The 144,179-nt window shown below is 39.0% G+C and overlaps 3 protein-coding genes across 5 annotated transcripts in view; 2 read left to right on the forward strand and 1 right to left on the reverse strand.

The window, feature by feature from the left end:
* The first annotated feature begins 11,020 nt into the window (after positions 1–11,020).
* Positions 11,021–74,871, forward strand: EPHX2 (epoxide hydrolase 2). Of its 2 annotated transcripts, none has more exons than XM_026715943.2 (19): positions 11,021–11,245; positions 14,018–14,102; positions 15,889–16,048; positions 20,012–20,202; positions 22,047–22,169; positions 26,189–26,263; positions 27,083–27,178; positions 27,391–27,469; positions 31,171–31,205; positions 34,110–34,136; positions 50,397–50,482; positions 51,817–51,928; positions 60,701–60,775; positions 62,038–62,086; positions 62,802–62,904; positions 63,737–63,806; positions 67,015–67,095; positions 67,672–67,730; positions 72,410–74,871. In XM_026715943.2, the coding sequence occupies exons 1-19, from the start codon at positions 11,139–11,141 to the stop codon at positions 72,492–72,494; spliced, it is 1,698 nt and encodes a 565-aa protein (XP_026571728.1). In that variant the 5' UTR covers positions 11,021–11,138; the 3' UTR covers positions 72,495–74,871. The 2 variants fall into 2 exon arrangements, with proteins under 2 accessions (XP_026571728.1, XP_087785783.1); XM_087929657.1 differs by lacking the exon at positions 11,021–11,245 and adding an exon at positions 11,345–11,686.
* A 17,336-nt stretch (positions 74,872–92,207) lies between these two features.
* On the forward strand, positions 92,208–122,268 carry LOC113446341 (L-gulonolactone oxidase-like). Of its 2 annotated transcripts, XM_087929617.1 has the most exons (12): positions 92,211–92,346; positions 94,347–94,448; positions 94,904–95,029; positions 96,015–96,109; positions 97,279–97,369; positions 107,699–107,884; positions 113,368–113,475; positions 114,136–114,212; positions 115,811–115,960; positions 118,090–118,254; positions 119,897–119,987; positions 121,858–122,268. In XM_087929617.1, the coding sequence occupies exons 1-12, from the start codon at positions 92,344–92,346 to the stop codon at positions 121,984–121,986; spliced, it is 1,323 nt and encodes a 440-aa protein (XP_087785743.1). In that variant the 5' UTR covers positions 92,211–92,343; the 3' UTR covers positions 121,987–122,268. The 2 variants fall into 2 exon arrangements, with proteins under 2 accessions (XP_087785749.1, XP_087785743.1); XM_087929623.1 differs by lacking the exon at positions 94,347–94,448 and having other exon boundaries at positions 92,208–92,346.
* Positions 122,269–127,681: 5,413 nt separating this feature from the next.
* Positions 127,682–144,179, reverse strand: part of FBXO16 (F-box protein 16) — a 19,398-nt gene continuing 2,900 nt past the window's right edge. Inside the window, exons 4-11 of the mRNA XM_087922939.1 lie at positions 139,433–139,468; positions 137,613–137,819; positions 136,148–136,312; positions 134,940–135,172; positions 134,014–134,119; positions 131,946–131,990; positions 129,042–129,267; positions 127,682–128,424 (exon numbers count right to left, since the gene is read on the reverse strand). Of these exons, the coding sequence (XP_087779065.1) occupies positions 128,303–128,424; positions 129,042–129,267; positions 131,946–131,990; positions 134,014–134,119; positions 134,940–135,172; positions 136,148–136,312; positions 137,613–137,819; positions 139,433–139,468 (1,140 nt within the window). The 3' untranslated portion in view covers positions 127,682–128,302. The remainder of the gene's footprint in view (positions 128,425–129,041; positions 129,268–131,945; positions 131,991–134,013; positions 134,120–134,939; positions 135,173–136,147; positions 136,313–137,612; positions 137,820–139,432; positions 139,469–144,179) is intronic.

Raw genomic sequence — 144,179 nt, forward strand, 5'->3', positions numbered from 1 at the left:
CAAGTTCTAGAAAAACTTCTAGCCGCCAAATTATATGTGAAACTCTCAAAATGCGAATTCCACAAAGAGTCGTTGGACTACTTAGGCTACTGAATATCCAACCTGGGGATTGAAATGGACCCCAGAAAGGTGAAAGCAGTACTGGACTGGCAACCCCTCAGAATCTGAAAACAACTTCAAAGTTTCTTGGGGTTTGCCAACTTCTACAGACAATTCATTCCGTCCTTTGCTGAAGTTGCCCTCCCATTGACAGAGCTGTTAAAAATGGGCCCATCACCCACCAAACCAAAGCCAAGTCAACCCCTGGCTTGAACTATGGACTGTCAGAAAGCTTTTGAGGCCTTAAAGCGCCTTTTTGCAGCTGAGCCCATCCTCCAGCACCCAGATGCGACCAAGCCTTTTATTGTCCAAATGAATGCAAGTGATGTAGCGGTGGCAGCTGTTTTGCTGCAAAAGGACTTTCAAGGCTGACTGATGCTTTGCGCTTATGTATCTAAAAAGCTGACAGACACAGAGAGAAGGTGGGCGGTCTGGAAGAAAGAAGCATTCGCTGTATGATGGGCTTTGTTGACTTGAAGGCATTTTCTTGAAGGGGTGCCAGAGACCTTTGAGGTATGGACTGATCATAAGAATCTCGAGGCTCTAAAGACCCCTAGGAGATTATCACCCAAACAAGTCTGCTGGGCCCAATATTGCAAGCGATTCAACTTAACATTAAATATATCCCCGGAGGGAAAAACGTACTGGCAGATGCTCTGTCCAGAAAACTTCAGTTTGACGGCCACTGAGAGGAAACAGTACAAGCCTTAATTTCAGAAGTTCAATCGGCAGGCCAAGTGACCACTCGAGCCCAAGCCAACCACAACCCCAAACACCTAGAAGATAAGCTGACTACAGAATTGAAAACGGTCCTATTGACTGACCCTTGGTTCCTGGACCATTAAACTGACTTGACAATGAATGATGGACTAGCTTGGAAAGGGACTAAGCTTTATGTACCCACAACCCTAAGACTACTGGTACTAAAGTGTAGCCACGACTCCTGACTAGGAGCCCACTTCGGATTCCTAAAAACCCTACATTTACTGAGAAGACAGTTCTGGTGGCCAAAAATGAAACCTGATGTTGAGGACTATGTAAAAAGTTGCTCAATTTGTGCCACAATAAAACACAGAACTGGAACCCCCCTGGCCTCCTGCAACAAGTTGCTGAACCAATCCAACCTTGGGAAGAAATCGCAATGGACTTTATTGTTGAATTACCTAAGAGTGAAGGGAATACGATCATTTGGACTATAATTGACTTATTCTCTAAACAGGCCCATTTTATAGCCTGCAAAGGACTTCTATCTGTGAAAAAACTTGCAAAGCTGTTTGTGAAACGTATCTATAGACTACATGGAATACCTCATAGAATAATATCAGACAGAGGGGTACAATTTACTGCAAAATTTTGGAGGGCATTTCTGAAATCCATTGGTCCATCTCAAGGGTTATCCTCAGCTTTCCATCCTGCTTGTAACAGAGCAGCAGAGATTGAACAATACATTACACCATGACACCATTACACTATGATTGAACAATACATTAGATGCTATGTAAATTATCAACAAGAAAATTGGGCTGAGTTATTACCTTTTGCAGAGGTTGCTTACAATAATGCAGTACATAGCAGCACGGGATTAACTCCATTCCAAATCAACACTGGAATGGACTTTGTCCCAATGCCAGAGTTACCTAGACAACCTCCCTCATCCATGTCCCTAACAGAATGGATGAACTCATTAAAGAAAGGATAGGAAGATACAAAAAAAGCTTTGACCGAAGCTGCAAAAAATTATAAAAAAACAGGCAGATAAACATAGATCCCTTCAACTGCCTTTTAAAGTAGGGGACAAAGTATATTTGCCGACCAAGTATCTTAGGTTGAAACTGCCAGTAAGAAACTGGGTTCAAAATTCTTGGGTCCGTTCCCAATTTCAAAGGTAATCAATCCGGTCACTGTCCAATTAAGTCTTGCTCAACTATTGGGGAAAATTCAACCGGTGTTCCATTGCAGTTTACTAAAACCAGCTACTACATTGATGATAAGACCACTGCCAATTGCTCCCCCTAAACCATTAACAGTACATGGGGAAACACATTATGAGATTCAAAAAATTCTTGATTCTAGATTACACCGTGGCCAATTGCAGTATTTGGTCTTATGGAAAGGATACCCCCTGTCAGATGCTCATTGGGTAAAGAGTTGGGATGTTTGCGCTGATCAATTGGTTAACCAATTCCATGAGGATTTTCCCCACAAACTGAAGGGTCCTCGTGGGGGTGGGGGTGGGGAGAGGGGGTTAAGGACAATGTATTAACCCCGGAATGTGTTTTTTTTCCTTTTCTTTTAGGAGGAGGAGTTTTCAAGGGGGGGGGGGGACACCTGTCAGCTTTGAAATTCAGCTGCCACTTTTTTTTAGAGAGTTAGAGGAATTGAAATGTTCAAGGTTTTTCTGTATGTCATATTAAGAATTTCCAGTTGCAGTTAATTGGTTCTCGTGATTTATGAAGTGTAGAAGTGGGAGGAGGGAAGGGAGGAGAGACGGTGGATTCTGTGTAACATGTGAAAAAACTTTCACTTGGGAAATTGCTTTTGACATGCCAGATCTGTTTCTAATAAATCAATTGGAGAGATAATGTCTTGGAGTGATTGATATCATGGATACTTTCTGGATGCCTTACACCTGGTTAAGAATGTAAGCATGGCTCAACCAGATCAAAACCTTCACTTTACAACACAGAATAACAAAGTTGGAGGGGATCTTGTAGGTCTTGTAGTCCAACCCTCTGCTCAAGCAGGAGATCCTATACCAGGGGTCTTCAAACTTGACACCTTTAAGACTTGTGGACTTCAACTCCCAGAATTCCTCCTCCAATCATGTTAGCTCAGGAATTCTGAGAATTGAAGTCCACAATTTTTAAACTTTCCAAGTTTGAAGATATTGCCCTATATCATTCCGGACAAATAGCTGCTCTGTATCTTCTTAAAAACCTCCAGTGATGGAGAGATAGAAGAAATTGTCCTCTCTTACCCTTTCCTTGTTTATCCTCCACTCCAATACCCTTGGATAACGGCATAACCCAAACCAGCTAGGGCTCCATTGCCTTTCTGAGAGAAGTCGGACACAAAATAGGAGCTAAGAAGTTCAGTATTCCCACTACCATCCATTACCAATTCCTCACTTTGTCCCCATAATAATGGAATTATGTATTCTTTAGCTTACCTTTTATTTCCAAAAGAACTGCTTTTTGCTGGCCTGCCTAAAGAGAGGCTGTCCATGTCTTAATCAGTACATATACTGCAGCCAAAATATGTGGAGTCTTAATTGTTCATTCTTCCAAAGCAGTGCAATTTGGCAGTTTGGTCTAGTTTGGCTCAGACTACATTATTTCCAGGGTCAGTGGTTTGATCAGTTAACTTGGAAGCCATGGAGGTAATCAGCTAATAGCAGCTTTCAGTCACGAACCAAAAGTTCATATTTGCTTTTTCCACCCCCCAGCTCTCTCCAGCATAATGCCAAAGGGGCTGATGTTGGCAACATATAATTGCTGCTTATGTTGTACATTGAAAATACTTGGCTTTCAATATGACTGGGAAATCTACTGTGAACTCCTGATTCTAAGAATAGATTTCAATATGAACATGCTTCCCATGTATCTGTTCAGTGAAATTAATCTTTTTCTGAGCTGTAGGTCTAGACTGGAAAGCTCAAGATGTTTGCTAGGTAGCAGCAAATATATACAGGAAGTTTAAATTCTCTAATGCCATATAAAAGTCATAGTTTTGTAGTCCAGTAGCCATTGTTTTTTCCATGTTGTAGACCAGTGTTTTTCAACACTGGCTGCTTGAAAATCCATGGACTTCAACTCCTAGAATTCCCCAGCCAGCAAAGCTGAGAGTTGAAGTTCACACATCTTCAGGAGGCCATGGTTGGGAAACACTGTTATGGACTATAGAATTCTTGAACCCAAGTCCTAGGTGTCTTAAAAATACATTGAATTGTGGGGGTCTTGGCAGAATTCCAGCCTTTCCTATCTGAGTGCTTGATGGATGATTGGACCATGTCCTCAACATCCCTAGCTAGGATGGCTATCCTGGGATCATCTAAACTGGCTAATATCAGAAAAGGCCAGTACTGTACTACTTATACTTCTGGGATTGTGTCTGTCTGACTCTACTCAAACCCATTTAGGGCTAGTTTTTAACAAAATTCTAAAGTTGTGCTAATTCATCAAGACTCTCTCACCCAAATGAGTTTTATTTACTGTTTTTTTCTAGCATGAATTGTTTGACATGGTTTCTGATTTTAAGATTGCTATTTTTGTGACCTTATTTTTGTACTGTAAGAATTTTTGCCTTCAGCAGCTATGAGAAAGAGATAGTGAGATCCAGAAAGACACTATTATTATGCAATTTCTACTACCTTGTAATACTGTCTGCACTTTCTGCTTTCATTGCCCTTTAATTAACTCTTTACATTCCTCCCAAACCATATGAGTGTGTGGGCTCATGATACACACACAACTATCATATATCTGTGCATTTTCCTCCTTAAGTGAAGAACTTTGCACTAGCGTCTGTTAAATTTTATTTTGCTAATTTCAGCTCATTTCTCCAGCATACCAAGACTGCCTTAATTTTTATTTATGTATTCTAAATTATTAGCTGTCCCATCTAATTGTGTGTGATCTGATTTCTACCCTTCACTCATATCAATAATGAAAATATCGAAGTATGGAGGATTTCTTTCTTTCCAATATATATTGAATTGGAATAGGATATGTGTCTAAGGCTAAAGTATAATTTAAGGACTAAAACTCTAGCATAGATAAGGATGAAAAGAAATCTTGCTTTAAGTTAGAAAACGTCTTTAGTTTAAGAACCAGAAACCTGATTGGCATTTTATTTTAGAAGACCCAAACAATTATCCATCTAATGTTTCCATGTAATGCAAACTATTGTTGGAATTTTCTGCAGGCAAGAACCACAGTTTCAACATTCAATGTACACACACACACACACACACACACACACACAAACCCCACTAAAAGTTCTGAGCTAAAGTAGATGTCATATGAATCAGCCATGGTTATTAGAACTGCATCAATAGATGGAAGATAATCTATTCTTATGAAGCCTGCAAAATTCCTACACTAGAGATTTCCTGCTTAGCCTTTGAATGGTGTATTAGAGTCACCCTGGGCAAAGAAGCAGATCTTCATAGGACAAAAAACTGATCTGATTTATTTTAATACAAACACATTTAATATGATCATTCTACATGTGCTTAATAATATTCCCCTTCTCTCCAGAGATTATGTTCCCCTTCTCTCCAGAGATTATGTTGTCTGCATAAATAAAACTAAAATTAAAGTTCCTAGATCACCATGACAAAATTTCAACAAGCTTCAGTGCAGCTTCTGGCCTATATTTCAACACAGCTGTTTTCCAAAGACAGTTTATAAACTTCATGTACTTTCAAAGGAATGTTTGGATCTTCTGCCCACAAGCCACCTCCTAGAAATCCTGTTATGTAAATTGCTAAAATCATTTGGACCTACTTATTACACAATAATTCCATTAACATACACCCAAGAGAAGAAGCACGTATCCCTAGCACATATTCTAAGACTTGAAACTGCACCTTCAAATTTGTGAGGTTGCAGTTTAATGGAGTTCCTTTGTCTTTTTTCAGCAGAATGCTAATAGCAATAGAACTTAGACTTATATACCACTTTACAGTGCTTTACAGCCCTCTCTAAGTGGTTCACAGAGTCAGCATATTGCTCTCAATAATTTGAGTCCTCATTTTACCCACCTCAGAAGGATGGAAGGATGAGTCAACTTTGAGCCTGGTGGGTTTTGAACTGCCAAATTGTAGGCAGCTGGCTGCAGAAGTAGCTTGCAATACTACACTCTAACCACTGTGCCACAGAGGCTCCTAATGGACATAAACAATTAATGGCCAACATAATATAGCATAATGTCCAACCATAAATGATTTCTCGTTCAAAGACAAAAAACAACATTCAGACATACGATCAGAAGAAACAGTCTCTTCATTTCCACCTTTCCAACAGGTCTCATGGCATTTTTCTTTGTGAACTAGAGACCAATAGGTTGGGATAACCAACTATCCAACTTGTTGCCCAAGCATCCAGCTGTAGGAAAATTGAAGGGGGAAATAGTTATGTGAAAAAAGTGACCGATTACTTATGAAACTGTGTTACTGCTTTTTTAAAAATGTGTTTGAGTAAACCCTATATGCTTTGCTTGGTTCTACTTGGATAGGTAATGACACTCTAAGGCACAGAAGGCTTTCCCAGATTGATAGCTAAAAAAGGCAGGCCAGGACCTGGGACTTTTGTTTTCAAAGGCTGTGTTCCAGTTACGGGCTAAACTATGTTGTATTTAACAGTATATTGAAAATCCACAAGTGGTTGAGTTCACACAACCTACTATCCTCTAAAAAAACCCCAACTAAATATTTAACTTATAAGCATAATAAACATAGCCTGTGCTCTGCCTCTAAAACATTTGATTGGGTTCACATAGGGTAAAATGGGAATGGGCAGGTTCTATCTTAGTGTGTGGCATGAACCCAGTTAATTCCATATACCTTACTTAACTATGGAAAACCCTGCAACGTGCATACAACTATTGAGTATAATATCAGTTATTTAAAAAAAATACTTTAAACTTGTAAAGAAAAGGATAGTTAAGATTTCTCTACCCTGTGGATGGAAAATTAAAGTATATTTTTTATTTTTAGTTTAGATAGGGGCAACTGGAAAACAGGTAATAAAATTATTTAAAGATGTGAAGAAAGTTGTCATAAAGATTTATAGAACAAGATTTGCTGCGAGAGACTTGTTCACATAAAACATAAGCAGTTCATGAAGTCTGGTAAGACAGCCCACAAGATAAACCTAAATTCACACATTTTTGTTACCATGCCTAAAGGCAGAATTTTTTTCTTGATTACATTGTCTGATATTTAATTTTAAATGACACAGTTAAGACTCTTTCTATTTGAAGCATCTGTTTACATTCCATATCCAAATAATGCTATGGTGGCATTGACATCCGGTCAGTACGATTCACTGACACCATTTGTATGATTCACTGAAACCAATAAATCTCTATGTACAAAAAAAGAAGATATAGTGATAACCGTTGGCTATGAAATATCATTAGACAACACCATGAAGAACAAGAAGTCTATCACTGAGCAAGTAACTGTCAGAAATTATCATTTGTCAATGGAGTTCAAGAGTAGGTATAGGCAAGGAAAACAAAAAACTGTCCAGAAAAGTTCTATATGTAGCTGTAACAGTAACAGGGTGCAAGATAATTATTTGGGTATTCTGTTATTTATACAGCCATGTATCTCACATAAGTGACTCTGGGTGACTTACATAATAATTAAATAATAATTGTCAACCAAGCCAAGAGATGGCTACTATCACATACTTGGGGACCCAGGCCATAACATAAAACCAAGGTTTTAGAGCCTTGCAAGTAGCCTGCATGGTCAGAGCTATATTAATCTCAAGTGGCATGATATTCCAAAGGATGGGCATTGTGATAGAAAAAGCCTTTGTCCTGGGACCCACTAATCCACACATTTTAGTTGGTAGTAGCAAGAGTAGCACCAGCCAAACCCAATGGATGGGTAGAAATAAATGCAAACAAACAAGAAATGAATTGTGATAATTACTGATTCTCCATTGTGGATAACTGACTGCTTGCTGCTGAGTAAGCAGATGATGCAGAGCAAGAAAATAAGGCAGCCGGTTTCCAGAGAAATGTAACAGAACCTTAGCCGAAAAGTTCAGCAGGAAAGATTGACAGACAAATCCCTAATAATTTTTCCTGCTGAGTTGACGGTATGCTTTTGGCAGACGTAAATGCTTAAAAAGGGAATAAGTAGAAACAAAAGCATGTCTATTGGTAGTGCCTTAAGAAACAGAAGAGAAGATGGATAGACAGGATTGCGGGATTGTTGACTTTTATTCTTAATGTTTGTTTTCAAGCAGAAAACAATGAGATCTGCAGGAGTTGCTCCTTTTGTCCATTCGTGTAAGGTTGACACATATAGAAAAGGGGCAGGGCTCAGATCATAATATTGCATCTGCCATCTTGCCCATTTTGATCCCTCTTACAGACACTGTTGGACGGAGGATAGCCTGTCATACATTTTTGGCAACTGCAAACTTGTAGGGTACTTATAGGGACACAGTAGCTCAGTGCCTAAGATGCTGAGCTTGTCAATCAGAAAAGTTCGCAATTCAGTGGTTCGAATCCCTAGTGCCGCATAACGGAGTGAGCTCCCATTACTCATCCCAGCTTCTGCCAACCTAGCAGTTCAAAAGCATGTAAACATGCAAGTAGAAAAATAGAGACCATTTCAGTGGGAAGGTAACAGCATTCCATGAGTCTTCGGCAATTAGTCATGCCAGCCACATGACCATGGAGACGTCTTCAGACGGTGGTGGCTCTTTGGCTTTGTAATGGAGATGAGTACCGCCCCCTAGAGCCGGAAATGACTAGCACGTATGTGTAAGGGGAATCTTTACCTCTACCTTAGGATACTTATAGAAAAAGGCAAAATACTGAAACAACAAATGGTTGCATATCAGTTTAAAAGAGGACTTAAAGATTCATCAGATCAAACAAAGAAGGCATTACAATAAATGCTGAAAGAAAAAACAATTATATTTGTAAGGAAAAACATGCAAAAAAGATATCTGAAGCAAAAGACATAAAAGTTATTCTGAGCTGCTAGAAACCAAAAACATCCTTGTGGCCTTCACACACACACACACACACACAATTCCCCTTGCCCCCACCCAAAGAAAACAGACTGTGAGTCTTCATGTGAAGAAAAGGAGAACACACCATTGAATAAGAGATCATTGTATGGGTTAAGAAGTATACTTCAGGTAAACAACTGGTGTCATCAGAAGAAAGCTTATGGGTCATGAGTCTGAGTCATCTAAAAGATGGACTGTAAGCACAAGGTGGGTTTCACCTCAGAGACTCCAGTTCCATGTGTTCAGACAAAGCATGACAAGGTTGATCTGAATTTTATGAAGGATGGAGACAAAATCTTAAAAGAAGCATTCCAGAAAAAGACTTCCTCTGCAGGAAGAATTGCTTCAGTGCAGCCTACTAGACCATTTAATGAAAATTCAGAAATAACATTGGCTTCAAGACCTTTATGTCTAAACACTAATGGTAAGAATATGGAAAAACTGTGAGCCTGAACTCTTTATACAGGAAGGAAAATATGATTCAGTAAATATAGTGGAAACCTGGTGAGGGATTTCTGATGACTGCAATATAATCATTGACATAATTTGTTCAAAGGGAAAAATTAAAAAAGAAATAAAGGAATCTTTGCGATATATGTAAAATCTATTTAGAAATCCAAGTGAATGAATATAGTGGTACTGATGGAATTAAACACCAGTAAATCTCAAATTTGTACCTGGGAAGATTCTAGAGTAGATCACAATTTTAACCATTAAAAATAATTAGGTAATTATCTAGAAATCAGACTGGATTTTTTAAAAATATTGCCATATTAAGCTTATCATGTTCTTTAAAAAAAAGTGAGTAAACTACTTCAGTAGATGGTAGGAATGCCACAGACATAGTTTACACTATATGTTTTTGGCAAAGCATTTGTCAGAATAATTCATGATATTGTATCTAGCTTGGTATGAATGGAATGACATATCATTTAAATGGATATTTATCAGTGTTTCCCTAACAAACATGAGCAATACTGAATAGGCTGCCATTCCTGGTTCTTGGAGTCTTTAATATTTTTATTAGTGCCTTGGAATAGAAAGTGGAGGGAAATTGCAAATGACAAAAAGGTTGGACAGCTAATACTACATATTACTAATAAAAATAAAAATAAAAATTTTGTTGACAGGTTAGAAAAATGGACTGAAAGTCACAGAATCAGACTTTACTAAGACAAATGCAAAGTTCTTCACTTAAGAAATCAAGTCCAGAAATATAAGGCCATGGTTACCTAGCCTGATAATAATCCTTGTGAAACAGATCTTGGATGAGTATTTGGCAACAAAATGATTGTGAGTGAGCCGCATGGTATGGCTGCAAAATGAGCAAATACAGTTTATTCTTAGGTCAACAGAAATACAGATGCAAAATCTCAGGGGAAATTAGCTTCAATTGACAATGCGGTAGCCAGGTCTCAGTGAGCATTGTGTTCAATACTGCACCATGAATAAAATTCAGAGTTTTCTAATCAGGTTGAACAGGTTCAGAAAAGAGGGAGAAGAATAATCAGGTTCTATGGAGTCTGTAGAAACTAGGAACATTTGAAAAGATTGGATTGAGGGATATAGCACTCCTCAAAAGGCCATCACAGAGAAGAAGACTAAGGCCTGCTCTATCCCCTAGAATGTAGAAAAATGAATAATACATTTAACCTTCCATAAGGAGGATTATAAAAAACAACCTCTTAACATACAGAATAATAAAACAGAGTACGTATTAGAGAATGAACCTTTGCCATACTACTGTCTAAGGAAAAAAAGTTAGGTTGAGACTCTTTACTGTTGAGACTCTTTACTGAAATGTGGATATTTGCCACTGAGCAGAAAATTCATGGCCAACCCCATGAATCAATCAATACTTATGGAATCTCCAGTCCAGAGACAAAGCACCACTGATTGGGAGCTGTCCCGATAAGCAGCAACTTTTGTTTCACGCGTTACTTATAGGCACCCAATTCACCCAGAGTAGGAAATAGCTGGGAGGGCCTTTGGTGAGTCTTCCCTCCCCCCACCCCATAGATGTTTTGGGGTTTTTTTGAATTGAGGGTAGGCGCTAGGACCCGGTAGGGTCACACTCACCTCTAGTTTGAAGGAGATGCTGTCAGTCGATGGGGGGCGTGACCCAATGAGTTCCTACACAGCGGGGAGGTGTGGCTTGCGGGAGGGCGTGGCTTGTGTTATGATTTGTCTTTTTGTTTTTTCTTAAGCGAGAGTACTGTACGGTACTGTACTGTAACCTGCTGCTTCTGAGCGTCTGGTCTGCGGCCTCGGAGAGTCATGTCGGGGAAGCGGCCGCTAGTAGTTTTGTTCGACCTGGGCGGCGTCCTTTTGGGTAGCATTCAGACACTTTTCCGAAGTCTGGAGAAGACTGTGGGCTTGCCTGGGTGGGTAATCGAAGGGAGTAGAAGGGGTGATGGTGGGGTGGGATCTGCCTGCCCGTCCGATTCTCTTTCTGCGTCTTTACCTACGACGACTTTAGCAATGCGTGTGCTGCGCCCGCCCGCAGTTACGGTGCATAACTTAATTTCTGCAAGCACAGTTGGCTTAATAAACATTAAGCGCCTGTGGCTCTTTCTCCATGTAGTTCAAGGCATGGAGGAAAAGCTTTTCTGTGGACCGACGGCGATCGATTTTCACTGTGTGAAAGTCCAAGTGTTAGACCCTGACAATTAAGTTCAGTGTGAACTTCAGGAAAGCGAAGGGTGAATGGCGATTTTGGGTATAGGAATACGGATTTATAGAGCCGGCAATTTATCCATGGATCTGCAGCATTGAGAGAGCCAATGTGTGCAAGACCTTCGGGGTTTTGAAGAGTTTTAAAATAGGTGAGAGAAATTCCGATGCTGCCCTTGCAGTTAGGTTTATTTGCTAAATGTAAGCAATTGTAGTAATTGTTATTTTTATAGTGTCACTAATGTGTGTGATCCATTATCCAGAACAGGGAAACAAATCTATGTGTTGGAGAACTAGAAACTAGAAATTATGTGTGGAAAATGAGAAGGGAAGGGAAGAAAAAGTATACCAAGAAATAATGCACAGTGATTGTACTTGTGATTTGTCATGACAGATTTCACCATTTTATTTAAGATTTATATGCTGCTTTTTATTGTAAAAAATCCCAAAGCAGTTTACAACCAGTAATGAAAGCAGTAGATTGAAAAGACAATGATATATTGGAAGTTACTGCTTTGATATATTTTCAATATCTGGCAAATAATTTTGATTTTGTGAACTCCTGAGAGGCTCTCAGACTTCTTTGGATCATGGAGGATGCACTTTAAAATATCTGGTGCCAGTTTCAGAACTTTCTATGCTAGTTAATAATTATTTCTCCTGTATATTGATTCCCACAGCTTCTTTTGTTAGCATTGTAAAACCAACACAGGCTTTATAGTATTGCAAAACCATCACCGGTTACTTAACGTGTTTGGTTAATACCTTCTTGATATGTAATTCAGTAGTTGTTGATTTTTCCATGGATATTATGTATCACAGCTTAGTTTGGTAGAACATTATTATCCTTACAATAATGCATAGGAGTCTGAGATCTGCTTAAGAAGAGATGACATTGGAAATTGGGACTTGAAATTCAATGAGTAGGAGACCAACCCTAAGTTGGTCTCCTAAGTAATGAGCTCTACCAAAGCTTATTGTAGGGTTTCTGTATATAGAAGACTCTCTTTATCAAAAGGGCCTATGAACAGCTTTCCTATCCTTCTGAAATAGTAAGAATAAAGTAAATTGAAACTAGATAACTGCAGGCTGCTTTAAAACAAAAAAAGTCCATTCATAGTACAGGTGGAGGCAGGATTTCCCATTCAGAACAGATTTACTTTAATTGGCTTCATCTAAATTCCTTCCAAAGAAATATGGTCATCTTAATAATCCAATAGAGACAAATCAAAGATATATTTTTCTAGCTTAACATAAAGCATGTGATTGTAACGATATTACAAAAATTGTATGAACTTGTTCCGCATTAAGAGTAGAAGCCTCAGACTAAATTAATAAATTAGCCAAATAAATTATTAAAAAGTTAAAGAACATAAAAATATTCGTAAATCACATGAAGACCTAGGCAATTTTCACTAACCCATAATTCACTGCTATAATGGGTATTCAAATTTCCCATAATAAGAGTTGAAGGCAGTTATAGATTAACAACCCTCTTTAATGCAAATTAGCAAGATCCAATTGAAGGCTGGAACTACACACACCTGTGAGCTAGTCATTCATAGTAGTCCATTTTATAGAGCTGTTGGAACAACATATGATCTCCAATACAAAATGGGATAACGTGTGTCTTTTAAGCATCTTCCTGCTTTATAAGGGTCCTTTGGATGTCTTCTCCTTTTGACATTATGCAAAATATGGCACGTTTCATTGTATAAATTCTGTTGCAATCTTTTTGAAAGGAGCAGGATGCTGTTGCTTAAATCACATTTGAGAGCCAATATTATTATGGTTGTGTAAGATCCAGAAGTTAGGTCACGGTTGAGCAACACACAACTGTGAGCTAGTTATTTATAATAGTCCATTTTTAAGAGTTATCAAGAAACAATATATATGATCTCCCAATATAAAATGGGATAATGTGTTTCCTTTAAACATCTTCTTGCTTTATAAGAATCTTTTGGGTGTCTGTGCAAATACAGTGGTAGCTCTCAGAAGTATTAATAGATTTGAAAGAAGTCTATGAGATCCATATTCCAATAATACTCATTTAAGCCTAGTATGTAGCTATAAGAAGTTCTCCACAAATGTCCTCAGATTGATTTCTGCTGTACTAGCAAGGAAAGAGACCAAGGACTAACTCAAAACAGTGACTTATTTATCTTCATAATATCAGTTTTTGAATAGGAACCAGAAAGTATTAATAAGTCTATTGATTCTTTTCTTATCGGACTGAATAGGTCAGTCCATTTCTACATGTATGTTATCTTGGAGCATACATATGGAAATTTAACACATTCATGTTTTTCTCAGATTTGCCTTGCATTTTACTGATATCTCTGTAGCAAGGTCTGATTAACTATAGTTTGATATTTAGATGCACAGTATTCTACCATTGGTGTGATGACTGAAGCCAAACTGCTGTATACCTTGAAAAGAACCATTATTCCCTAATTTGTGCATATGTGTTTTTCAACTTCCAGAGGTTTCTTTCAAAAAGTCATTAAGTATGGTGGCTCGGATGGACCTTTCTCCAAAGGGATGACTGGACAGATTGGATTAACTCAGGTAAGAGTTAGTTGCTTTTGGAAGAGAACATAGTTCAAGGAAGAACAAATTTTGTCCAAAGGTATAAACATCAATGCTCCATTTGTGGCATTTCCCTTTACACAAAGGGTTTCTGGGCACTAGGTCTAGGGAATTCCGTGGAGCAGAAAGGGATGGGTGAGATGAGTCTGACTTGCATTATTCAGGATGCCACAAAAACTATTTAATAGCAATAGCACTTAGACTTATATACCGCTCCACAGTGCTTTGCAGCACTCTCTAAGTGGTTTACAGAGTCAGCATATTGCTCCCCCAACAATCTGGCTTCTCATTCTACCAATCTTGGAAGGATGGAAGGCTGAGTCAACCTTGAGTCAGTCAGGATCAAATTCCTGGCAGTGGGCAGAGTCAGCCAGCAATACTCCATTTTAACCACTGTGCCACCATGGCTTATGGTGAAGAAATCTTCCCACACAGGCAACATAGCAAGAAATAAATGCCAGTTTCTATGCGTAGCTCTATGTAGCATGAGGCTTGGTTATCTGAGCAACCACCTGTGTCCTGTAATTTTCCCAAGCCAGTAGAAGCCTATAGGTTTGGCATGATCCTGGACTCTTCGAACAACACAATCTATCTGAATCCAAAGCATGCTTTCTCTTTTACGGTGCCTCAGAGGTTCCCTCTGAGATCCATGTGGTTCTCACCTTTGTGTCATTCCAGAAGCCTTTAAAACAGTGGTGGTATTCCACTGGTTCAGCCCAGTTCTGGCGAGCCAGTAGCAGCGATGAGCAGCGGAGACCGAATCAGTTCTCTCGGCCGCTCTGCTGTTGGGCCCACCCTCCCCCTGGGCTCCCATACTCACTTTTATCTGCTGAATTTGAAGTGCAGCTGCTTTGCGCGGCACAGAATAGTGCCGCACGGCATCTGCTGAACCAACCGGCATCATGCAGGCTTGCAGGAGGCGAGTTACAACGCCTCTGAGCCTGCGCAAAGTGTGCATTTGGCACGTGCCTGCACACAAAGTGTGAGCACGCGCACAAAGCGCACTCACCAAGCCACGCCCACCGAACCGGTGGCAAAAATATTTGAATCCCACCACTGCTTTAAAAATCTGACTGTTCTCCCAAGTCTTAGGCTAGCGTACATGGTGGCCCTTGATAGTTGTGTTTTGTATATATATTTTTTCTCTCTTGTTTGGGCTGATCATTCCCTGATTCATTTTTTACGTATTGCATTCTTTATTTTGTCCTTTGAAGCCAATATGGAATGAGACAAAATTGGGGAAAACAATGAAGCCTTATCAGATATTGGCTTACTTGGCAAAAAGCTCACAAAAATATCACCCAGCAAAATTAATTTCTTCATTGCAGGAAAATATGTACACTACAGAAATTCTATCCACTGAAATACATGTAAATCAAATACCTTATATAGTTGATCACTTGGGATTTAAATTCTAGGCTTTTCTCCCCTTCCCCATGTTTCTGAGCTGGTGGATTATTGATGGCCTTGGGAGGCATCTGATACTTGTTGGCACAGTGCTCTGTCTACTGTGAGAACAGCTACTTTCTGACTCAACAGTTTCATTTCTTAGAAATGTAATATTTAGGACCCATCATAGGGGGATTCTTCAGGAAGCCAAAACCAGGGACTCCTTAATAGCTTATGAAGTACACCCACTTCTATTCCTAACATAGTAATCTTCCATGTTGAATACGCTTACAATAAATATCCTGGTCACTTTGTTCTGTCCCACTCTGTTTGTATTAAAATAAAAATAGTTGTATTTTAACACCTCTCTTTTTAGCTTATTGCTGACTTTGAAGATGATTGCAAGAAATTTTCTTCTACTTCTAATATCCCTCTTCCCGAAAACTTCTCATTGAGTGAGAGTTTTGTCAAAACGATGGCAAAAAGTGACTTGAGTGTACCCTTCCTGAAGGCTGCTATGCTTCTCAAGAAAAATGGTAAAACTTCTATTATGCAAGGCAGTGGCATGATCCCTGCTATATTTATTTCACTTTATTTATTGTCAAATCAATTCAGTACTTTTTAAACTAGAAAATGCTCTATTTCTTTGAGAAGATGAGCACACATTCCATTCGGTGCATGAGAATGAAGGGGGAAGAGTCAAATGCCTTTTTCAAGGAAGAGCATGGCCTGTGTGCTTTTTATTCTTGATTTAGCTTTAAAAATCATTACTCAAGGATAAGCCAAAGAATTTTAGGTTGCAAAATACTACTCCAAAGATTAGTTTTAGCTTATCCGTGGATGAGCTTATATATGATACTATTTTTTAAAATAACCATATATTCTTACAGATAACCCAACCCTCAAATCTTTGGCCAAAATACTATGAAAAATGTGCCACCTATTTATAAGCCAGTGGTGAAAATTAAAATGTACAAACATTTTGAGGGCTGACTTATATGTGGATTGTTCATTTTTGGTAGTATATTGGTTGAATGTCCATGGAGATTCTCAGTCATCCATGTGATAGTTCTCCCAAAGGTGCTTTTTCAAAAGGCAACTGGACTTGGTTTTCCTTAAAGACATTTCACTTCTCATCCAAGAAGCTTCTTCAGTTAGTATTTTGATTAAAAATTGAAGGGTTGATTTACCCATGCATAGGTTTATCCATGACTGTTTTTATTTTATTGTTATTATTAGATTTTTATCCTGTCTTTATTACTTTATAAGTAACTCAAGGCTGTGAACATATCTAATAATCTTTTCTCCTCAACTGTTTCCATAACAACAACCCTGTGAAGTGAATTGGGCTGAGAGAGAGTGAATGGTCTAAAATGGTGGTGGCTAACCTTTTTGAACTCCTATGCCAAAAATTGTGTGCATGCTCGCGTGCTAGCACCCAGAAGGCAATGTGCACCTCCTACCCTCCCTATGCATGCATGCACAATCCCCACCCCCCGCCACCCCCTTACCTGCACTGCACCTCCCAGCTGATTTTTGGCCAGTTTGAGGCCTTTTCTGCCTCTCAAAGGCTTGAGGAAGGCTTCTGCAGGGTTCTGCAGGCTTTGCAGGCCAAAAACTAGCCCTATTTCGTCACTTCCGGTATTTTCAGAAAAACAGGAAGCGATGAAACGGGGCTAGTTTTCAGCCTGCAAAGCCTGCAGAAGCCTTCCTCAAGCCTTTGGGAGGCCAAAAAAGGCCTCAAACTGGCTGAAAATCAGCTGTCAGGTGCTTGCATGTGCAGTGAGGTAAATTTGCCTGCAGCTCGCGTGCCGGCACAAATGGGTCTGCATGCCACCTGTGGCACAAGTGCCATAGGTTCACCATCATGGGTCTAAAATCATCCATTAGACGTCACAGTTTCCTAGTTTATAGATCACCACCTTAACCACCACACAAAAATGGCTCTCAAATATATATGGTATTTTTCTGCTAAATGTCAGGGTAGTGATTAAATGCCCAGACAGTTGGTTCTTTTGGATCCTGAGATAATAAGCACACCAGTAAATAAAGGAATTTTAAGCTTTATTATTAGCTCAAGCAAACAAATTTAAAAGCATAGGAAAAAAACCGTTCATACCAAGTAAGATGATACCCAAATCTCTTACAAGCTATCAGGAGTTCCTTAATAGCCACAGCAGTGATACCCTAAGGGCAACCGATTTCCACCGTATCTAATGCTAGGTTCTGTGGAGAAGCTCCCAACAACAACCCCAAGATATTTATCAAAACTTGGCATTATGTTAGAGCATCATGTTCATGACTTCACTATGGTTATGAAACTGCAAGACCTAACCTTGGTTGATTGGCAGATGACTCTGGGATGGGAACCAAAAGTAAGATTTTCATAGGTTTGCAGCTGTGTGAAAATTCTCTCCCCTTCTTTATTCGACAAGGAAGAGTGATAATCAGATTAACTCAGAATCAGCCCTAAGCTTCTAGACTTTTAATAAAATGGAGAAATCAAAATATGTCACTAAATTCCTCAAAATAACAATAACCTTCAACATTGCCACTACAGGTATCTTTCATGAGTTCCGGTTTGTCAGGCTTCGGAGGCAGCAGGAATTCGCGTTTGTGCGCAATCCCTGCTGCGCTCGCTGCTGGAGTGCCTTCGATCCAACTGGATTAGGAGGCTATAGTTATCCTCCTAAGAGGGGAGATCCGGGCAGGGGGCAGGGGATATCGCACCCCCCTTTCCCAGCAACAGGCAAAACTTTTGTTGTTGTTTATTTCCACTCCTTATTGGAGCCTAATAAATATGTTTGCCTTATCTTTCTTGTCCCGAATGTGTATCAAGTTTCAACTTTGTGAAAATTTAAAAATATCTTGTGATCTATATGACTAACTAAATCAGGAATTGTCAAATTTCACAATATCACTCCTTCTTAAAATAAATAAATACAAGATAGTCATTGAATTGCAACCACAATTGAACCCCAAATTTCTGCTGCTAAACAAGACAATTGTTAATTGAATTTTGCCCCATTTTATGACCTTTCTTGCCATAGATGTTAAGTGAATTATACTGCAGTTGTTGAGATAGTAACACAGTTGATAAGTGAATCTGGCTTCCCCATTGACTTCGCTTGTCAGAAAGTCATAAAAGATGATCGCATGACCTGTGACATTGCAACCGTCATAAATATGAGTCAGTTGCCAAGTATCTGAATTTTGATCACGTGACCATGGGATGATGTAACTGTCATAAGCGTGGAAAATGATCATAAATAACTTTTCAGTACTGTTGTAATTTCAAATGGTCACTAAATTAACTGTCAAGGACTACCTGTATATGCCATATATTTTCAGTGTATAAGACACACGTCACCACCACCCCCAAAAAGTAGGTGGAAATGTCAGTGCATCTTATATAGCGAATGAAGCCCTACCCACCCGCCTCCTCCACCCACCCGCCTCCTCCACCCTTTGACCTCTGCCTCCCAGCAATTTGCCTCCTTGCAGCAAAGAAGCCTAGTCAGCTTCAGCACAGTCTGATTAGCACGAACACCTGATTGTCGGTGGATTGGCCTCCCTATGATCAGCTGTTTCAGGCTGCAGGGATCGCCATTGCCTATTGTTGCCTCTGCGCATCCCATTTGTGGCCTCCGCAACCTGTTTTCATCCTCCACACACCCCATTTTTGGCCCGTTCCGATCTCCGCTGCCTGGAAGTCCCCTAATGATCTTTGTTGCTCTTCTCTGCACTCTTTCTAGAGTCTCACCATCTTTTTTACATCATGGCGACCAAAAGTGGATGCAGTATTCCAAGGATGGCCTTACTAAGGCATTATAAAGTGGTATTAACACTTCACATGATCTTGATTCTATCCCTCTGCAGCCTAGAACTGTGTTGGCTTTTTTGACAGCTGCTGCACACTGCTGGCTCATATTTAAATGATTGTCCACTAGGACTCTGAGATCCCTCTCACAGTTACTTCTATTGAGTGAGGTACCACATATACTGTACCTCTGCGTTTTGTTTTTCTTGCCTAACTGTAGACCTTACTTTTTTCACCATTGAATTTCATTTTGTGAGATAGCGCCCAATAGAAAGATATCAGCCAGTTGTACCAATGCTGAGACTAATGATTTTGAGAGATGGAGACCATGGATTAATCCGTCTCACAAAAATTACTCCAGGATTTGATGACCAGTTTGTCTGGGCAAGTCTATTGAATTTTTTCCCAAATAAAGCCAAAATGAATTTTGACAGTGTTTCTGATTTACCTATGGAAATTAGCTTTTTAAAGATATTATATTCTTCCTCCAAGTTGTTTAAGGCATTGGTTACCACTGGTTAATTTCAGTCTGCAGGCATCAGCTGAATTTGCATTTATAGTTTCTTGTGTTTCTTAACCGCATGTAAGATATGAATTATTTTTGTTATGGAGATTGCACAGTCTGAAATCATTTTTTTTTCATTTCTCCTCATTTACTCAATTTCCTGCCCCTTTTCAGGTTTCAGAATTGCTGTCCTGACAAACAACTGGATTGATGATACTCCTAGCAGGCATCAAACAGGATTTGTCTTCTGTCTGCTGAGGAAATATTTTGACAAGGTGATTGAGTCCTGTCGTATTGGCCTGCAGAAACCAGATCCCAAGATTTATGAGTACGCATTACGTGAGCTGAATGTAACACCTGAAGAGGTTAGTGACTTCTCAACATCTTTTCTAACAGATTTCCAGCTTTACCTCTCTGTATCATTCACTATATTAGCTTCTAGTGTGTAATAGATATGATAATATTCCAAGGTACTCTGTCATGGTCTGGAGATATTCTTATTGGGATTCAGTTCTCTTACTAGTTTAGATTTCAGAGGTGATTCAATGAAATCCTGCATTGAGGTCTATTAAAAAGGGTGGTACTTTGAGCGTTAATGAGACCTTAGAGATCTATAATCAGATATTATTTCTCTCTTTAATATCTTTGAAAAGTAATTGTGTGTGAGAGAGATTTGACTAGAATTCCACTAAGGTGATAGGCAGTTTCCCATCTCTTCTCTAATGCAGGCAACAGTCTGATTTACTCTATTAAATATTTTAATAAGGGCAAATAATAATGTGCACTGCATGTGCCTTAAATAAGTGTGAAAATGATGGAATTAATATAATCCCCCGTGCAATAAATTTAATCCCCCCCCCAAGCTTAAAACTTTCTACAAAGAAAAAACTCTGAAGAATTGTTTTGTATAGTTTTTCTTTCTAAATCTTCCCACTTACCTTAACATTCTAGTCCTAATGGTTGAGGATATGTTTAAAACTTTGCAATAGTGGCTATTGATCTTTTTAAAGATAGAGGAATTAATGAATAAGATCCTTCAAGACATTATTTTATGTTATGTCCCACCTTCAAAAATAAACAGATAAGGCTGAAAGCAGCAGTCCTCGCAAATAAAGGCAGCAACCAGGAATCTTCACTGATAACAGCCGCAGCCAGCCTCCACAAGATAGTCCAAGTTAACAGTTCCAACAAATCCAAGTCCCAACAAGATATTTCAGATTTAAATCCTCCAAGTCAAAGTCTTCGGTTCTCCTTGCAAACAATTTGTTCCCGACAGCGTGCAGAGTCATCCCTCTTCCTTTTATAGAGCAGAAGCTAATTAGACTAATTACTGATCTGCCCTCCTCCTGTGCTCCCGTTGGTTTCTTCTCGTCAGGAGACGCCTGCTTCTGACATCCACCCAGCGATTATCTAAATTATTACTTTCACCTGAAGACTCCATAAGTTCCTCATTATCAGCCGTTCCCGGCTGATAACCTGATTGAGAAGCAGAGGAGGTTGAAGGTTCAGGCCGATCCTGCAAATCAAATGTGTCCTCCCTTGTAACATTCTCATTCAAAACTGCAAGCAAAACTGTTAGAATTCCCTTTTGAAATTCAAACAGTCATTTCACGATCAAATCAAACTAAAGGGATTAACGTTCTCATTCAAAACTGCAAGCAAAACTGTTAAGACTCCCTTTTGAAATTCAACAGTCATTTCACAATCAAATCAAACTAAAGGGAGTAACGTTCCCTGGTTCTGACGTCAATCCACGATCTAACAGTCATCAGATTCAAAGTTCCTAACAGGATTGGACCTTCCAATCACAACAATTTTATATCTTATTCTTTCCTGTTCTGTAAGTTTATTTTGCATACTTAGTACATATTGCAAAGGTCCACTTCTCTCATTGCAGCTTGTAGATTTATTTGTTTGTTTGTTTGTTTGTTTATTGAATTTATATTGCCGCCTATTTGCTCATGGCGACTGGAGGCAGCTTACAAAATGTAAAACCATATTTAAAACAAAAAACAATAAAAACTGCAAAAAAGAATCAAATAAATTAATAAAGTACAATATAACAAAATCTGGGAAAAAATAAATTTAAAAAATCACCCCCAACTCCCACCCCCCACCCCGACAATAGCAGATTGCCTGAGCAAAGAATAATTTTTGTAGAATATGGGCCCGCCACCTGCAGCAGATCTTAATTCTTTCTTCACTTTAGGTTATTTATCTGGATGACATTGGTACATACTTAAAGCCTGCTGAGAAGATGGGAATGACAACAATCCTTGTGAAAGAAGCTGACTCTGCTTTGAAACAGCTTCAAGATCTGACTGGGGTTCAGGTTAGTAGTCTTTATCTGGGCTTTGGTATGAGCAATTTCTTTGATCTTGAAAGGACATATCAAAGGACAAATCAATTTGCTATTTGCTTCTGTTAAAAGTTGCTTGTGCTATTTTGCTATGGTTAGGAATTATTTGTTGGGAATTAATTCTGTAAGCCTCGCTAAGAATTGTATCTTTTCTTTGCTATCTGGTTTCTTGCTCTATTATTTGCTTCAAAGCTAGGGACATCTTTGGAGATGGAAAAAAATAATTACCCTGGAACATCCTGCTCCATAGATAAACAGGTCCAGAGAAGCAGCGGTATACTTCAAAAATTTTAGCAACTGGTTCTCTGCCCGGTTGCTGGGTGTGTGTGGCCATGGTGAGTATGGCCTAGTCGGCCTCCTGCACCACGTTAGGGGGAGCATTTTCGCCTCCCTGGGCTCCAGAGCCCTCCCATGAGCCTCCAGAAGGGCAAAAATGGCTGTCCTGAGCTCCATTTCCGCCCTTCCCAGATTTCTGGGAGGCCCATTTTTCACCCTTCCCGGGCTCTGGAGGCTTTCTTCAAGCTTCCAGGAGGGCGAAAAGAGCCTCCCCGGGCTCCAGAGGCCCTCTGGAGCCTATGGGAGGCATATTTTTCTCCCTCCTTGAGCCGACGTGCAGGTCCTGCACTTAGCTGGCATCCAAAACGGGCCACATGGAGACTTCTGAGAAAGGTGGAGTGGGGCTAGCCAGGGGTCAGATTTGCTGGTTCGCCAAATGGGTAATTAAAAATGATAAAATTAGATACCGATTTGCCCAAACCGGGGAGAACCGATAGCAGCCCACCCCTGCAGAGAAGGGGACTGCCTAGAAGCACAAACACACAAAGCTCCAAGGGATGTTCTGTATGTATAGAGCATGGACAAAGAACGTTCCATGGATAAGGGGGGCATGGGTGAGACATTGCCCACATTGGGTGGCTAACTTTTGTCTCTGATTGGCTAAATGAGTGTATGAGATCCTAGACAAACTTTACCTAGGTGTGGCTTTTCTCTTTGCATATTTGTTGTCTGTATGCCTTTGGAATAAGTCTACCCAGCTCTTCTTTGTGCAAAATAAAAGCAGCTATTTTCCAAGCCTCTTCTTGAGTGTCCTTTTGGCATTTTGTGGACTCGAGTGCAGTCTATCTGAACCTTACAATCTCATACAGGCCTGTTTTTCAAACTTTGCTACAGGTTTGTTCCAAATAAGTCAAGAGAACAAACTTTTAAAGCTTTCTTCAAAGCAAAGATAGGAAGATCCAGTATAAATTTTTTTCAGGCACAAATTCCACAGATTAGGAATCATTGAGCATCTTTGGATGCATTATATTGAAGTCAATAATTAGGGTCTCTAGAATTTTCTTAAAACTGAACCCAGGTTTGTATTGTAAAGTAGTGGGAAGTCCTCTAGATAATTTGGACCCAAAGTATTTTAGAGCATTAAAAATCAAAAACAATTATATGAATTGGGCTTAGAAGTAATTAGTGAGGCTGATATAGAGATCTATAAAGTGATCCTATCATACAGTTCAAGAATTACTCCTGGATTGAGGCAGCTGCTAAAGACCTGACTATTTTCCTCCTCTCAGGATTGCAGTGTTTCCAAAATAGCTTGCAAGCAATATAAACAACTGTAAATACAATATTTTATTTTTTATCTATTTTATTTTAGGAAATTTATGTTGCCGCCTACCCGCACATGGCAACTCAAGGCAGCTTACAGAAATATAAAAACCTCATATATAAAACAATAACACTAATAAAAGAGAATAATCATATCATAAATAAATAAAATAATATAATAAAATAAAGTAACTCCGGCGACAATACATCACACGAGCCGTTTAATGGGCTCCATCCCATTCTGGGTTCCCCAGTCCCGCTGGCAGAACCAGGTCTTCAGCGCCTTCTGGTAGAGTATTAGAGTGGGGGCCATTCCAATCTCTGGGGGAATGATGTTCCAGAGAGAGGGAACCACCACTGAGATGGCTCTTCTTCTGGGTCCCACCAGGTGTATCTCCCTCGGGGATGGGACCTGCAACATTCACTGCCTCCCCACTCTGATGGGTTGGGTAGATGTCACCAGCAAGACACGGTCCCTCAGATAACCTGGTCCCAAGCCATGTAAGGCTTTAAAGGTGACAACCAGCACCTTGAATTGCACCCGGAAGCAAATCGGCAACCAATGCAACATCCGCAGGAGAGGTGATACATGTGTACACTGCCCAAAACCTTGCAAGCCTCTGCATTTTGCACCAACTGTACAGTTACTGTTTTGACTAATCTTCAAGATGAATGTGACAACAATAGCTAAACTAGGGAAGAGATTCATGACAAGGCATTCTGGTGATGGAACTGGCTGATTTTTACATGCCTGGGTATACAACACTAACCTTGTAATCCTGACTCAGTGATTGGCTGTTTTAAGCCCAGCAAGATCTGGTTACTTTGTGCTTCAATGGACACAGTCCATTCTGTAATACTTTCATTAGGTTTTCTCTAAAGTACTTCATCCAACTCACGTACCAGCTGATTCCTTGAAAGTGGATCTGCTGCTTTCCCTTTTAAAAACAGAAACAAAATGCAAGGATCTGCATTTCTCTGTAGATCCAGATTTCTTTCTACCTTTGCACTGAGCAAATTGCTGGGATTTGTGCTACATTAAGATTTTGAAAAATTTAGAACAGCATTTTTCCCTTAGAAAGATTGTTTTTAAAAGCAGGCAATTTAAATGTGGGCTTTTAAATCATTTTTTGCTGGATTTCATTACCTTCCAGGAACGGAATTTTTATGAGAAATTGAGCAGAATGAATTTCAGCTTCCTTTTTACTCCTTTAATTGGGTTTTTAGTTCTTTTTGTTTTACTGTAGATATTTAGAAAATATGATTTTAGCAGAAGGTTCTTGAATACTTGCATCAGTTAAAGCTTCTCTGTTGTCTACATTTATTACAAGAGGTGTTAGCCTGAATATTTGTACATTCTCCTCCACTTCTGTCAGTCCATCCATCCATCCTCTTCAACTTTGATTTATTGCTGGAATAGAAAAATTTTCTCAGTGCATTCAAGAGTATTGTGTGAACCTAGCCAGTACAGTTAGTTTATGTTTGTGCAATTGATTAATTCAGCTAACAGTTACTAATAAGTAAGTGAAAGCTCCTTCAAATTGAGGTGTTCATTTAGTTTTCCTGGGAGCAGTACGGAAAATATGATCCACTCTTTTCCTCTGGGTCCTTCTCTTGATGTTATGAAATTAAAATTGTTGCATTTTGTCCTCTTTCAATTCAGCTATTATGTGACTGCCAAAATTATTGCCAGGTTTTATTCATGAAGAATAACTGTTGCTTTTTTACATTAGTGGCATCAAAAATATTGTAGTGATAGGGACAGGTTATAAATATTTAATGTCAGCTTTCCAAGTAACACACCCATTGAAAACAAACTCTGAGGCACTAGAGTTCCTCAAAGAACACTTTATTGGATACATCATTTTGGCACAGACTGGTGAAAGCCAACTTTGAGGTTTCCCACAGCTTTCACCTAAAATTATAAGTAAAAGTTTTCCCCTTCCCTTCCAAGTTACTGGTCACACTGTCCAATCCAGGTGCTGGCTGGTTGCTGGGTTACCAGCTCCTCTTTTGGTCAACCATCTGTGAGAAAGTCCTTGGTTTCCGGAGGAAAACTTTATTGTTTGGGCTACAAAACCCCATCTATTTTCTCCCTTCCATTGTTGTGTGGCAACCCTGAAGCCTCAAAGATGGCTTCAGCCAGGCTCATTTCAGGGTTGACATTTAAAATAAAAACACTTCATTCAGTAATGAACACGCTCTCTGCCTGTTTTCAAGTTGAATTCCTAACATCACCCTTGATTTTTTTTAAAGGGAAAAACTTCAGTAATGGAGAAAAAATCCTGTTATTAAACATCGTAGAGATCAGTTGCTAATCACAATAGATCTCCATCCTGAGCAAACTCACGGTGGTGCTTGAAATCTCACTGGTTTAATTATCTATTCCACAGCTTCTTGACCAGGAAGAATATCTTCCTTCAGCATGTGAGCCCCAGGATGTGGCCCATGGATATGTAAAAATCAAGGTAATGATAGAAGGACTATATTTAAAATTGATGTTTTGATTGCTTTCAGTGGGGGAAACAATTCTGTTTATTGTAATTTGAACATGTAAAAATGAAACATCATTTTAAAGAAGTGATTGGACCGCCATTTGTCTGAAATGGTGTAGAGCTTCTGGCCTGAGCAGGGGTTGGATTAGTGGATCTCCGAGGTGCCTTCCACCTCTGTTGTACTGTTCTGTTCTGAATCATGCGTTGTGCCTTAGTCATTTCATATAGTGCAAATAGCAGACTCAAACTCACCCCAAATAACTAGCAAGACATGGCCTCAGTCAGCTTGTTTGCATCTGTCCAGATGGCATCTAGCTGAAAGCAAGTCTTATTCTCTATCTCTCTCATGCTCTTCAGCTCAGCAAATGCTTTTTCAACTCACCTCCCTTTTTACATATAAATAGTGCCATTTAGCTGGGGCTGTAATGTTCTATAAGAGAGAGAGAAAAATGCCATTTTGCTGCTGTTATAAAAGCTAAGTAATAACTCCCATTTGCTTGGATTCATTCTTTGACTTCTGCCACTGCAGGTACTGTGTACCTACATTGTAGGTACAGTAGACATTGTACATTGTCTTTGCGGGACAGTGAATTGCGATCATCTATTTATCATTTCCCATATGGTGATTTTAAGTAGGGGGTGGAGGTAGGCCTTTGCTTTGCATATAACTGTTTCCTGTTTTTGTTATTACCCCTGCCCTACTTTTTAACAATTTACTCTGAAGTTTAGAGATGTAGTTTCTTTTGCCTTTGATAATTAGAACCCAAGCCTTTCTTCTCTTCCTGTCTTTAGCCAGACACTGAGTTGCACTTTGTGGAGATGGGGAGTGGTCCAGTGATTTGCCTCTGCCACGGATTTCCAGAGTCCTGGTTTTCTTGGAGGTTCCAGGTGACACCGTTTTTAAACCTATTTATTCCTAATTTGCATGAATGCCAAATTGTGGAAAAAGTTCAATTTACTTGAAGGAAAAGGAATATCCCTTTCTCATACATAATATATGGCAGCTGCAATGTTTACATGGAAGTTTTGGGTTATAGGAAGATGGGCCCACATTACCTGTGTACCCAATAAGGTTACTTTTGTCTTTTTCTCCATGTTAGATTCCTGCCCTTGCTGATGCTGGCTTCCGTGTCATTGCCTTGCAAATGAAAGGCTATGGAGATTCTGTGGGTCCACCAGGTACAGTGTGTGTGTGTGTGCGTGTGTCACTTGTTAGTTGTTCTTCACTCATGACTTCCACATGGGATTTAGCTATACAAGAGACACCTTACAAAGCAAAGAAATCACGGTAACAATTTAAAATGAATGAAAGTGAATTACAGCAACATGGATCCCTTAATCTATTTAAGTCTGTTCTAAAGACCCTGAAATCAACCGTTTTGTAAGGTCCAAGAGACGAGCAAAAAGTTTACATATTTCCTAACTAACCTTCGCACCCTCGTAGTTTAAATCTTGCAATTCTGTTTGCGTTTTTAAAGCTTACATATTTGGCTTCATGCAGTAAACGTTATCTGTAACTGATAGCAACTCTCAAAGGTCACAAGCCAAGACAGGCATTTCCCAGCTCTACCACTGTAAAGCCAGTACGGTGTAGCAGTTGATGTGTTGGATCAAGACTGGGAAAGCTGGCTACAAAAGCTGTGCTGTATGCAACCCAGAGTCACTTGTTGTAAGATGGGCAGACATATAACATTTGATAAAGGAAAGGAAGAAAATTATTTACCTTCAGGCTTGGAAACTCACTGGATAACTTTGGACAGAAATTCTGTCTCAGCCCAACCTATCTCAACCATCTTAAATTATTTAAGGAAAATTAATAAACAGTAGATATAGAGATGCCGGATTTTGAACTTTGTGTGTGTGTGTGCCATTTCCGTTTGCTGACTTTCTTCAATGCACAGGAATACATGTAGAGTAGTGCTTACCATTAGCCCTTTGCTTATGAATACTATTGAGCCCAAAATTTATGTTGCTAAGTGAGACAGTTATTAAGTGAGTTTTGACTTATTTTCCTGTTGTAGTTGCTAAGTGAATCACTACAGATGTTAAGTTAGTAACACAGTTAAGTGAATCCCTACTGACTTTGTTAGAAGGTCGCAAAAGATGATCCTAAGGAGCTCAGGATACTGCACCAGTCTGTTGCCAAAGATCTGGATTTTGATCACATGATCATGGAAATTCTGCAACTGTCATTAGTGTGAAAAGCAGTCATAAGTCACTTTTTTTCAGTGCCATTATAACTTTGAATGGTCACTGCTGTTGTAAGTTGAGGACTGTCCGCCTAAGACTGGAATCTTTTCCCAAAATAATAGCCTTGACTGTTGAGAACCTAAGTCAAACAAGGCTTCTTGAACTGCACTCAGCCAGCTGACCGTCAATACACCCATCGTAGAGTTGTCATAGAGGCAAACTGAGCCTATTTCTACTTGGGTCATCGCACCTTAAACTAACTGAAGCTTTGAATAGCCTACAAGGGCAGCACTATGTAGAGCGGGGGTGTCAAACTCAAGGCCTGTGGGCTGGATCCATGGTGCTTCTGCCAATGAAAATAGCTCGGGAGGGCTGTGCGCTCCCAAGCTCCGTTTTCACTGGCAGAGGGTTGCAGGAAGTTGGTGCAGCCAAAAATGGAGCTCGGGAGCCCACTTTCTCTGGCAGAGCACTCAAGCTACCACAGGTGCTCCCGACACGAATGATGTCAAGCTGGCCATGCGCACCCTGGCCGCCCGAGGTCAAACACAACTCTGATGCATCTCTCAGTGAAATCGAGTTTGACAGTGCCGCTAATAGCTTCTAAAAATGTTAAGCCATGTGCTACAAAGTAGAACGAAGCAGCTAGCTGAATATTTGGCATAATCATCTCCTTTTAATGACCCCATAATCCTTTCCGGGATGGAGTCTGAGCAGTTGAATGGAGCTGAGTGTTTACTGGCCGGATGCCTTTCCTGTCACCAATGTGGAGTTATATTCAGCAGATATATTCTCATCGTACCCAGAGAGAGAAATATCTGCCTCTATGTAGGATCAAACTCACAGCCTCCTGATTGGGAGGCAAGAGCATCACTGTAATGTTTGCTATAAAAGCTTGTTGCTCCATTCTGCCATTTTTGATATACCAAACAACAAAACCCCCAAATCAACACTGCACTTGAACGTGATTTTTAAAACAGTTTACTGATTTACCTGCATTTTATATATGTGCATGCTACTTTGTTGGTCGACACAGCTAGGGAGAGCTTATAAATAAACATGACATTTTCTCATCGTACTTAGATTTGTAATCCTCTCATTACTGAAACGTCAAGCATTATTTTCTCTGACTATGTGTGGGCACGCAACTGTGTGTCGGTAAACAAGTTCCAGTAACAGTCAAATAATTCAGATGTAGTTAATTTTTCTTTTTATATTGTTTGCAGAAAAAAAATCTAGGCTCAGATTGTATTTATATTTCACATTTCAAATTGTAAGATCCTTCTTGCTTTTGGATGCAAAATTGCTCCGGGATTTTCTAGGCATAGTGCCCCTGACTTCTGGCCATTCACCGTCTCAGCAGCAGTGGCAAGAGTTCCAGTCTGAATGTTGTCATTTCATTTCCCATGCTGCTAGAGTGATGACATGTAAAGGATATTGTGGAAGATTAAAATGGAAGGTTGACACAACTGGGCCCTGAGTGGAGAAAAGACATTAAATTGCCCTGAGCAGGTGACAGTAGAGAATACTTATGGGTTCTGGTGGCTACTAGCAATGCAGAGGGCTGACATAAATCCTTTGAAGCTTGTTAAAAGTACAAGAACAGCTTGCTTCTTCATTTCTCTCTCCCCCCACCCTTTCTTCCTTAACTGATTATGTTCAGAGTTTCTTCTGAGTACATGTCATATCCCAAGGGAAGCTGTTGGGTCATCATTATGCAAGATCCATGATCCCCAAAGGAATCTGATTCTAGCAATAATATTGTTGTCTCAAGAGCTTCAGGGTGCAAGATTCCACACCAGGGTTCTTTTCAATAGCCCAGAGATAAGGTGGAATTCAAATGGTCAGTAAGTTTGCTCTGTTGTTGGAAAGTTCAATTTGATTTTATTCTACATTTTGGTAGAAACTGTCCTGCTGGCTGAAACTTCTAGCTTCAATAGTAAGATTGGCATTTCTATTTTGCTAGAGTCTGTAATTTCCCTTTTTTCTTTTCTGAGTTGTCATGGGACATGAGTGCTCATGCATGTAGACTTTTGGATGGGCAGGAGAGAGAGGTAAGATCAAAGTAATGACAATTCCAGGAGTGATGTGTTCTAGGCTTGGTGACTGGTGGATGGATCATTGCCTTCTGCCAACACAACTAAGAAATTGAAATGCTCCTTGGGTGTTGTTCATGTCCCGATAGGACAAAACTTTTGTTTTTCTACTCTGGCGCAGTGGTTAGAATGCAGTACTGCAAAACTACTTCTGCTGGCTGCAGTTCAGCAGTTCAATTCTCACTGGCTCAAGGTTGATTCAGCCTTCCATCATTCTGAGGTGGGTAAAATGAGGACTCAGATTGTTGGGAGCAATATGCTGACTCTGTAAACCACTTAGAGAGGGCTGTAAAACACTGTAAAGTGGAATGTAAATTAGAGTGCTATTGTTAATGGTATAGTGAATATTTGAAATTGGTTTTCCCTAATCTTGATTCAACAATCTTCTATTCTACCATACAGAGTATCCTTCCTATAGTCCTGTATGAAAGTAACTTCTCTTCCTTATGCAATCTACAAAAACAAGCCCATCTGGCGTGTTAATTTGAAACTTTTTAAAGGGACATTACACACATGAAGAAGCCCATGGCAAGTCTTGTATTTTAAAATAAATTTGTGGACATACAGTGGCTTTAATAATGCCTGTTTTTGTTGCAGATGCAGAAGCATATTCCCAGGAAGAAATTTGTAAGGTAGGTCATGATCTTCAATAATATACCCTTCACTTATAATGACTGAGATACATTCAACAACATTTATGGTATATCAATATGTAAAATACAGAAAAGTATTTAAACCAACGAAGATCAACATCAATACAGGTAGGCCCCACAAATAGATATTCAGCAACTATCAGAAGTTAAAATGGCATTGAATGAGGGGAGTTTATGATCCTTCTATTGCAGCATATCACATCTTCACAGTCACATGATGTCATTTATCATCTTTACTGCTGTCTTCTAATGTGAAAAATTAATGGAGAAGCTGATAGGAAGTTACAAAAGGTGACCGCGTGACTTCAGGAAGCTGAGATCACATGAGATTTACCTATTGATAGCAACTGGGACTGCTGGAACTGCCCAGTATGCATCAATATGGTCACATAATGTCATACTTTACAATCATGTTGCTTAACAATGGAGTTGCTGCTCCCAATTGACATCTGTAAGCAAGATCTATATTCAGGCAACAGAGTATTCAGTAGTGAACAAAGCCATGGGAATATGACTGATGTGTTAATCTTCAAGTGTATAACTTCCATGTATATAACTCATAGTTTTTTACATTGAAGACAATAGCAATCGGGGGACCTGATGTTCCATCACTAAGCAATGCAGTCGTAAAGTATGGGGATGCCAGGACAGCAGAACTTCAAGGTCCAACTGTAATGACCATTCATTCAGCTTTGAATGGTTACTTAATGGATGGTTGTGGGTTGAAGAGTATCTGTACACTACAGAGAGGAAAGAATAGCATTCGTATGCTAATCCGACTCAGCCTGAAGTGGTTTAATGTAGCAACCAGACCATTTCATACTTCTTATAAGGCTATGTTGGATCCACGAGAAGATGCTAATATGATGCTGGTGCTATTGTTGTAGTTATTTAATGGCAGCAGTACTGTGATTATTATTATAGTAAAAAAAATCTGGTGCATTTTCAATGAGTTCTAGAGACAAAAGCAGATAAACTGAAGCTTTAGTGCAAATTCTAGCAGGACATGGGATTTCCAGAAATAACAGCAATTGTGGGAATAATAAAAGTCAACAGAACTTTCAGGATAAAGCTTCTAGTTTAGGTATATATCAGAGGTGTCAAACTCAAGGCCTGTTTGCCGGATCCAGGAAATAGCGAAGGACTGGCCTGCAGTGCCTCTGCCAGCAAAAATGGAGCTTGGGAGAGCCACGTGTGGCCCTCATCGGCCCTGTTTTCAGCTGGGATGGTATCCTGCCACCCTCTACCAGTCAAAATAGAGCTCTGAGCTCATCTTTTGCTGGCAGAGGGCTGCAGGAGGCCACCCTGGCTGAAAACTGGGTGCAGGGGGTGGGCACACACAACCCTCCCTGAGCTCCATTTTTGCTGGCAGAGGGCTAGCAAAACAGCCTAAAAACAAAACAAAAGGAAAAATGTTTCCCCTTTTGCATTTGAGCATGCAAGAAGGAATAGGAAAGAAGAAAGGGAAAGAGGAAAGATAAAGAAAAAGAAGGAAAGTTGGGAAGAGAGCAAGGAATGAAAGGAAAAAGAAGGGAGGGAAGGAAAGGAAGGAAGGAAGCAAGGAAGGAAGCAAGGAGATTATAATGAGAGTGAGGGAGGGTCTGAAGGCAGTCCTGCTTTAGCACTTGGCCACCACAGGTACCCCCTACACGAGTGACATTGAACTGGCCATGCCCACCCTGGCCACGCCCTCCCCCCCCCCCGAAGTCAAACACAACACTGATGCGGCCCTCAATGAAATCGAGTTTGACACAGTCAAGTTTTATATATCATGGCCCGTTTATTTTTTAGGAATTGAGGATTATGAAATAAAAAAGTTACTGCTTTTTCCTAGGTTGATATATCACATCACATGGATTCTTAGTAATTTATACTACAGGAATTGTAACTTAGCCAGCTTTTTCTCCTCCATATTACCAAAGCTGTTTAAAGCTGAACGAGAGTGATTTCCTTAAGTCACTTTTTAAATTCTGCTAAAAAAATCCACACTTCAGAATTGTTAGTTCATCCAGCTCTAAAATATTGATTTCCTGAACATTTTAAATAAGTGTGGTGATTTATGTGAGAATTGGTAAGATTATAATTATGGTTTTGGAACACAACGTTCATGGACAGCATTCTAACAATGAGATTCCTTTATTATACTTTTGGTTGCAAGGACCATTAAGCCATTTGATAGCAAGTCAGGAAATGCAATGCCTACACATATAATTATCTTTCTGCTTTCTGTTAAATCAGTATTAAGGAATCTAAAAGGCCCATATATCTTTTATACAGTATGTGGCATTCTACAGTCCAGAAGGAAGTTTCATTCCATCATTAGAAAGAGCCTTTGTCTCCATGCAGACAAGGACAGGGCAGTGAGCAATTGCATTGGGGCGGGGGAGGGGAAGAGTTAGTAAAAGATACAGGTTCCTACTGAAAGAGTGCCCCCACCTACCCTGAACCCATCTAGACCTTGGAAAGTTAGAAAAGCTAAACTTCAACTTGTAAAGCATCCACACTTCTGTCAAAACACAGTGGAGTATGATTCAGAAGGTGACCAGTGGGAGACATAGGAAAATGTCATTTCATATACTCATGGTGTTTCAGGTTTTGAGTGAATAAGATACAGTGTCTACCCTAGGTAGATTGAATTGGCTGCATGCCCAAAGTGTACTACAGTATTATGATCTGCTAAAATTCAACTCTGATGGAGTACAAATAGCATTGAGAACATGCATGATGTTGTTTGTGTTCCTGCTGCTCTCAGTCTGTGTCTACCTGGGCTGATCTAGGATGGACTAAGCAGTAGAAGACAAAATAAGAGGGTTTTTCTCAAGAACTTGATGTCAATGTCTGACTTTTATTTTTTTTTGTTTTTTTTTTGCTTATTTACCTCAGGATTTGGTGATCTTTCTGGACAAAATGGTAAGTTAGGCTGGTTTGTGTCTTACAACATGTATTATCAACAAGGTCATACCATCCCCTAGGATATCATAGTGCAGGGATGTCAAACTTGTGATGTCATGTTTTCGGCACGTGACGTATTGTGACTTTTCCCCTCTTCGCTAAAACGGGGGTGAGTGTGGCCAGTGTGTGACACATCTGGCCTGCGGGCCGCAAGTTTGACACTCCTGCCCTTTGTATTTGAGTCTTCAGTGTTCAACTGACCACAGGTGACCAGCTGTGTTACATCATTTCATCTCCACATGACAGAAACGAGGTTCTAAAGATGAGAATGTTTCAATAACTAAAGTTCACCCTACGTATTATGCAGTGGTGTCTTAGTGGTCTAGATCCTTAATTATAGAAACGAGAGAGTTCTTGAAATGAGATTTATCAGCACAGCTATGTCCCCTGCCAAAGTGTCAGGAAAAAATAGTACATTTTCCCCAATTTTCCTGTGTGAGAATCTAATTTTCTCTCAGTGATTGATATTGTCTCTTACCTATTTAATAGCAAATGCATCCTCTGTCAAGAGATGGGTGCTTTATGTTCTTTTTTATTGCTTTTAAAATAGAGATGGGTGCTTTATGTTGGAGATGGAAGAGTCTGTCAGCTATCCAATAAAACATACGTGCATTATTGCTTTCTGCCACAGTTGGACCATAACTAACCTCTAGGCTTCTTTGACTCAGATTACCCTGATTTCATCCTGACATGCAAAATGACCTGATGCTGACAAGGTGGGCTAGATGACCTTAATAATCCTTTATTCAGTCGACAGCAGCCATGGAGTTTGATTTTCAAGGTGGAGATTTGGGGACATCTTAAGGCTTTATCTGGCAAATGAAGAATTCCCATCAGACTTGGAGGAGGGGCTATGATTTGCTACCTTGTATGAAAATTTGTTTCCTGCCTACTTGCACATGGCACTGAAGGCTTGTAATGTTATACAACATAATACGTTTCTATAAGAACATACATTTTTGTTGTGACTCCGGGATTGGAATCTGCTCCGTTGGCAGATGTGAGCTCGAGCGAAGACGATTTGGCAGTGAAATTTGAGCCTGCATTGCTGAGTGATTCTGAGGGCAGCCAGGATAAGGAAGTGGACTTAGTTATGAGAGACGAACCTGATTTATTGGAGGTGAATTCCCCCGAATCTCCCTCTCTGATTATACAGCAGCTGGGAACAGTTAATCAGGAAAACGTGTGAGAGGTTTCAAGTGCGGAGGAGGAGGGGTTTGAGGGATCTTGGCTTGACGTGAGAAATAGACGGAGATTGAGACGTCAATCTCAGTTGGGAAACAAGTGTCAAGCCAGTGATTAATGAGACTGACACGCCCCCTTTAGGGGATAAAAGGAAACGGATTGGCTTGAGAAATTTGCCAGAAGCAAAGTGTCTTGTTAGAGCGAAAGTCTTGTGAAGATTCTCTGAGGCACTGTGATTTATAGGCACTTCAGGTTTGCCAAACATATCGGATTTACTGCTGAGGACTGGAAAAACTTCAGCAGCTATTTTGGTTGGGGTTTGTTTTTAGTTGCTTATATTTTGGAACTTCAGAATTGTGATTGCTCACCTGTGGAAACAGGTGAAGCATAACACATTTTTATATTTAATTTGCCAGCCATTTGAGATCTACATGGTTATTTGCTTGTGTGTTTGTAACTAGCTGATTGTGAGCAAGGCATTACTTTCTCTGTTATATTATTGTCATACGTGAGAGATAGCAAGGAAATGAGTGCTTGTAAAAACAGGGAACGGACGTACCAATTCTATAACTCTTGCATTCGTTCTAAAGAAGTTCTTTCTCGTCTTCTTAGTTTGCAGGACTTTCAATGAACTATTAAAAGTATGAGACTTTCTTAATTCTATGCAAATAGGTTCTCTTTTTTTGGTTTGTTGTTCTATAATTGATATCTCACCATATTCAAATAGTGGGATAAAAGATGGCTCACAATCATAAAACTAAACAAATAAAACAAAACAGTTAACCACCATAAAAAAGAACTGTTAAGCCCCCTTTATGCTTCCATAAATTCATATTTTAAAATAAAACAAAGAATGAAATGTCATTTTGATTCAGAAATTTAAAAAGGCTAAAAATTTCATTTTTCATTCCCTGTCACAAAACAATCTTCACTGCCTTCCTAAAAGATAACTCTGTGGGGCCGATCTGACTTCTTGGGGGACTTCCATATAACTGACAAGGCCTGTTTCTAGTCTCACTTCATAGCCATGTCATTGGGAAAGGAACTACTTTCCAAGCTTCCTCTCCCATCCCAAATGCACAGGACAAACAGATTCAGTTTGAAAGTAACAGCCTCATTGGTAAATGGGAGCCAAGCCATGTAAAAAGGCTTCACAGGTTAAAACCAATACTTAGCATTTTATTTAAGTTTTGATTTTTTTTAAATGCAATTTTATCGATCACTGGTACAATGCTCATTAAACTAGTAGCAAATCCCTGAAGCTGCTCTTACCCACCAGCATTCTGCACCAGCTGCAGTTTCTGGATAGTGAAGTGTGTTGTGATTATGTGTTAACAGTAAAGTGTTGTGGTTATGGCTGGAGCTGATGCACCTCAGCTCCAGCCATAGCTGGTATGGGAACTGATTAATTGTGGAGATATTAGTTGCAAAAGCTTTTCTATAGATGCTAAATATGAAACCATAGGAACAGAGACTTCCTGTGGCTCGGGAGAGGTGGAGACTGTGGGTCACATACTCCTTCGATGTTACTTTTACACAGAGATTAGGAAAAAACATATTCTGCCAACAATTGCTAGGTATCCTGACTGTATTCGACACTGCTTATCTCCAGTGGCTGCTTAAGGATGAACAGTCCATAACTACACTGCAGGTGGCTAGATTCTGCGCAGCAGCACTGGAGATTCACTGGAAACACGTGTCTAATCCACCATAATTATTTTATACAACAAATGTGGCAAACCCTTTGCACTGCTTATTCCTTTCCCCTTTTGGTATTAAACTGACAACGGGCCACCCAGATTGCAATTTTAGACTATATATAGTTGACAGAGTGGATTTTATCATGGATTTTAGTTGTTATTTATTTATTTTATACTAGAACTTTTAATTGTACATTTACTGAGTGTTTTTATTTGTTCTGGTCTCTGATCTATGACTGTAATAAACTAAATTGAAATTGATTGAAATATGAAGCAATTCAGGTTGGTGGATCTTGAGATGTGAGCTTTTGGTACAAGAACTGTACAATATTTACAATTTCCATGCAGATGGGCTGTTGTATTCTCCACCAACTGCAGTTTCTGGGCATTAAAGTGTGTTGTGGTGATGCAGGCTCATGGTGAGGAGGATATGAGTTACTGTCACTGTGGCTATAAAGGGCTAGAGCTCATGCATATCATCAGAAGCTAATATGAAAATTGTCTGATTAATTGTGGCAAAGGCTCTTCTGAAGGTGTTAAATATGACACAAGTCAAGTTTTTGAGTTTTGAAATGTGGGCTTATGGGTCAACAGTTGTACAGTAATAACGGTTTTCCAGACAGACTTTCCATGCAATTATGTTTACCTTATGAAACGGTAATGAGACATAACCTGGTGGAGTAATGATAATATGATTTGGATAATGTCTGAGCTAGTTCTGGATTTGTGCATTTAACTTAATTTAGTTAATTTAATATAATTCTATTTAATTAAAAGGGCTAATGCATTCTAACTGAGAAGTGGATTAATTCTTTCACTCCAGGCACTTGAAATATGGCAGTCCTGTGTCACTGACCTTTCCTGACAAAATGGCTTCTTTTATTTTACCCCTGACAAATGGTCTGTCTCAAGCAGAAACTAAAGAGAGAGGTCATCAGATCAGCACCCTGTTGTTAAATAACAATTCCTCTTGTAACCTTTCTGGGAGCATTCATCTGTCCTGACAATATAATTAGGATTATAATTCAGATTGCCCTATTGGAGAGAAAGAATCAATTTGAGATTTATTAAAAAGGGATAGGTACATAAAGGAAGAGTATTTGAAATGCTGGCAACTGATTAACTGAAAGTTAATGTCAGCAGATTTTTGTTTTTCTGCTGAAGCTTAAAATCTTTTTTAAAATGTAGAGCAGCTTTTTAAAAGTTCTATTCTACCCCAAATTTCCATTTTTCTAAATTAAAAGAATAATCCATACACAGCACTTTACAGGTACCTCTGCTAAAATCTTCAGAATTGTTATCTTCTCAAACTAACTCTTAGTCTAGGGCAAGGGTCTTCAAACTTGACATCTTTAAGACTTATGGACTTCAACTCCCAGAATTCCTGAGCTACTATGACTGGAGGAGGAATTCTGGGAGTTGAAGTCCACAAGTCTTAAAGCTGTCAGGTTTGAAGACCCCCTGGTCAAGGGCAGAGGTGGGGAACGATGGCCCTTTTATGACTTGTGGACTTCAATTCCCAGAATTCCTAAGCCATTGGCTGGCTCTGGAATTCTGGGAATTGAAGTCCACAAGTCATATAAGGGCCATCGTTTCCCATCCCTGTTCTAGGGCTTCATAGAGGCTCCCTCCACAGGAGCAAGATTTATTTGAGAGAAATTTGCACCAGATGCTCCCATCTTGGCTAAAGAAGTAGACTGTTGAAGACAAGTGAGACCCTTGTGAATGTGTCCCTGTTCAGAATCTCTCATCAAAGAAGGGTCAACTCTAGAGGTGATATTCAGCAGGTTTTGACCACTTCTGGAGAACTGGTAGCAGAAATTTTGAGTAGTTCGGAGAACCAGCAAATACTACCTCTGACTGGAGGTTTTACAGTATCCTTCCCCTGCCACACCACCAAGCTATGCCCACAGAACCGATAGTAAAAAAAATTGAATCCCACTCTGGCCAACTCTGTTGAACTTCAAATGCCAGTTGAGAATATTTTTAGACTTAATGTTCTATCTTATGTATCCCTTATGGTAATATTTGTTTGATTAAAATTCAGCCTCTTTATAGTAAACGCTCTCCTATTAAAACCCATACATCTGTGTACTGCCTGTATTTTATTCTTTGGTAATGAAACAGAATACTGTATGATTTAATGCTCTATGCATAGAAAAGACAATCCCTTTAGTCTATCAGGCAGGAAACAAGCTTGAGAACTTTCCTTTGTGGTTTTTTTTATTTACAAAGATTTTTTTAAATATTTTTTTTCATGGAAATTTCTACCTGCTGCCTAAAGTAATCCCAATCTGGAATTGTTTACATTCAGGGCACTTGGCTTTTACAGTACTACCATATCAATGCTTTCTAGCATAGTTATCATTATATATTTTATATTGTTTCTGAACAAATACAAGCAAAATCTGTATTCAATGAGACATGTAGACTTTTGTCTTTTTCAGTAATGGCATACTATTTGAGTGGCTAGCTGCTTTTATTCTGGACGGGGGGTGGGGAGAGAATAATTTGTATTGAAGAGAATAATGCCTTTTATTTGTATGAAGTAGTTGTGGGTAATATAATTGATATAGATGCAGAGTGTTTTATGCAGAGTCCTTAATAAAAACTGTCTCCTTTGACAATCTCTTCACTGAATATTTAGTGGCTCTGGAATAGCAATCAAGTATTCTAATTGCTCAGGGTTACTGTCAGTAGTTTTGCTGACAGAGTCTATTTTGTGAGCTAAATAATAAACAGTTTAGAAGTTAAAATTTACACACAGAGTTGGGGGACTTGAAGTTTGCTATTGCAAGACATCATTGGCCAAATCTGCTTTAAATGGGAACAAGTGCACAGATGCAATCTGTTTGAAAATATGAGGAATTAGTGTTAGGCATATTTCTATATGGGAACTCATGGTTCAGTGGCAGAATAGCTGGAGCTAAATTCATTGAAACCTATAGATAATCTAGCCAATGGTATCAGAAATGGAACCATATTAGTTAATGTCTTTTCCAAGTTTCAGTAGTCGAAGGAATTAAGAAAAAATAATGATAAGACCATTGGAGAACATTGGAGTACTGAGACACCATGAAAAAAAAAGCTATTTTGTCCTAAAGTCAGGACAGAATTTTAGAATATGGAATGTTTGATCTGGATTTTGTACAGTACACTCAAATAATATACTGCAAGTTGAGAACTTTCCTGAGAATGTTTTGTATACTCTACTACAGTCGCTGTGTCATCTCAGGTTCTTTTAAACTGAGAAGCAATTGTCTGTTTGGTATTTTCCAGCCTTTTCTCTGGCGCCTCCAATTTGTGAGAGAATTTAGCCATGATGCAATTGCTGTCTTTCAGCTTTGAAAGACAGAGAGGAAACACAGTGCTAGGAAAGTGGAAATGAATATGCTAAATTCTCTGTACTTCTCTGCCTGATTGAAAGACAAGAAGGGTCCATATCCATATTTTATCTGAGACTGTGACAGTGAGGACTGAAAACATCCTCTTAATTATGAACACATTGAAAAGATGAGAAGTAGAAAGGTAAATAGTTATCTGTGAGTAGATGAAGGTAAAGGCAAGTGTTCTCAGAGTCTTGCCATACATACTGGGAAGAGGGTGGGGCAAAATGTGGTCATACCCGTGCTCCTCTGAAAATAAGGCCGGGTGTTATATTTTGTTTTTGGACCAAAAGACCCGTTAGGTCTTATTTTGTGGGGATGTCTTATTTTGTGGCTGCCCTCCTGCTCCCTCCCACCATCTGCTTGCCCACGGCTGCAATGGCTTACAGGGCTTCCCAGGGTAGAAACACTTTTCGCCTGGACGGACAAATGACAGAGACTTGAAGCTATGTTTGTTTGCAAATGGGATGCTTTGAAATGGAGCTAAGCGGATTGAGATCGCCTGTCCCACCCCCGCACCCCTTGCCTCTGCCTCCGGCATCTCTGGCACACACTTTTTGCCTAGAGGGAGATGAAGCTTCATCTGCTTGCAAATGGGACTCTTTAAAAAGGAGCTAATCACTTTGTTTCAAAGTGTCCCATTGGCAAGCAGATGAAGCTTCAAGTCTCTTTCAGTTCTCCATCCAGACAAAAAGGGCACCTATGGGGCCCTTGGGAGCAGAGCAAATTTCTCTGTTCCCAAGTGTCCCATAGGTGCCCACACACTTTTCGTCTGGATGGAGAATTGACAGAGATTCTAAGCTTTGTCTGCTTGCAAATGGGACACTTTGAAATGGAGCGATTAGCAAGCATTTGCAAGCAGACAAAGCTTTGTCTCCCTCTGGGCAAAAAGTGTGTGATGGAGCCAGGCAGAGGCATGGAGAAGAGGCAGGCGATCCCAAAGTGCCTCCCACTCTGTAGGAGCACAGCACATCCGGATCGCCTGTCTCTTCCCCCCTCACCTCTGCCTCTGCGCTCGGACTTATTTACGCTGCACTAAGGAGATGGCGAGCTACTGCTGCTGCCGGACACCATCATCCCCCTGCACCCTCACCACCACTTGTGCTGGTCATGCCCATCTCACAGGACTTACTTTTGGGTAGGCTTATATTAGACCCACCTGAAAAATTAGGCTAGGGCTTATTTTGGGGGCAGGTCTTATTTTCAAGGAAACATGGTATTTCTTCTTGGAAATATCACCCACATTTTTTGTTATTTGGCTAGTGGGCACTCGCAATTACTTTCATAGAACATAAAACATAGCATAATAGAGTTGGAAGGGACCTTGGAGGCCTTTTAGTCCAACCCCCTGCTTGGGCAGGAAACCCTTATCATTTCAGACAAATGGTTGTCCAGTGTGATTTTTTTTTTAAAGCCTCCAGTGATGGAGTACCCACAACTTCTGAAGGCAAGCTATACCATTGATGGATTGCTCTCACCATTAGGAATTTTCTCCTTAGCTCTAGGTTGCATCTTTCCTTGGTTAGTTTTTATCCATTGCCTCTTGTCCTGCCTTCAGATGCTTTGGAGTGTAGGTTGAACTCCCCTCCTCATTCTTCTTTATGAGAAGAGATGTTGGAACACTGTCTCTTTGAACTAGACATACCCAATTCCTGTAACTGTTCTTCATATGTTTTAGCCTCCAGCCCCCTGATCATTCTTGTTGCTCTTCTCTTCATTAATCAGGTTAATTCCCTTGGAATTCGAAAGAGATTAGGAACAGACACTTCCCGTGTGTGTTTTCCTCTAGAAATATTAGTCCTCGGTACATCAGAATGGCAGCATTTTGAAGAATGCTGTTTTAGGAATCACAAAACTTTAAAATCCACCCAGCTTCCCTATTCCTATGAGCTACTCATGTTTCATGTATATATGTTGCTCATTCTCTTGCCCCAACCAACTTGAATTGACTCAAAAACTTGCTGTAGTCCTTATTCTTTTATGGCAAATAGCCCTTGTCTTCTGTCTACTGCCTTCTTGCTGAGGTTAGCAACTATTTGCGGTGTCCTAAGAATGCGATCTTGCTGGCCTAATCACTATAAAAATAATTTGCTCAGGGTAGTGAAAGTTCAGCAATTAGTAGAGCAAGAACACTGGAATGGTATTAGATACAGCAGTGGTGACAGAAAAAGAAATAGTGTAATAAACTTGCCAAAAGTAAATGAACATCGTGCCATGCTTCAGATGTTTCATCTCATGCTGTAAAACTGTTTTAATATGTGGCTTAGCTAATAGTAGTGTGTCTTTATAAAAGCAGAGGGCACCTCTGCTGTTCCTCTTACAGTCCTACTAGTTGGCAGAAATGTGGCTGCCTTTATGTTTTATGTTAAATTATGGTTGATTGCATGGACAGCCATGCAATGTAGTTAAACTGTATTTGGCATTTTTGTCCACCTATTGAGTCCTTCCCAAGAACCTGGAATAGGCAGACGCTGTTGTTTAATAATGTTAAAAGTATTGTTCCAGGATGTAACCTGTTCTAACTAAAGTGCCTTCTTCAATTGACTGATGGTGATTTTGTCAACGCCAATGGTATTCAAGTGTGGTGGTCCAGAAGGTTTGGAATTGCATCCAAGGCGCTTATCACTATTAGAGCTATCTTTGATTCCTTTTGCCACAGTGGTTCTTCTTCTCTTTGCAGGTCTTTATTGTTTGTGATTTTCTCCAGCTCTTTCCCTTCTCTTCTGCTATCTCCAGGTACTGCTATCTCCACTATCCAGACTTGTCTATTTGAATTCTGAAGTCTCAGAGCACTTTAATGTCTTTATTTTCTAATACTTGGTCTATTCTCTGGTCACAGCAGTTCTTGCTTGCAGGCAAGTGGTATTTCTTGCAGATATTCCAATGCACCCTTGTTGCTTCTTTGTCATGCCATTGTTCGTAACCAGCCTGTGCAATTTTCTTGGCAGCAGCTAAGTAATCCACTGTGTCTTCATCTTCTTTGCAGAGGCAGCATTTTCTGTCTGTTGCTGTAGTCTCATTTCTGGCTTTGTACATATTTGTTCTTAGGGCTTGGTCTTCTGAAGCCAGAATTAGCCCCTTTGTTTCTTTCTTCAACTTTCTCGCTCTTAGCCATTGCCAGGTCTTATTGTTATCTGCTTTGCAGACTAGTTTTGTGTGTGTGTGTGTGTGTGTGTGTGTGTGTGTGTGTGTGTGTGTGTGTGTGTAATGGCCATGTAATATTTTGCCTTCATCTCTTCACATCTCTTCTTTTATTCATTTGTTTTTTCTTGTAGGCCAGTTTGGTTTCTCCAGCACTCAATAAGCCTTCGTGCAGTACTAGCTTTAGTTCATCTTCTTCACTGTCCTTCAAATATTCTTCCAGTGCCCCTTTTCCTTCTTCAACCGTCCGGTGTACTTGCCACATTCTATACCCTACACTCCTTGGTAAATAGTCTGCCAACTTCACTGCAAGGTTCATTGCCATTATATTTATCCTTTTATGCTGCCTGTTTTTATATAAAACTCAATGTGACAAATATATCTCCCTATTTTTCCCTACAACAATAGCCTTGTGAGATGGATTGGGCTGGGAGAAAGTGACTGACCCAAAGTCACCCAGTCTTTTCATGTCTAAGGTGGGACTAGAATTCACACACTCCTGGTTTCTAGGCCAGCAACTTACCCACTAGACCCAACTGGCTCTGATGTTACAATCATATTATAGATTTGCACCGTGTTCAAGGCCGCAGTTCCTTGAGGATGGCATACTGCCCCGGCAAAGTCAAAACACCTTTGTGGCAGATGATTGTCTACTGATGGCCACAGGGTATCGGGGTGGGGATTGAAGGGAACAATTACCTATACGCTTCATGTCTGAATTTCAGACTCTACTTGACTTTTCTGCAATCGCTATATCTCAGTAAAAGTTTCTTTTGAAATGTGGCTGGTTTCAAGAGTTTTGCTTTCTTGGGAGATGACTTGAGGTAGATCCTTACACAACATCTGATAATGGTTTCAGAATAGCTGGGTATGCTCTTGAGGCAGATGACATTGATCTCAATATATGCAACCACAGTCCTCAGGAGCACAATTATAGCCATCATTGACCTTTGTGTTGATTTGACCCATGGAAAAAAAAGTTCCAAGTAGATTTTGTTCCCAACCTGTGACCACAGTTCTGATGAGCTTTGTCCAATCAATAATGTACAATGCATATTCTTTAGTGCTAGATCATTATAGACAACCTTGTGAGCTTGTGGGGTTGGTGTCAGGATGTTGGGCATAACAATTGCAGCTTGCCTAGAGGTCCAAAGCAACATCATGCACAGCTAGTGATGTATTGGACTTAAATTCCTTTCTGTGTTTGTCTATAAAGGACAGGGTCAAGGTCAAGTTGTAGAAAGAGAACCCAAAATAGGGAAAAAATGAGTTTACAATTATTGTGGTGTTCTAATCACTATTGAGTAACTCTTTGTAGAAGTCTAATGTCTTCACACCTGTCAAAATAGTGACGAGTGTGAACATGAGATTGGAGGAGGGGTAGATAATGCTATAATAATTTGGATCAGAATGGCTAGATTCAAATCTCTGTTTAATTTGTAGACTTATTGGGTGTTTCTGGGATACTACTAGGTATGTTTAAAATTAATTGATTTAAAATTAAAATTAATTCATTTGGAAATGGATTATTCTCGAGATTTCCTGAAGGTTTCCCATTTGAACCTCTTCTGGACCATACCATTCTGGGTTGGGGAATTCAGTGGTTTCTTGAATCAAATTCTCCTGGGCAAAGGGGGTATGAGATAATCCAGAGATGTTCTGGGCCCAAATAAACCTTTTTTTATCTAGAACTTTATTTCCAGGACACTTCAAATCATTTCTTATTTGAAAGATTTACTTCTGAAATCCCCCCAAATACCTTTCCCCCCAGATCTGCATGTCCCAAAGAAAAACAGAATGTTCGTGGTGTTCTCTGGCAAGGGCCACTTCCAGATGGATGGATTTTACACATCCTTAGTCACCACTATCATTAAAACTAAGTGTTTTACAGGGAGATTGTGATGATATAATGAAAGTATAAAAACGAATTGTATGTTTTTCTGGGTTTCTTGCCAAATGATGTTATAATGAAAATTTGAGAAAATCTACACTAATATTAAGTTGTTGGAGAGTCATTCCTCCACTTATTCTTCTGTAGATATTGGGTCTTTGGCTTTCTTTCTCTCTTTCTTTATTTTTCTCCCTTGTTTGTTACCCCTATACATTTCTCTTGTGTCCCTGGGAAGAGCAAGATTTAAACAATATACTTTTCGGAGGAAGGTTTTGAACTAAAGAAAAGACCATGTGAAGTCTACAGATACTATTAAAGAGTGATCAGTAACTGTCTTTCTTGCTTTGTTGGGTAATATTTGATTTGGAGAGCTTTCCTAGAAAAAGAAAAAGCCTTTGTGTCACACTAATTAATGTAGCTTCTTTGTTCTATTCCTAAAGATAACTTAGCCAATCCTCCATCCTTTCCGAAGAGCTCTCAATAACTTGCAAATGCATTTGCTATTTTTAATTAAAAGTGTGTGATGTTTTAAGGTCTGCTCTAAGCTTTAAATATACATGCAGAAAATAGTATAACAGGCTATTGCTTACAATCTGTTTTGTGTGGATTTTAATGGTATTCCTGCTTTTCTAATTTATAAACCCAGTCCAGATAACATTCGTGAATAGGTGGATTAAAAATGTAAGAACCAAATTAAGTGATAGAAGTAACCAATTGTCTTTACCAGATTTCGAAATGGGTCAGAAATCACAAAAAATCCCAGGGCTCCAGGCTAGACTGGAAAATAAATAAATAATTAAATAAATGGCATCTTATTTTCCAAGTTGTTACATTTTGATGTAATCAGCAATTGAGCTTCACTAATCAAGTAATGAAGTGTCTGCAGCCTCAGACAGCACCCAGGACTCCACAGTAGATACCCAACTCTTTGGTCTTTGAATACATTACTATCACCTTAAGTGTCAATCAGAGTTTGGAAGCTCCCAGATTGCATGCCAAATGTATTTCTGTCAACCTCTAGAAAGCTAGCAACATCTTATCTTGACTCATTATCTCTAAAGAAGGCATCATGTTGTAAATGTGTCGTGCCCCTTCCAACTGGTGGTTTTGTATAGTACAGTGTCGGAAATGTCAAACCCTACAGCCTTTGCATGTAATGAAATTGCTCCCAATTTAGGCTGCCTGTTCTTCTGTCTCTATGATAATGCTATTAAAATGTCCTCAATTTGCAACCATTAATTTAAAGACAGCTCAAAGTTACGACAGTCTTGGAAAAAGTGATTTACGGCTGTCCTTAAAGTTACAACTGTCACACCATCACTGTGGTCATATGGTCACAATTTGGGGACTTGCCAGCTAGCTTGCGTTTGTGTTGGTTGCAGCATCTTGGTGTCATAACATCACAATTTGCAACCTTCCCAACCAGTTTCTAACAAGCAAATTAGAAAAGCCAGATTTGTTTGGCAACAATCATATTATTCACTTAACGAACATGGTTGCAAAATCGGGTCCATTAATTATTAATGGATTATTTCCTTAGTGACCACATCGTTTAGAAATTGAAATTTGGTCCAAATTGTGGTTGTAAGGACTATTTGTAATCTGAATGGAGCATATTATTTTAGATTAGGCTGCGCCTTTTATTTAAATAAGAACATTATACAGTGTAATAGGGCTGTTGTACTTTTCAGCTCTTTTTCCAAATTACCGATGAGAAAATTACTCTCATTTTATTTATTTATTTAATATTTTTGCTTCATAGCAAATTAAAGTTTTCACTAAGAGCTTCTCTTCCCCCAACTTTCATTCATGCTATCAAAAAGACTGAAGAGCACTTACAATTTTTAGAAAAGATCCAGATATCATACATTCTATTCCCTATTAATTTGAAGCTACTTTTTATTTTTTTTCCCCTTCTGACAGAATACAGGGGTCCAGCTGTATATGAGTATACCCAAATGAATACGAACAATGCTTCACAAACTGGAGAGGAGGAATAAATTGTTTAAAACATTTTTTTAAAAAAATGAATGTTCAGCTTGGAGTGTTAAAATATATTTTTCAGGTGAAATAAAAACTACATCAATTTCATAAGTACTACATCAATTTCCAAACAGTAATAGATCTAGCTTGGGAGTGAAAGGGAGGAGGGAAATGGATGGCTGTGTTCAATTTTCTTTTTTACTCCTTTATATTTGTCTTTCACATGTGCTTTCTTATTATAAAGCATTCATTCCAACATGAGAAAAATGTATTGTTAATCTAAGCAACATGATAATAAACTATGTTGTAGAAGGTGAAGCATGTTTGGAGGACTAGAAGATTTTTTTTCTAAAATAGTTCTTACTGCTTGTAATCGTGTATCTAGTGCAGGAGTGTCAAACTCATGGCGTCATGGCAGTGTCATGTAATGTATCCGGACTTTTTCCCCCTTCACTAAACCGGGCGTGGGCGTGGCCACCGTGTGACTCATCTGGCCCATGGGCCGCAAGTTTGACAGCCCTGGTCAGCTGTTATGCTGCCTTTTTATTGCTGCTACAGAAGCTTGCATCATCATGTTTGTTGGTATGCAATTTGTACAAAGCACAAAACAGTACAATCAGGAGCAGGAGGAGGAGGAGGAGTAACCAACTTTATTAGGGCATATAGAATAGAATAGAATAGAATAGAATAGAATAGAATAGAATAGAATAGAATAGAATAGAATAGAACAGAATATATGGAATGGAATGGAATAGAATAGAATAGAAAACAGAGTTGGAAGGGACCTTAGAGGTTTTCTAGTCCAACACCCTGCCTAGACAGGAAACCCTACACCAGAGGTCTCATTCTCGCGGGCCAATTGCAGCCCGCAGGATGATATCCTGTGGCCCCCACCATGATATGAAAGTATAATATCCCTTATGCGGCCCAGCCTCACCCAGACTCTGCCTCCAGCGGCCCCCAGGTAAATTGAGTTTGAGACCTCTGCCGTCCACCAATTCAGACAAATGGTTATCCAACATCTTTTTAAAAACTTCCAGTATTGGAGCATTCATAACTTCTGGAGGCAAGTTGTTCTACTGATTAATTGTTCTAACTGTCAGGAAATCTCTCCTTAGTTCTAAGTCGCTCAGAAAAAGAGGGTGGGGGGGAACCATTCACAGCTCTGATGGAAGGTGTAAGATTGACACCATGGTAAATTTTGCGCTGTGTGAGCAAGTTCCACTATGTAGGTTGCACTGGACATCTGATCTGCCTACAGTTAAAAGAATAAAAGTGTGGGTTCTTTTATAAAACTGTACTTCAAGCCTTCCAATGCTGCAGTACGCTGAACTGCTTTGCTATCTTTTGAACGTTCTACTCTTGTTCCTTCTATGCCAAATTATAAATTGCTGAAAAAGCCAACCCAGTTTCTCGCCTACAACTCTCCTAATGTCTCTCTTTGCATTTTAAAAGCAAAGTGGGATGTGTTTTCTGATAGCAATAGGGTTTGGGGGTTTTTTGGTCTAGCTTCCCTCAGGGAGGTAAAATGTTCTTGACTCTTGATGGCGTATCAGACGTTTTGCATATAGAATTCCCAAATTCAGTTGTTGGTATCTCGAGCTGTTAGGATCTGGCAGTACATTAATTTGAATGATCTCCCTCCACCCTAATGGATAATTATTTTGACATGTCATGGCTTCTACAGGATACAGGCATACTGTATTCCTGGATTTCCAAATGGGCAAGAAGAATACATAAGGATGGAGAGAGCTGGAGAAGACTTTGGTTTAGAAAACCATGGATTTGCCAGGAAGCTATTGCTCTGTTGTTTCTAGGATGTGGTTGAAATGAGCTTCCTCCACAAGATTGGTTTTTTTTCTCCCTTCCCTAAAGAAAACTCCTTATTGAGCAAGTAATGAACTTTGTGGAACTTTGACGCATCTCCTTTTGCAATAAGCAAGGAAAGAGATTGGAGGAAGAATAGCTGAGCATGAGGCCGTATCTTGTAGAAACAGATGGTGCTTAAAAGCAAAAAATTGTCTTTCAAGTAAAGTGAGGGGTTGATGCTCAGAATTAGATTTTTCTCCCCTTCTATTTCTTTTTTTTTTAAAGTAATTTGGCAGGCTGCTTCCATTAAGTTAAGTGACTGAACCAATGTGTGAAGGCATCCTATTTAGTACCCTCAATCTAAAAATGCATTTTTTTAAATTGAAGTGAAATAGTAGCTTAATAGCTGGAGCATTGTGCTTTGTCCTCCCTTTTCCATTGAAATATAGCACCAAAGTAATGCTAATTCCTCCTTTATGTAAGGGATATCGCCTTTTTTGTCTGGCTGAAACCATTGGTTAAATTGCTGTAATATTGTCAAAAGTTTCTCAGGTTCTAGCCTCTGGGGAGTAAAGATCATAAAACATTGATAAAAAGGAAAGAGGCAAGAGTAGAAAGTCATCCTTGGACAAATGAAAACAGGATCTTGAAAATTTTAAGTTATAAGATTAATAATGATAGAACAAACCAACAGCTGCTGGTGTTTACAATTTGCAGTCCCGTTCAAAGGTTGAAAGCCTGGGTCCATATCTGAAATGTTGAGATCCTATTGTCCTCCCATAAACAGGCTGTCATCTTGTACCTGGCCAGTCAAGAAAGCCCATTTAAAAATATGAAAATGAAAATTTTAAAATGTTTATCATTAAGAAATTTGAATATCATATTGTTTAACATTATCATTTGAGGGAGGGGGTGTTGGGCACCTTTCCAATAAATAAAAATGGGCTGCAGCTGCTGGCAATATACATTATATATGTATAAAGGGAAGGGAGGGGAGGGGAACGAAGGAAGGAAGGAGAGGAAGAAAGAAAGAGAAAGAAAAAAAGAAAAGAGAAAAAAGAAGGAAGAATCAACTGTATTTATGGAAAGACGTGAACATTGAATTTATCCTTTTTCTTTCTAGAGCATTGTTCAGGCTACATTCATTGGTCATGATTGGGGTGGTGCCACCGTGTGGAATATGGCCCTCTTTTACCCAGAGCGGGTCAAGTAAGTTAACTTCTCTATGACAATTGCATGCAATATGTATGATAGTGATGGATCAAACACCAAACAGTGCTCATCATCTGGAATTGGGAGCAGAAGTACAGTACATAATTCAGTCCTATATCTTACAGTGCATACTTAACCTTAACAAAATTAAAAATGTGTGTAGATTATCTTTAATTGCTATCTTCCAACCTTTTTCTCATCAAATTCAGTTTTTATTTGTTTCTAAATTTAATTGAAAGAATCCATAAAATGTCTTAAGTCTGATGTTAATAACTTGCCAGATTTTATCCTCCTTTTCCTTTTGTCCATTACTTTGTGAGCAATTTTTATTCATCTGCCTAAACAATACATTTCTAGTCATCTTGGTTTGTCTCCCTTTCATTGTATTTTTTAAAATTCTATTTCATTGTTGATATCTGTCCAGGATTACTTATACTTTTTTTTCTCCTTAAAATTGCGACATATCAGAGGCCAGCCTCTCAGTCTGATCCTTTCCCTGTGAGTCTAGAGCTGCCACCATCCCTGAGATGTCAAGTTCCTCAATTTACTTTTCTCCCAGATTTTAGCATTCAGCAGGTGGATAGACCAATAACTATATCCGAATGGAATTTGCCTGCTTGCCTTCCTTCCTTCCTTCCTCCCTCTCTCCCTCCGTTTCTTCCTAGCTTCCTCCCTTTCTTCCTAACTTAAATTTATATTTCCCCCATTCACTCATGATGATTCAAGGCAGCTTACCCAATATAAAAACCACATTTAAAGCCATAAAGCTAATTTTAAAAATCAAATAAATCAATATAATAATAAAATCACCCCCACCCCCGCCCTGCATCTATATGCCTTTAGAACTTGTAGAGATATTTGCATGGTCTCTTACTTCTGTTTGTCTCCATCCCTGCTATGTTCAGCTAATATATTGCCTTGCTGTGATACTCAGTTAGGTACGTGATTGTATGGAAGTCTTAATGTGCTAAGCTCTGCCTTTCCCAGCCTGTTGGCTCCAGATGTCCTAGCACTGTAATTCTCAGAATACCATTCGGCACAACTGAAAGTCATTATTATATTTTCTGTCACTACTCCTGTCTCAAATAGTTCTTTGGATACACTACATAATGTGATAATTCTTCAATACTGTAACATTGTCAGTGATGTTTAATGTAGGCCATTTAATTCTATTTAAGGTACAAAAGACACTTTTAAAATTAATTGCTTGTTTGTTTTTTGTTGTAGCATCAGGCATAGATGGCTACCTCTCTGGACATGTACGCACTTTTGTATCAAAACCCTCTCCTCACTTTTCGTCCCCTTTTCCTAATATCTTACTGTTGTTTTAGGGCAGTGGCTGGAATAAATACACCTTATACTCCTTCGAAGGCTGGAGTGGATTGTGTGAAAACGATGGAAGCCATTCCTATTTTCGATTATCAGTTCTACTTCCAAGAGCTAGTGAGTACTATAATAGACACAAATTTGTACTGCCTAGGTGGAGTATTGAGGCTGTACTGGAATCCAAATTTGGAGTGATAGTCCCATCTTCTTGGATCCTTTCTAAAGAACGATGAAAAAGAGGTTTGAGATTTATCCTAACATACAAAAAAAGGAACATATCATGATCCATGATGAGAGGAATAGCAGTAGAGAGTCTATAAGGGAATCCTTAAATTACAGGCTTTCTGTCTCCCTAGTCAGATATCCTACATAGCAGTCAGCTAGCTTTAACATACACTTACTGTAGAACAGAGGTGTCAAGCTGGCAGCCCATGGGCCAGATGTGTCACATTCAGGCCACGCCCAGCACAGCTCCACGAATGGGGAAAATGTCACGAAACATCATGTGATGGCAATGTGACACCACGAGTTTGACAACTGTGCTGGAGAAGCATCTGGCTCAGAGGTGGTATTCAGCAAGTTCTGACCAGTTGTGGAGAACCGGTAGCGGAACTTTTGAGTAGTTCGGAGAACCGGCAAATACTGCCTCTGACTGGCCCTGCCCTCATCTATTCTCTGCCTCCCGAGTCCCAGCTGATCGGCTGGGTCTTCTTTTGTTGCCCTGCACAGGAGAACGGAGCTGGAAAGCAGGTTAGGGGGTGGGGACGGAATGGGGATTTTGCAGTAACCTTCTCCCTGGAATGGGGTGGGAATGGAGATTTTACAGTATCCTTCCCCTGCCACGCCCACCCAGCCACACCCACAGAACCAGTATAAAAAAAAATTTGAATCCCACCACTGATCTAGCTGATCTTGGCTAACCTCAAATAACTTAATCAGGGGGAGATCCACTTAGAAAAATAATTGGACATTCCAAAGCTGTAAGTTAGAGTAGGAAATAGAAAAAAATCCTCAGAGAAGGCCCTTCTATATAGCCAAGGTTAGCTCTGTACTTATTTATTAGTGAGCAAATGGTTTTTTAAAAAGTCATACAAATGTGGCTTAATGTATTTGCCATCCAGCCTACTAATGTCATCACCATGTAATTATGGGAGTTTCAGGGTGGGGCCAGGTTAGAGAAGGCTGAGAATTTTTTAAATATTTACTTGCTTTGTTTAGTAATACGTAAATAATATAATATCTATCTCCATTAAACCACTTAGAGCGGGCTGTAAAGCACTGTGAAGCAGTATATAAGTCCAAGTGCTATTGCTAAATTAGTGGAATGACTTAAAAGTTGCAGTTGTATTTGGTACAGTTGTAAATGAATCCCAATAGAAAAAAGAGCTGACTGAAATACTCCCTGTCCCCACAGCACTCTACTTACTGAAACCACTAACCAATTTTATTTTGCATAATTTAGAACTTTTAGTACACTGGACTAGAGGTTTTTCTTGGCAGTGAATGTGTGTTGGCAAATTGTAAAAGAGAGATTTAGACCTGAGAACTCAAGCCCAAATTTGCAAGGTTGCCATAAACTTTTTCTCTTTTTTTGCCTAATTGTAATTTTTGCAGACCACTGTAAAGTTGCTTCTCCAGCACAAAGTGGCCAGGCCTGTCCCAGAAGTCTGTCCCAGACTTGGCCATTCCTGGAAAAAGAGAGAGTTTTTTTTTTTTATTATTTGAAGATGAGATTCTGGTGGTTTCTGGGGAAGGTGAGGGAGAAATGGGGATGAATCAGAGATATCTTCCCTTATATTAAATGATGGGAGTAGAAGGAACTTCTAGACAACTGAAGTGCATTGCCTTGTTATTTTTCTTGGGGCTCACAATTTTAATTTAAATGATGAATTATTGAAATTACGCAGTTGATTCTCAGGTTTTCTTGATTGTTTTATTACGCCTTTCTTATGCAAATGGATCTTGGCTTCCTCATCCTCTTTGTGTTAGTGTGTCAGAGGTGGTATTCAGCAGGTTCTGACCAGTTCTGGAGAACCAGTAGCAGAAGTTTTGAGTAATTCAGAGAACCAGCAAATACCACCTCTGACTGGAGATTTTACAGTATCCTTTCCCTGCCACGCTCACTAAGCCACGCCCATAGAACTGGTAGTAAAAAAAAATGGTATCCCACCACTGTAGTGTGTGTATATACTTTCAGTACTGTTTGACATCTAGTAAGGTGATCAACTTTTTTACAATGAGAAGGAGGACACAAATAAATTGAAGAAAAAAAAACAAAGCCACTTGTGCGCGGCACATTCTTGCACACGATACACTCTCTCAAAACAATTCTCCTGTCTGAAATGCATGTATCTCTTAATCGCATCTCGCCGCACTTTAAGACACATGGACTTCAACTCCCAGAATTCCCCAGCCAGCAGGTTGAAATCCATGTGTCTTAAAGTTGCCAGTAGAAAACCACTGCTTTATAGGGGCTGCCCAACTCTACTAGCCACTACTAACACTACTAGTGGTTTTGGGGAAGTGCTAGTAAGATTAGCTAAGGATAGGAAGCTGGTGGCCCATGAGTCTGATTCCAACCTCCTGGTTCCCCATGCAATTTAAAATTTGTGGTCAATGTGATAAAACTCTGTTTTCAGTTATAAAGGAAATTTTTTCTAACACTTGTGAGAGTTGTCATGTCTTGTTTTTTAAATGGATAATACATATGAACATTACATGAAGAATTGGCTGAACCAGTGGTGGGATTCAAAAAAAATTACTACCGGTTCTGTGGGCGTGGCTTGGTGGGCATGGCAGGGGAAGGATACTGTAAAACCTCCAGTCAGAGGTGTGTTTGCCGGTTCTCTGAACTACTCAAAATTTCTGCTACCAATTCTCCAAAAATGATCAGAACCTGCTGAATCCCACCTCTGAGCTGAATGTTGTGTTTCTCGGAAAATATTAATTCTTGCTTGCCCATAAATTTCAGAAGTTTAATGTTATACATGAATACAATATCTTTGGGTTTGCTTGCTTCTATATTTGTTAAGAGAGGGTTGTGAATTGGCTTTTAGCCATTGTAGAGAACAGGTTGTGGTATTAAATAATTTCATTTCTCCAGGTCAGACTATTAATTCACTTACAATACTTTTATCATGAATTTCCTCTCTGTTGAATTCTGGGGAGGTTTTTTTTAGTTAGTAAATTTCTATCATGTCATTTTTTTAGTAATAGTAATACCAATAGCACTTAGACTTATATACTGCTCCATAATTCTCTATAGCACTCTCTGAGCAGTTTACAAATGTCTTCATATTACCCCCAACAATCTGGGTCCACATTTAACATATTAACAGAGTTGGAGGTCACATAGTCCAACCCCCCACCCACGCAGGAGACCCTACACCATTTCTGACAAATGGCAGTCCAATCTCTTCTTGAAAACCTCCAGTGGTGAAGCTCCCACAACTTCCAAAGTATCAACCTCAGAAGGATGGCAGGCTGAATCAATCTGGAACCGGTCAGGATCAAATTTCTGGCTGTGGGCAGAGTCAGTCTGCAATACTACATTCTAACTACTGTGCCACCATGACTGACATACATGCAAGATTTGTGTGTCTTGCTTCACTTTAATCCCCATAGCAGTGGCAAAACTGTAAGGTCGGGTTACAAGTAACCCAATGAGCTCAATGGTCAAGTGGCAATTTAAATTTGGATCTCCCCAATCACAGCCCAAAACAGTAGGACAGTTATATATTGTTCTACTCCTCCACCATACCGGTTTATAAAAGAAAACATGGTGAACATGAATGCAGAGTGTGATCCTTAGCTCATAGAGCTATCCACGGCCAAGGGAAAACCTAAAGTTCTAGAGATGAACAATCTAAGCCAGCAGTTCTCAACCTTGGCAACTTTAAGATGTATGGACTTCAACTCCCAGAATTCCCCAGCCATCCATATTGAAAGCCAATCTAAATCCTCATTTGCAACCTACAGTTACATCTCATCAGCAATTCAGCTTGCAGAGTTAGGAAGAAATACTGCTGAGGCGGAGTGCTGAATCATAGCCCCACTAGGCTACAGAGTAATCTAATTTAGCTTTGCAAGAGAAGGCTTCATTAGTCAGAGATCAGAGAATGACGATATGACTGCATTTGGGCAATTGAAAATTTGAGCCAATAGTTCTCTCGGTCGAAAGAGACAAGGGGCTACAAATTTGTTTCTGACAGTCGATTTATTGGAGAATCTGATTGGCTTTTCCCCCCTTTGCTTCTTTTAAAATATACTAAGCATTTGGTTTAAAAGCCAATTGTATAATAATAAAGTGGAGGATTGGGGACAATGGGCAAAGTCTGATCTGACTAGCATCCCACAAGTGTATATAATAATTTTTATGCATGGCCAAAAACACCCCAAAATAAAGCGCAGGTACTGTTTTAAATATTGGTATAAGATAAAAGTTTAACAAATAAAATAAATGGATTTTTAAAAAGATTTATTGATAAATATTGTATATAGTAAAACATTTAAAAACTCAAACTCATTACTTTCTTAGTAAATAACTTGTTTTTATAGCCATGTTTAAAAATTTGGCTGTCACCACTGTAATTTTAGGATTTTTGTCTGATAGTTAAATTTTAATAAATTCAGAAATGCATCCTCTTGGTCTTGATTTTAAAATAGGCCAGATAAATATCATACTTTAAAAATGCAATGAAATACAAGCCACAGTTTCAAAGTCAATACCATTACAGGGACAATATCTTTGAGAGATGGGAAACTTTTGAAAACTGCTATATATTTGATGGTGACACATTTAATCTGGCTTGTCAAAAGGATTTTTTACATTTACTTATATGTAGCAATAGCAGTTAGACCTATATACCACTTCAGTTTACAGTAAACAGTTTACAGAGTCAGCATATTGCCCCCAAACAATCTGGGTCCTCGTTTTACTGACCTCAAAAGTATGGAAGTCTGAGTCAATCTTGAGCTGGTAAGAATCGAACTGCTGGCGGCCAGCAAAATTAGCCTGCAATACTGCATTCTAACCAATGCTCCTGTAAACCTCTGAGATAGAGATAGCTGAAAAGCATCATTGTAACTTATTACAGAGATCAGGAGTGAAGCCAGAGGTTTGATTAGTATAATATGTATAGGTCTTGCCTAGGTTGTCTGGGACTTGAGGCTCATGTGTGGTGTCTATAGAGTAGAGTCAAACAAATTTAAAATGGTGGCCATAACAAAGCAATCAAAACTGTGCCTGGTTTTAGTGTGAGTTTCAACAAAAAATAAACAAACAGGTGTTTCGATTTCTCATTGTGTCTCTGTCTGCCTCCTCCTCCTCATACTCTACAGATGTGCTTGGTTGGGACGGAATCCAAGAGCAGAAAGTAAAAGCTAGTTGTTATTTAACTAATACAGATGATGCTTGCACTTACATTGTTTGGTACCTTAGAGTGGTTTCTGTTGATGATAATGATCATGATGCTCATGTTGTTAATATCCTGTTTTTCTGAGAGAGCCCAAGGCAATGTAAATTGGTAGGTCCCCCTGAATTCTTTCCCCATAATAACAGCATTGTTATTTTGGACTGAAAGAGAATGGCTGGTCCAAAGACACTCAGTGATGTGGAAATATGGGTGGAGAAGCTCAAAGCAAATGGTAAAAGCCAATAAATAAGTAGGCTAAGATCTTCTGATCTGGCTTTGTTGCTTTAAAATGGGCAGTTCTAGGTTCTGCCTTGGAAAAAAATGTGGCTAGATTTTGAATATAGGGGAGATCAAAATCCTCTTTTGTGAAATATTTGGAATTGGAGGTCAGCTCTGTTTTTTAAAAGGCTTCTTCTCCATCTATCTGTAGACTAACTGCAGGAACATAACTGCTGTACTCATGTATTCCATCTGATCCATTTAGACGTATACGGCTTCATAATGCTTTAAGACAGCGTTCTCTAAGCGGTTTACAGAGTTAGCATATTGGCCTCAATAATCTGGGTCCTCCTTTTACCGATCTCAGAAAAATGGAAGGCTGAGTCAATCTTGAACCAGTAAAGATTGAACTCCAGACTGTGGGCATAGTTAACCTGCAATACTGCATTCTAACTATTGTGCCACCAGGCCTCCTAAATATTCCAAAAATAAAATAAAGTGACTGTGAAAAGTTCACCTATCTTGGATAGAGAGAAACACTTGTTCATAAATGTGACATAAGTGCACGCATTCATTTCTAGGTCCAAATTACATATTTTTAGAAGGGGCATGAAAATTTGAGCAAACTTCTGAGTCACTTAGAAAGGGCAAAATTCTATCAAGAATAGGGAAAAAATGAAGTCTTTTTATATGATTAATGAGATTGCCAGAGGGCTAAGCAAATATAACTTCAGAAATGCTTTATGGAGATATTTGTATCTCAGAAAAGCACATTTTTCTTCTTTGTTTCCTTTTCTCTTTTATTACATTAGGTAAAAGGAAATCAACAAAGGCGTCCAGTTGCCAAAAGACTAGAGGCTGCCTTTTTACCTCAGATGGCAGCTGCACAAAAGTGAAGTGAGCAGAAAAGGGCTTCCAAAGTCTTATGCTATAGAGATAGCCTTGCACTTTAAATGGGGCAAGAAACGGGAGAGGAATTGACATAGATAGGTTTAGATCCATTTGGAGAGGGGAAAACGCAGGAAAATAAAAAGAGCAGGACAAGATTCAAACTCATCATTCTAGCGCAGGGGTCTCCAACCTTGGCAACTTTAAGACTTGTGGACTTCAGCTCCCAAAGTTCCTCAGACAGCAAAGCTGGCTGAGGAGCTTTGGGAGCTAAAGTCCACAAGTCTTAAAATTGCAAGGTTGAACACCCCTGTCCTAGCCAATATGTAGAAGTAGTTCTCGACTTACAACAGTTTCTTTAGTAACTCTTCAAACTTACAGGGGCATTGAAAAAAGGGACTTTTGACCTTTTTTCACACTTACGACCGTTGTAGCATCCCTATGGCCATGTGATCAAGATTCAGATGCTTGGCAACTGACTTATATTTATGACGGTTACAAGCACCCTGATACGATTTGATCACCTTTTGTAACCTTCTGACAAGCAAAATCAGTGGAGAAGTTGGATTCGCTGAACAACCATGTTGCTAACAACTGCAGTGATTCAGTTAACAACTGTGGTGAGAAAGGTCATAAAATGGGGCAAAACTCATTTAGCAAGTGTCTTACTTAACAATAGAAATGTTGGGCTCAATTGTGGTCGTAAGCCGAAGACCATGTGTAACCTATGGGTGCTTGTGACTTGATTTGCTTTAAAATTTGATTCCAATTTAACTACTGGGACTTTGAGGACAATCGAAAGGAGGGGAGGTTATAAGGCCGTGATGGCAAACCTATGGCATACCATTTGTGCTGGCACATGAGCCGCAAGCAAACTTACCTCACTGCACATGTGCGCGCCTCACAGCTGATTTTTTTTTTCAGTTGGTTTGAGGCCTTTTTTGGCTTCCCAGGCCTGAAAAGCCTTGCAGAGGCTTTTTCCAAGACTCTGGGCGGCCGAAAAAGGCCTCAAACCAGCCGAAAAATCAACTGTGAGGTGCAGTGCAGGTAAGGGGGTAGCGGGGGGGGGAATTGTGTGCGCATGCGCAGATGGTGTGGGGAGAGGGGCGCGCATTGCATTCTGGGTGCTGGCACACGAGTGTATGCGTGCTGGCGCACGCTCAATTTTTGGCACAGGAGCCCAAAAAGGTTAGCCACCACTGTTATAGAAGATACCACTAAAATAAAGGGAGAAGTTGTGCTGGAACCAGTTTAATTTGAATGCAGGTCTTGAACTTCTTCCGAGCACCATTCGAGATTCTTGGTTTTACTTGCTTGCAAAAGCCCCAAATCAGCCCTAACCCTATCTGGTATGTTTTGATCCAAAGGCCATCTTGTTATTGAGATTTATTGAAATTGAAGGCCAAAACATTTTCAGAACACCCTCCAATACAGACATTTCCCCTGGTGACAATCAACAAGATACTTGTATATCCTGTTATCAGAACAATATTTCCTAAATTGGAGTCCTGCTATGTTCCTCCTTATATGTATTTTGGTGTGATACCAATTCCCCCTACTCTCCTCCCCATATTTTCCCCCCTGCTATGTCTTGTCTTAGGCGTGATACAGTTTCTCTTCTTTCTGAGGTCTTAATAGATGCTTTCTCCTTATTTTGCCTATTTCTTTTATATGTTTATTTCTTTATTAAACTCTATTTGGCTCATAGACATAATAAATAAAAAAGCCATTTAGATCCTGTCATACCACATACATTGTAACTAACAGCAAAATGTAGGTGCTAATATAACTGTGCAGGACAAATGCCGCCAGACTTAAGGTTTGTGGAAGCACACCAGAAAGGAGTATTTTGAATTAAAAAAGCAACTTTTGAAGGAAAATCTTCTCAAAAGACTTTAGTGACAACTGAGCATGCTCACAGGCTGACAGGCTGAAACTCCTGAGAGAAAAACTGATATCATTGGGGAAATGAAAGAGGAATAGAACAGTATATCCCGAAAAAGGGAATGGCTGAAGAGTAACATTTTTTAATGATTCCACTGATAGTATTTCAGTTAATGATGCAGGTTTTCAGGGATGGGGTGGGAGGTAGGAGAAGATAAGGAGTGATGGGATCTTCATAGACCAGTGTTTCTCAACCATGACAACTTTCAGATGTATGGACTTCAACTCCCAGAATTCTCCGCCAGCATCTGGCTGGAGAATTCTAAGAGTTGAAATCCACATGTTTTAAAGTCACCAATATTGAGAAACACTTTCTTAGATAGTGGGTGCTGGGTGCCCGGGGTGGGGGGGCGGACTATTCAACTCCTTGCATGCTCTCAGTGAGCTATTCAAATAACTTTTTTAAAAAAATTTGTTCCTGCAGGGAGTCGCAGAGGCTGAACTGGAGAAAGATATAATCCGAACTCTGAAGATTGTGATCCGATCTAGCAGGAAGGAGGTCAGTCCTCTGCATGAATGGTTTTGTCCAAAAGGGGAAAGAGGCGATCTCACATGGTATTGAATGCTAAAAGTCTGTAAAGAAGTACTTTGGAAATGATGGTTTTGGACAAGTTATGCTCTTTAGCTTAGATTAGCACAACTATGGTCAAAAATACATTTTTCAGTTGTCTAACATAGGAATAAGGAGGAGCAACCTAGAATGCCTGGTGGATTTCTGGTTAAGAGAACATTGAACATTGAAATGGTTTCTCCATTTCGAAACAAAAACAACAGTCAAAATGTTTTATTTTTTAAATTAATCTTCAAAATAAAAGGGTAAACGAAGATTCGGTTTTTAAACAAAACCAAACTTTGCACAGTTGGGGAACTGAAAACAGATTTCTAGGCTTAGCATTTGTGCGTGGCATCATGACTTCGACTTGGAATAATTTTATTGTCACTTTGTACACTAATCGGCATACATTAAAATGAAATTTCATTGCATACAGCTCTCAAAGGGTCACCACCTCCTATATAGACTACATAAACATGACTAAATAAATAAATATAACTATGTATATACCTACATATATTATATGACACAGAGAAACAACACAGTCTAGTTCAGATGTACATGGCGAGAAAAACAAATCTTGCAAGTTTACCAGACGGATGGCATACAGGACGATGCTATTACAGAATCTGGTAGTCCTGCTAGAAATATTTCAAAACCTCCTTCCAAAAGGGAGCAATAGAAAAAGATCATGAAGTGAGTGTGTCTTAACAGTGTGGGGGTCTCTAACAGTGCTTTGAGCTTTAAACATATAGTGCTTATAAACAATGTCCTGAATAACAGGAAGTGAGCTTCCTATAATCTTCTCAGTTTTCCTTACCGCTCTCTGTATGGACTTTCTATCTGAGGCACTGCTGCCACCAAACAAAACAGTGATGCAGTTTATTAAAACGCGCTCAATTGTGCCTCTGAAAAAAGTGGCCAGGACAGAAGGAGAAAGATAATACTGTAGTAGTGAGCTCAGGAGAATTTGACATAAAGGGTAGCACTATTTGGCTGCTAATGCTGCGTGAATTACGCCGATTTGATTTAACTGGCACAATATTATGCCAAATGCAAAATTAAGGATTTCCTTGGATTAAAATCAGTTTAACCACTGAAATAAAAACTGACTCAAAATTTCTTCGTGGCTCAGTTATCAGCCTTCTCTGATCTGCCCTAAGGTTTCTTACTTTTGCCACATTTCATGCAAAATGTTCTCCTTACAGGATGAAATAGAAGGACTTTCTCTTAGTACAGCTGGAGTTAGGAAGCGAGGTAAGACATTGTAACCCTCCATCAATAGAGGTTAAATGCTAATAATTTCAATTTTTAAAAAATGGGATGGGAAAATTCTAGAAATCCAGAACTGTAGACTAGACTGGGAAGTTGAAAAACAGCCAAGAACATGGTAATGGCAAACGACATCCATATTCCTGCCAAGAAAACCCCATGGACACAAGAATTTGACAGAGTATATTTACCCTTTATTTTAAAAATTATTATCTTGCCACATTGAAAATTGCAGTTGGCAGTGATTTCTGTACAGTGATTTCTAGATGCTGCAATCAAATGGGGGGGACCCAGTTATTCCTTCTTATTTAAATAGTGTTACTACTCTAACAACCCAGTTTTTTACTCTGAATTGGAGTGTTTCGTGCATTGAAATAGATAGCAAGACAGTCTGATCCAGTGCTAGGAGAGGGGGCTTGCATTTTGGCTTTTATCTTTTTTCAGGAAAGCCTTTTTTATCTGTTCTAAGAAGCCAAGCGCATTGGACAGCTCTGCCTGGAAGGTTTTGTGCCTCTGTATCGGTGCCAGATAGTCTTAAAATGATTCAGGAAGAGAAAAATGTTGATACTAAGCATGAAGTTTAAACAAATGAAGGGGTTTATTCTAGAAGAGCTTCCTAGCTCAGATTTAAGCTCTCACAGTTTACATCTGACGCAGCAATATTGCAATACTTCTCCTTTCAATCTTTTCTGTGATGCAGGGGGGCTGTTTGTGGGACTTCCTGAAGACCCACCTCCAAGTTCTCTTCTTCCAGAGCCAGTCCTCCAATACTATGTACAACAATATCAAAAATCTGGATTCAGGTAATGTAGCTTTGGGTGTGTTCATTTCGGTTTTATTGGTGTGCTCAATACCCATATTATTTATACTGAAGCAGTGATTTGCTAGTTTCATTGCTGGAGACAATGAATGGTGATGGCCACTAGACTATATATGGGCAAATTTATGTAAGATGTAAGAAGAGGCACGTTCTGTTAGATATTGCCGAGAACAAACCATAGGGGTTGGTAAACCATCATGCTCAAAAGAGGGGACCTCTGATTTACAACTGTTGAGCTGTGGAGAAGAGAGAGAATTGGAAGAGATATAAAAGAACAGGAACTCAATAAACTCTCATACAATTATTTTCAACCAATGTCTTTTAAATTTCAATGGCAGCTGGTTTAATCCGCACAAGGGATAACTAAAACTGATTATATGTTCAAATGCCACCACATTTAAATGTACCTTCAGGTCTCCTTCCTCTTTGTTTTTGCTCCTGATTTTTTTTTCTCTTCTCTGTCTATCACTTCCTTGAAGCAGGAAGCCAACCCAACCAGCCATTTTTAATGCAATGCAGAATTTTGTGTTCTGTTGGGGGGATGAGTGGTGAGAGGAGAGCTAGGAAATGACAGGCAGCAACTGCCAGAAAAGTTTTCTTTGCTCCCAGTGTCAGCCAAGAAAAAAAAGAAAGAAAAGATGCAAATCTGTCCCTCCAGTGTTACTGATCATGAGTGAGATAGTGGAAAATCGCCTTAGCTATACATGCTTGTATTGGGAGGACTCTGTATTTGGCATAGATGCTTGAAGTTTGGTGGTGGCCCAGAAAAATGTATGCTGATTCCTGCTTTTTTTTTTTTTTTCTGCCTTTTTCAGGGGTCCACTGAACTGGTACCGAAACATGGAAAGAAACTGGTCATGGGGTGCTTCTGCCCAGGGTAGAAAGGTAAGGGTGGAAGGGAATATTAAGCAGCCTTGGGCTTTCAGGAAGGAAACTCCCACAATGGTTCTTTTTGGGTTTTTTGCATTGCACAGAGCTCAGAAACTTCCCATAAAAACCTTCTAACTCTGAAATAGATCCCATCACCTTCTCCTGAAAGAGTGAATCATGACCAACATTGACTGGTGTTGAGTAGAGTCAAATGTGGTTATAATACATGAATGAGGGAACTCCAGGAAATCCCAAGGCAATACTATAGGCTGGGAAGGAGAAACAGAAATCAGAAGGTACTCAAAATCCATATAGACAGTGTGTTGTCTGGTTACAATTCTTTTGAATAATAATAATAAGTAATGGATTTTGAACATGGTGCTCTTTCTATTTATATTAATAAAACAATTTAAAAAATCAGAAGGTACTAATGAAACATCAGTTCCATATTATTGCTAAGAAAGTTACAAAGACATACCTAAAAATCTGTCTCAATTCAAGAGATACATTGATGGATCATAAGTGAAAAAGGCTGCTGATAGAAAAGAGCAAGGCTGAAATGAAAATTTGATCTGGCCATCCCACACTATTGTTTTATTTTTGTTGTTGTTTTCACACACAAATACTGCCCCTAGCTATTCACACAAATGTGTAGACATTAATACACTGTAATATAAATTTCTGTAATTCATATTGGGGGAATATTTGCTCATTCCAAACAATATTTTTTTTTCTTTCACCGCATGCTGTAGGCAATGCATTCCTTTCCACTGTGGTATAGAGTAGCCCTTAGACTTGTAATTTCATGTACCAATATTTAATAACTTTTGATTTACTTTCCTTGCCTGCCTGTTGAAAGATTCTAAGAATCTTGAGGTAGTTTTGATGGGTTCTTTACATGTTTCTATCCTAAACTCTTGGGTGTCAAATTTGGTTCAAGTCACCCAGCAATCTTCATGTGAACTGAAAGATTCAAAAGCAATAGCGATAGCACTTGGACTTATATACTGCTTCATAGTGCTTTCACAGCCCTCCATAAGCGGTTTACAGAGTCAGCCTATTGCCCCCAACAATTTGGGTCTTCATTTTACCCACCTCGGAAGGCTGGAAGGCTGAACCAACCTTGAGCCTGGTGAGATTTGAACTGCCAAATTGCAGTCAACTGGCAGTCAGCAGAAGTAGCCTGCAATACTGCACTCTAACCACTGTGCCACCATGGCTAAAATCCGAATTATTCTGTTCTTCATCCAACCCTGAGTTGCATTGTCTGGACTATTACCATTTTTCTAATGTTCAGTAATTAAAAGCATGTATCTATTTCCCATAAACCATTTCAAAGCTGTTATAGACTGTTTTAACAATTTCCCTCTAAGCTATGCATCAATCAAGATTAAAAGCTCATGTCTTTTCCTGGAAAGTCCCACATTCAGTTTAATCAGATGCTATTATTTGGATTCTATGTGTACTCAGAATCATATTTTTCCCTTTCAATCCAGCCTTAGTTGAAAGAGCAAATGCAAAAATATAAAATGGAAAGAAAAAATAAAACAATGAAATTGAATGAAAGCTGCCTTTACCAATTGCACAACTTAATAGCCAGGAATGTGTGGATTCTGTCTTAAATTGTAAAGGCAGTGTAAGTTCTCTACCTAGCAAAGCCTTAATCATCTCATCAGCATCCCTCTTTGTCAAGCTATAAGATTAAGCTATTGTTTGGAATGACAAGAAGCTGTCATGGGGATGAGTTGAGCTTGCTTTGTGCCCGTGCCTTCCGGTGAAAACATTCTTCATTCATGTAAGAGTTACAGTATTGGATTCCTGCAGGGATAGAAAATCATTTTGAATTAGTGGGTGCAGCCAAGATGCTGACAACATGATGGGGAAATGATTGCCATGGCTTGCTTATTCACAAAATGATGCTGCCTTGAGGTTGGGTGAGTCATAAAAGTTCATTCCTGTGAAAAGAAATTAGGGAGGGGGCTGTCTGACTCTATAGAATGATCTCTAGCACCCCATCTTGCTTTTATCTTTTATTGGAAATAGTAGGCATATTTTCAGATACGGCACTAAGTATGATGATATGTAATTTTGCTGACCTTTGGATTACTGGCTCATTAAAGCAGTGTTTACTTTTTTAGAAACACCTCAGCCAGAAAAGAGATGGGAGTGTTTGAAGAAAATAGCTGAAAGGTGCAGTGCTCCTGTGATTTCCACACCACTTCTGAAATTTCCAAAGGCTCTTTAGCAGAGGTGTCAAACTTAAGGCCCAGGGGCTGGTTAGATCCGGCTCATGGGACTGACCTGGAAACAGTGAAGGACTGGCCCTCCCTGACTCTGCTAGTGAAAATGGAGCTTGGGAGCCTGTTTTAACTGGTAGAGTGCTTGGGCCACCACAGGTGCTCCCAACATGAGTGAAGTCAAGCTGGCCACCCACACACACCCCACACCCCCAAGGTAAAACACAACCCTGATGCAGCCCTCAGTGAAATTGAATTTAACATAGCCTTCCTGCTTTATAGTCTTCTACTGTTTTATTTTTCCAGATTTTCCAGCCTCAAGCTTTTAACAAATGCCTATGGCCCTGCGGATCAGATGCAGTATATTAATCCTGTATCTGAAAAAATGGGATGCAAGCCCAATGAAGTTTATTCTTCCATACCATGTTAGTATTGTAAAGTGCCACAGACTATTGTTGAGGGAAGAGCTTGACCGGCAAAGCAAGAACCAATATTAGGACAAGGGTCAGATAATAGAAAACTAACTCTGAGGCAAAAATATAACCCGAGAAAGTGTCTCAGAAAGGATCATGCTCATGAATAAAAAGGAAGAAAGAGGGAAGTGCATTCAGGCTTGCAATATTCTATTACTACAGCTGTATAATACAAGTAGGATTGGCCTACACTTTAGTTTTATCATCTGATCTACCTTGAAGAGCTGACACCTCAGCTGCAAACATAGCAATTTTGAGAGAATTTGCACTACAACCATAAATCATCTTTTCTAGATATTTATGAACAACTTTACAGTGACTTTGGTCTCCCAAGAGCAATTATTTCTTCAAATTTGACCACTGCCCTGTACTTCAGTTGCTTCTCTGAGAAAGCCCCTAATTTTTGTCAATATATTAATATATAGCTGTTAACATGTAACTGAAGTGTTCACCCATGTGCAGCGTTTGCTGATCCACCACTGCATGTGGTTCCATTCATCTCTAAATCCACAGATCAGAGTTCCTGCCCTGATGGTCACTGCTGGAAAGGACAAAGTTCTCCATCCAGGAATGAGCAAGCACATGGAGAATTGGGTGAGTAACAGATGCGTTGCCCTTTCCATAACTGAACAAATGCAATAGATCAGAGGGCAGGACGGTGTCTCTCTACATTGAATTATACTGTTTCATTTCATGGAAAGGAGCTGAAGGGATTCTTATTACTGGAGGTGCTGCAGCAGTTCAAGGTCAAACGATGATTGTTCTTCCTCTCAAGAGGTTTTGAGATTGACAGACTTGAAGATCATTCACTGCTTTTGAAAATTCGTAGTGTGGAAGCCAGGGTGATATGAGGGTGCCTTTTACCTCCTGGCTCATAAAAGTCATCCCAACCTTTCATTTCACTGTATTTCGTTCTTCTGTTTAAGAGCCACCAACTAAATAGTGACTCCTTAGTTATTACACATAGGCTTAAGTTTCTTGAGACAGGGGGAAAGCTCAAGAATACCACTGAATTAGAGTTATTTGTCATCTCATTGTAGATCTCATTGTAGATGAGATGACACGGTTCCTGACTGGCATGTCTTGTCATAGCCAAGGGACCTTTCTGGTTTCACAAAACAGCAAAATGGTTTCAGTTGGCCATGACGTGTACCTTTTTCCTCCCCCTAGATTCCCCAATTGACTCGTGGCCATATTGAAGACTGTGGGCATTTCACACAAATAGAAAGGTAAGTAATATTGAGAGCTAAGTTGAAGGAGGGAAACAGACAGACAGACAGATAGCTAAGGTAAAGGTTCCCCCACACTTGCGTGCTAGTAATTTCTGGCTCTAGGGGCGGTGTTTCTAAGCCAAAGAGCCTAAGAAATAGATAGATGATAGATAGATAGATAGATAGATAGATAGATAGATAGATAGATAGATAGATAGATAGATAGATGATAGATAGATGCAAATAATTTATTTTAAAATGCATGCCTATAAAAAGCACATCATATTGTTCTGCATAAGTTGTTGAGATTCATTGTTAAATGATCTGCATCAACATTCCTTTCAAATTCAATTTAAGTATTCTTGAGAAATTCAAGGTGGTGGTAGGGTTGTCACAGCATGAACCAATTTGTTCTGCATCTCCAACATTATGCAGTGATCATAGCTTAAGTTATTCACTGGCCTTTTTGGTGTCAGGCATAGGAAATCAAGAGCCAGGATAAAATTCAAAAGCACCTGAAAGTTTATTTCATATTACCTATTTGCAAGAATCTGATCTACTAGCGGTCAATGAAAATAGGCACAAGAAAAGAGTCAATGGACTTCAAAGGGTCTCTTACGGGGGCGTAATGGCTCCAAACCAGTGATGCGTTTGACCCCATCCTCGGGCTCAACCTGGTCATCTCCTACATTGGGTTCCTGAATATTTTGATTCAATGTTTGACTCAAAACACACATCCTAATGTTTTTTATAATTTTTGAGAGAAATTTCATTTAGAAATGCCCATATGAATACATTTTTAAATATATATTTAACTGTTTAAGTACCTTTGGATTGCATTTTAAAAATGTCAGTTAGAAGTCAGTTAGAAATGCACTTACTGGATGAACGTATATAAAAGAATGTGAATATAATTTTTATTAGAAAGTTTAATTACAATAATAATTAATGCCAACTAAACTTAAGAAAAGAGAATGGAAGGAAAGAATAAAAAGTCCAGGAAAAATGAAGAAAAAGGAAAGAAAGAATATGATAAAAAAGAAAAGAAATATATAAAGTGACTTACAATTTTCATTACAGTATAACTCTTCAAGAGATCAATATCTCTTCTTCCCAAATCCCATCCCTGTACAGTACCTTGAAGATCATGATTTAAAGTAGATAAAAGAAATCTGGAATTGAACAGCACAAGATAGAATTGGAAACTGAATTATGTGCAAATCATAAACATGTACAGGTAGTCCTTGATTTAGGACCCATTGCTTAGCAACACTTTAAACTTACAGCAGACCCACCAAAAGCTATTTATGGCCTGGTCTGAAGTTAGGCCAATGCAGCACCCACATAGTTATCTGCCCGTACAACTGACCAGAGGGATGCTGCGGGATAAAGATATTTGTTTCGAGAGCTGAGAACTGTTCAGTGTTGCTAAACGCTTCAGATTCTTGGTCCATCTAATCCAGGGGTGTCTTCAAACTTTTCCATCTGAGAAGTTGATGGAGTTAGCAGAGATGGCTAAATTGACTGCTTTGATGAAAGAAAAATAGTAACTACTTTTGTTTCTACTTGAAAACCGCTTCTGGACTTTGTGCTTGAGGTGGGGAAAAAAACGAAACTTTGATTTTGGGTTTTGCCGATTAGATAGATTTGTTCATATAGAAATGGCTAATTTATACTATTATGTAAAAGTAAAAAAAATGAGGTTTGATGTTACTATTTATGTTACTGCACCAAAGGGAGTCAGAAGTCAATGCCTTTTCTTTCGTTTTCCTTTCCCCTTCTTTTCTATACTCTTCCCTTCCCTTTTCTCTCCCCTATTTTTCCTGATATATATATTATTTTGCTCAATGTGCTATGATTCACAACAATAGCAAAAAAAAAAAAAATGTGACAACTATGAAAAAATATGGTCATGCTTCTTCGAAGAAATGATATAAGAAAGATATAGGAAAATGTCAATTATTAGCAAACATAAAAATAGAGAGAAACTATACTAGTTCAGGCCAGTACTCAACCAGTCCAGATTTCTCGTCCCCCCTCAAGCAAAGGAAGTAATCCTCCAGCTGACATCCTCTTCCCCATACTCCCAGCCCTAAACCAGTTTGGATGGGACTTTGTTTGCATGGGGTGGAAATGATTCCAAGAGGGAGCCTCTCTCTGGCAAAGGAAGCAACTCTCCAACTAGCTCAGAGAAGGTACAAATTTTAAAATTAAAGAAGCTTCCCATTCTTTGTCTAGCAACCCTCCACTGTCTCACAACACACACACCCCATCGCAGAAATCAAGGGAATCCTCTCTTCTTTTCCAATCCTGCTTTCTCTCCCTGCGCTGTTTGGAAAGGATTGGAGCACAACACATGGGATGAGCTGGCAGGCTTGAAGGAAGCTTCTGGAGGGCCGATGGTAACCCGTGGACCCTATTGGAAGACTCCTGATCTAATCCAAGACTGAGACCTCCCAGGGTTTGGACAGAGGTGTATGTGTGTGTGTTTGTGTATGTATGCAAACATGCATGTCAGCAGAGTTACAGATCACCCAAAACTTTTATCAAAGACTTCTGTATGTTAAGGCACTCTGTGCCCCTGTATGCAAACTGATGTTTTATTTATGCCATAAAATCTTTTGTCTCATTCTGTCTACCTCTTTCCTGCTCTATTGTTCACCTGCTTTTTATAAACTGCCATGTTCTTGATGTCATGGTAGTTCTTTTTTTAAAAAAAATACTGTTAAAAAGGCCATTATGTGAGATACCGGCTGAAATTATATATTGGTAGCATTCTTACACAAAGGATGATAAATTCAAATAAAGAATGAATAAACTGCAGTAGGAAGATGGATTATTTTAGTTCCTTGTAAAAATCAAATGCACCTTTCACATCCCACATTTTACAATATGGCTTAAGTTATCACTGGTTAAATAGGATGGAAAAATATGCTTAAAAAGTATGAAGTGGGTGAGGAAGCACTATAGACAAATTGAATGGTGAAGTGCATGCAGCTGTATTGCTGCCTGTAGGCAGAAATATCAAAATACTGTACATTTAGGTGCCTTTAAAAATGGGTTGATTTGACTAAAATCACACAGATTCAACCAAATGGAAATTGGATTGTTCTTGTAGTTCTTTTTAGCTTCTTCTTATCTGACACTTTTTCTCAGTGCTTACCTTTGGCTAGGGACTATCTATGGAGTCCTTGGTTGTTCTCTTGCAGATATTTCATTACCTGACTAAGTAAACAAAGTCAGTGCTAGTGTGTGTATGGGGTTTTCTCCCCGTTTAATATATTAGTTTGCTTTGCCAGTGTCAGTAAGGGTGTAGCTTTCTCCTTGGCAGTGCCTTGATTAGGATTTTGATTTCTGTTTGATTATCTGGTTTTAATCTCTGCTTATTTGGGTATCGGTTGCTAGAGAAGATGTGTTCTGGTCGTTTTATTTATTTCTTAACTTTTTTATTGCCTCTTTTGAATGGTTTGCAAATGTGGTTTGTCTCTGTGTGTCTGTTGATGACTGATTGGTCTGAATGCCAAGCTTCCAGGAATTCCCGATCATTTTGGGGTTTAGCTTAGTCTACAATGGTCAGTTTCTCAGTTGAAACTATGGTAGATTCTGTCCATGTGTTGTGAAATTAAACAGCTTTCATCCTGACTGCTTCTTGATGTTCATGATTGAATTCTGCTAGTTTTCTGCCTGCCTGTCCTAAATAATGGCAGTTATGGTAGAGTGCTGACCAAATCATTATAGGGTTAGAAGTTCTCAGTTGGTAGCAAATCCCATTCCCAACCTTGAAAAGAAATAAATCATTCAACTTTAGTATTCAGAGGAAATCCAGGGAGAAGGAGTTATGGACCAGTTTTGTCTAAACTTAGAGACCTAGGCAAATATAGATTCTATGTGGAAATGGACAATAGGGCAGACTGTTGAGGGCAATGGTCAGCCAGAAGACTGAAAGTCTTATTACATCCAGGGCAATTTCTTATATTGATGCTCAAAAGCTAGCCTATTTATGTTAATGTAGAGATGATGTTGAATGGGTTAAGATATATAAAATGCAAAAGTCTAAATAAATAATGTTCCAAAACTGGCATGGCCAGGTATTTTACATTCCTACTCTGCATCCTGACATTTGAGTTTTCCTTTTGAGGATCAAATGAGAAAAGGCTCGTTTTTTTATACCATATTGAGATTCCAGAGGAAAGGCAGGATATAAATGTAATCAAATCCAAATTCAGTCTGAATACTAGTCACACATTGGGAAAGGAAAGTAGACACGACAGTTTTTTGCAATTTTGAGCAAAACATATGCTTCATTTTGATAAGGGTTTAGAGAGCAGAATTCCCAGCCTGTAACCCTCTAAATGTGCTGAATGTCAATTCCCAGTTTCTCCAATCATCATAGCTGACTGGGGGCAGTCTGAGAATTGAAGTCAATTCATCTGGAAGGACCCAAGTAGAAAGTTGGTTTATAATTCAGTTTTCAGTCACCACAGTGGATCGGATCTCTTGTTCTTTTATATCCTCTTTATTTCTCTGGGTGCATGAGAAAATAAAATTAAAAAGCTTGCAAGGAATCAGAAAAATGTGCTTCGCATTAATTTGGGTTCTTTGGGAACTAAATTCAGTTTTCCCTCCCATGAGTATCTGTATGTACAAATACACACATTGCAAAATACATGCCTTGCCAACATGTATTTTCTCTGCAGGCCTGCAGCTCTGAACAAAATCCTGATTGAATGGCTGGAAGATGTTCACAAAAACGCTTCACTGCAAACAACTGCCAAGCTTTGAAGAGGACTTCAGCCTACAAATTGGCTAAACTGAGCCAATTCATTTCCGGAAGGAGAAAATAATTCATAAGATAATTGGTTATGGAACTCTTGCAGTGCTTTTGGAATTAAAATATATATTTTGGGTTGATATTTGAAAATTCAGTGCATTGGAAGGAATTAGTTATGATCCACATAAAATGGACTTTAAAAAAATAGCCTAAACAGAATCCTAAAAGCATAACCATGCTGAGATTATGCTATCCTTTGATCACTATCCTTTTGATTATGTTGAGTCCAAGAGGGAGAAAAATATAAAAAATTCTTAATGGCCCAGATGTGTTCACACATCATAACACAAGGTAAGAGCCATGGTGGCACAGCGGTTAGAATGCCATATTACAGATTAACTCTCTGCCCACTACCAGGAGTTCGATTCTCACCAGCTGAAGGTTGACTCAGCCTTCCATCCTTCTGAGGTCGATAAAATGAGGAGCCAGATTATTAGGGGCCATATGCTGACTCTGTAAACCACTTAGAGAATGGCGTAAAGCACTATGAAGTGGTATATAAGTCTAAGTACTCTTGCTATTGTTGATTTATGATCCAGTTATAGTTTCCCTAATATATTGGAATCAAGTTTCAATCCTAATTTGTGGGAAGCTTAAATCATATCTTCTCAGTTCAGATGAATCTAAAAGTAATTTAACAAACTCAGGATGCATTATCTGAAGCAGGCACAAGGCAGGACAAAACCATTTGATTAATTCTGTGATTGGTATCAATTTTATTATGATAGATGATTTGGGCTGTGGCAGATGAGAGTTGTGCTCAGAAACTTCTGGAGAGTCAATTCTGATTTGCCACCTGTACTGTAGTTTCTAACTGGGATTTAGTTTAAATTCATGATTATGAGCTTTCAAGTGTATATGTATTGCAACAGTCCAAACACATTTCTGAAAAGATACTATTGATTGGAGTTTTTCAAATTGTGTTCCACTGGAACCCTAGGATTCCACAAGAAATTGATGGGGTTTGACAAATGAATGAGGAGAAAAGTTGCTTCAAACATGGCTAAATTTCTACCACTGGAATTTCTGGGAATATTTTTTTGCCTTTAACTAAGAAATTTTGGCTGAAAAAGTTTGAAGATGCCATATATCTACTATTCATTCTAGGAGCTGTATTTTTTCCTAGAATCTCAGGGAGAAAAGATGGCTCCATCAAAGAGCTGCAGATACATTTGCACTTCTGCATGTTCCAACCTCCCCACCTTTTGTGAATTGAACCTGAAGCACTACATGTATGTGTTGTGTAGCCATGTTGAGCAAGCACTTAGAGAACACGAAGCCCTTCTGAATTTCTTGTAAAAGTAGAAGGACATGGAACATAAACAGAAATATTTCTCTGCATAGTTTGCAAAAAAAAAATATGGACACTCCTTCTTTCAGCTCAGGTTGGTCTGTATTTTTCAGCAAAGATTTCAAATTTGGTACTGATAACCAGAATTTTTTTTCTGCATATTGGTGTTCTTTGGTACTGCTGACAACATAATTGGTTTCTGAAGAAGCACAGCTTCTGTTACTTTTTCTTAAAATAAAGCAGCCTTTAAGGCACTGTTTCTCAACCTCAGCAATTTTAAGAAGGGTGGAATTCTGGGACTTGAAGTCCACCCATCCTTAAACGAACAATGACAATGGTTGGAAACTCTCGTCAGTCTCTTAATTGGTTTTGGATGATGATGCTTAAGCTAATATCTTCCACCCAGGGTTTGAGGAAATGTTGACTAGAGCAGTATTTCCTAAACTTGGCAACTAAGATGGGTGGATTTCAACGCCCAGATTTCATACTGTTTGAGGAATTCTGGAAAATGAAGCCCATCCACCTTAAAGTTTCCAAGGTTGAAAAACACTGATTTAAGGTAATCACAAGCTGGTTTGGAATTCTGGGAGTTGCGACAAAAATAATGGAATAGACTTGAGATCTTCTTTTTTACATACCGATATGCGCCTTGTTAGAGAATAAAGCCCAGTGTCTTCACTGAGGTGCCACCAGAAAATGCCTGGGCAGCATTTGAGTAGTACATTCTTGGGTATGCGGTTATGTACTATTATTTGTAGAACACCAAGCAATAGAATAAAGTTTTGGAAACAGTATTCTTGTGTTGTTGAATAAAGTTTGCTGCAGAGGGAAATGGATCTACAACATATTCATTCATAGAAGCAATTCCAGAGATTTACTGGTGACTTAAGCACATAATATTTTACTATCTTGGTTTGCTTCAGTGTCTAGTTTCTTATAACTTGTGGTGCAAAGCCACAGTGATGGTTCTTTGCTTTTGACTTTACTTATGTCTGTCAAACTATGTGGGATCAAAATAAAAGCTTTTGAATTAAGTATTCCTTTTGCAATCAGAGTTCTTTTCCCTTGTCTGTAGAAATCTGTTGTCTTTCTGCTAGATTTATTGTGCAAGATGCTTAAATCATAAAGTGAGCAATGGAGCAAGAAGATACCAGAGTTGATACTAAATTATATTTTATTTCAGCAAAGGCTCACAATTAACATAGTGTCAAAAGAGTCAGGGTAAAAATTGATCAGATACTGTATACATACAGTACATAATATAAAATTTAAAAATTGAGCTGCAATTCCTATGTTGGCAGTTCTATATTCTGGCTCTTATCCAGCTATTCAAACACATGAAGGGCATACAGGTTAAAGGCCCATTCCATAGTAGGTATTGTATATGGTAGACAATCTTTTCACCTGTCATCTTTGTTGTCTTGTTCATCAGGCTCTACTCGGAGAAATAAACTTTGATAACAAAACAAAAACATTAGGCATCTTTCAAAATGTAGTAGGAGTTCAATTTGTCATCCAATTTAACTTTAGCCATATCTCAATCTCTCTATTATCAACTAAGGGATGTACAGAGAGATGTTTCCTGATGGCTACTATACATGTCAAGATGCATGCATGAAGTTCTTTAGACATTGTAAGCAGAATTTTCTTGCACTGGCTACTTTGAACATTGGTTTTCAAGGCATAAAGAAATGAGACATTAAAAGCATGTGTAAGCCCATCGGATTCTTTAGATCGCTGCTGGTGAACACTATCGGGTATTTGTTTCAACTATCTTTCTTGATATCCTTCTAAAATTTGACTTAAGGTGGTGATTAAATACTGACATCTAGTGAATAAAACATCTTCATCAATTGCTCCTCTTGAATTCCTTCTGAAATGAGAAATGTTCCTTGTTTTCAAAAAAAAAAAAGCTAGTACTCTTAAGAGGACAAGGATCCTTTTGATTAGAGTCCTTTAACCTAGCATCTGGCCTCTAATAGACCAACAGGCTCAGTTCCTAATATATCCAATCTCTATTTTGTGGAACTATTTTGTCTACAACCTATCCGCATTTATGTTGACAAAATTGTACAATGAAATAGATAGTTTTTCAAGAACTGTCTTGAAAATCATGTATGTTAAGCTACCAACAAGCTTGATAAATCTATGTTACTTTAAAAAAAAATTAAAGGAAAACCCAGCAGGCCTAAGAATGTTAATTTTAATCTTTCCAGTGATCAAAGCAATAGAGGGTACAGACAAATTGCAGTGGGGAGGGGCTTGAATTTTAACATAAGCAGAGGAGAACATTGGTTTAAAAGAAATCAGAACTGCAATGATAGGATAGTTAATAGCACATTTGCCAGTGGGGCTTGGGTGGGCTCTAAAATATCTCTCTCCGTTCTGTTTATCGCCAGGAGTAAAAAAAATAACATGTGGAATGAGATGCACAAGTGGAAAAAAATCTGGCTTTCCATGATCAGGGGGAAAGTATGAAGATTTTACATACAATCATGAAAAAAAGGAAATATGTCACTCTCTGCCTTTAGGATATTTAAAGGTATTTGTATATGCCTATGCAAGTAAGCACAAATAATAGAATGAATGGCTTCTGAGGCTTGCCTACTGAGAAAAAGTGGACAATCTTTTGTTTTTTAAGAGTGCATACAAATTGTGGCATTGTAAAGGGGAATTTATTCAGCATGCAGTTACAGTATTTAATAGATGAGCTCATAAAAACCACCTTGAAATATTAACTCAGAAAGGATCAGACAAAAGCATACCTTGAAATGGCCAAATAAATAGTCATCTTTTCAATCCAGATTTACTCCTTGTGACAGATCAGCAGGCATAAACATCACCTATATTGAACACCAAATGTGAAAGAGAATGGATTTGTTCAGTGTATTCCCTTCCTCTTTACTTTAGTGCATATTTAATATATGTACATCAATGTTTTAAGTTCAGTTACATTCCTTTTCATTCTGACTGATAGGAAATTTTTATTATATTCACAGTACTAAGCAAAGCATTTTAAAAGGGGCCAGATTGAGTCCAAGTCTTGAGCTTTAATAAATGGATATACTTTCAATGATTCTGTTTTAAGGTCCCTGAACTGTCAGTACTTGTAAAGTAATGAATTCTCTATTTCAGAGATGGATGAACTGTGACCCTCTAAGCATTGCTAACCTGCAATTTCCAGCAAGTCCAGGTATTCGGACCTGTACTAAGAGATTCCCAGAACTGTATTTAAATAACAAGGTATTCATTTCTGTAGAGGTACAAACACTAACTTCCTCTGTTCCAATAAGAATTGGCAAAAAAAATCCACAAATATCTCTATAGTGGAAAGCTTCTGATCTTACCTGAAATGTCTTCAGATTAATACAGGAAGATAATTCCAAGCACCATTGTTCCTAAGCCCTAGCTTCCTGGTAAGGTTAAAGTAAGTAGAAGCCAAGGCTTGTACAATGAAAGATATCCAGCACTGATTGATGGGGATTCAAACACTCTCAGTTCACTACCAGTGTGGGTCTGAAGCCTCATCTTGCAATGCTTGAAACCTCTTCCATCACCCTGACTTCAGGTTTGTCATTCCTATTACTCAGCTTCTTCCCCCATACTCCAGGCATCTCTCCCTCCTGTGCCTAAGGAGATTCTTGAGGCTATTTTCTTCCCTCTAAATCTGATAAATGACCATTGACTCCAAGTCTGTAATTTCAAGCACTGTATGGTCCATTGGTAGCCAAGTGCCTTTGTGTATGATTAAAATGTTTTTTAAAATCCATAAATGTGTCTTTTGCAGTGAATTTGTTATAAAAGTGCTTCTTGTGGTGTATCTTGAAAGCGATACTCTGCATTGAATTAAGCCAGCCAGGGAATAATAAATCGTGAATGAATTCTGGGGAAAATGAAACCATTGGGCGACAAGTGAAAGATTTGGATATGGATTTCATTTCTCCCTTAAGAAAAAAAGTTCAGGATTAAAAAGTGACTGCATATTTGGATTAGGAGAAATATTCAAATCAATGTCCAGAATCAGTATGACTTCATCCTTCCCCCATTTTTTACATATTGGACATTCCAGTTCTTTGCAAAAGTCTCATGTTTGCTGAAGCCTCCTAGGCAAGGAAGAAGATTGGAAGCCAAGCGAGAGTGTCCTGGTCTGCCCAATTAATCAAATCAACCCTGTGAGCCCTTCTCTGAAAGCTTCCTACATTAGCCTTCTATAGCATAAAAGAAAGGGAGTGTGACCACAGAAGAAGAGGCTGAAAATATTCTTGTGACTTGACCAAAAAAACCTGGCAAGCAAAGGTATTTACAACTGTGCTTAAATGTCAAAATGGCAGCCACAACTGCGCCACTGAACCCTGCCTCTATGTGCAGGAATTCAATCACGTTTGGCACAGCCATCATCTTGACTTATTTAACTTCAATAATGGAGAATATTTGTAGCTCAGGATTGAAATGAGGGGTCCTTGGTGCTCTCTGAGCTTGCTTGTTTTCTTGCAGACTAGGCAACATCGGTGCTAGTAAGGAGTGTTGTTTGCTGTCAGTTTATATTCTGTCGTCTTGCCTGTCTGGATGGGTGGGGGATGGTCTTAGAGATTCTTTGGTTGGGCTGTTTACTAGTGGCTCTTTGGCAGCTTTCTTGATTGGGGCATTGTTTACTTGGTCTGCAACTAAACATCTACAAGAAAGAAAGAAAAAGTTCAGAGAGCACCAAGGACCCTTCATTTTTTAACTTCTCTGCATGGATGTTCCTACTAGCAGACAATTGATAATTTTCCCTTGTTCTGATTTTCAACACTGAGATCTTACAAGGAACTTTCATGGTTGCATGTTCCCAGTGTCAAAGCTGCCTATTTATTTTTATTTATTTGATTTGTCAATCGCTTACAAGATAATAGGTATAAGTATAAACATAAGTAAGAATACAGGAAATAGGTACGAATAAATGGGGACAATAGGACAGGGACGGGAGGCATGATGGTGCTCTTATGCATGCCCCTTACAGACCTCTTAGGAAAGGGGTGAGGTCAATAGTGGATAGTTTGAGGTTAAAGGATTAGGGGTTAGAGGACGTAACAACAGAATCAGGTAGTGCATTCCAGGCATTGACCACTCTGTTGCTGAAGTCGTACTTTCTGCAATCGAGTTTGAAGCAGGTTACATTGAGTTTGTATCTATTGTGTGCTCTTGTATTGTTGTGGTTGAAGTTGAAGTAATCATTGACTGGTAGGACATTGTAGCAGATAATTTTTTGTGCTATGCTTAAGTCTAACCGTAGGTGGTGTAGTTCAAGGTTGTCCAAGCCCAAAATCTCAAGCCTGGTGATATAGGGTATTCTGTTGTAAGCAGAGGAGTGGAAGCCTAAGAGTGGAAATCTGCCTTTGCAGAAAGGGCAACCATATGTGCAAGGCATAGACAGTTGTACTGTAACAATTTAAATATGTGTTGTCTTCCCCTATACCATTTTCTTAAGTGGCACAGTAAGCCCTTGTACATTACTTTCATATGTACAAGGTCAATTCATACAGCTGCAATCCCATTTTACATTGTTAGGGAAGATGCTGGACCATTTCCATGTCTGCTTCCATTGCATCTCTGTTCGCCTTGGATACCGCTGGCCCACCGAGTGTTCAAGCAGCAGCTTTAACGTGATCATGTCCATGTACAACAAGACAGCCAAGAAAGATGAGCATGGCGTGTGCCCTCAACCTGCAGCGAATAATTGGAGCTTTCAAATGAGAACGTGGAAGCACCTGTTTTGACTGGCTGGCAGCCAGGACTCCATAAAAGCTAACCATGACACCAAGGCAGCATATTGGAACCTCGGAAACAGCCTTGATTTTGCTTTTCAATCCCTTTTGAAGCTAATGCCCCTGCCCTTGTGTATGTTCCATCTGTTTTACAAGAAAAGAGCATTCAGCAAAGAGGATTGCAAAAAAAGAATAACTGCTGTCAGGTTTGGCACAGCAAGGGAAGATATTAGGTTCCCTCTGGAGTTTCCGGAAAGAAAGGAAGTATCTAGCAGAAAGGTGAGACCTTGGGTCAGTGCATGTGTTCGGTTAGGTGGTTTTTTTTTCTTTTTAAAGAAAAAATCATGAATTCCAACAACCGTCTTTGAACATTAACGTTGAAATCACAAATATTGATTGAAATCTCCATGAGCTCCATAAGCTTTTCTTTTCTTCTCCAGGAACAAAGTTATGGGTTACATACTAAATGCAATGTTGAACTGAGAAAGGAAGTGAAGACGCTCCAAGTAAAGGCTGGAGGTTGCAGGAATGAACACAAAATAACCTTTCAATTTTATTAATGAGGCTGTTTTGCAGTTACAAAAGGGAAGAAATTCCTTTTAGATGTGTGATTTCTGATCTTAAAGGAGTATAAATAATTTTGGCACCACTGATTGATTAGTATCCTTTCCCTCTTCGTTCCTCAAAACTACATTTTTTTTTCAACAAGGGAAAATGAGAGAAACATTGTCCTTTTGCAAGTATTCCTGATTCCTGGGACTATGTGGTTCATTCTTGCCAAATGAAGACAAAAAAGACATCTACGTAGCTTTATGTGTCATTTCTTGATATCAGGCATCGTTTTATGCCCTTTGAGCTATCTATTTTCCTACATTATCTTGAAGGTCAGCAAGACTCAATTCAGGATCCTTGATCTCTTTGCTTCCCACCAAACTGCCTGATTAAATATGCTGTGATTGCTAGAAACAGCTGGCAACATTCAGCCAGCAGTTAATTCTGCCAGCACGGAGGTGGAAATCAAAGTGACAGCTTATAACATAATGAAAGATTGATAGTGGTGCTAAACCTTACATGCAGTAATAAACAGTTTCATTTGCCCATTTAGTCATTCTCCCATTTTGTTTATTGTTTAAAGGAGAACAAAGTATCCAAAGCTATAAACCAAGATAGGAATGTTGCTTGCTATGAACTTTGCTAACCAGAAAAAGCCATGCATGAAACTTCTCTCAATTCCCAGAAACCCCAGTGCTATAACACAGTGTCTGTTATTTTCATTTGCTCTAACACCCAATTATTAATATCTGTTGTGTTAATAAGTAAACTAACAGAACAGTCATGCATAACTTTGCTTGTAAATAATGGGACACCCCCTATTCTTGTTTAGAATTGTGATTTTAATTATACCTCCAAGTAGGCTCAGATTTCAATGGATTATGATAACTTTAACATCATTATAATAATAATAATAACAATTATTATTATTGGAACATTGGAACATCATTCATCTTAAGAAAATACTTGGTTGATACCTGGGATGCTGGCAGCAACCCGTATCACCCATTAGCGCCAATCAATTATATTTGTGATACTTTTTAAAATGTTCAGTTGACTGATTTTCATGTTTAATGAATAACACTGACCACAGATGGAATCCATAGAATTTTCTGAAACTTCTGTTATGACATTTTTTTAGATGTTCACTAAAGACCTATCTCTTTATCCCTGCTGGCTGGGGAATTCTGGTAGATTTTTTTTAGTATTTGATTTGTCAATCGCTTACAAGATACAGGTATAAGAATAAATATAGTTTTGAATACATGGGATACTTATAAGAAAAATCAAAAACAATAGGACAGGGACGGTAGGCACAATTGGTGCACTTATGCATGCCCCCTACAGGCCTCTTAGGAAGGGGGTGAGGTCAATAGTAAACAGTCTAAGGTTAAAATTTTGGGGGTTTGAGGAAGAAATCAAATAGAGTATTCCAAACACTGACCACTCTGTTGCTTAAGTCATATTTTCTGCAGTCAAGTTTGGTGAGGTTAACCTTGAGTTTGTATCTATTGTGTGCTCTTGTATTGTTATGATTGAAGCTGAAGTATTCATTTGCAGGTAGGACATTGCAATGTATGAGTTTATATACTATATTTAGATCGGATTGGAGGCGGTGTAGTTCTAGTTTTTCTAGGTCTAGAGTTTCAAGTCTGGTGGCATAAGGTATTCTGCAATGAGTAGAGGAGCAGAGAACTCTTTTTGTGAAATATTTCTGGACTTTTTCAATTGTGTTAATATCAGATACATGATATGGGTTCCAGACTGATGAGCCGTATTCAAGTATAGGTCTAGCGAATGTTTTGTATGTTCTAATTAGTAGTGTGATATTACCAGAGAAGAAGCTATGTAGGATTAGATTAACAACTCTTAATGCCTTTTTGGCTATGTAGTTACAGTGGGCTCTAGCATTTATGGTTGGTGTTGTTTTTGGCGAGCGAATTTATAGTATAAATGAATTTACATTTGCTTAATTCATATTAATCCACATATCTTTAAAGTCGCCAAGATTGAAAAACACTGCTATACAGGAATGATGAATGGCAGTCCAACTTCTGCTTGTACACATCCAATGAACCTGTCACCCATCTGAATAAATGGGTCTTTTATTGAACTGTTCTTACTATTAGGACTTTGTTCCTAACATTCAATCAGATTCTACCTTCCTGTAACTTAAATGCATTATTCTGTGACTAGATTTCTAAGAAATAGAGGGCAGGACTTGTGAGCCATATCTTTTCAGATATTTGAAGAATAGGATAATATTGTTCCTTCAGCTCAGTTTTCTCAGTAATCATAATCACTCTTCTCAAAACATTGTAACTGGTTCCTAATCATCCTTATTACTATTCTCCAGATATATTTCAGCTTCCTCAATTTTGATAAATACAGGATGCTCAGAGCTAACACTCCACTTGAGATGGAGACTGTCAGTACAGAAACAATAGGATTATTATTTCCTGAGACTGGAAAAGGGGTATAATGCAACCTAAAATTAAGTTTGTCTTTCTTTTCTTTTTTTTGTATTGTAGATTCACCATGTATAATCCCAAGATCATTTTTCCTAGTTATTGTTAGCCTATTGGTACCCTTCACTGAATATCTGCAGATTTCATTTCTAAATTGAATATACATTTTTAAATGTTTGCCTCTTGCATCTCACCATAGGTAAAGCTCATTTACATTATTTAGGTTTTGCCAATCCCTTAATAAATAAAAGAATGTAATAGTGCAGTGCATGGTGTTTATTATTCTGGACTAAAATTGGGCTGGGTTAGGTGCATGTTGCAAACATTTCCAACTTCAGTGAAATAAGGGCCTCTGGGGTTTATTAATATGTTTACAACATGATGGATTTCAAGGGAATTCATCATACTCTTTCCAATACAAGCAGGATAAGTTCCTTAGTTAGAAGTGCCTAACATTGATGGGTTTTCCTTTTGAGTAGAAATGTACTGTATGTTTTTTGTATATGATTTATGAATTATAGAAGTTGGATTAAGACTTCAAAATGAACCTTACTCATACTCATGGAATCTCGTCACATGCCTATTGGACTACTATTATTTCTCAACCTATCCTACTTTACAGAGTTGCTTTGGGGAGAGAATGGAAAGAGGGAGTATAAATACAACCCTGAGCTTTGTGAAGAAGGATAGGATATAAATCCTACAAAAAAGAAAGAAATTCCTACAGGTACTATTTTGCTAATCTTGCTTAAAGGCTCAGTGGTGTTCTATAAGCTTTCTTAGTTAAGTATGGATGGCAGTTAAATAGTTTTAATTCTTTGGGTAATGTGTTATTCCAGAGGTGGTATTCAGTCAGTTCTGACAGGTTCTAGAGAACAGGTAGTGGACATTTTGAGTAGTTCGGACAACTGGTAAATACCACTTCTGGTTGGCCCTGCCCTCATCTGTTCACTGCCTCCTGAGTCCCAGCTGATTGGACTCCCAGCTGATCAGCTGGGTCTTCTTTTGTTGCCCTGCACAGGAGAACGGAACTGGAAAGCAGGTTAGTGGGGTGGGGAGGGAATGGGGATTTTACACTATCCTTTCCCTGGAGTGGGGTGGAAATGGAGATTTTGCAATATCCTTCCCCTGCCAGGCCCACCAAGCCACACCCATCAAGTCACGCCACACCCACCAAGCCATGCCACACCCACCAAGCCACACCCACAAAACCGGTTGTAAAAAAAATTGAATACCACTACTGTGTTATTCTTGTTGTTTTATTTTATAGACTGTGTTAGAAGAATATAGACCTTGAAAGTGATCTAAATATATTCTACACTATTTAAGAGGCCAATATTAGTACCAGATGTTACCAAATAAAGGGTCACAAGTAATAGAATGAGAAAAGTGAGTATTTTTTTCTGGAAGTATTTCAAAGTAGATACTTTTCCAAGAACTCTAAAACTATAATCCCAGTGGCAATAGTTTAAACTGCTTCTCAGTGGAATGGCTACTGAATTTCAATTTACTTGGATTAATCATTGGAGTCAAAGTTTTAGCCCCTTAAAAAAAACTCCAGTCTGGACATTTAATGATTGAAATGACCTTTTTAGACTCCTCATAAATTCAGCAAAGAAAACCCAGTGAAGTGGTTAAATGATTGAACTTGGATCAGGAAAACTTAATTCCCTATATATCCCTACAACTAACTGGGTTATTTTGGATTTTGATGAATTTCTCTTTCAGTCCAATTAACATCACAAGGCACTTGTGATAAAATGAAGGGGCTGCCCAAGAACACAAGACACTAAGGACTCAGGAAAAAAATGTGATCTAAATGCCAAAAGTAGATTTAAAAATACTATGAAACAAATAGCTTAACCTGTAGATATTCAGTAGATGTGTATCTACTCATGTTGTTAAAAATAATAGGAAAAACAAATAAACTGCAGACAATTGAATTGAGTACATTCAATCGGGCTTAAACTCAAAATGGGTGCCCTTTCTTGGTATGAAGGCTTTTGCCTTGACTTGAATCAGAAGCAAAGGAGAAACTCTACAATGTATGGCATGTAGGACTTCCTGACCTTGTTCTGTACACAGCTTGACTTTTTTTTATCTTCAAGATTACTTATCTTGGTTCTTTATTTGTCTGCCCATGGAAACACAGGATGCAAGAGAAATAAAAGAAGTGTTGTTTTGTCAGAGACAAGTTGCAAGGGAGAGGTAATTTCTGAGCAAGAAACACGGTCTTGATGCTGTAACATTGTTCCAGTGGAACTACCTTGAAACCATGGATTTCGCTCTTTTGAGCAGCTCATAAATTCAGGGCCATGTTCTTTCTGGGCTCTGGTGCCCTTTTGTCTCTTATCCGACCAATTGCAACAGCCCTTAATTAGCTTGGAAAGTTGCCAATGCCTTTTCTATTAGTCCAAATGTTTCGTTACTGCAGAAAATAAGATTCCTGTTTCTGCAGTGACTTTTGTACCCCTTGGTTTTCAGTAACCCAAAGGATGGATTTAATAAAACAGGGCTGCCTATGTTAAGAAAATCCAAATCACAGGGAACAAAGTCATAATCCAATTTTCTACCTGGTACAGGTGCTTTTTTAGATTTCATATCTCTCCCTCAAGAACAGCCATAGAGGATGACTCAGAAAAGTCCATACATGCTTTGTGTTTAGCAGAATGCTTTTACACTTGGAAAAAGTTGTGAGATCTTTACAAAAGCTCTTTCCTTACTTACATAGTTACACTTTGTATCAGAAGTCAAATTTCCTGGTAACCTCAACGTTCTCCTTTGAATGTACAAAAGTGTTTCTCACTCCGGCCCAGGTTTTAAACGGCTTTGTGATGATCCTTCCAACACTGAGTCATCATGAGATTTATAGGGCTCCTCCTCCTCCTCCTGCTTTTTGGGATTCATGTGAATTCATGTGACTTATTAAACTCACATTAACCAAGGTCTGAGTTTGAAGACCAGAATTAAAACAGGAAATTTCAGTCTGCAATGCAAAGAATGTATTCTGGCACTAAACTAAAGGTTACATGCCAACAGGATTCAAGTACATTTAGGAGATCGCAGACTGGAGAACCTTGATTGGATATTCAACTTGGAGGACTGATCAAGGATAGGTAAGAATAGTAAAATATACACATTTATCTTTGGAGAGTATGCAGTGCCCTGCATGCCTTCGCAAATGTTTGCTGACAGTCCTGAGAACCAGAAACAAAAGACAAGGAAAGATTTAAAATACAAGTATCAGGCACAGATCTATACAATTTATCCATGGATGCAAAGGTGGTATTCAGCAGATTCTGACCAGTTCTGAAGAACTGGTAGTGGAAATTTTGAGTAGTTCGGAGAACCGGCAAATACCACCTCTGACTGGCCTGGCCCCCATCTATTCTCTGCCTCCCAAACTCCAGCTGATTGGCTGGGTCTTCTTTTGTTGCCCTGCACAGGAGAACGGAGCTGGAAAGCAGGTTAGTGGGGTGGGGAGGGAATGGGGATTTTGCAGTAACCTTCCCCTGGAGTGGGGTGGGAATGGAGATTTGATAGTATCCTTCCCCTGCCATGACCACCAAGCCATGCCCACCAAGTCATGCCCACCAAGCCATGCCCACAGAACCGGTAGTAAAAAAATTTGAATCCCACCATTGCATGGATGTATATTATTGAGGTTTCCTTCCCAGCAGAATGGATTCTTATAAGAAATCAGATAATCAAATATATATTTTGGAGAGTTGGAGAGAAAAAAACTGTTTACCTCTTCGCAATCAATTCAGCTCCATTATGAAAAGGAATAGTAAAAGGTTCATAAATCTCCCAAGGCTAACAACAGTGGATTTCAACTGCAGCTTTGAGCAGAGGCCTTAGTGCAGGGGTGTCAAACTTGCATCATCATGGTATCGTCACATGACGTATCGAGACTTTTTCCCCCTTCGCTAAACCGGGTGTGGGCATGGCCAGCATATGACGCATCTGGCCCATGGGCTGCAACTGATATCCCTGATATCTTCCCTTAGAAGATGGGTTGTAGGAGTTCAGTAGTATGAGTTGCTCAGCCAAAGGGGGAATTTATTAAGCATCCAACCAAATCCAAGAAAATCTCTAACAATCCAACACCATCCAAGGAAATCTCTTTTCTCCCTGTAGGGCAAACAAAGGCAAACACTACTCTGATCTCTAGAAACCCAACCCTCCTCATGCTGGGTTTTGACCATAATAAAGATTTGATTAATTGACCATAAATGTCCTCATGTTTGTTTGGGTTAGAAAAAGAATCTTTTTTTTTCCCTGATGCCCCTCTAGTTTATGCTTATTGTACTTCAGCAAGAGTTAGATCTGAAATCTGGGCATTAAATGACCTGTGAATATTTCGTAGCAGCAGGCTCTTCCTGTGCATGCAGATTGGTCCATTTTGCATTGAGCCAGTGTCATGCCTTTAATTAGCATATTCTGTATATTCCAAGCTATAGCCGCATTCCCTTCACCAGATGTTCCTGCACACTCACCCTTCATCATTTATAATTATAGCCCCACAGTCACAAATGTCCATACTTTATTGTGCAGATTTGCATTTGTATTAATTATGTGCATTATATATTGTATGCCATTTGGCCATTCCTGTCTTATTCAGTAATAGTGTTTTCTCTGCTGTCCCTCTTCGATGGATACCATGTAATCACGGAAGCTGCTATCTGTTCAGAGGTAGGTTGATTGCAAGTGACTAAAACATGAAGATTGAAGTTTCCTCAATGGGAATCAATGAAAAGGGGATCGTGAAAAGTGAGGGTCTCTCTCAGATTCCTTTCAGTGAGATCTCTAGCTCATATGGTACTGCTCCAACTCAGAGGTTAGCTTGGAGAGAGAGACAGAAAAAACATCTTTGCAATTAACAAAGTGAAAAGGGGGAGGGGGGCATTGTCCATTTGGAGTTAGCAGGAAATTAGCTTGCAGAGCTATAAAGAAAGGATGGCATTAATTGTAGTTTTGCCATCTCTCTGATTTAAGTAATTCACTTTTTCCTTAGAGATATAGGTGAGTCTGTATTGTTCTCTATCCTCTTGTACATAAAGCAAATATTGATGTACATGCAAATGACACAAACTGATCTTATTTGCATGAAGCCATAACTCAAAATGAGATCCATTTGGTTTTAGTCTAATGTGCTATGTGAATTTGCAAACCTTGATTTATAGTTTAGCAGAAGCTGTAGTAGGTAGCTTGTTTGCCCAAGGGCAGGAGGGAAATATAGATATAATTCAGCTTCAGGCCCTGTGCAAGCCAGGTAATAAATAATATACACATATACACCATACCATGAACTGATAAGCTTTTCTGTAACAACTAGGAGAGCAGAGTGCAAAACACAAGTGGAGCCTGCAACCATGTGGAAAATCATCTTCTCTCTTTTCTTTCTCTCCCCCATCTCTCCAAATAGTCCAGTTAGATGATGACTGTCAAAAATTCACACCATTTTTCCATTATTTTCAGATAGGAATATATGAAACCTAAAGCTTGAAACCTAAAGTAGGGATAATATTGTAAGAAAAGACAACCTTTCAAAAACTCACTTCCAAATGCAGAGGGGGAAAGAGGGGGGGGACTTTTTAGTGGGGGGGTTTTTCCCTTGATGCTCTGCCTGGGTTCTTAACTCTTATTTTTGGTTTCTTAATATATTTTGCTGTTAATGGTTTTTCTGCATCTGTAATGGTTTCTTTCCATAATAAAATATCTACTTCTGAAATTCTAAGATCTTCCTTTTGTGGCAAGAAATTTGGGGGTGGATTTAAGGTTTGGGGAGTTGAAATGTCTCTCTTGTCCCTTAAAAGCTATCAAAAGCAGGAACAATAGATTAGCTGGGGGAATTAATTATGTCCTGCCCATTCAGGATAAGCTCTGAGGGCTTCAAATAAGGTTGATGATGATGCATGTCCCTAGAAAATGTGAGTTGCCCATCCTTGATCTAGAAAGCTAGATCACCCTGCAACCTCACAGTGAGCACACTGAACAGCTATATGGGCAATCTTAATCTTCTGCTGATGTTCCCCATGGCTGACTTTGACAAGCAGAACACTCAATATTGACATAAATATAGAGCCATAGAAAACCTTTCTTCCAGAACTACTATAATGCCAACATCAAATTCTCTAATTAGATCTCTTTGGATGACTTCAAGCAGAACATGGATAGATATTCGTCAAGGATGCTTTGATTTGGATTCTACACTGAACAGAAGGTTGGGATCAATGGCCTGAATCAATATCTCTTAGGTTCTGCAAAAGTAGAATTCTATACAGTGCGTGCAGATACTGTGTGTCCAGAGGTGGGCTGCACTTTCGTTGACAAGGGTTTCGCTGGTTGTGAATGCGCAGATGCTGCTTTGTGGCTGCAATGCAGCCTCAAACAGGCAGCTAATTGACTCAGGCGGCTTCAGTGAGTCTAGCAGGGCGGCGTGGAACTCATCTGGGCAGCCTTGGTGAGGGGAAAGTTAGTTATCTAGGGAAAGCATAGCACAAGGGTGGGTGGGCAGTCCCAGCCACAGATCACAGCTAGGGGCTTGCCCAAACCTCGCCCATCATCCAGCAGCTCACCATTGTGCGTGTCATAAGTGTTCATAAATACCTTCACCTTGGAGGCTTAGTCACTTCTGCTCACAGAGAGCTGTGGAAATCTTCTGCAAAACAATTGAACACATTGCCCTGACTCTTGCTATGTTGCCTGTGTGAGAAGAAGAGATTTCCCCACCATAAGCCATGGGTGGCACAGTGGTTAGAATGCAGTATCGCAAGCTAACTCTGCCCACTACCAGCAATTCGATCCTGACCAGCTCAAGGTTGACTCAGTCTTCCATCCTTCCAAGCTCAGTAAAACGAAGACCCAGATTGTTGGGGGCAATGTGCTGACTTTGTAAACTGTACAAAGAAGGCTGTAAAGCACCATGAAGCAGCATATAAATCGGAGTGATGTTGCTGCAACCCTTCAAACTGAAGTGGGGAAAAGGCTCGGTAATGTATCCAGCCATTTTTCTGCACTGAATATGTCTTCTGCTCAAGGCTTTGCCAAATGTGGGGTTGAAACTATGTTGTGGTTCCAATGGGTTAAGAAAGTTGGCATTCTCTTTGGCCAGCAAATGGAAGTAGAGATGCAGGTAGAAAACAGAAAATTGGCATTATATGCTTCTGTCATAACCTAACAGCTCATTCTTGAAAAATTTAAGAAACACTGGTCTAATTATCCCTTCCAACACAATGATTTTTGAGAATATTAATTCCCCTCAGTAAAAAATGTTAAGTTGGCAATCTAGCAGTTCAAAAGCATGCAAAGCCAATAGATATAACATTCCTGTGGGAAGCATACTGCGTTTCGCATTTTCACACTGGCTACATGATGACACAAATATCACTCAAACAATGCAGGCTCCCTCTGCTGGGAATCAGAGATGAGCCCTGCCACCTTGAGTCGGTCACAGCTGCACCAGGGAAACCTTTAAACCTTTTTTAAAAATGTTAAGTATATTTTTACTTTTCTGTTCATAAATAACTTTCATTAACCATGTCGTTTTCTGATGGCCCATTGCAGATTTTAGGCCTCTTAAGAAGAAGCTCTGGTAAGGCACCACACATAGTGAGCTTTGCAAAGGTATAGGATGCCATGTCCAAATGTCTTTTGCAATCTGGACTGTTATTTCATCACCCTTTGGTTTTCTGAAGCGTCCTCAATTTTGTTGATGAGTAGCAGACACCCATCCCACCAAGGGGATTGCATGTGTTCAGCTGTGCCCAAGGGCCTCTAGAATTAATGGGACTCTGGACCAGATAATAGCTAACTTGCTGATACACTGTTCTTATTAACCATTCTGTGATTAACAGGGTCATTATTCCAGTCGACCTTTAGCCTTTTGCCTGGAGTTGAAAAAGAGGGATGGGACAAGAGGTATTTTTTTTTTAATCTATTATTCAGCATTCAACACTTTGGCACATTGCTGAAAAGAGATTTTTGAGGAGAAACTAACATGCTGTTGAGCAATAAAAGTTTAAGGATGTCTAAAAAGATATTGACATGATTAAGCTTGTAGTAAGAAAAGATAATAATTGTGAGGTTCAGAAAGAGTCTGAGCCTACTGCAGGGATGATGAATCTATGTTTAGTGATAAACTGCAAACTCCAGTTGAAACAGCAGGCTGACCAGCATCATAATAATTCAATACAATTCATTCAATACATCCAAATGAAATATGCCTTGAACTTTCTTCATCAGCCATCTTAATTGTGGTTTTTTTCTACGTAAGAGTCCAACATTTATATTGAGCTTGTTAAGCTATGCTTTTAAGACCAAACTGAACAGGATGCTGAAAGAGATTAAGGAACAGATCTTCAAATCTTGCTGCCTTTCTAACCAGGAATCAACAGACTATTGTTCTCTTTCCGTATCTAAAATGTATCCTGACAACAAATAATTGTGTCTAGAAACTGTTACTAAATGGCTCTTTGTTTGCCGGTTGTTGTCTACAATAATTGGAAGAAAAAGATTTGATTGGGAAATTCATAGCCGTTTTCGTATGTGGAAAGCAAGGTAGTATACAATGATCAGGAGCTATGCTGGCTGGAGAATTCTGGGAGTTGAAGTCCACAAGTCTTAAAGTTGCCAAGTTTGGAGACCTCTATTTTAAGCTCTCATTGAATTTCGTACAAGAGAAAAGCAAGATGGTGCTTATTCGTTTACTTTACTGGCAGTTATATGGAATACTTTAGGCACATTCTAGCTAACATATAGAAGACAGATTCAAGACTCTAGAAGGTATTGCCTGGAGAAAATACCAGAATGAAACCAATAAGATAAATATAAACTCAGGGAAGGGAAAGGACAGCTGTTCTTATGAAAATAAATAAACAAGTAATGACCATTTTTGGAAACAGCTTGTTCAATTGATGGACTTTGGTTGGACCTGGTCAACAAAGCATGCATTGAATCCTCATTGGTAAATGTTTCTGCCTTGGCACACAATGGTTTGGGATAGAGGCAAACTGGTAATAATGGGGTGGGGGAAAGAGAACTTTGTCTTATGCTTTGATACAGACTTGGTTCAAGAATAACCCCAGTATAAAAAAAGCTTTTTTATTTGATATGGGCAATCTTTGATTTATTGACACATTTTATATAGCATTTTTGTAATATCAAGCATTTTCATTTAATCATTTTAAAAAAATATTATTGATATAAAATATAAATGTGTAACCTAAGGGAGGACTTAACAAAAATAAGAGAATTAGAAGCAAAACCCAGTGACAATGATTAGGTATAATCCTAAAACTGCATGTAAATGTATGTATATAAAGTTCTTTGATTTTCTAGTATTTCTCCAAACACCTATTCCAAACATCTTTAATCATAAAATGTTCCTTTCTTTATTACTCAACCCAATTCTTTTCAAAGAATCTCTCAGGGCTATCTGTTAATTAAATAGGCTAGCTGCTTAGCTTTCATCCCAAATCTAAATTTCTTAACCCCCAAACCAACATTGCAGTTGTTACTCATTAACCCCTTTTATCCCGGAGAAAAGTCCTTATGACACAGAGAAGCATTCCATCATTTGGCTTCTTCTGAGCCTCCTGTCTTTCTAATTCTGCTCTTTGGTGAACATCTAAAAACTTCAACTTTTAAATTCCCCACAATCCTTTTTTTCTTAAAGGCTCTTTACTAGAGGACTTTCCGTTCTGCAAATCTTCCCTCTGAGGTTCAACAGAAGCCAAGTATAATGGTAAGAGTATTTGTTTTAATGGTGGGAGAAACTACAGTTGGAATGATGAATGATTTGGGTTGGGACGCCCAAGGAAAGATAACCTCATCTGAAATTATCTTGATGGCACTGAACTGACAGGGGAGAAGTGATGGTTTTATAGTATTTGAAAAATGAGGTTTTTGTGTTATTTATCTTGCTTATTTTATTACCATTTCCAAAAGGAACCACCTCAGTGGCAGGTTCTGTAGAACACTACTTCCTGGTACAGCATACCCTGCCCAGAAGCAATGGCTTCATTGATTCCTCACCTGCTTAAAACATTTCCGGCATGGTTTATCTGAAGTCTTGGGCAATCACTCAGATTCAACATGGATCAGAATTCTTTTAATACTGGGGTACCAAGATCCCTCCCCTATGTAGAATATATATAGTTTGTGTGCCCCAAGCAAAACTAGTCCTTTGCATTATGTCTTTCTAAGAATGCATCTGAAAATATGTGGCTTTTATGTAATCTTTTCTTTGGAAGTATCTCCACTAATCAGTAAGGGAAAGAACCCATAAGTAAATTATTTTAAGGGTTTTTTCTCATGGGTAACAGAAGACAACTATTTTAAAGAAATGAATAAACTGAGGACTAGAAAACCTGGTGGGAAGCAAAAACACAATTCACCTTCTCATAACCTGCTGTAAATAGCTACCAAGTCTTCCATGGCAAATGTTTTCTGCCATTAGAATTCCAGTTCCCGTGGCACAAAAAAGCATTGGAATTTAAATATTTGTGAACTATGTTTGCTATGGATACAACAGCTCGGGTTAGGAATGTCTCCTGATTTTTTTTGTCCAAGGATTTCATGAATATAAGGATTCTCTTCAATCAAGTTTGACTTCTTCTGGGTACATGACATTGGCACATGTCATTTTCTTGGCAGTAATACAGAAATGATTTGTCATTGCTTTCTTCCAATACAATTTCTTTAACTTCCTAATCTGGCCTATAGGTCTAGATTTCCTGGTGGTCTCCTGTTTAAATACAGTATTAAGCCTACATACATAGAGCAAACAGTTGTTGATCATGAGAGATTACAATTGGAACCTCCAACTTCCAAGACAAATGCTGAAATATCAATGGATTTTCATTTTACCAGAGGAACGCAGTATCCTTTAAAGGGGCAGTTCAGATACTTGACCAAGAGTCATTAGTGTGCAGAAAGGTTCTGCTCCTAAACTCTTCAGACTCAGACAAAACACTATCCAATTTTTTGTCATCTAAATGGATTCTTAGAGAATTTTTCACCCCTGATGTTCTGGCTCTGGTTTTTCAAATCCTTTTTTAAAGCTGGGAATGAACATTAGAGTAGCTATTGAGGGCCCGTCTTCCAGAAAGTAGGCTCGACCAAGACAGCAATTACACATATTAATTTGGCATTCACTTTTGTAAAAAGTCAGTAGGCAGTCGGACTTTCCAATCTGCTGAGGATATCAAACAGTCCTGCAGATTCAACCCTGCCAAAATAGTCTGGGAACAGGTTATTTGTTCATCATGGAGATGGTGTAAGCATTTGAATTTAACCAAGCTTTAAGATCAGCATCAGAGGCTAATTTGGTCTTTCTTTAAGGTCAGCTAGATCAATGTTTCTCAACTTCAGAAGCTTTAAGATGAGTGGACTTTAACTCTCAGAATTCCCCAGCTAGCATTCTTTCAAAATGCAGAGCCTACAGTCAACTGTTTCAAAAGTCTTGTGTTTTTTTTTAAGTAGACTGTCTCAATACTTAATGTATTAGTTGGAAGAATTATATTTTAGAATCTGTGAATTATCTTACTGCACTTCATTTTGTGCATGTAGTTTACCATTTTGAGTGGAGCTGATCCAGTAAGGTAATCTACAAGCAAAGCAATCATCCATGTTTTTAAAAATATCCTCCCAGAAGGGTACAGATAAAACTGGCAGTTTTCATGAAACCTTTCTACAATGAATTCTCAAATGGATGGGCTTCTACTATGTGTTTTTGGGCACTAGGTACACGGTGAAGGTGGAGTCATATTCCAGAACTGGGCTAGAACATATGGTTCCTCTCCAGAAATGTATTTCCAGCCAACAACAGCTGATGAGATCAGAGAGGTAAGCAAGCAACATCCAGCCAGGTGTTCTGTTGTTTTGATGTTCTCTATGACTGATTGTTCTCTACCTGTTCTCTACCTTTTTTACTTGTTCTCTACTATTCCCCATATCCCATTGTTCTCTCTTTATAACAATATACTCTCTATTGTGCCAGCTGCACCTTATGCAAATTCTTAAATGGCCTAGAGAAAGTATTAGATTACATAAGAGTCATGGTGGTGCAGTGGTTAGAATGCATTCCACTGCCAGGAGTTCAATCCTGACCAGCTCAAAGTTGACTCAGCCTTCCATTCTTCTGAGGTTGGTAAAATGAGGACCCAGAGTTCTGGGGGCAATATGCTGACTCTGCAAACTGGTTAGCGAGGGCTGCAAAGCTCTATGAAGCAGTATAAAAGTCTAAGTGCTGTTGCTATTGCTACTCTAAATGTGCAAATGTGTGATTAACATCTTTGCAGATCTTGGCTCTGGCCAGGCAGAAAAGCAAGAAAGTGAAAGTGGTTGGTGGTGGACACTCCCCATCAGACATTGCCTGCACAGAGGATTTCATGATCCAGATGGGAAGGATGAATAAGATCCTTGAGGTAAAAGGGTTATGGCACTGGGTCAGGTTCATGATTCATCTCACTTGGCTTCAGAATCCCAAAGGCTTCCTTTCTTTTATGGAAGAGGCCGCCAAACCAATAAGACTAAAGACTGCTAGGAATCGTGTAAAGAGCTCCTAAACCAGGAGTGTCAAACTCCTGTTGTCATGGTGTCATCACATGATGTATCATGACTTTTTTCCTCTTTGCTAAAGTGGGCATAGGCATGACCAGCGCATGAATTGTGAGTTTGACAGCCCTGTCCTAGATGTTGGTAAAGGAGTGGAAAGTAGTTCTGGCTAGGTTCACATATGAATGAATGAATGAATGAATGAATGAATGAATGAATGAATGAATGAATGAATGAATGAATGCTTTATTGGCCAAGTGTGATTAGACACACAAGGAATTTGTCTTTGGTGCATACGCTCTCAGTGTACATAAAAAGAAAAGATACATTTGTCAAGAATCATAAGGTACAACACTTAATAATAGTCATAGGGTACAAATAAGCAATCAAATCATACTAGGAAACAGTCAATATATCATGCCAAACCATACTTTGCTTTAATTAAGGCTGATCATCAAAGATCCAATAAGTTAAAATTGTCATATCACGTTAATCTATAAATCACATTTAAAGTTCACAGTGCTAATTCTGTATGGTTATTCAATGAGTTTTTGTGTTTCGACTTTGGCTCTGTATTTAAAACTCATGCCCATTTTGAAAATAATTATAAAGAAACAAGCACAGCAGCCCTTTATAACTTATTACAGCATGAATATTAAAAAAAAAAACTTCTATGCAGGCTTGAAAAAGATGCTGCTGCTTTAGAATCAAATGTTTAGTGCAATACTTGTGAGACGCCTGATGCATTTCTTCCAAATTATGCTTGGCCTGTTGCACATACATGATAAGTCCTGATCGAATATTTCCTCCAGGACTGCTTCTTTGATTAGCATGACAATATATTATCTCTTGCAGGTGGACAAAGAGAAGAAGCAAGTGACAGTAGAGGCAGGGATTTTGCTCTCTCATCTGAATGTAGAGCTGAACAAACATGGCTTAGCTCTACCGATGTAAGTAAACCTTCACTGAGATGGTAGGCATATTGCTCGCTGAAAAAAACAAAATGTTAAAAAGTTATGATATTTATGTAGTTACTTACTAAGCACGCCTACATTATATCAAAGGAATCAAAATATCTTTACAATCCCCAAGGCATGTCACAACTTTTGAGTACCCATAATATTTGGAAATTGAAAGTTGAAAAATTTGACACGCCCTATAAAATCCCCAGATAGTTGTGATGCATTTAAGGACAAATATTATCACTAGTCTATAAAATGTGGCCAGATGTGTGATGAAATTCTGAATGGCAAATTGAATCAAACCATTTGGGGAGGGGGAGAGGACCTTTTTTTAGAATGCTGTATCTAGTGAAGGTCTCTATGGCCAGGTTTCAACTCACCTAAATTAGTCAAATACATTACAAATTTGCTTCTATGGCGGTGCAGAATGATTTTAGCACAGGAGCTCAGGTACAGTTAACTTCAAAGACCTTATAATTGCATACAGAGGGAATCCTTCACCCCATTGCCCTTTTTGGGAGTGGCAAATGAATTCTTTTAAAGTGAAGCAGAAAACTAAATAAGCTTATAGGAGCATATGCAAATTCACTTGTGTGCAGTGACACATAGATGGAAAAAACTATCAGCATAGAAGCAGACTGACTTTTTTTTCCCCACAGCCAAGATTATCCAAGAGTAATAACCAGTGCATGGACTTCCGGAAGTGGTATTTTTTCCCTCAAATGGGAAGTGGACAAAACTGAGAGAGGAACATTCCTGGATTTTAGAGGAATCACGAAAGGATTCCTGGGGTGGAGGTAGTTCCCTTGCCAGTTGAGCTCACATAAGAATACATTTTCAGTTTCACAAGGGTCAGAAATCCATGCACCCCTGATTACGTATATTCTTGCCAGGATATACCGAATCCAAGGAATCACTCCAGGATCAAAATTACAAATCTGCATCCAACATCCCTTCATAGTCAGTGTTCCATTTCTATGGCTTGACAGGCTGTGACGTATGTTCAAAACTCATTGGGGCATGTTTTCAAGTCGGAGCAGGTGCAGTTAATTAGGTTTTTGGTATCGGTGTCACATTTGTTAATATCATCGTCTCAACAGTTACCTTTGGAATGGATTGCGGCTAAATCTCTCCCTTTTCTGTGTTTTGGGATGCAGTTTAGGAGCTGTGTCGGATGTGGCAGCTGCTGGAGTCATTGGAACTGGCACTCACAACACTGGCTTCAGCCATGGCATCTTGGCCACTCAGGTAAGACCTTAGTGGGTTGTAACTAGCAGGATGTAAACATTTCCTTGCCATTATGTCATACGAGCAAGTTATTAGAATGCTAATTATGTCAGTTTTTATTCTCCAGTGGGAGAAAATAAATGAGAATAATGTAGAATTACATTGAAGTCCCTTTGTATGCAAGGCACCACAGCAGAGCAGTTATTCAAAAGGCAATTCCTGCCTAAAGTTCAGAAGCAAAGTACTTCTATATTACTGCCCCAAATGCTACAGACATGTGTCCATGAGGTCACTGATTTGCGTTGGAAGAGTTTTCCTTGCTCATTAGGTATCTGGCAAATAGTAATTTACTGGTCACACAGTGTTCTTGCTACCTCCACTCTCCTCACCTCTCACTCTAGATTACCTTGGAAGGAATTATTTATGCCCAGAACTTTTCCTTCATGTTCCAAAGCTGTGACAGACTTTCCTTAGACTTTGCTAATATACCTGGTATTGATGGGATTCAAATTTTTTTACTACTGGTTCTGTGGGCATGGCTTGGTGGGAGTGGCAGGGGAAGGATACTGTAAAATCTCCAGTCAAAGGTGGTGTTTGCTGGTTCTCAAAATGTCCACTACAGGTTCTCCAGAACTGGTCAGAACCTGCTGAATACCACCTCTAATGCTTGGTCTCTGATCAGACTATATTTGACTTCCAATTCAGAAATAGTGCAAGAATCTTCCCAAGCTGGCAACTCATAAAGAGTAATTCATTTATTTTATTTTGTATTTATTTATTTGATTTGTCAATCACTTGCAAGATAATAGGTATAAGTATAAACATGAGTAAGAATATAGGAAATAGGTATGAATAAATGGGGACAATAGGACAGGGATGGTAGGCACGATTGTGCACTTATGCACATCCTTTACAGACCTTGTAGACTCACATGGAGATCTGATCCAAAAGTTGTGATGGTAGGGCAGAGGCAATTCTTTTAATGAATTTCTCCGTCTTCATGCTTCTAGAAATAGAATGTATTTATTTATTATGGCCAACATAGCCAACAAATTTGTCCCAAGAGACATTGTTTTTACATTATTTATTTTTTAAAATAATAGAAGAGGGGAAACTCCCTATAAAGTTGGTAATATGACAAGAGGAAAGAAAATAAACCAGATGGTAGCTTAACAGTAAGATTTTAAAAAGCTTTTTCTCGATTGAGGTGGTAGAAAATGCATTAAAACAATAAGGCTTTTTAAAAGCCATTTGTCCTGCTTCTAAATGCTTGCAGTGAATGTTTGCATATCTAAATTGGCACAGAGCTGACATATTGTATGGCATTTTGCAGATCTTCCCCCACATTAATCAAATTGAACCAATAACATACAGAAGAAGGCAGGCTCAACCAAGGACATCTCAGTATTGTTTCTGTGGAAAAATAATAAAAACGAGTGAGGAGCAAAAGGGCTGCCTCTTGAACTCCAGCAGTCCATTGTCTGTGAGGTCTGAGAGCTCAGTTTAGTTATCTTTTTCCCCTGGTTCAGCTGCCATTTATTTGCAGCTGAAGCAGAGATTGAGTTTTCCTCAAACATGTTGTCCTAATGCCTGTTTTCTCCATGGCTCATCCCATCCCCTCTACTCAAATAGACCTTGCAACCCTGTGCTGTCCAGACAGTTTAGAGTTAATGGGATTTGGGATAGTTAGTTAGGAATTGTGAGCCATTCCTTTAAGGGAACAGCTCACAATTCCTAACTAACTATCCCAAATCCCATTAACTCTAAACTGTCTGGACAGCACAAACCCTACATTTCAGCAATCTGTTCCTGAACTTATCTGCCCCTCTTCTCTACTACAATCAAAGTAGCATCCTACAAACAGTGGTTATGGTAACTGAGAAAAATGCCTGGCATTGTGAGAGGGCCAGCATAATCACCAACGCAGTTCACAGAGGCCATAAAGTGCAGCAGAGGAAAGAGAACTTGGGGGCTTCAAAGCAATTCCCGTTAGCCATTTATTCTGATTTTATAGGAGGCAAATGCTTATCACATGCTGCATTGACCATCTCATTGCTTAATGTCTTTTTTGAGTGGAATGTAGGCAATTTTTGTAACTCCAGGATCTCTAGTGGATCAGGGGAAGTGGTATGATCAAAATGCTGGTGGTGGTGGTGGTCTTTGTTTTTGCAATCTCTTACTGATCAGCTTTGGCCTGCTTTGGAGGGATTGGAGACAGATTGAAACAGTGGAAATTGCACTGACAAATTCCTTGTGTCCAATCACACTTGGCCAATAAAGAATTCTATTCTGTTCTGTTCTGTTCTATTCTATTCTATTCTATTCTATTCTATTCTATTCTATTCTATTCTATTCTATTCTATATAAAAGTACCCTAAGTGTGGGTGGGGGAGAGGCTTTATTAGCAAAGACAAAGGTGCTGTCCTAGGGGGTTGACTGACATTTTCATTTCCCATAAGTCTTTTGAGAATGGCACTACAAGAGGCCAAGCTTTGCCCTGTTCCCAGGGTTATGCCCTTTGAGGTGAGCAGACTCGGGAAACAAGAATGAGTTGGATAGAAGCAACCTAGAACTAAGGAAAAAATTTCTTGACAGTGAGGAAAATCGGCCAGTGGAAAAGCTTGCCTTCAAAAGTTATGGGTGCTCCATTACTGGAGGCTTTTAAGAAGAGATTGGACAGACGTTTTTCTGAAATGGGGTAAGGTCTCCTGCTTGAGCAGTGGGATCAGACTAGAAAACCTCCAAAGTCCTTCCAACTCTCTGATATTCTATGTCCTGTGAAGATCTTTATTGCAAGTAGAATGTAGTAAGATAAACCTTGAAAGCCTACTAATCCAACTCAATCTATACCCAGCATGACTACGGCACTCTGAGTTTCTTTCTCAAAATGTCCTCTCCTGGACTTGGGAAGCTTAACAAGGGTCCTGCTTCCTCCTGTAACAGATGCGCTCTCTTTACATTCCCAGGGTCTGTTAGCCATTTCATCATACCAAGGGATGTTTTAGAAATAAATAACCAGCCACAAAAGTAATGGAGCAATCAGAGTACCGGGGCCATTTCAGCAACCCTTTTTCTCTCTCTTTCTCTCTGTATCTCTCACACAGACCAAATTTGAAGGCAAAAGCACAAGGTTTGGGGCTAGGGAATCACATGCAGTCTATGGGCAGTAATCTGCCTATTCTTTGCAAGGGAGCAAGTAAAATGCTTTATTAAATCAGTGCAAATGTTTGATGATATCAGTATTGCTGGCACTGATTGGCATCCATTTTCCAAAGTGTTCCAAATAAGCATTGTCTCTTACATGACCCTGTTTTAGCTTGAGGTAGCTGGGATTGATGCGGGGATGTTGTCCGTGCTTTTTCATTGAAAATTGTCAAGGCTTTACCCTGCAATGGGGTGGTAGGAAAGAGAAAGTCTACTTTTGTGTGGGGTGGGGGGGGTGGAGGGGTGGGGGGGGGGAAGCAGAGATCCAGGTGGCACAGAGCAGATTAAATTCCACCATGAAGCAGCTACGCTACAGGTCCTGCTTTTGGACATTTAAGGAGATGCATCCCCAGCATCTCAGTATCTGTTGTCCAGACCTTGTGAAATTGATTTGAATCCATCAGGAATCAAGTTGGGCTGGAAAACGTTCTTTTCAAAGTCAAGAGGCAGGTTTGCTGAGCTATGGTCTACTTGAGTCGCTGTCCTAAGTAGGTTGTGCCTGTGCTGTTAAATTAGGGCAGCTGATGTAGATAAAAACATCATTCTCTGTCATAAAAATTTCCAATATCCTCCATTATGGTCAGTGAAAACTATTTTGCACCCTCATTGCCCCATGGGAGATTACTTGAGAGGCTAGTGCTTGGGAGGGAAGGACTTAATATCTACTCCCTATTTCTATAATGCTCATCCACTCTGCTAAAAAAATATCTGCTCTAAAAGCCCATGCAGTAAAGGAGAAAATGTGTCTCTAGATAGATGTGAGATGCATTGTGGAATCCTTTCCTGAAAAGGCAACCTCTGTTCATTTTGGCCTGCAGTTGTAGCAAGGGAGGAGGAAATATCAACCAAGATTATAAATATTTTACTGGATTATGAAGAATGTCATAATCCAGTAAAAGCCAATGAACCTATTATGGATTAGCAATAGCACTTAGAGTTATATACCACTTTACAGTGCTTTACTGTCCTCTGTAATGGTTTACAGAGTCAGCATATTGCCCCCAACAGTTTGAGTCCTCATTTTACCCACCTCAGAAGGATGGAAGGATGAGTCAAGCTTGAGCCTGGTGAGATTTGAACTGCCAAATTGCAGGCAGCCTGCAGTCAACAGAAGTAGCCTGAGGCACTGCACTCTAACCACTGCACTACCGTGGCTGTATTAAGGAATAGCTCTAATAGAGCCTCAGGTCTCAGGAAACGGCCTTCGTTTGGTCTCTTGTGCAGTGCCTGCCAAGCAAATGTATGTCCCCTGTTATTCCTTTGTATCTTGTCTGGCTTCTTGTCTAAGCAGATTTTATTATGGTTCTTATTATTATTGATTCTTTTCATTAAAAAAAAACCTGGGAAGGTAGCAGGCTGCAAAGCAAACTGTATCTTGTTTTTCCAGTACCAAGAGGATAGTCTTAGAGTCCAGAACTATTCTTCTAAAGTAAAGTGGGTAATGGCGATGTGTTTTGTTTAGGTTTGTGTTCATCTGTCTCCCCCGCAAAAGTACAAAGGCTAAATGAGGAGATTGAGGTCATCCTGGAGTGGGAGATACAAGGGTGTGGTAGGAGTTACTTTTAATTTGGTTTAAGGGGTGTTTTGTGATTGTTTATTCTCATCACGTAGCCATTTTCTAACACGATGTCAAAATTCCAAATATGCCTACCAACGCAAAAGTTTAGGAACCTCTAATAATTAAGCACAGTTGCTAGGATATATACAAATACATTTCAAGTACAGGTAATCCTGAAGCAAAAAATCATTTAGTTAGCAACCACTCAAAGTTACAGTGGCACTGGAAAAAAAAAGTGACATGACCAGTTCACACTTACAACAGTTGTTGTGCTCTCACCCAGCACTACAACAAACCCTCTGAAGTTAACTCAAAGATTCCTTTATTAGGAGCACCAGCAGCCCTGGCAAAAAGTTTCTCTCTCACCGCAGGCTAACAAGGCCGTGTGGCCGGGAGATAAACAGTTGTCTGCCACATCTATTCATCTCTACCCTCTGCCTTTTATCCCCAGTGCGAGGGTGGGGCTTCACCAGCAGTGGTGGCTCTTCCTTCCCAAGGATCGGCCCATGGATTTCCACTGCTCTCCTCTCCTCTGCCTTCTGCGCAGTCAGGCCTTGGACCCAGCTGTTCCACTTCTTCTTCATCAGCCACCTCCGGACATGTTGAGTCTCCATCTGAGGGCTGACGGATGCCCCAGGCTCCACCTCTGTTTCTCTCTCTGCCATCTCCATTCCCTCTTCTCCCTCAGAACTCCCAGGTTACCCTGATGCTGACCTTGACTCCCATGCCTCCTCCTACTCTGATTCGGCTGTTGAAGGGGCTGGCAGCTGACAGGCCACACCACATAGCATTCCATGATCACATGATCAGAATTGTTACCCTTGGCAACCATAATGTATTTGTGACAGCTGTATCATCCCAGGGTCATATGAGAGCTATTTATGACCTTCCCAACTGGCTTCCCTCAAGCAACATCAACAGGGGAAGCTGGATTCACTTAACAACCACATGAGTCATAAAAGCCTGTAGTGATTTGCTTAACAACTGTGGTCATGAAGAAGAAGCTCATAAAATCGGCTGCAACTCATTTAACGATTGCCCTGCTTACCAGCAGAAATTCTGGTCCTAATTGTGGTCACAAGCCAAGGACTTGCAAATGTGCATACAAACCTAGATAATATAAAGGCTCGTTTGCACTAATTCATGAATATTGTCATAACGTTGCTGAATAGGACGCTCTTTGCTGCCTATCTTACATACTGTGTAAGTGTGAGGATTTGTAGCTGTGAAATGGGGTGGGGCGGAGCTAAGATAAAACCCAGAGCTTTGATTCCTTTCTCCAATTATCTGTAGTTCATTAATAGCAATTTGTGGCAACTTGTAAAACAAATTGTTCTCCCTGGTTCAGACATGGTGGCTAGCAAGATTACCTACTTTTGAATGTGGCTAATAATTTTTCTCCCACAAAAATCTGTGCATTGTAAGACACAACAAGGGAAGGAGGTGGAAAAGAAAGAGAGGGAAGGCTAATAAGAGAGGGCGGGTAATCAATTGGGAGACAAGAGAGATGACAAAATGGCCTTTTGAGAGCCAAGAAGACCAGCTGACAGAAACAGTTCTGAGGGGGAAACAACGGGGAAAATCTTAGGAAATGGGGAGAGAGTGAAACAAAGACCAATACATTATATACCTAAAAGACAGCCTGTACTATGAGAAGTTGAGGAAGGAAGACATGCTTGAGAAATCTTGGCTCCATTTCTCTTTCTGCCTCTGAACATCATTTTCCTGCCTGAAAACTTCTGAAGGAAGTTTTACAGTGACCAAGTTTTTCTTCTGATGCAAGTGCTTATAAATAAGTGCATGTGGACATACAGAAAACTTATCATAACCAACTGGGAGTGTGAACAAAAATAAATGTGTAATAGGAATATTTAGGTAACCAGGTACAAAAGAGCATGGGGTTTTTACAACTTTAACAGTGGTTCAGGCACAGAATCAGGAATTTCTGCAGCTGCAATGAAAAGAAACAAAGTAAACTCCAAAATAGAGTCTCAAAACACAGAACGCAGAATCCAAATTTCAGCTGGAAGAAAGGAATGTTAGCACAAGCAATATAATGCACACCAACTCAAAGTAACCTAACTTTCAAATACCCATGAATGAATCCTGATCTTGGTAAGCATGGCATGACAGATGCAAAAAGGCATGGTTTGGAGAAAGTAGATGAACAAAGCAATAGCACTTAGACAAATGAACAAAGCAAAGCACTTAGACTTATATACCACTTCACAGTGCTTTACATCCTGCTCTAAGCAGTTTACAGAGTCAGGATATTGCCCCCAACAATCTGGGTCCTCATTTTACTGACCTTGGAAGGATGGAAGGCTGAGTCAACCTTGAGCTGGTCAGTAGCAAACTCCTCGCTATGGGCAAAATTAGCCTGCAATACTGCACCACCACAGATCAATATCACGACATGATATTGGAAGATGAGTGGTAGGAGATGCAGGGTAGAAAATTGGAAAGTCCCATTATAAATTAGATTATAGCATCCACTGCCAGAGGATGTAGCATTGGTCAGAGTTTGTGCTCAGTCATTGCTTGTTTAAGCACAGTTATTTAAACTAGCTATGTTTGCCTGGTTCACATGGCACACTAAGTCTAAATGCTAGCTTATAACTAGAGTGGCAGGGTTCAAATGGCAAACTATGTCAAAACTAAGCAATAGTTTAGCATGAGGTCTATTCTGTCTGTATGCATACATGTATACATGAGTGCAAGAGAGAAAGACAGGAAATGTGAAGCAGTCCTCAAGTTCACAGTAGGATGTAGCCCAAACCCACTAGATTAGTGAATGATGTAGAACTGTGCAGAGAGCAGATTTTGAAAGCAATGATATTGGCTCATATCGTGGCCTCTCTTGCTTGCTAGAATGGAAGTCCATCTTTGTTATTGTATATAGTCAAAGCCGTAAATGGCTACCTAGGATAGCAGCAGAGTCTCGGCTGCAAAGTTTTCAGAATGATAGACAGGTTTGTTTCAACTGATTTTAGTGTGATTTCCCTAGAGCTTGTTTCCTCCTCTGAACCATTTTGACCTCAGAAGATTGCCTAGAGATTGAAAAAAGAAAAAGACCTAGCATAACAGCACCATGCAAAAGGCCTCAGACTCTTAATTTTGTCTACTTCCCATCCCTTGCTTTTTCCTTTCCCCTGGGAAGTCATTTTCAGCAAGTGAGATTGTAGGGAAGGCAAACCAGAGGACTGATGAAATTTACTTTGTAGAGCCACTGGAGACCCAGGGGGTAGCCTGAATTTCAGCCCACTGGTGCCCTCTGCTGGAGAAAGTTTCCTGAGAGGGGAAAAAAACTGGGCTAGGTTGGGAAAAAATGGATGGTTGGGATGCTTTCATCACGCACCGTGTGAAGAATTGGGATCTCAAAAACATTGTCCATCAGTTTCTCACATCATCATCATCATCTAGCATCTTCCAGCGATGGGACTCATCCAGCTCTAGAAGAATGCTAATTATGAATAATCTTAGGGGGTAGTACCTTAAGATCTTGACTTTCTGGCAACTGTAAACTCAGTGAAACAATAAAACCAATGATACAACAGTGCAACAGACCAAGGACATTTCCTCACATCTTGGCAGTAGATCAAAGGTCATGTCTCAGAACTGCAGGTGCTCATATTGTTGAAACAGATGTTCCTGAAACTGAACAAAACCTGAAACCAGGAGCATCCACGCTGGAGCCAAAATAAGCCAAGTGGATGGTTATGGCCTGCAATTAAAGCTCTGGCCTCTTTTACATGTTTTTGCACATACAATGTGCATAAAAATCAGTAGGTTTTTGATCTTACAGTCAATGCCACCACCTTGACTTATTCTTTTTTTACTGTCTCCTAAAGATGACTCTGTCTGAATCAATACTTGAAAAATCCCATTGGAAACAAAACATCAAATGAATATTAAAACTGAATTATCAGTTCAAAGTAAATCTTCCTGGTGCTTGTTAGATACTTTCAATTTAGAGTTTAAATTAGCCAGTTATGAGTGATGGGATTTTCCTTTCTCTTTTCTCAAAGATACAATGCTATGTACCTTCAACATTGTTTGTGATTCAAATTCTGTTGAGCACCATTCTTTCTCTCTTTTTTGCTTCTTTTTATTTCTTAGATCAATCATATGAGTGATTTGACCCAGTCAGGGATCTTATGATAAATGAAGCTGATGTTATCTTTTTACAACTAATCAGATTTTACTGAACCAAAATAAGTTAAGAAAATAGATATTTTTACAGATTTACAAAGTAATTCTATTTTATAACACAAGAAATCACAAACTAACTGACAACAACTTTGGCTAACTTTTGGCTCCCTTCTTATGGAGTTAATTTATGGTTCAGTGTATCATGAGACTCCAGTAAATGGGTTTGTTCAATTAAAATTGTTCAGATAACCATGGGTAACCTTAGCAAGCAAGCAAGCACAGCCATTGCTAAAAATATGAGCAGTTTGGACTTCGATGTAATAAAATAATTTTATGGTAAAATTAGCCTGGAGTTGAACTGTAATGACTCTAATGTGGCATCCTGTTTAAAATATCTCAAAAGTACCCTCGTGATAATCAGAATGGAGGCTGGTGACATACAAATAAGCAAGATTTTTTTTAACTGAATCAAATAGTTGAATATCAAGTAAAGATGCATATGAATTCCAGCAATTTAACGTCTCCCTCATTTATCTGTGAGAAATAATTACATCAAAAGCTCACAGATGAATGCCTTTTCTGAAATCTGTGCACTGAATCCGAATGGGTTTATGAATCTAGAGCCTGCTTTGTTTGTTCCTTTTCTTGTTCCTGTATCCTAAATGCAGATTGCTCTAAAATGGCTATCCTGGCCACCCCCCTTCCCAAAGTGATTCTGGGTATCCAACAAATGTTAAGAAAAAAACAGTATATGTGTTAAAAACCCACAACTCGTAACCTAAACAGAAAAAGAAGCTAGTACTGGAGCTGAAGACAACTATTTTACGAGAAATCCCATCATGCAATATGATGATAGCAACACCAAGATAAGATTCAAGGGCAGTAAAATAGCCTTTCCTCAAGATCTCTTGCATTCCCAAAGATTTATGGGAATTGATATCCAACGAACCTGAAAGTCATCAAGCTGGAGAAAGCTGTAGTAGAAGTTATGTTGCTTCAGATTGACTCAAGGCAATGCTTTCCAATGGGATGAATGTATATACTACATTCAATTGTTTGTCTACAGTTAGCCTTGCATAAGTGCAATGGCACCAACAGCATATAAGGATGGCATTAGCAACTAGACGGCTAGGTTTGTTTAGTGCACCAAATCTTAAATCAGGCTAAGAAAACATAGCATCTATGCTTGTATCACACGTTGTACTGAAACCAGCAACCGTATTATGCTTTCACTTGATTGAAGAGTTTATCATGTTGATTAATCTTGTTGAATGATTTATCCTGTTGGTCTACCAGTTGGCCAGGTTGACATATATTACTTCTTTCATGGTGGATGCATGCAAGAAACTTAAAGTAAAACGGAAGTCTTCAAATGTACTGTGATAGGTGAGTTGATAACCCAGATTCAACCAGATCTTTTGCTTTCCCCCTGGCAGGTGGTAGCCATGACACTGTTGACAGCTTCAGGGGAAATCCTGGAGTGCTCTGAAACTGTGAATCCTGAAGTCTTCCAAGCGGCCTGTGTACATCTGGGTTGTTTGGGCATCATTCTCACAATCACTTTCCAATGTGTCTCAGAATTCTACCTGCAAGAAACCACCTTCCCTTCTACACTCAAGGAGGTGAGCTCAGACGCTGCATTTGGGAAGTGCAATTTAAGACCATTTTGAGAGGTGCATGAAGTGTCTCTGTGGCCAAATTGCCATTTTATATTTTAATGTCTCAGAAGAATCAAAGCTGCTAGAAAAATTCTACCAGCATGCAGCGGTACTTAGTTAACAAAGTATTCTTTTTCAATTCGCAGCAGTCTCAATTAATCTAATTTGTTAGGAAATCTTCTAAACTGAAGATCCTACTTAGGAAGATTAAGTTTCTTTTCAGAGAGTATCTGGTCTTTGAAATTTGCTTCTTAGTAACTAAAATTTGTGTGCATTCCCCAGGTGTATCAAAAAATTTATCTCTTCTTTTCCCACTGTTAAGAAAGAACAATATATATTCAACATATTTATACTTGTAAAATGCCACACGTCCATGTTATTTTCCATAAAACAAATTTCTGGCAGACTTTGGTTACAATACAAATGTACACTTCTAAGAATGCTTTATTTTATATCAAGATTCTTGTCTTGTTTGCTTCTAAGATAAATGGGAGCTGTTTGCTTTCCAATTATTTATTCAACCTATATGCTGAATATATATTAAGAGAAGATGGATTGGAAGGACATAAGCATGGATTTAATATTGGAAGAAGAAACATCAATAACTTGCAATACGCTGATGACGCTAAACATGTAGCCCAAAATGCAAGCTCAAGTAATAAAAGTTAAGGAGCAAAGTGAAAAATGGGACTAAAATTAAATATAAAGAAAACCAAACTAATGACAACAGGTAGAACAACTTATTGATAACACCTAGCACTTATATACTGCTCCATAGTGCTTTACAGCTCTCTCTAAGCAGTTTACAGAGTCAAAATATTGCCCCCAACAAGCTGGCTCCCCATTTTACCAACCTCAGGAGGATGGAAGGTAGAGTCAACCTTGAGCCAGTCAAGACTGACACCTGACAGTAGGCAGAGTCAGCATGCAATTCATTACTTAGAATTGACAATCAAGATATCAGAGTGTTGGATAGCTTCTGCCTTTCAGGATTAACCATCAATAGTAAGCAAGCAGTCAAGAAATAAGCCATAGATTATGACTTGGCAGGGCAGCCATGAAAGCCATGATAAAGATATTTAAATGCCATAATGTATCTATAACTACAATGATCAAAATCATATTAGGCATGGTATTCCTGTGTCAATCTATGGAAGCAAACATTGGAATTTGAAGAAGCAAGATAGGAAGAATATTGACATTTTTGAATTAGGGTATTGGAGGAGACTCCTAAGAATATTGTGGACAGCCAAGAAAACCAACAAATGAATCATTAGACAAATCAGTCCAGAGTTCTCCACATTATAAAAAAAATGTTGAGACTCTATAAAAAGTGCAGAGAAGAGCAACCAAGATGATTAAAGGATAGGAGGCTAAAACATACAATGAACGGTTGCAAGTACTCGGCATGGCTAATCTAGTGAAGGGAAGGACCAGGGGAGACATGATAGCGGTCTTCCAATATTTGAGGGGCTGCCATAGAGAGAAGAAGGTCAAGCTATTTTCCAAGGCACCCAAAGGCCAAACAAGGAATAATGGATGGAAACTGATCAAGGAGAGAATCAACCTGGAAATAAGGAGAAATTTTCTGACAGTGACACCAATCAACCAATGAAACAGCTTGCCTTGGGAGGTTGTGGGAGCTTCATCACTGGAGCCTTTCAAGAAGAGATTGGACTGCCATCTGTCAGAAATGGTGTAAGGTCTTCTGTTTGGTGGGGGGTTGGACGAGAAGACCTACAAGCTCCCTTCCAACTCGGTTAATCTGTGAAATGACCAGGCTCAAATTATCTTATTTTGGTCTCTATCTCTGTGACCTACAAATAACTTACAGCAGCCTTTTGTAGGCAGATGGGCTGCTTTCCAAATTCCCAGCCCACATTGTCAAAAGGGACTGTGCTGTCCCTACCCATCTGGAGGGGGACAGCAGGGAAAGGTGCAGATGAGAACAATATTGCCTCATAACTTTGCTCAGTTCATGCCACAATTTTCCTCGGAGGAGAAATGACAACTTTTAAATGTCTTTCATTTAAAAGGTGAGTAGGGTATGCAAAATTATTCGAGGAGTAGAGAAAATAAATAGAAAGATATTCTTCTCTGTTTAAAGTGAGATTGTCCAATTTATCTGACTTGTGGAAAGTTGTTTTAGATGCAGCACACAGCTAGCTTTCCTACGCTAGCTTTTAAGGGCTTTTGTTCCGAGGATGATGCTATTACAGTTGCAGACGGCCTAGCGTTCATGCACTTTTCATTACTTAAATTTTACTGGCAGCGTGACTATCATGTTTTAATCCATATTTGACCCAGATAGCTTGTATTTGGTGACAATTGATACATGATGGCAATAAAGATAATGAAAATATGTAGAAATAGCTAAGAAGAGCTGGAAGGTGGTGAAGACACTCACCTCAACATTTGGAAGGTTGAAAATTCAATCCTAGATAGTGACACATTTATCTCTATCAGGGCGCATCTCTGCTCTGAATTCCACTTAGGTGTAAGGAAGGGCATCTGGCCAGTAAACACTCAGCTCCATTCAGATGCCCCAACTCCATCCTGATAAAGGGGATTACAGGGTCATAAAAAGAAGAAAAAACGAGGACAAGTCCTCTGAATACCAAGCACAGATGACCAACTGCAAGAAAAGTCTACTACATTCATATCCACTTTTAAGGATGACTTAATAGGTCTTCGATGTGACCATCAAGATTTTCTCATATACTTTTTTTCAAGAAATACAGAGACCATGAGTTGACAGTTTTACTGAAACTGGTAGCATACAAGAAATAGGGGTTCATGGACCAATTTTTCAAACAATTGGTTTTTTCCCCTCTTCCCCTCATTGGCTTTTTTGTTGTTGTAGTTTTGAAAGACTTAATGCCTTACAAACATCTATATCTATCTCTCTGTCTCTATACCTACAGCTACAGTTATCAGCTATCTATCTATTTATCTTATCTTATCTTATCTTATCTTATCTATCTATCTATTATCTAATTTAGATGGTAACCCATCTCACTCTCAAAAGAACTATAATTCCCATAATTCACAACCAGCCCAGCAGTCAACCATGTTAGATGTTTAGGAACCACAGTATTATCTAATAAATCTGGCAAATGCCAAGTCTTTGAAAGGTGGTCATGTTAGTACTTCAATAAATGAATGTATGATGGATTAATTCAGTTGCAATTAACTACAGTCATAGAATTAAACCTTCTGAACAACGGAATCTCTGAATACCTGATACTGACAAAGGCAGGACCATTAATAAGGGGAACTTGTTAGCTTCCTATTTTGATTATAGAGGCACTAGGCTGGACGCTGGAAATGGGATGCTAAGAAGACTTTCTAACTCACCAAGGACAAGTTGGATAAAAAGCAGCCCTTCTTATTTTAAAACAGGGGTACAGATGTCCAGATTTAGAAGACCTAAATCTGAGCCCATAATTTTATGAGTGACCTGGAGTAGGCATTACATCACTGAGAAATACTGAGATGCAGAAGACAGTGGTTTCACATCTTCATGTAATACCAGAATCAGAGTGGCCTCTTTCTTTTCTCTTCTTTGACTGGTTTTCAGCAGTTCCATAAATCTGCTTCAATGTTACATTGTTTATCCTCAAAGCTTTTCCTTTTCCCTGAAGCAGCTGGAGAGAGTAAAATTAAGAGAAAGATTCCCCCTCCCCAACATTTTTTTCCTTTTCTTTGTGCCATGATTTTCTTTGGCACATATATATCTCATTTTTCTATTTTGCACATGGGCTTCCAGATGAGGTTGTACAAACAGATGCTCTTTTTACATGAATTGTTGAGCTTCTGTGGCTACTCACCTTCTTTGTTTCTCTCCATTCTTGTCCAATATATTTTACTCCTTCTTCAGTTCCTGCATGTTAATTTGTGTTTCTTAGTTCCCAAGGTCTCGTAGGCACGGACATCAGGGGTTACTTTATTCTTTCATTTTGAGTATCTTCTTTCCTGGATTTCAACAGAAATCTATAGTGAGCTACCATTCATTTTCAAATGGAAGGCAACCTTTCCATTTTAAGAAGACTAAGAGCTGGTGAAAACATAACGGTAAATGAAATTCCTTGGGTACAGAAAGGAACTGAAAAAACCCAACCTATTCTTTAGCAATGATTGTCAGTTAGAGAAGATGGCAGGGTTTCCTGGTCTTGAAAATTATTTCAAAGGCTCCTCCAGGGTTGAGAAAGGTGTCAACGTTCCAACTACCAAACTCCAACCCAATAAACTCCGAGACAAGCAACTTCTCCAAGTTACATTTTATTAGAGTTGTCATATTGGCATATCTAATTGGAGAGTTCTGGGTTTTCCCTTGGTGATTGAACTTTCAAAACTCCATCCCCCTGCACCCATCAGTCCATCACATGTCCTAGAAAAGAAAATGACAAGGGGGGAAAAAAGCCTCTGAGGGTTAATCTATTTTGCAACAATCAAATTAATCACCTCTCTCCCCCACCCCGCCCCACCCTAAGAGGACCCTTCGGCTTTTCTGGGATGTAATGCAGTCCTCAGTTGTGTCATTTTTGCTGCTAGTTTGTTTATTTATTAGAATTTTTTATCCAGTCTTTATTATTTTATAAATAAAATACATAATAGAATTAGAATTCTTTTATTGGCCAAGTGTGGTTGGAGACACAAGGAATTTGTCTTGGTACAAATGCTCTCTGTATACGTAAAAGAAAAGATACATTTGGCAAGAATCATAAGGTACAACACTTAATGATAGTCCTAGGTACAATAAGCAATCAAATCATACTAAGAAACAGTCAATATAGATCGTAAGGATACAAGCGACAAAGTTACAGTTATACAGTCACAAGTGGGACGGGATGGGTGATAAGGAGTGATGAGAAGATTAATAGTAATAGTAATGCAGTAATGCAGTAATAGTAATCCAACTATTTGTAAATAGTTGGACAGGGTTGAAGGAATTATTTGTTTAGCAGAGTGATGGCTTTCCGGGAAAAACTGTCCTTGTGTCTAGTTGTTCTGGTGTGCAGTGCTCTATAGCGTCGTTTTGAGGGAAGGAGTTGAAACAGTTTATGTCCGGGGTGTGAGGGGTCTGTAAATATTTTCACAGCCCTCTTTTTGACTTGTGCAGTACACAGATCCTCAATTGAAGGCAGGTGGGTAGTAATTGTTTTTTCTGCAGTCCTAATTATCCTCTGAAGTCTGTGTCTGTCCTGTTACGCCTTCCTCCTTCTATTTTCCCCAACAACTTACTGTTGTGAGTAAAAATGAGAAGGTGTTTATGCATCCCTCCTTCAGGTTCAAGAGGAAAGGTGAGAAATAATAAATTCATAATTTTACTCTTGAGCATGAATTATTTAGCATGTCACCCAGGTGGCACACCAAACTAGACACTTGAGCAATATCACCCAATTTAAAGATGTGTCCATTCAGCTCTCAATTTGGACATCTTGTAGGTTCTTGACAACCTAGAAAATCACCTGAAGAAATCTGAGTATTTCCGCTTCCTTTGGTTCCCTCACAGTGAAAATGTGAGCATCATCTACCAAGATCATACCAACAAGGTGGGTATATTCTACCATGATGAAGTAATTTGCCATTAAGTTTATCTGAGAAAGAAAACTAGGAAGGCAGGAATTAAGAACATTCCACTTGCTATGCGGTGACTTGAGTCTTGCTCATTTCAACAGGACTTCCAACAGAGGGTACCCATTATCCTTTTTCATTCAACCTTCCTGTTAGGTAAATCATAATAATTGTCATCACTTTATAGACCAAAAAGTTACATCTAATCTCAATACAAATATGCCTTTACAAGGCTAATCCCCATCAATGCTCCCAGACTATCTCACAAGTGCTAGCTGAGAGAGGCTGGTCTGTCCTACTAAAATTAAATGATTAAAGCACTGGACTTGGACCAGAGAGACCCAACCATGAAATTCACTGTGTGAGTTTGGATCAGACACTTGGTCTCTCAGACCAAAGGATCTTACAAGGTGGTGGGTGTTTGCATAAATTGAAGGCAGGACCCCATATAAGACCCTGTATGAGCTCTGAAAAATAAAAGATGCAATCAATCAGTGCAATCAATCAATTCCATGTTGTTCCATGCTCATGTTTATGATGAACTTAGCATTAATTGGTTTTCACAATATCATGGGCTTAAAAGCCAGATCCCCAGCCTTCTGACAATTTCATAAAAACCCAATACTCTCGTTTTGCAGCCTCCCTCTTCCTCAGCAAATTGGTTTTGGGATTATGCCATTGGATATTATTTGCTGGAGTTCCTTCTTTGGATCAGGTTAGTTTCTACATCTCTTTAAAAAAAAACACCTGGTGGATGGAAGGACTGCATTTGTCTTGTTTGTATCTCATCACTTTTGGCTTCCAGTGAGGTTTTCTATACAGGTCAGCTTGGGGTGGGTCACTCACAAATTTATCCACCCCTTCTCTAAGCCTTCAAAAATGAATTGAAATATATCAACTTGGAATAGTATATTTAATATTCTGATTCATTTTTATTCCTGGAAGTCAAGGGATTTCATCCACACTATGAATCAGGCAAGATTACTCATAGACAGACACATGCAGAATCTCCTACTACTGTTGTAAATCTCACACTTTATTCTAGTAGTGTGATAGCTGAACTTAGGCTGTCCTCTGGTGGGCAGAAGATGAAAGCACCTTTGTGAAGTTGCCTGAATTGGTGGAAAAAAGAAATTGCCCCACCCATAATGGATGGACTCAAAAGTGCACCATTGGGAGACTTAAAAGAACAGACGAGGGATGGATTGCAATGGAGTTGAAAACAACTTGATGGTACATCATCCATCCATCCATCCATCCATCCATCCATCAATAGTTGAAAAGTACATTCTCATTCGCATGGTGTTCACAAGTTGAGATAGTATTCTTGGCAACTGAACTGTACTTTAATTTTCAGTTTAGACCACAGCCCAAATGTTTCCTCATGGTTTCTCGTCAAATCAAACCAGATCTGGCCTTGCCTAGGTTTTACAAAATCAGCCAAGATTGACTAGAGATTACTCTGTAATTGTGCTATTCTATTGAAATCAGTGGCCCAATAAATATGAGGAGTGATAGCAAGGTTTCTTTGCCTGCTAGAATGTACCCCTGGAAATAATGAATAACAAAGTTGATTATAAGCCCAGTACTTTATTTGTAGAATGCTATTTAGTTTTCAATGTTTCTAGCCTGGTACTTAAATAAGAGGGAGACCGTAGAAGAAATGCTAACAGCTCTAGACATATGTTGTCACTCCCACATGGCTTCTTTTTCATCCTTTGTGTAAGCTACAAAAGGACTCCATGCTATGTTAGTGAATAATTTCTGTGACATGAACAGCTTGCTTAGATGCAACAATAGGGAAGACTTTTATTGCCCATGCAGCCAAAGTCTTGCGCTACAAAGCTCTCTTTCATGACTTCCACATTGACTCCCCACCACCACCACCACCGTCCTGGTTGCTTCTGCAAAGTAGAAATGAGGGAAGTGGAATTTCAGAAGCTTAAGATATTTTTCAGTCTAGCCCCTAGCATGCTTGACTAGGAGCATTCAATTTGGCCACGGCAGCAGAGAATTATGGGCAAAGCAATCCCACCACATCTGGATGATATCAGATTGGGGAAGGGTGGTCACAGAGTTGTAATCAAAGATTTGGAAGGTGGCAAACTGGGAAAGATTTTCTTTCCTGACAGCCAGGAGAGAAATCCCAATTCCCCATGCTGTCGGGGGAATTCTGGGAGTTGAAGTCCACACATCTTGCCAAGTTTGAGATTCACTGCTGTAGCTATACCATCTGAAGGCTTTGACATGCAGAGCAGATGTTCCAGCACTAAGCTAGTCTTTCTCAGCTTCTTGTTTCTCCTTCTCCTTCAGCACATTCCTGCCCTTCTTGGTATCTTGGATCAACCACTTCTTCTTTTGGCTTCTCTTCACTGGCAAAGTGGAAAATGTGAACTTGAGCTACAAAATCTTCAACTATGAATGCCGATTCAAGCAGCATGTGCAAGATTGGGCCATTCCCATGTAAGTCAAATGGGCCTCTCTCTCCCCTTCTTTCTCTGGTAGAAACAATGGATTCCACAATATCTGGAGGATATTTGACATTTAACATGCAGGCGTCTACCATTAAAAGTTAAATCTATTTTACTGTGTGTTGGTGATCCTATACTCACTGAATTGTTTGAGATCGAGAGTCAGATTGGTGTAGTGGTGAAGAGGCTGACTTAGAAAAGAGACTATGAGTTCTAGGCTTATACATATAGGATAATATAGGAATACTACACAGACACACACACCACACAGACACACACACACACACACACATACATCTAGGATAATATATGTAGTAATAACTTCACAGTTCAATGAACTTAAAGGTTGAAGAAGAAAACAAAACAGGTCTCTGAGATCAGAGAGGCACTGTCAATCATAAATATTGCTTATAGTTCCATAAAAGGAAAACATCACCAAACAAATCATTGTCTTAAGTGAACTGAATGGAACTTAACTTAACTGAAGTTCCAACGCAGCAAGTTGAAGAACTGAAACCAGACCAAAGTAGGCTGGATGATGTCCAAAGCATTTGAGGAATTAGAAACAGAAAACAAGTGAAATAAGATTTGTCATGCCCCTGGCTGAAGACTTACCCTTAGCTAAGAAAAAGGCCATTAGAGGACCCATCCTTAGCACCTCTGATGCAATGACATCAGGATCCACTGTTTCTCACCCTTGTCATTCAGATCTGGACCCAGACACTCAATCCATTCTATGTATAACATCAGAATTCAGGCTGTTTGCTGAAACAAGACCTTGCTGTGAAGCTTGTCTGGCATGATGATCACTGAATTCCCTTTGAATTCAGACTGTATTTATTACTACACCTTTGCCCATTGGATGTATAACCTTGCAATTGCTAATTGATTCCATTCTGGTATCATTTTCAAACACAGAAGATTGTCACTTAAAGGCAGACACTGAATTTAAAGCCCACCTCCAGACAGTTTTTATAATTGTATTTTGTCTTTCCTTCAAGGATTTAGGCTGAAATAATAAGGTGATTCTTTGCTCCCTTTACATTTACTGATAGCTTAGCTAAATTGAATTACTAATTTCAGGTCTCTGTACACAGAGTTACAGATGAATAGATCTTGTTCTTCTGTGGTCTATTTTGCCTTTGATGTAATTAAAAATAATTGTTTGTGTTTGAAGAAAAGATGCTTGAAGAGTGCTACCATCTCCTCCATGGCCTTATTCTCTGAAAATTGAAAGTCCCAATTTCCTTCAATCTCTCTTCATATGGTTTTTTTTTTCAGGTCCCTTGATCACATTTGTTCTTCCCTGAATCTAACAGGTTTTGATCATAAAAAATTGTTGCCCAGAATGGGACATAGTTCCCAAGATCTGGACAGAATAAAATGGAACTCTTTTTTTCCCCTTGATCTGAAAACTTTAGTTTAATGGCCTATGCTTCTATGACCTAAAACTATATTTCGCTTTCTGGCCATAACTGACTTGTATTCAATCTGCAATCAACTACTATCAAGTACTATTCTTTTCACCTTTGTTATTAGCAAGCCCAATAATCATGTATCTGTATTGGATTTTTTTTTCTTCCTAAAGAGAATAGCATTTGTCTTTATTAAAGTTAATTCTATTAGTTTCAATTTCCCAACTTTTTTAAAAAAAGTTTCAAAATGAGGGATTTTGAAAATGCCTTTCTTTATTTAGCTTTCATTTATTTACTGCACACTTCCAGGTATGAGGTTGGTCCACAACAACAGCAAATGGTTTCTCTCTTATATCAGCCCTATGAAGTAAGACCAGATCAAGTAACTGACTCTACAAAATGACTTGAACTCTGTTTTATTGAGATTGAATATAGCAACAGAATTTTGCAAGTGTGTCTCTGTTTTCCTTTCCTTCCTATTTATATATGAGGAGTTTGAGTCTCTTCCTCATTCTCTCTCCCCCCCTCCTGTGTTTAATGCATCCTTCAGCAGTACTTGTTAGCCTAACAACTTCTGGATTCTTTCTCTAAGGTCATCTCCATGACTCCATACAAGTCATGTGAAGGCATGGATAGTGATGGAAAGATAATACTGTCCATTATGAAATACTGTCTGATTTAACTAGTGAGTCTTTTTTTTTTTTAGTGAGAAAACAAAAGATGCTCTTCTGGAGTTAAAAGGGATATTGGAGATGAATCCCAAAATGGTAGCCCACTACCCAGTGGAAGTGCGCTTCACCCAAGGGGATGACTTCCTCCTGAGCCCCTGTTTCCAGAGGAATAGCTGTTACATCAACATTATTATGTACAGGTGAGAAGGGGGAAGGCATAACTGGAGAAGGCAAGCTAAGTGACTGGAGGCCTGTGTTTCTTTCAGTACCAATGAAAACTAAAGTGAAACTTAATTCACCCTAAGCCGAAAAAACACGCAAGATTTGTGGTTCAAACGGGATGAATGAATGACACCTCTACACCTTCCATTCAAGTTTAATGGCAGTCTCTAGCAGAACACCTGTTTTCTTTCCCAGAATCTCCCATCTATGATGTTAGTCTGACACAGAGAGAGCTTCTGAGGGAACAAGGGTATCTCCCTTCCCAACCAATAGCCATTATTTCCAGAAGTTCCCTCCTCCCTGGGATGCTCAAGATGCTCCATCGGGTGTCCCTGGGGGCATGGCAACATCAGAAAAGCACTCTGAAGGACCAGCACTCCTGCTGTGAGTTACTGTTTGCCAGCTTAAATAAGAGTTCATTATATATATACTCTGTTACCTCCCTATATATATTTTTTGAAACTGAGTCTCAGCTGCAAAGAAGTAGTGATACATTCTGACCCAACACTTATCCTATTATGTTCAGAAGATTGACATTCAATATGGTCACTTTCAGTACCACATATCAGTTATCTGGAACAATGCTTTTCAGATGGCTTTCTGAAGTAGTGGTGTTTGTTGGTGAGATTAATTATTACTGGTCAATTTATGCAGTACTCCTGTAGAAGTGCTGGAATGATCCTGGAGAGAGAAAGAAGAACATATTTCTATTCCTCAACACCCCACTTCCAACAAAGACTCATTTTAGAATAGCCAATGGTGCCTTTCAAATTTACTGAAAATGCAACTACAAGAATTTCCAGCCAACCAGGGATGTTGTAGACCTAAAGCTGAAAACATATCTGGAGGGGCCCAGGCTAGCGATCATTGTACTAGCTTACTGCACATATGATAATTCAGAAAGTTAGACTGAATAACCAGAAACATCTGGTGACTGGAAAGATTGGAAGCTCTTCAGGAAGTCCTACCCCCACAATGATCTTATCATGCCTCTACTAGTACTAAAGATATCTTCTGTATTTGCAATCATGCTGACAGCAATCCAGCACCATGTTACAAAATGTGCATGACCTCTCTCCTCACCACTACTTTTGAACCAGTATTTTACATCCCCCTTCCCTGTTTCACAGATAGCTGAAAGCAAAATCACCCAGTGTTTGTTGCATGTGCACTTTCTGTGACTTACTGCCTACTTGCCTGAGCTAACAACCTTCTCCCTCATGCTTAGCTTTGTGTGATAAAAGAAAGAAAAATTGTTTAACCATGCGAGCTTGCAGAATCTTGACTTGTTGGAAAGGAGCCAGATTAAAACAAAAGCCATTCTCTCCTTTAGTGCTGAATTAGCACTAAGCTCTTGGGTATGTAAATCAAACAAATGAGCTGAAGTTGCTCCTTGTGAGCTAAATACCAATCTAAATGTATCTGAAATCCCCATGATGAGGGCAGTATGAAGAATCCACATTTAAGATGCCTTCAGGATGACTTTAAATGGGGGTGATGTGAATAGTTACGATGTGGCAAAGCAGAAGATTCCCTCTGTCATGAGCCACACAAATATGTTCTTTAAGGGAGAGTCATTCAATCCTTGTTCTCACTTTCTGCTGCTGCTTCTTTCTCAAGGCCCTACGGGAAGGATGTTCCACGCCTTAACTACTGGCTTGCCTATGAAGGAGTCATGAAGAAGTTTGGAGGGAGACCACACTGGGCAAAGGTAGTAGGTTAAATCCTTTTCTTTTAGTAAACACAGACACTTTCCTCCTTCCAGAGTCAGATCATTTTTGCACATAAAAAAATACAAAATGAAAATAATGCAGTCTTTTATCCATTAGGGAGACAGCCTGACCTGATACGACTATTTTCTATGTGCTGTCCCATAGTTGGGTACCATACTAAGATTGACTGCTTGCTCCATCATTGTTCATAAGGGTTGGCATTGAACCCAACAGTATCACAGGGCTTTGTTAGACTTCCCACCAGATATAGCAGTAAAGTAGTGATTTCACAACAGAGCTTTCATATGCTCAACTCTAAGGGTCTCCATGGATGGAGATCTGCAAAATGGCAGGTATGTTGTGATTGAAGCCCCACCTCTTTTGTATAATACATGAAGAACAAGTGGGGCTTTGATCATAGCATCATACTCACCATCCTACAGATTTTAAAACAGGCCCCAACTTAGAATAATTGCTTTATTGCAGAAGAAGTCATATACATGAAGAAGACACAGAATTCAGAAGTTCCAAGGTTTAAATTCAAAACCTTTTCTTCTACCTTTTTAAGGCAATAGAGTTGTGACAATTTTTTCTCAGCCTTGAAATAGGAAGGCTAAGATACTTGCTCAGGGCTATGTTACAATTTTACCTGTCTATATAGCATTGTCAGTCCCTACCACAACTGCTTCCACTCTTACAGATTTGGAGATTTTAAAAGTAAAATGAATATGTAAATTAATTGATCTAAAAAAAAAAAAGAGCAAACTGCTTTGAAATTTCAAGGCCATACAATTTCAAGATTCTCTTGCCCAAGCTAGGCTAAAATGCTATTGGTCTTTAAATAAAAATGTGCACAGAAAGACTACAATATTGCTATGATTTTCCAGCCCTTGTATTGCATGTACCAATACTGTAAGTGACACAGTCAGTCTAAAGTGAGACTTGAAATAAATAAAAATGCTGATGAAAGCCCCACCCATGTTTTCCATGTTGTATTGCATGCTATCACCTAGACTTTTTCACTATCTCTCATATAAACATATCTGATATCACGGAGAACTTCTGCCTCTTGGCTTATCTTAGAAGGATATAGATTTAGGCTTCAAATCAAGAAAAAATTTCTAATGATAACAGCTGTTCAGCATTAGAACATACTGTCTAAAGAGGTGGTGGACCTTTTCAGGAAGGATCCTGCACCATGGAGTAGGTTATCTTCCATTTCTTAAAATATATATTTGTTATTATTTCTCATGTGCATGTATTCAGTGTGTCCAATTGAAAACTATACAAACTCACAATTGTTATCTAATATCTTGCTTTAAAATACTCAAAGATATAAACTTTGAAAGCAGGCACTGAGCTGAAGATACCAATCTTTTTATTTCTCAAGAATGCCTCTGGGATTTATTTCCAACAATACATTGGAAATATAAATTATGTTTCAGATCATGAGAGTTTCTTAGGTTTTAAAAGAGTTTAAAAAATGAAATCAGGTAGGGCAGAAGTATGGCAGATGTCAGTGAGGTATTGGTAGATCCTCTAAGTGTCCCTAGGAGTTAATTTAGAAACTCAGAGATTACAACCAATTCATGCTAAATGCTTTAAACAGACTGCAGGAAGACAGACCGATTGATAGATGTATACATAGACAGAGTGATGTATTTTACAATATCATCCATCTGTAATTACTATCGGGAATTATTGAAGGATGCCTACCCAAAATTTTGGGTTGCAACTTGCAGGACCCATAGCCAATATAATCACATTCTGAGGATAACAGGTGAATTATTTCTGTGTAGGTGTTGTGATCCTATACTTGCTGACACCATTTTCAAGACCGGTATCATAAAACGTATTTTCTGTCACCAGGCTCATACATGCACCCGGAAGGATTTTGAGAAGATGTACCCAGGTTTTCAGAAGTTCTGCCACATTCGGGAGAAACTAGACCCCAGGGGAATGTTTTTGAATACTTACCTGGAGAGAGTCTTCTATTGAAGGATAAAATAGAGGAGGTACTCGTCACATGGACAAGCCTCTTACCAAGGAGTTCTCCATTGGTTATTCTTGTTGGATGGGTAAACACTTATTTGCTGGGATCTGATGCCAAACCAAGCTACTAAGCGCACATTGCTTTTATATTGCCTATAGGTGTGTTAAATGTGTTGAGTAAATAGAGAAAAAAGTAGCAGAGGGGGGAACATTTTTTTCATCAATGAAAATGCAGTCCACTGTTCCATCCTTTTCTTAAGAGAGATACAATAAAGAGTAGGACAATGATTGCCTTTTCCCAATTCTTTATTCAAAATGATTTTGTGACCCTCTGGGCAATTCCCTACTACTGCTGCTGCTGTTGCTTCCATTCCATTCCCCAATCCTTACAAAGAAAGAATTACATGATTTGCAGCTGTCTTCAGACTAGCCAATTTTGGTAATGCTATTATCATCACCCTTCTCCTTTCAGATGCCAAACATGTTATACCTATCAAACTAGCCAATTATATGGCTGCAATGAAAATGAGGTAACAACTGAGACAAAAACCAATTGTTTGGGGTTTAGAAGGTATTCCATATTGGTAGATGTTGGGGTTTAGAGCTTTGATCTTATAAAGGAGCATTGCTATTATTTCATAAGTGAAGGAAGTTTCCCCCTTATGTATATGCATAATTTATTAGAACAGGGATCTTCTGTCTTTCTGTATATATTAGATTTCTATTCTAAAATAAAATCCAGATGGGTCCACAGTCAAAATCAAAAGTGACCCACCTGTTCTTTAGATGGCATTAGATTGTTTAATTATTCCCCTTTCTGTCTTTCTAAGCTTACTCCTCAAGACTATTTCTTTTTTATTCTTTGTTCTTACGTTTGCCAGTTTTGAAGCTCTGACTCCTCCCCTCCAGTCTGTCCCTAATTTTAAGCATTTTGGTGATAATATGGAAGGGGTTTTCAGGAGTGATGTACATTTCCTTAATGATACTTTAAATGTGCACTGTAAATGGAATAGGATTGGTGGTGGAGTGCTAGATAAAGGATGGATAATTTTTGAATGTAAATAGACGGTGGACTGAGAACTGTATGCCAGTGAATATGACTAGAATTGGTAGAGGAGCTCAGAATTTGTAGTCTCCTCATCCAATCTATAATGTACCCATTATTACCACTCTGTATGCACAAACCTTCACCCACAGTCAGGCTCCACAGTATGAACCTGGAGGTCACTTCAGAAAGTTGATTGCACTTTCAACACAAAAGTGCAATCCCTTTTTATATGCAACCTGGTTTAAATCCAGCATTTGTTTTTCCGTCTGTTTCATGGTTTAAAGCAGGGTTCTCCAACCACCGGTTCACGGACCGGTACCCGTCCGTGGATCATTTGGGACTGGGCCGCCTACTTTGCTTCAGTGCCATCTTGTTCCGACGTGCTGGATCAAGTGCTGGTTTTGATGCTGTCCCTCAGCCTCGCTCGACCAAAAACGTCAGCTCCACGCTGTGCGTGGCTGGAGAAAAGGGGGACGTGGTAAATGTGGAGAAGCTGCTCTCCCTAAGAAGGAGGCTCCCGATTCACTGGGCTTACGCCAGGAGTTCTGCGAGGCTACGCTGCCGCCGATTACCTCGATCCCAGCCTGCACGAACTGCCCTCGCCCTCTTCGGAAGTGGCCGGCAACCTGGTCAAGGCTCTGGTGAAGCTCTTCTTTGATCGCCTCACCGACACATGGCTACAGGCCACTCAGGTGAGCAGCAGGAAAAGGGAGCTGGGCAGCCACAGACCAGCCGTCTCTCCATCTGACGGCCTCGGCTGAATCTCTGCCTCCCAGAACATTTGGTCCTCCCACCGCAGGCTTCCCCAGCCCCTTGCCAAGCGGGTTTTCCACCCCAGCCCGGCAGGGCCCTCGCTGCCTTCCCCTTGCCTGGCCGGCTGGGCTCCTTGGACAATCCGGCTGCCTCGTGCCAAGAAGCGCGCTGCCAGGTGGGAGCCACGTGGCGCAGGGCAACACGCCACTGCCCAGCCCTGGTGAGGGAAAGCAGCGGGTGCTCCCTGGGCGGCGGCCTCAGCCCTGCCACCAGGGAAGCGGCTGCCCAGCTCCCGAGCTGATCCACACCTGACTGGCTGGTAAGGAAGGGTGTGTAGTGTTGGTGTTGTGTGTGCAATTTCTTGGCGTGCGGCGTGGGGTCTCTTTTGGCTGGCCCCGATTTTTTTTTCAGAGGGGAATATCATGCCTGCATTAACCATGATTATTAAATCCAATCCAACTTTGATTATAATTAAATTAAGTCATAACTAGCTTTTCAATGAGTGGAATATATAATAAAATAAAATAAATAAATAAATAATCAAATAAATAAATAAATAAAAAACCCTAACCGGTCCTTGAAAAAGTGTTTCTGCGTGAAACCGGTCCCTGGTACAAAAATGGTTGGGGACCACTGGTTTAACGAACACCTTGCTTTTCCTCCAGCTGGGCTCTACGTAGCTGATGGCTATTGACATAATCAACATTTCTGTCCAGGGATACCACACACACCACGGAAAGAAGAAAGTTAATCCATCTGGCAAAATCCCCTGTAGACAGAGGTGAAGAGTTAACTCATGAGTAACAGCAAACAAATGTTGGACTCCAAGGATGTAGAAAACCTCCTGCAGACAGGATCAATGGCTGAAAACAAAAAGGCCTCTTTTAGCATGTAAGAGAAAAATTCTCAAACATAAAATATTCAAATTAAAAGAGAAAAATGGGATAGGCAGCAGTAATTAAGAGGCTTGATATCCTCCTTCACAGCAGCAGACTCACTGGGCCTCCTGGCTAGCAAATAGGCAACGGACAATTCCCCACTTGTGAAGATTCTGGCAACTTCCTTTCTTCCCCTAAGGAATTCCAAGAGGAACCAGCTCTACTTAGGCCTGACAAATTAGCAGGTCCCAACAAGGCAGCATAGACAGGTGAAAAATTCATTTTTATAATCCTTGTAAATAATAAGGGAATTTCTAGCACTTCCTCTTGCAGGATTTATTCTCTTTGTCATTGTTCTGACATCTATCTTAATCTTCTTTTCCAAACCTTACATCGGCCCTTTTGGCAGAGCAGACTGTGAGCTTAGCCAGTCCTGAGCTTGCAGGCACTTACAATCGAGATCTGTGACTTATTTACAAGGAATCCTATGTTTTAACTTTTAACTGAAGTCCTGCTGAGGATGTCACCTAGCCTGGGGACAAGACGTTCAGAAGCTAAACCGCAAACTTGGAGAACAAACCGCCACCACTATCTACCACCAGTGGTGGTATGCTACTGGTTCGGCCAAACTGGTAGTTAAAAAAAAGCCTCCCATGATCAGCTGAGAGGAGAAAGAAGAGAAAAGCACAGGATCGGCCCTCCCATCCACCCTTGCGCTTTTCTCTTTATCCTCTCAGCTGATTGGTGCTGCAGGCCTCAGCTGGTGTGGGGAACGTTAGGGATGCACGCAGGCACACGCAATCACCAAAACGGTAGTGGAACAGGTAGGATCCCACTGCTGTCTATTACCCAAGCTACAAATACTTTGTCATTTCTAACCTGCTTTTTCCCTTCACCACAATTCACTTTCCCACCTTCTGTTGTCTCCATGTAAATAGTACTTCCTCCAGCTCACCAAATAGCTGGCAGGCTATGGATATCATGGTTTTTATCATGCGTGAAATCAGACAACCCACTATGCATGCTTTCTAAACCTTCTCATCAGTACTAGTAGAATTTGCTGGAGCATCTGAGGCAAGTGTGTAATAATGTAATTTGCAGAAGAATTGGAAGGTAGTGGCAACATTCAATGAACATCTACATTGGTCCTACCACATGTATCCACATTATGCACATTACCTGCAACGTTTCCATGCTGTTTACTAAGGGAAACCTTTCTTTAAAAAAATCTGAAGTTCTCAAAGTTCCATCAGAGGTTACAGAAACAAAGTAAGGCCATATCATCTTTCCAAAATATAAATAAAATGCAAAATGCAATGTTTGATTCTGTCTTGCACTAAATTGAATTGTCATTTTTTGATTTCTTTTGAGCCAACTCAGATGCCTGAAAACTTTTCTTGAACTGCCTATAACCTAGTAAAGGGTGGTTCATAAGAAATGTTTTATCAATATTTGCTTTCTATTCTGTTATCACTTTGTCAATATTTGATTCATTTGAATGAGCAAACTTCTTAATCCTCAAAATGTGCACTATTTTATTTACCCTACCCCAAGGAATGTAAACAGATCATTTTTGAAGGTGTTTAGTTACATGGGGACAAACATTTTCCAGCAGTTCAGTTCCAAAATTATATGTAGTAGTATTCAAGAACTTCCCATAGAACCTTGAAGGCTGGATTTTGCGATGGTAATATTTAGGAGAAAGCACTCTTCAAACTAAATTTCTCCTGCTATGTGTTTGGCCTTTCTGAAAATAGAGATATTTATTTACATATGTCTTGCCTTTAAGGTGTGAACATATCCAATACTCCTGTCTCTTCCTATTTTCCTAACAACAATCCTGTGAGGTAGGTTGGGACGAGAGAGAGTGACTGGCCCAAAGTTACCCAATCAGCTTTCATGCAAGAACTCATGGTCTCCTGCTTTCTAGCCTGGTGCCTCAACCATTAGACCAAACTGGCGCTATTGGTCTTCTTCTGATGGCTACATTAGTTCCCCTTTCTATGATCCCTCTTCCTCTTCTGTGGAAGAGCAGGCTGATTATAAAAATTGCAGGCACCCATATGGCCTTCCTTGCATATGAGTTTTTCCACCAGCATCAGAATAGAAGAGTTGCCAATAAAGCTACAATGTTGAAACAGTATTTAACATAACTTGTTCCAGTTTGGACACTTAGGAAAGAAAGACCCTTGACTCCATTTGTTGAGAAAGGTACACTTTTACTAAAGCCAAATGGTTATAGTATAGGAAAAGCCAGATCTGAAGATTCCCATGCAAAGCCACTATTTCTCCCTTCTCCCGAGCCTTACCCCTTGGTCATCTTGCTATTATCCAATAAAGTTCCGATTAATTGTTCTGGTAACAGTTCTACATTTGGTACCTCTTTGGTGGGCGTTTGCTTTTCATTACCATGCCAGTGTCCTTGGATCATTCAACCATTGTTGGCATTCTGGTTCCTGTCACACGCAGGCTGCCATCAAAGCAAAGTAGGGCTGAGGCTGTTTTGATGGCAAATCTGACGCTGACATATAGATGTGTAAATTTTACTTTTCACTTTTCACAAAACATATCTTGTTTTTTCCACCAAAATAAAACATCTCCCAACCCTTCTAGGGAAATCTTAAAAAAATACTTGTCCAGGGCTTTTGTGGCTCTTTTGAATCTGGGTCGGTCTATTTGGGTATAGTTTTTTTTTTAAGTGACAAGCTAATGCCTTTTCCCATTTCATATTGTAGATTTAAAAAAAATCAAATCATTGCTATAATTTAGTTATTGAACAGGTGCTGCTAGGTACTGCACCCTGGATTACATTAAACAGTCAGCATCATAACCATTATTGATGAATTGGTACAATATATTCCTGGTCTATTTGACCTTCCCCATTTTATATCCAAGTTAATTAGCATATTCCAGTGCACTGTGAACATTGTCACATTACAGAATGTTTTTTCAAATAGTACCAGAAAAGCAAGATTGGTCTCCTTCCAAGAAATTTTCAAACCCCATGCTAATAATGGCAGACTTGAAGAGGTGACAATTATTTATTTAATATACACACTGCCTTTCTGCTTATATACATTAAATACTTACTCATCTTCTACAAACATTTGTACATGATAGACAGAAAGAAAAGAGTATGCTTACATTTGGCACATGTCATGATAGTTATTTAACTATTATTATTTAGTATGATTCAACCATATACACCAATTTTAAATATTCCCCCATGTTTCAACTTGTTTTTTTAATTCTGCATTAAGATGCATTATTTTAGTTTCTAAAAACCTTCAGCTGCAAATTGTTTACTCAGTTATCTGTAAATTTCACTGAGTACATAAATAAACCTATGCAGAATCAAGCTGTTGAATCAACCTATAACATTCATCCTCCCAACATTCCTATGAAATACATTAAGACAATTTCCATTCCACAGCTCAGTAACTGAGGCTGGGAAACCATGTAAGGCCACATGGCAAGTTCCTGGCTTCACAAAGTTTTAAAACCAAGATATCTGCTAATTGATTCACTGTGGAAATGGAGTCATGATAAATCTGTCAACTATCTACTTGATTCTTAATCCTTGTCCAAACACCAACTTTGAGAAAGAGGCATTTTACTTAACAATAATTGAACAAGCACTTTTTCATTTGGGAGAATAAGTCAGTAGTGATGCTGAGGTTCTCTTTTCTTCAGCTTCTTGCTCTGCATCAGATACATAGCTGGATGATGGAACTTCCCAGGGTTGACTTTCAAACAGTGGTGATGCTGGAACGTGTTGGGAGATTAAATAATTAAGCTTAGCATTAAGAAAATTCCTACCTTTATCTTATACATTGCATTTAAGAACATACTATCAGACCAGAGACTTATCTAGTCGAGCATCCTGTTTCTTGCAAGGATCAGTCATTTTAGGAATGCAAACCTAAGCGAATTCTCTTCTGCCATCTACAGCAGCCGTCTCCAATCTTTCTGGCTTTGTGGATCATCAGGGGGGCAGGGGATGGCACCGCACAAGCGGCATGCAGGAGCAGGCAGCTCCATTTACACAAGTGGTGGGCACACATGCACACTGCTCACACAAATGGAGCCATGTGTGCTTGCTCACCTGCCAACTGCGCGCATAAGTGGAGCTGTGCATGTGCACCCTCGCCCACTGCTTCCACAGCCCATTTCTGAACGGGCCACGGGCCAGTGATGGGCCATGGCACGAGAGTTGGGGACCGCTGGTCTACAGCATTCATATTTAAGAGATCTCCAAATGGGCTCTCCCTAAAGTTCAAATCAAGGCACAAACATTAAAGGAGGCAACACCTCTATTTCTTGTTCATCTCTCTCATTTTCAACCATCCACCCCATATTTATTTTAAACGAACAACACTAACTTGGTGAACTTCTGTGAGTTCGGGTAAAGGCTTTCTTTCCTTTCTCACTCAGTTTTGGGATGGGCCCTCGAGCTGGTGCAGGACGTATTTCAGCATTCCACTGAGCATTCTGAGCAAACAGTTTAGCTGTTGATTTAGTCAGAGGGTAGCTGTTTGGCTGATGCAGAGCCCAGTTTGGGCGAACTGTCACTTCTGCCTGTGAGTCAAGTTCTGCTGAGAGAGACATCTAGGAAACAAAGTAGATAAATAGGAAATTTGGAACAGAGCAAGTGATGACATTTCTGGTAACATAACATGAAAATGAAGCTTTGACTTCCATGGTTTTAAAATTGAAAAAGATAGATGAACTCCAAGAGGTACCTTGCACTGAGCCTAGATTTGGCTGTTGATTGTCAAGTATTTTCTGCTAAGGGATATGGATAAGTGTATAGCATGGTAAATAATGCTAATTGCTAAAATGCTCTTGAGGGTAGTAAACTCTGGAGCATGAAGAGCCATAATTATGCCAAAATGTTCTCCAAAAATTTAATATGGAATTCAGAAAGTCTCAGCTTTTATGATCCTGGGCCTCATTAGTCATCCATTCCTAAACATAGCGATAGCAAAATCATGAATTGCATGTTGTAATGTCACAATGCAAGCTCTATCTTCTTGTTCTTGTAAGTTACATGCAATGTGCGGAATTTGGGTTGTGATGTGCATTTCATCATTTGCTTCCCTTTGACCCTATAGATATCCTTGATGAACTGGAGGACCCTAAAGGCGTGTTTAGTTTTAAGGGAGTTAAAAATGAGAAAGTAACGCTAGCAGTAGAAAGGTATAGTTTCAGCCGCATTATCCGGAATCTTCCTATGTCCAAGCTGCTGGATCTCCTTAATTCCTCAAGCCCTCTTACAGTACCCACCTTTCCCCAGGTAATACGCTATAATCAATTAATCCATGGATTTTCCTCACGCTTAACAGGAAGGAGGGAGGATAGACAAAAAGGCAGGAGAAAGAAACAATGAGAGGAAACAATTATCTCAGTGGCCATTTATATACAGTATATATCCTAGATGTTTGTAGATACCTGTATTTTTTTAATGTTTTTACTCTTTATTGTTTTTAATCGTATCAATTGTTTTGTAATTTTCGAATTGTAAGCTGTCCAGAATCACGTGGTTGAGTTGGGAGGCTATAGAAATGGAATGAATGAATGAATTTCTTATTGTGAGATATAATGAAGCTATAAAAAATCTTTAAATGAATAATCTTACAAATACATTACAAATATCTGGGGAAAAATGGGTGGGGATTTCCCCCCATATGATAAAAACAGTTTGATCACAACATGATAGGTAGTATGAAGAATCTTGAAATGGTGTTTTACAGAAGTTTGGATAAACTCTAGATTCATGTAAGAGAGACTTTTTTTTTTGCTTTTGTCTTTGCTAATATAAATCCAGTTTGTTCTAATCAGTTCAAAATCAGGATTTTAGTTCAACCCTAACCCTACATTTCCAGTTTAATTGGAAATTAATAGTTTTTGCATTTTCAGAATAGGCCTCCATAATTCTTTATATCTACATGTCTCTGGCTATTACTGTATTTTGGCCTTGGGTTCAGGTTTCCCCTAATTGTTCATTTATTATTTATTTCTTACTTCTATAATAGTAATGTTGACGAACAAGTGTTACAAATAATAACATCTTCATAAATGTAGCCATCTCCTTTCTTTGAACCAAAAACAATTTGGAACAAAAAAAAATCCTTGAACTATTAAAGTACACTTCTGACTCTACATTAACTTTTACTTATTAAAGCAAATTAAAGTTTTGGAAGTCTCTAACTTATCCTAAATATCCTACTGTACCTGTGGATTCTTTTCAAACCCTTGCACATAAACAGATCACTGAAGCTCTGTTTTAATTTATTGTGCTGTTTGTATTGGGATCCTTGGCTTGTTTCCTCTCTATATTAAGAAATAAAACTCAAACTATGGCTCACAGCACCAGGGCCTTAATTCAGATATCATAAAAAGATCATGAAATAAATGTCCATGTTCTGTTCATCTGTCCCTTTTTGGCCAGAAAAGCATGTGATCCAAATGTCCACTCATCTGTCTCATTCATGCTACCACAGAATTGTTTCACATATGGTTGGTTTGGGCTCCTGCGGTGCTATTGGCTCCAACGAGCAGGGGGGTTAGACTGAAAACGCCATTAAGTCCAAACTTTGGATAGGTTATAAAATGCTGCATTTATCTATGCAGCCTGCATGTTACCCATCGTGATGAAAATGTGACAGTCACTTATTCTTTGCGAGAATCCTACTTTGAGACATCCGCAGGAAGCCATTCATCTTTATATGGCAGGCAGGGCATTCTATTATGGCCTGTGATTTCAGACCTGAAATTTGAAGTGATACTTTGCAATACTATTTATTAACCCCAATGATAGCTAGTGCTTAGTAATGCAAAACAAAAAAGCACATTAATCAACAAGACTTATGATTTCCAGTCAGAAGGAGACATACCTTAGGATTGCAGTCTTAATTTATTTATCTAATATCTTCTCTAGCACTTATTATAAAGAGATTGTGGCAGATAAAGCTTGCCTGGCAACAGTTTTTAAGTCTGGAAAGGCTAATGGCAGCATTTCCCATTTCCGTAGCATTTGGTTGAAAAAGCTGGACTTAGAGACAATTTGTGAATGACAGAGATTAATTTGCAATATGACTGGCAGATAGCAATGGAAAGAGCAGCAGATGGGCATGCTGTAGCTTAAAATGTCAACGATTCCGATGCTGCATGACAGGATAGGATGGTTGGCAGAATGGGAACCCGCTCCTGCCTCTCTGCCCCCAGAAACAGAGAGAGCGCAGAATGAACAATGGAAAGCAAATGCTGCAATGGGCTAGATATACCTGATTCCCACAATCTGGTGTTCTTGATAATTCACTGTTAGGATGCTAAAGGAGGAGGAAGTAGAAGCAGAACACATTAATTCACCAAGCCCTGGTAAGGCTCCTCAGAGCAAGGAAAATAGTAAGACACTAGAAGGTGTTTTTTGGAACTTAGTATTCTGTATTATTTTATAAGGTTAATCTTGGACTTGAGCAAGCACATATTGAGGATTTCATTCCAGCATTAAATCAAAAATCATTACTGAATTGCTAAATGAATACAGAATAACTACAGAACTCACTCTTCAAATATGTACAAATGCCAAAATCGTTATGATAGATGGCTCAACAAAAACAGGAACCAAAATTTTAAATATATCTACACTGGACTTTATTTCATGGTGGACAACTTGGTATCCATGTTTTCAGCTTTAAGTTATAAGAAGCTACATTAATAATCATAACAATAGTAGTAGAAGTAATGATGAAAAGCCCGGAAAGGTGAAGATCCATTTTGGAAATACTTTTCCAAGAAATTCAAGATTAAATCTTTAATGGAATAATTTTAGGTCTCATCTTAGAACAATTAGAAATATCTCATTGGTTCCAATATCTTCAAATATATAATTCAAAACAATTACTAAATCAAGATGGAACATTCAGAAACCTAATCAAAAACTAACAACACAAAATTCAGAAGCCCTATTGGACTTATTTAGAAGGTATTACTGGAATATGACACTGAACAAGTGCAGCATCTAACAGAAAGGGTGAAAGTCTAATGCCCAGAGGTACCCCACCAACCAAGAGGCTTGGACTCAAGCTCTCCTCTCTTGTCAACACTGACTGGACAGAGAAAGCAGGACACTACTTCAGCACTATTCTGCAGGCAGACCAGAATAATACTGTACTATGGCTGATAACACTGAAAGAGATCAGTAAGAATCAGTAAGAGATCAGTAAGAATCTTGGTCCCAGTTCCTTTAGAAGTCATTAACCGTCTACTATTCCTGGGTCTGAAATATGACTGAAAGGTCTTCAGATAATCAGGACCCTCTGTAGTCACAATCCACCACTTTCTCAACAAACTTCTCCAAAATAGAAAAAGTTAGAGCCTGAATAAAAATTCTTTGAAGACCTCTTGAGGAAGTGGTGCATCACTGCCCTCTTCAAGACTGCAGTGACAAGACCTCCTCAGTGAATCCATGACTACAGCATGGATCCAATCATCTATCACTCCCACAGTGTACACCAACTAAGAGGGGCAGAGATCTAAAAAGAAAAAAGAGGTAGCCAAGTTAGCACCTGAGGACACTGTTCACCTCCTCAGGATCTATACATTCAAAGCTGTCTTCGTTAAACACACCAGACATTGCTTCTGTCATCTCAAAGGGTCAGAATCTAGCTCCGAGTCATCCTTCTATTCCCCACCAGTCAGCTAGAACTGAAGAAGCTTCTTGGGTAAGAAGCAAAACATTTTCAAGGAAAAAAACTAAGAAACTCCACTTGTCTTTTGAAAACCATCTTTGAGACAACATGACCTAGATTATTGAAAATCTCCATAGATATTCATCTTTTAGGAATTTAGTGCAATGAATGTGAACATAGGCTGGAATCAGATTCTCTTGAATACTACCCTATTATGCATAAAATGAAATAAGGTAATATATCTACTAGGATATTAGTTTTCTATTGGCAGTGCACTGCTGTTCCCATACTGGTAAAGTATCATTAATGAAAGAGGGGGATCACAACTTAATTACACTGTCCAGCAGAACATATAACTTTCATGGCTTTACTCTGCACAGTGATATTTGCCTGTCTTTAAAAGCTGATCCTGAGGATACCTCCTGTGAGTCCTACTCTGCAAAAAATAGGGCCTGTCTTGCCAGCAGTGATAACAATTTATATGCAAAGATTAAACAGCAGCTTTGAGGTCTGATTGTTAAATTATGGGCTGCTATATTCAAACAGCAATGAAATGCAGTGGGGCACAAATAAAGGGGCATTGGGAAAGCTGCCAATAGCCGAGGGTTGGACTCTTCACTGAATTTCTTGGCGTACACAGTCAACCAATCACAATACTTGCCAGAGACTTTGCTTTTCTGAGTTTGTACGTTCCATTGCCTGGTTTCCTCTTTTTCTGAAAGGCTGACTGACTGAGGTCTGGGGTGAGACCTCCTCCTTTTCTTCTGCTGCAAGAGTGGAGAAAATGGATATATTAAAAAAATGCTATAATGGTTTCTTAAGACAGACAAGAGTTGTATTTGTTGATCAAATGATACCCGGACCTGCAATGAGACTAGTTAGGACAAAAGCACTTGCTCTGAAAGACAAAAGCCTGATCTCAGTGAAATTGAGAAAGCATGCACACAGCTTGCACAATGCATGAGGGATTAAAAGCAGATATGCAGATGGTTCAGGATTCTAGAATTTTAAAAATCAGTTGTAATCCATAACCTGGAGTTCGCTTGTTTTGAAAGTGCTACTATCTGTTGGCTGCAAAATGATTTCTTATTTTGCTCATTGTGAAAATATCAAACAATTAAATATCAGAAAATCTTGGTGAGACTTGGGGTATTCAAGGCCTTGCTGCATCATAGATTCTTAGCAATGCTCAGTGTCAGAGACATGAAGATAGATCTAGCACAACGGGATTATATACTCAATGCTTGGAGTTGCTCTATGTATATCTGAAGATGACAACACAACTCTTCTATGACTTTCTCAGAATTCTGGTAGAGCCCAGACTTAGCCAAAACATCTGACCACCACAAGAACTCCTGCTCATATTTTACTGACTGAAATTAGAGTTCTACTGGGGTGTGCCATTAATCTTGAAAGGAAATACATGAGGTAATAGTGAATGAAAGGTTTGGCTTTTGAGGTTAAATAGAATCTTTTGACCAGGTCCTGCTGGTGCAGATGGCAATGTAACATAAAACATAACATTGGTTTTGTTGCAAGAGAAAGACAGACATAGATGAAAATTACTGTAGGAGAAAGGTGTCTTACGCCTGCCTTGCCTGCTCAATGGGATCAAAGTTATCCAAATAGTTGAAACGAATTATATCTGTTGGATGCTTATCTGATGAACGCCAAGGCGGGAGATCTCTCTTTCCTTTGTTTATCTTTCTTCTTAACAGAGATGCTGATTCGAGGACTGACAACAAAGTCTGCTTTATTTCTGGGACCTCTCTTGTTATTGGCTGAACATCAGCCACCACAAAGTCATTTTTTGGTGGAGTCTAAAGAAAGGAAAACGTAAGCAAAGTAAACCCAAAGCTGTTATAGATAGTCCATACTATGCTGAGTCTCTCCTCTAATGTCCCCCCATAGTATTTCTATTTATTGCTTGAAAAGGGTAGTGCACTGGTAGTAATGCACTGATTCATCATAACTCACAGTCTCTCTGAATCTGTTACAGAGACTAAAGGCACAAAACAACTGGAAAAAATGGCTGTTTATTAAACAATGAACAATCCAAGATTATCCCTCCTTAACTAAAGATAAAAACAAAATCTTTTCCCCTATATTTTCTTGTCAGGTACCAAAATTTTGATGCACATTAATTCTGATCACGTAAATTTTCTTTAGAGATCATGACCAGCCATGACAAATATATTTATGTGAAATTGTTTTTAGGTTTTAAAGCCAAACAAGTCGATGGCCATCATTATATCTTGCAGGAATAAATTCCATCCATTCTTTACGAAACGAGTATGCCCAGAATCTCTGGCTATTGAATTTAATTGGAAAATTTCAAATTATGCACTAGAAATATAACTGAGTTGTATTAAACCTGCTCCAGCTTTTTCAACATCATCTGAGAACAGTTTTTTCCAACACTATATAAATTTGTTGGGGAATACAGATGGAGCTATCTCTACACAAACAATGTGCTCTATCATCAAAACATAGACCTTCCTTTAACATTAACATTACTATGCCTTTATATATGTAAACACTTTGAAGCACCAGCTCAGATAGCCACACATGAATTTTCAGGAGATTATACATTTTGTGAGACAGTTCAGAATTTCAGAACAGCATCTAGTAGAATCTTATAAAACTGTTTTGCTTCAATATGGAATTATAAGCCTGAATGTTTCCCATGTTTACTAAAACACCCTTGCATATGGAAATTTTAAACATCCAATATATAATAAAAATATTCAGATTTATTACCCAAAATACTGAATTTCCAAAGGCTCCGCAAATACCTTAGGTTTGGTGACTTGAAATTCTTCTACTGTCTTAATATAGTGTTTCTTCCAGATTCCTTGCTCAAATGGAGTTGGAGAGAAGTTGATGTACCATTCAAAACGCAGACATTTTGGCATCCAGAGTTGGTCAAGCTGGGTTAAGTAGTTCCAGTGCCAATTTACCTGAAAGTGCCAAAAACATCTTTACTGTGTTTCAAAGGACTATATCATAGCAAAAACCCATGAGATATGGAGCATATCCTCCAAATACAAAACACATTTTGACAATTTGAAAACATAATGCTATTTTAACTCAAATTGATAATTCCAAGGAAGTGTTCATTTGAATATATATTCTTTGATACAACCTAGGCTCCTGAACTTTTGAAGTGCTACATTTCATAAATGTTTATCTTCTAATTTGCAGTATGTGGTTAGATGTATTTCCTGCAATTATTTTGGTCAATGCTGCTGTAAGAAGAAACTTATAGAATAACTGCATCAATAAGAAAAAAGAATTATTATGTTATTAAATTGCTTTGATTTACATACTGCAAAGCAGTACAAAGCACTGCATAAGTCATTGGTCTGGCTGAACAAATACTGCATGTTTTCGCAAGCAGTGATCTCCAGAGTTTTCCCCAGCCTTAATCACTCAGTCTCTTTTAAGAGACCCTGGAAGTTTCTGTACATAAAGCAGGTGTTTTATAAAAGAGTTAAGAGTCCTCCCAGTCACCAATAAAGGCTATTTTATAACCCAATCTGATTTGCTTTACATATATTAAACTAAAATCGGCATGACCCTAAGCTAGCACAATTAGCAGTATTCTGGCCAGCCATTACTAGAATTGTATCAATCCCAAAGACTTTAGGATAGGGAAGACCATAATTCTAGCCCATTGTTATTTATTCTGGCATAAAATGGGTCTTCAAGGTCACAACTGAAACATATATTTTGAGAATCCTTTAACCGGACTTGCCAGAAACTAAATTCACAAAGTTTAGAAACTAAATTAGGTATGGTGATGAGCCTAAACAATGAGTTGGAAATTCATCAATGCCACTGTGACTCTAAACTGATCTTGCAATTATGTTCACGTGTTATAAAAATTGCTAGCTGGAAAAGACTCGGATAATTAATCTACTTCCCATGTACCCATCAAGGCATATAGGAGTTGATCAGTCTTAGAGTGAAAACTACACAAATGAAATTAATTAGCATTTCTTTACTCAGCTCATTCTGTTGTCAGAGATTTACCAGTAGGAAATATTTCCTAAACTATAATCAATACCTATTAAGTAGGAGATTTCTTTGTGCCTTTTACGAAGCAGCATAGGTAACTATTGTTTTGCCTCAGCTCCTTTGAAAATGTGAAATCTGTTATCATAATCCCCTTAGCTTTCCCTTCTCTAGGCTAAACCTACCCAGTGAGTTCAGCTTTGTATCTCTCCGCTGCATCCTTTCCAACATGCTGAGTTTTACCTGGGCACATCGGGAGAGACTTCGAGGATCCAGGAAAGAAAAGATGTACAAAGTTAACACTCGGGGAAGCTGGGTGGTGAAATCCAGTGCTTCAATTGGCACTCGATCCTGCAGCAGTTTGAAACAGAATTTCAGCTGTGAAAGGGAACAGTGCTCCAAGAAGTCTGTTAGGACTCTTCGCCTTTGACTGTCTGTCCACTTGTCAAACTGTGGGGAAAGAACAGAGTTGTGATTTTCATAACTTCTGGGGGAGCCATTTACAAGTGACTTTCCCTCATTATAGTTTACAAGCGGTAAACTGCAAAGCCAATTATGAACTTAAGCTAATTTCAAAAGTGAAGGAGATCTCTGCACCTTTCCTTGTTGCAAAGGACACGAATGTCTGCCAAGAATTCATTCAGACCACATTCTGCCTTTAGAAGGATTATATAGGTACTTGTAGACAGTTCATAAGCATAATTTTAAAAAGAATGCATTTTGCTTTGTCCTCAACACAGGGCACCATTCAAAAGTAGACTGCACTTTTTATTAAAATCAGCAACACAGAATCATAAGAGTTGAAAGGAATTGTCAAGCCTCTGCTAGAACACATCCAACTAAAGAAAGCCCACCATTTCCCTCCATAATTGATTCCACATTCAAACTGCTCTTACTATTAAAATATTCTTAACATTCAATCAGAATATGCCTTCCTATAACAAGAGCATTATTCTGCATTCTGTCTTTGATGGCGAACAGGCAATCTTTTTTAAGACACTCCTTCAGGTACTGATATGATGATAATAACTTTCCTCAATTGCTTTGATTGTAACATATTTTATGTATGCTATTGTAAGTTGCTAAAGTAATGTATGGGTAGCTATATAAAAGGAGGGTGTCAACTCCGAATCGAATCTGGCTGAAGCCGTCTTGTGCTGCTTCACAGTTGCCATGCACTATGGGAGGAGGATGCGGGAGAAATAGCTAGAACGTCTCGTAGACAAAGTAAAGAGCTCTCCCATGGGAACTAAGGTCATCCCAATAGGTGACAGTGGGAGGAGGAGCAGAAGTGATTGAGGGAGCCCACCACCTGCTTTGATTGGAGAATGTGACATGTGACACCTGGGGAGGGAAACTTTTACTCTTTTAATTACATGGTAACCAGAGTTGGTTTTCAACTGTGCCAACATGATGTGTCCAATAAACATGTTCTCTGAGGAATGTTCCTGCCTTGGAGTTCTGATTTCTTTGGATGTATTACTTGGAAAGCTGACAGGAGGGAGGGAGGGAGGAGGGAGGGAGGGAGGGGGAGGGAGGGAAGGAAGGAAGGAAGGAAGGAAGGAAGGAAGGAAGGAAGGAAGGAAGGAAGGAAGGAAGGAAGGAAGGAAGGAAGGAAGGAAGGAAGGACACTGAGGGGTACTGGCCACCTGGTTCAAACTCTGTTCCTAAAAGAAGAAAGTCTGAGAATTTCATAAAAGTGGCATGATATAATAAACTTTTATATATTTTTGAAGACTTAGAATACATTGTTTATGTATAGTATAAGGAATAAATAACCTCTAAATCAGCCTTCCCAAATGAATGTCCTTCAATTCCTGTAATTGAAGAATTATAGAACTATGGAAGTAAAAATCTTTTACACTATGAGTGTACCATTTCGGAAATACTCTTAAATGTTATGCTCTTTTTAAAACAATTCATACACTATGTTCTATGGTTAAAAAAATGCTGATTGTAAGGGTTTCAGAGTACTCTTACATTTCCCAGTAACGTCTAGGTATTGTACAATAAATATTGAAGCCTGTGAGATTGACAGAACAATTGAAATAAAAGATGATTACCCATTTCCCCAACAAGTTTCTTCTTTCTTCAAATACCTGTAAAAAAATAAAACTAATTTTAAAATTACCTTTTCTAAGATTCGGTAAGAAATGACTCATTATATTATTAGAAACAATTAAGTAAATGAAGCTGTCAGAGGAACATGATAAAAGAGGCAATTTTAATTTAAGAAATGATCAGAATCCTATCTGCATCAGAAGACCTTGGGCAATACAATTTTCAGTTCAATACAATGATTGAAAAACATCACATGACCACATTATTTAGTGATGGGAATCCAGGACCTCCTGATTGCTTTTGTAACCCCAAGACACACAGGAAGACACAAGAGTCCCAGGTAAGGAGTGCTGGCATGCCACAGAGGGCTGGAGAGCTTGGGGAGAACCAGTGCTAGCCAAAAGTAAATTGAGGCAGGGCTGACATAGGCTGTGCATGGGTGGGAGGTTGCTGTGGTGGGAAAATGAGTAATTCAGGTTATGGTTATCCCAAAGATACTTTTTCAAAAAGCAACTGGACTTTCTTGCTTTTATTTGAAGACATTTTACTTCTTATCCAAAAAGCTGAAACGTCTTCAAAGAAGTCCAGTTGCCTCTTAAAAAAGAACATTTGGGAAAAAAACAAGGGAGTGTCTTGTAACTTTCCCTGCCGGTTTCCTCACTGCGTTTGCCTGTGGGAAGCCAGCAGAAGGTTTGCAAATGGTGATCATGTGACCACGGCTCTCTGCAATGTTGTGAGGTTGCCGGGCAATGACAATTTATAGTCTCAATGTATGTGAAGGATATCAACTTTGGAAAGTCTGAAGTTCTGCTATAACGTGAACTATCTGGGTTCTATCTAATGCAATTCTCCAGGCAGAATAAGGGTTTATTAGAATCACACAAGAATGATCTTAATACTGTTGAGCAACCAGGTTGATTAGGGGACTGGAGACTAAAACATACAAAGAACAGTTACAGGAACTGAGCTTGGCTAGTCTAGTGAAGAGAAGGACCAGGGGACACATGATAGCAGTCTTCCAATATCCACAGAGAGGAAGGGGTTAAGCTATTTTCTAACACACCTGTAGGCCAGACAAGGAATAATGGATGGAAACTGAACAAGGAGAGATTTAATAAGGAGAAACTTTCTGACAGTGAGAACAATCAACCAATGGAACACCTTGCCCTCAGAAGTTGTGGGAGCATCATCACTTGAGACTTTCAAGAAGAAATTGAACTGCCATTTGTCAGAAATGGTGTAGGGTCTCCTGCATAGGCAGAGGGTTGGACTAGATGACTTACAAGGTCCCTTCCAACTCTGATTATCTGTTATACTTGTTAAGAAAGCAGACAAGGACACAAATGATTCATAATTTCCTAAAGTTCCTAAAACTTACCTTATCATTCATGAGCTGATGATTCAGTGGTGTCCAGGTACTCATCTTTGTTTGCATCTTGGGACCATTCAGGTTTTTGGGAGGTGCAAATGCCATCTCCTTTTACATAGAAAAGGAGCCAAAATAATTAAAAATGCCAATAATGATATTTGGAAGTATTTAGCAAATGTAGATTTCAGTTGGGCTTCATAAATTTCATAATGATAAAAGTTGTTTAAAGTGGGAGATGATAGACCCTTATTAGTTGGAGGTGTTTAGTCACAGGCTGATGCTCTAGAATTCCTGCACTGGATAGGGAACTTAGATGATCTCCAAGTTGCTTTCTAGCTCAATTATTATAAATGGACATCCCTCAATCTGTACTCCTTAGATGTTGGAATTATACTTGCCAGAATTCTAAGTTAGCATGTTGGTTGGAAATTCTGTAAGTTGCAGTCAGAAGTGCAACACATCTAAAAAGTGATAAGTTGGGCAAGGTTGAGCCAAATGGATGTGCAACAGTGATCTTGTGTCTTAATTATATCACAATTCTACTGATGCAATGAACTTAATGTAGATCTAATCTGATATAATGTTACGTTAGTTTCAAATACATTATGCTATTAACGTTAATGGCTCATGGTGAAAAACCTTCACAGGTTACCAGTTGTTTTCTTTGGCAATTTCAGTAACTGGTATGTTATATGTATACAATGAATCCAATCCAAAATAACAGCCTCTGTAGTTCCTGCAATGGGCTTTGGCCTATAAACCACTAGTGAAATTAAGGATATTTTAAGTATACTAATTATATGTGACATAAATATTTGTTTAAATGACCCAAATTACCCAAAGAAAACTAAAGCTCATATTTGGCATATAACATAAGCTACTGGATAGGACTCTTGGCTACTCTAGTCCAGCAGTCTGTCCTCACAGTAAGCAACCAACTACACAAAGAAGCCAGCTAGAACCCCAGCAGATTTGTGGAGGGCAGTGGGTGTCCTTTTCTTCTCTTAGCTATTTCAACATTTCCAAATATTCCTCCTAAGTTTTTTGTTACATGAACTTATCATTCTGCTTGTTGTCTTCAGGTCATTCTCACTTACAAATATTTCTGCTACACTACTCTAAAGCACATTTTTTTTGGAAATGCAAGAAATCAATGATATTTATTACAAAATCAAAAACATAAGATTGTTGGACCTAGAAACATAAAAATATCCATGTTACAAATTGCAATCAAATTAGTTATAATTGAGCTGGAATTCTACAGTTTTTGTAAGATAGCCTTGGTATATGCTTGTGTTCTGCTCATGAGTAGTAGGGCTATGCAAAATCTTAGAAAGAGGTGAATTGCAGCACATATTTTTTTCAAATTATGAAAGCAGTCACAATTTTTCTCCTGGCTAATATAGCTGCTTCATAAGTAGTTTGCAGATGCCTCTATATAAAGCTGTTTTAACAATTCAAAATTGTACTTCTATGTATTGTGATATATCTGTTTTGAAGGATTAGCAATTAAGGAATGGAACAACAAGATATATCTACAGTATTTTTAAGTTGTGTCACTTTACAATACCAAAAAGACTGGAATCTGAAGTCCCAATAAACCTCACAGAAAGGCAAGGAGCCAAAGTAAGCTGTTCACAGACATAATTTAATTATATTTAAGAAAGATTAATTGCTGTAATGCTTGTATCATATTAATTAAAGTCATTAGACTGATTTTTTGTATTGTGCTAATCCTGGTTTAACTCAGCAGAAATGCTAAACTGGGGCTTTCAAGATACACAGGGTTTACAAGTAAGAGTCTGTATTTTAAATGGTTGAATAAATCAGAGTATTTAATTTAAGGTGGTAAAATTCATCAATTAATATGTAATCACGGGATTGATTCCATCTTTGTTTTCATACATATTTTTATTAGTCTATGATTTCAAAATATGATGAAGCCATAAACTTTAAACAGTCAATTCTTTTTGTTTTCTCTATAAAATCCATTAGGAAAGGAAAAAACTGAAATGAAATGAAGTATGAGCTTTCTAGTTGGGAGAACCAGAGTTTACTATAAGCTATATTTTAACTTAACTGGAGAGCATACATTTTTTACAGCAGGTGAAATCAAGAATGTAAGAAAAATATTGAAACTTATATAAAACAAAAGAAACAGAAATGTTGCATCAAAGATTTATAAACTAATTCTGAATTAGGAAAGTAGAGAAAGCAGCCTATTGTAGCATCTTCTTGCAAACATTCTGCCCAAAACAACAATTTTGTGATTTGATTTATAGTTCATACCCTGTTATTTTAGTCTCAGTGTTTGCATTTCACTTCTAATTGATAGAGCAGTTTGATCTTAAAATGAGTACAATCCACTTTCAATTATTTCTTTGTACACAGGAAAAGGTTTTGATACACTTGGAATTACTCAATTTTTTCAGAAGTACTTTGAGGTTTTAAAACTTGGATAAGTATATGCTTCCCTTAATTATTATTTAGCACTCATAGTGAATGATGTTATTTTTTTACTATGGCTTTCTGAATAAACCACAGAGACTGAGCTCATGCACCATTCTAAGCTGCCTCAAACTATATTAAGTATTGACATGATAAATAAACAAGTCATTCTCAATTCCTGTTAAAATTATGTTACTTAGGGCTCCCTTATGTTATTAGGAATATCTGTATATGTTCAAGACATTCATTTAGACAAGGCTGGTTTTATGGTCAGATGTTATTTTATGTATTATTGATACTTTTGAAATTTAAATCTTTATGTTCTTTAATATATAAATTTAGGGTTTTTATAAAAGAAACAGTTTAGATTAGATGTCACTGGGTTCTAACAACACTAATGAAGTAATAAAGACTTGAAAGGATTGGTAGTATCTACAATATTTGTTTACCTTACATAAGAGTCCCTAAAGAATTTTCAAATATAGTTAATTCAAATGTATCCCACCTTATGTATACTGTACATAAAGCATGATTTAAACAGACTTTCCTTCTAAATTTGGTCCATGATATATATTTTTTCCTTATGTTCAGTTGTGTTCAATTCTCAGAGACTACCTTCCTTGCAGTTTTCTTGGCAAGGTTTTTCAGAATTGGTTAGGGTTCCTCCTTTCTAAGGTTGAAAGTCAGACACTGGCTCAAAGATACCCAGTAGGCTTTTTGCCTAAGGAGTAACTAGAACTCCCAGTCTCCCAGTTTCTAGCCTGGTATCTTAACCGTTACACCAAAAGTCTCTTGCATAATAAATACAACTGGTAATTTTATATTTTAAAGGATTATTCTACTCTTTCAATCTTTATGTCATTTCATGAAACCTTGTACACTATTCAATGATTTTTTTTCCTGATCCAGAAATTAAGAATTACAAAAAATTG

Source organism: Pseudonaja textilis, chromosome 1 (assembly GCF_049901715.1).
Source record: "Pseudonaja textilis isolate UNSWEBS1 chromosome 1, rPseTex1.2, whole genome shotgun sequence".
NCBI classification, from domain to species: Eukaryota; Metazoa; Chordata; class Lepidosauria; order Squamata; family Elapidae; genus Pseudonaja; species Pseudonaja textilis.

What these genes read in the sequence shown, in the direction of transcription:
- EPHX2 (XM_026715943.2), top strand. Translation starts at nt 11,139, where the DNA reads ATGTCGGGGAAGCGGCCGCTAGTAGTTTTGTTCGACCTGGGCGGCGTC. An exon ending in AGTTCTACTTCCAAGAGCTA is followed by an intron (nt 51,929 to 60,700) that starts GTGAGTACTATA and finishes TTGTTCCTGCAG; the next exon opens with GGAGTCGCAGAGGCTGAACT. An exon ending in CTTCTGCCCAGGGTAGAAAG is followed by an intron (nt 63,807 to 67,014) that starts GTAAGGGTGGAA and finishes CTAAATCCACAG; the next exon opens with ATCAGAGTTCCTGCCCTGAT.
- LOC113446341 (XM_087929617.1), top strand. An exon ending in GGATGAATAAGATCCTTGAG is followed by an intron (nt 95,030 to 96,014) that starts GTAAAAGGGTTA and finishes TATCTCTTGCAG; the next exon opens with GTGGACAAAGAGAAGAAGCA. An exon ending in TCCCTTCTACACTCAAGGAG is followed by an intron (nt 107,885 to 113,367) that starts GTGAGCTCAGAC and finishes GACATCTTGTAG; the next exon opens with GTTCTTGACAACCTAGAAAA.